The sequence below is a fragment of the Apodemus sylvaticus genome, chromosome 15 (genome assembly GCF_947179515.1).
Source record: "Apodemus sylvaticus chromosome 15, mApoSyl1.1, whole genome shotgun sequence".
In the NCBI taxonomy this organism is placed as follows: Eukaryota; Metazoa; Chordata; class Mammalia; order Rodentia; family Muridae; genus Apodemus; species Apodemus sylvaticus.
Genome location: NC_067486.1, coordinates 79072109 through 79215874, shown reverse-complemented (window position 1 = coordinate 79215874; position 143766 = coordinate 79072109). Strand labels below are relative to the sequence as shown.

At 43.9% G+C, this 143766-nt stretch overlaps 1 protein-coding gene and 1 long non-coding RNA gene across 6 annotated transcripts; one reads left to right on the top strand and one right to left on the bottom strand.

Moving 5' to 3' along the window:
- Nucleotides 1–76773: 76773 nt before the first annotated feature.
- Nucleotides 76774–108831, bottom strand: Ehhadh (enoyl-CoA hydratase and 3-hydroxyacyl CoA dehydrogenase). Its single transcript, XM_052158969.1, has 7 exons — nt 108718–108831; nt 99164–99267; nt 95091–95257; nt 92935–93046; nt 88622–88726; nt 81484–81825; nt 76774–78780 (listed from the first exon to the last, which is right to left on the bottom strand). The coding sequence occupies exons 1-7, from the start codon at nt 108789–108791 to the stop codon at nt 77519–77521; spliced, it is 2166 nt and encodes a 721-aa protein (XP_052014929.1). The 5' UTR covers nt 108792–108831; the 3' UTR covers nt 76774–77518.
- A 6198-nt stretch (nt 108832–115029) lies between these two features.
- On the top strand, nt 115030–132637 carry LOC127665868 (uncharacterized). 5 transcript variants are annotated; one of them, XR_007973517.1, is made up of 7 exons: nt 115030–115140; nt 116500–116625; nt 121125–121183; nt 121429–121470; nt 121630–121734; nt 122898–123079; nt 129388–130135. It is a non-coding gene; the product is annotated as an uncharacterized LOC127665868 (long non-coding RNA). The 5 variants fall into 5 exon arrangements; XR_007973515.1 differs by having other exon boundaries at nt 121429–121503; XR_007973514.1 differs by having other exon boundaries at nt 121429–121734; nt 129388–132637.
- The last annotated feature ends 11129 nt before the right edge of the window (nt 132638–143766 follow it).

Here is a 143766-nt window from a genome sequence, read left to right as displayed (position 1 = left end):
TGGATTATATGTGTGGAGTTGGCAGGGACGTGGGTACACAGACTGACATGTGGCTCAGCCTGGCCAATGGGTGTGGCTGCTCAGACTGCAGCTCCCCTTCCCACCTCCCCTAGTCTGCCTGTTAGTCTTCCCGGCTGGCCACAACTTGCTTCGAATAGATTTTCCATCCCAGGCTGAACCAGAGAAGAGAGAATCTTTCATTAACCAGAGCAGTGCAGGGAATTGGCTTCCCCTACGCTGCAGGCCGAAAGGAGGGAATGCCCTCCCTCTGCTTCCTTGCCAAATGCTACTCCCGGCCCAGGAAAATGCCTGTATCACAGAGGGTCCGGAACAGAACCTCTCAGCACAAATGCTGGCCTGGAACGTGCTTTCCCCAGATCTCTTTCCCTTCAATTTATTCCCTTCCTGTTTGACAATGAGATCTATCCTGGTTTTAAACGAAATTTAACCTCAAGCCATCAAAACTGTTTGCCGCCATGAACAATCTTTCATAATTTTCCCTTTTATTTAACCTTGGCTTAAGAAGGGAAATCTAATTTGCATATGTCAGACTCTGAAATCTTCATGTGTCGGGGATTGAGGGAAACTCAGACGGCAAAGGCTGTTTTCAACAGCTGTCCCTTTCTAAGTGACAAATTCTGGCTCCTTTCCTCCCCCCAACCTAACATTGAACTGAGGTAAACCCAGGTGTCACTTACCTAGCTCCCAGGTGTCCACCCGCTTAAGTCCCAAAGCAGCTCACAGCTGACTCACAGCTACTGCTGTCTGAGCAGCCGTGCTGTTAGTGTGTCCACCTCAGAATAACCTCAGCAAATGAAAACCAAAGGAACCCACACCCCAGTATCGCTGTTTTATATACAAACCAGGGTTTTCTACATTTTATTACTTCGTGTGTATAGATGTTTCACCTGCATGTATTTTTGTGCACCACCTGTAAGCAGTGCCCTCCAGGGCCGAAGAGTGCAGCAGATTCCATGGAACTAGAGTTATATACAGCTGGCTGTTAGCTGCCATTCGAGTGCTGGGCATTGAACCCGGGTCCCCTGGAAGAGCAGCCAGTGAGTGCTCTTAACCACTGAGCCATTGCTCTAGCCTAGCTAACCAAGTTTTTAATTAATTTAGTTTTATTGTATGTGCACTGGTGTTTTGCCTACATGTTTGTTTGTGAGGGTGTCAGATGTTGTAGTTACAGACAGTTGTGAGCTACCATACCCATGCTGGGAATTGAACCCAGGTCTTAACAGCTGAGTGACTCTCCACAACCATGTGTTCTAATCCATCTTTCTCCTCCAACCTATAAACTTCCTCTAATGCCAGCCACATCATATACACAGTAACCCAACCTGCTTTTAGTCTAGACAGCCCCACTAATTGGGAAGCAGGCTAATGCAGGCTTTTTTAGTGTAATGGGATTGCTCATAGCCAGCGGTACATGATCCAAAGACCTAAGATGGATGCCAGACTCTCAACAACCAAAGCTCCTCCTTGACAGTGGCCGTGACTTGCCTACTTGGTTTAACTCTATGGTTAGAACCTTTAGGTTCAAATGTGAATCGCTGGATATTTAGTTTCTGTCACTCTGTGCCTATTTGTCTATTATTAATGTAAGCCGTCTTTGCACAGCAACCCTCTAGACACTTACAAGCCGAGTCTTTACAAAACAGGTTTTGGTTACTTAACCAAACCAAGCAACCATGCATCATAGTTATAAATAAGCCCCCAGCAATCTGTCTGCTAGTTGTATCAAAGCAATCACGGGGATACCATGGGGCAGCGGTTTCTAAATGCAGTGCCGCTGAACCGGGAGGCGCCTACAAGGAAGGAAGGAGGGGGTCTGTGCAGCAAGGCCATCAGCAGACTCATCATCCGCTCCAGTATGGAGGTAAGAACAGCCTCTTTAGACTCAGAGGCAGTCCCCCTCCCGTGCCACGTGCTCCTGTACTTCACTCACTGCGCATGCTCAGTATTAGTCCCTGCCCTGGTTGGCTTTCTCCCGCAGTAATAAACGACTGGCCGGAAGAACTGGGTTTACTATATTTTAAGCTTTCGTGTTATAGACGCTCACAGAAGAAAGTTGTGACCGGAGCTGAAACGTCACCCAGGAGGAACGCTCCGTACTATGGCTTGCTCAGTCTGGTTTCTTCTGGAACCCAGGACCACTTGCCCAGAGGGGCCCTGCTCGCTTCATTCATTAATCAAGAAAATATGCCCACCGACTTGCACACAGCCAATCTGATGGAGGCAGGCTTTCTCAGTTGAGGACCCCTCTTCCTGAGAAATGGACGACCCGCGCTTGCGTCAAGTTGATGGAAACTAACCGGCACAGGCCTTTCTCTTACCGCATCTCAAAGGTTCCCAATCACAGACTATCTTCCTCCCAGCCCCCCCTAGGGTGCTGTGAAGAGATTGCCCTCTAACAACTGCTCAAAATGAGCCTCCTCTTGAGGCTCCGCTCCAAGGTCCCGCTGACTTGTTTTGTTCATTGCTTTATTTCTGCAAGTCCGCCATTCCCTTCTTCCTGACTCAGTACCTCCCCATTCTGTCCCTTTGCCTTGATCGCTTGACTCTGGTTAGATCTATTTCAATCTCAGTTGTTGCCTAGTTCACTATCTGTTATCATCATCACCCTTGCCGTCAGCATCAGCAGCATCACCAGCATCATCGTCATCCTCAAGACTGGAGGTTGAACTTGTCAGTTACACTAGACAAATGCTCACCATGCAGTTCTCCCCCCAGCCCTGTCTGCACCTTCTATTTTGAGACAGGCTGTCACTAAAGGCCAAGGCAGCCCTCAGGCTTACAGGATCTTCTTGCTTCAGCCTCCTAAGTAGCTGGGAGGACAGGCCTGGGCCGCTACGTTCAGCTCCCTCTGCGATAGTAAGAACGTCTGTCCCTGTGTGTGCTGCCCCCAGCGGCTGAGCGGGTACCACTTATTCCCAGCTCCTGGCCGTGTATTGTACTGGATGCTTCAGGGGCACACGGCAAATACTGTCAAACAGACACATCAAAATGTTCACAACTATGTTGGAGAGGTAACTCAGTGGTAGATGTGGGGAGAGCTGGATTTGATCCCCAAAACACGCACACATATCCTCAACACTCCTCTCTCTCTCTCTCTCTCTCTCTCTCTCTCTCTCTCTCTCTCTCTCTCTCTCTCTCTCTCTCTCTCCACACACAAATGCCTGAGTACTTGGACGCTGCCTGAGTACTTGGACGTGTATGGGAAGACAAAACATCTGATTTTTAAATCTCAAATCCTCAGGACGAGCACATCTTTCAAAGCCTTTTGAGATCTTGTGGTATCTTGTCCTAAGTGACTCAACGTTGTATAAAACAGTGGTTTTCCAGGCTGTCCCTTGCCCCGAGAGGCTCCATTGTACAAGCAAATTTTAACTCCATTTTGAGGAAGGAGGATGATTCTGCACCTGTGTAAACAAGTGTATTTGTCAGGACTATGAGGCCCCATGGACTGTGAGGACTTGAATGGGAATGGCCCCACGGGCTTGTGTATTTTAAGTGTTTGATTCCCAGTTGGTGGACTATTTAGGAAGGATTAGAAGGTGTGGCCTTGATGGAGTGGGTGTTGGGGAAGGTGCTCCACTGGTATTTTTGGTTTTGTGGGTGTTATGTGCTGTTTTGTTTTGTTTTGTTTTGTTTTGTAAGGCTTCAGAAGTCCACACCAGGAGCAGTCTCAAACTCTCAACTTCAGATCAGACAGAGCTTTCAGCTACTGCTCTAGCACCATGCCTGCCTGCCACCATGCTTCCCGTCATAATGATTATGTGTTGTGTGTAGTTGTGAAAATCACGCTACTGCATTGCCCAGGAGCTGCCTCTCCACCAGCCCCTCCCGGCTCCCTTCTGTTCCAGCCGGCTTAGCTCCTGGATAGATTGCAGCCAGTCCTAACCCAGCTTCCTTTTGAATCCTCGGATAAAAGACACACAGACAGCTTTGTTGCTTTAAGTTGCCTGCTAATGCAATTGCTGGGTGCAGACACCCCCTGCCTGGTAAAGGTTTGCCCTTACCAATTTATTATCTCCACCTCTCCTCCACATCCTTGGCCACCTGCCCATAGCAGAACCCTTAGCTCTAGTTCTCCCCGAGGCCTTCCATGATTGCTAAGTTCCTTTTCTTCCAAGGCAGGGCAGAAAAGCCCCTTCTCGCCTTCCTTGCATCTCCTTTACCTCTTGGGACCCAGAAGCCCCACCTGTACCTTCCTCCCAGCAATTGGCCCCCGGGCTTCTTTATTGACAAAGCAAGAACCAACCAGGGACTAGATCTTAGTATCAGAACCTCCCTTATAATTATGGGTTAACATTCTGTGTTGGTGTGTGAATAACAGTGGCGCCCATGGGCTCACAGACTTGAATGCTTAGCCACTAGGCAGGGGCATTATTTGGAAGGATGAGGAGGCGTGGCCTTGTTAAAGAAAGTGTGTCACTAAGGGTGGGCTTTGAGCTTTCAAGGGCCCAAGCAGGCTCCTGGCTCTCTCTTCCTGCTGCCTAAAAATCCAGATGTAAGACTCTTCAGCTATTTGTCCAACGCCACGTCTACCTGTGTGCCACCATGCTTCCTGCTGTAGCAGTAATGGACTAGATCTCTGAACTTTAAGCCAGCCCTAATTAAATGTTTTCTTTTATAAGAGTTACCTTGATCATGGTATCTGTTGACAGATACAGAACACTCGCTAAGACATTCTCTGAAACTGTAAGCAAGCCCCCAGTTAAATACTTTCTCCTTTAAGCTGCCTTGGTCCTGGTGTCTATTCAGCAATAGAGCAATCACTACAATGAGCATATTAAAATCATACCAGGAAAACTAGGCCCAAGAAGTTATGAGCTACACCAGACTGAGGACGGGTCCAACTTCTTCACACAGACCCCAGAGATGGAGAAAGCCACTCATGAAGTGGCATCTCTAGCAAACACTTCAGGAGCTTCAGCCTGGCTGACAGACTACTTAAACTGCTGGGCAGTCCTGACCCCCGTTCTCCCCACCCCGACCCTGGTCCATCTGCCTGGCTATACCGGCCATCATTTGACTGGATCTGGTCTTGCATTTCCCTCACCCCACCTCTGCATCTCCACTCTGCCTTGCAGACTCCTCGGTCAGTAGAGTCAGTAGCCGGCAGTTTGCAGCTGGGTTAGGCTCTGTTTGTTTTGTCAATACAGACTACATTTGCATATCCACTAGCGTCAGGATCTCAGGACTTCTGAAACATTTTGAATGATGCTGTGAACTTTTAATACTTCTTAGTCACCCTGAAACCTGACATGATCAATGATGATGTCGATGCCAACAATGACAATGATGACGACAACGGTGACTACGGCAGCAATGGCGACGTCGATGACAGATTTGCTGTGCAATGTCTAAAGTGTGGTCTGAAAGTTAATGTCGTTCCTTACAGTTAGAATAAAAGGTCTTGTGCTTGCCTCAGCAGGACTGTCAAGGAAAGCAGGCATATCTGACAATTTGCAGCCAATGAAACGGTCATACCTTGTAAACTTGTTATTCAGTACATTCTGACATCGAGGACAGACACAAACCTTTTTTGTCTACATTTCTGGTATAATGCACTCACAACAAAGCCTCAATTTAAAACCCGACAGTAGGTCTTACTGAATGTCTTGCTTCTGTGGGTGCAGGATGGAGCATTTAAAGACCAGGCAGACCTTTCAGATGTTGCAATAATGACAGACTCTTAAGAGTCCTTTTGGTCCCTCCCTAACCTTTAGAAGGGGCATCACAAAGTTCCACAAAAGACACCATTGTGCTGCCAGCCAGTCCCAAACAGCAATCTTTTGTATATTTAAGGGATAGGAGTAGTTGATATAATGGGTCACCTATGTGACTTTTGAAGCTCACCATTCTGTTCAGATAACTTCTGTGTGTCTCCTGGGGAGGGGGGAAGGGGGGGCGGCAACGGCACCCCCCACCCCCCCGCATAGGAGAACTCTTGCGAGCGGAGCCCACACAGGGGATAGGGGAACACGGGCTAGGCCCGTGCACTGCAATGGGTTAGGGACGGCGGGCACCCAATACCTGTGGAGGGAGAAGCTGCCTGTTTAGCGGGAGGTTTTTGTCCACAGGGCGGGGCCGTTTGCATGGGTCCGGGTACCTGTAGAGGAAGCTTGGCTGAGAAGAGGCTGGGTCCTTCCCTGGTGGCTGGGAAAGCTGAGGCCTGCTCCATGTTCTTACATGGCGGGTTTTGATAAGAAGAGACAGTTCACAGTTTCAATGCTTTATTATAGAAAAGCAGGAAGAGAAAATAAGATAGAGAAGTAAAGAGAGAAAGAGAAGATAGAGGGATGAGAGCTGGCCACGACCACGTGGAAAGAATGGAGGGAGGAACAGAGAGAGGGGGCCAAGAGAGGAGAAAGAGAGGTAAGGGGGGGAGGGAGGAGGGGCAAGAAGCCTCCTTTAATAGTGGGCTCCGTTACCTGGCAACAGACAGGTAACCATGGGGCGGGGAAAGCTTGGCTGTAGCCAGGTGACTGTAGGGGTGGAGTCCAGCCAGAATGCTAGGGGCCTGGGGCGTGGCCATACATGACTGATGGCCACAGGATTATGGAGTTGAGGAGTCAGCAGTCTGAGAGCATAACTCACAGGTTCTGTCCCTTGTAGAATGATCTACTGGGTCTCCAGAGTAAGCCTTGCTCAACCAGGCTACAGCCTGCCTTACAAGGTCCCACAGTCTCCTGTGACAGGAAGGAAGGGATGCTGACAGAGGTAGGATGTAGGTCATGTGACTCAGCCTTCTTACTGCTCTGTCTTCTGCAAGCTCCAGCCTCTCAGAATCTGGAAACCAAAATGTGTGTCTGTCTTGTCATAGTGGTGAGACAACACAGACAGTCCATATTTCCTCTTTTACAAGTCATTTTCCTCACAATTGGTAATTAAAATAATTTGGCTTTGGGGCTGGAGAGCAACACACTATGAGGTTGCTCTCCTAGCAGAGAAGCAGAGTTCCAGTTCTCTACACCTACAACTGGGTGGTTCGTCTGCCTGTAACTCCAGCTGGGGAGGACCTGCTGCTCTCTTCTGGCCTCTGAGGGCACCACACGCCTGTGCTCATGCACAGACAGAAACACATAAATAAAAGTAAGATGATCCTTTAAAACATAAAATTAAACAATTAAGCCTTAACTAGTTCATTTCAGGAAGCACTGGGAAGTTACAAAGTCTGTAAAGAACAAGGTAGAATACAATGCCTGACTCATGGTTATAAATGAGGCAACCTGTGAGGACAATAGCCTGCAGACCACACTCTAGCCACACCCAGGACACCAAGCACTCAGGTAGCACTCAGATACACAGCAATGCTAGCTAGTTGCCACGCCCTGCCTTGTGCACCATTGCCTTCTGAGTAGAAACGTTCCCTGCTCTACGGAGAAGGGAGGCCCCGGAGTTACAAGACTCACGAAGCCTTAACAGCTGCTGCGAAGGAGACTCTCCCATCAGCTCAGCTGTCTACAGAGTGCTCAGGGAGTCCCAGGGAAGCAGCTTTACTGTGAGCCAACACTCATTCCATGGTGTGCCTCTCATGCTCTCGTAGATAACCCCTCACCCATGTTCTAGTAAGTATCCCCAGGAAACCCATCAGCTCAGTACACAAGCGTGCCTTCTGCAGAATCCTTTCTCTACTTGGTCCCAGGTGCCCTATCTGGGGTGAGCACATGCTCATGTCTCCCCAGGAAAAGTCACACAACACCCTAACAGTTTGCTAGAGAAAATTTGAAGGGGCAATCTAAAACAAGCCTAGGATACAACGGTAATTGCTTGTAAGGATTTAAACAAAGCACAACAGAATGCGGTAGAAGTGTGGATCTGCCCAGAGCCATCAAAACACATTTCCCAGCAAGAATGCACTAGTTGGACACAGACCAGAGAGAGGGCAAGGCACACTGGGCAGAAAGCAAGGCCCGGGTCAGCTCTGCCATCTCCTCGAAAGAAATATGAGTCAAATGGGACAACTTCAAAAGTGAGGTGGGAGCATTTCCAAGATGAGTTTGCAAAGAACTCATTCTTTGCAACTTGTGTTGGCCTCTTGTCAACCGCCCTCTTAAAAGCAGCTTGGCAGAAACAAAGTATCCTGAAGACAACTCGCCCTTCCTTTTGGCTGAAACAATGGTTCCCTCAAGAAATCGGATTTCCCCAGGAACTCCCCACTGAGAAATAGAAAACACTGAAGCCCAAGACCAGCAGAACCAACTTCACAGTTCTGACAACTTTGCAGGAGAGACTGGAGCTGAGACACTGATGGGCACACACATGATGAGACAGGGGGACACTGTGACTAAGACTGCCTACCTCTGGGTTTCTATTTAAACCCAAATCTCATGCCCAGCCGGCAAAGGTGGACCTGGAGAGTCACTGGGCCGCTTGCTCCTTCTTCCCACCAGGAGTTCATTTTTTATCCCATTTTGTCTCCACTCAGAAACTAGGACATTTGCTATCTATCCTGAGTGTAAGGGACTCTGCTTCCACCGCTGATCTGCCTGTCTGAGTAGATCTGGGATTGGAGACTGTGGCCTCTGGTTTAGCACAACTGCAGGAGGCTAGGAAAAGCCTCAGCAGGGCATTGTGCTTCTCTAAGTTGAAGTGTAGGGGAGAAAAGGGAAAGGGGACTCATCTCTGCCCTTTGTTCTCAGGGCTTGTAAGACTCTCCGAGCACATGTTCACATGGTCAAAAGCTCACTTCGAGTCTGCACATAAATTCAATCATAAATTGAACTAGGAGCAATTATCTGGCTTAACATACCATTTGTTACTAGCTTGCAGCCTGATGGAAAGTTTAAGACTATAACTAAGGTGTCCTTGAAGTTTTGTCTAGACAAACCCAGTCAATATCTTATCTCCTGTTTTTGCACCTGGAGTTCTAAGGTGTATATCTTCTTTATCATTAGTAAATGGTTTCTGTAACCCTTTGCAATGTGCCCAAAGTTTTAAAAGTCTGCTGTTGTCTCAGAAGGCATTAAGCAATCCTGTTATAAAAGGAACGGATGTCTCTATCTCAGTTGCCATTTCGAACAATGATAATAACCCTTGCATACTAGATTAAATCCTTTTTGTCTTTATATACTGGCTCTGGGCTATTCATTCAGTGATTTTTGGACACTTACACTATGCATTCCCAACAGTGAACAAATCTTCTTTCTCTAGGTCCCAATGTTACTTTCCAGTTTAGCTGGCTTATTTAAAATGGATGGCCAAGCCTAACTTGTCAGATCTACCAGGCTCCAGGCTCTGACCCTAACAATTCTGAGACTGTTATGATCGAGCCTATTGGCTGGCAAGGACCAATGTCTGACAATAAATACTGAAGCTTACATATTTGACCACTTGAATTCTCAGACCAAAACACAGTCCTGGTAGCTTTATGGGAGGCCTTTCACCAGGAAGGCTGTCCCTAGGTTTTTACCCCCACAGAACACTGGGAGATAGTAAACATGTTGTGTTAACCATGTAAGTTGTTTTGTTTGTTTGTTTGTTTGTTTGTTTTTCCAAGACAGGGTTTCTCTGTGTAGCCCTGGCTGTCCTGGAACTCACTCTGTAGACCAGGCTGGCCTCGAACTCAGAAATCCACCTGCCTCTGCCTCTGCCTCTGCCTCCCAAGTACTGGGATTAAAGGTATGTGCCACCACTGACCCTTTTGTTTTTGTTTTTTCCAACCATGTAAGTTGTGAAGAAGCTTATTGTGTCTCAATAACTAACAAAGGGAGGAGAGTTTGTTAGGGTCAAATATGCATTGTCTGTGCTAATGTATTTATTGTAGAGCCCTTAAACGGGGCAAGGCCAGAATGAGGAAATTGCTAGTCCAAGGAGCCTAAACAGGAAGGAGAAGTGGTGATGAAATCAACAAGACTTGTGATTTGATTCAAATCAGCGTAAGTGTTAAACAGACCAGGGCAGTCAAAGGAGCACCAGGCCTAAAGGCATTCATAAGCACCCAGTCTGTGGCCCAGGTCACAATCATGGAAGAGAGAGCAAAAGGAATGTAAAAGCCAAAAGATGTGAGGGAATGCTTGAAGGAATGCTGCCGAACGCTCTCTTCAGGAGTGAAGGGGCTTCTGCAACCACAAACTCACAACAGCTGTGGCTCTCTGAACAGGATCTGGTCGGGACTGAGCTCGCCATCATTCTGTCTGAGGGAAATGAGAAATAAAAGGACAAAGGTGCTCCTGCGGGCGGAGGTTCTCATTACAGACTTAAGGGAGAAAACAGGCAGAGGCAGAGACATCTGGGCCAATCCGGATGGACATGGCCTACAAACTGAGCCAGGCCACGTGAGGAGAGGGGGCAGAGAGAGGGAGGAGCCAGAAGACCAAGAGGTCAAGAGGTCAAAAGGATCAAAGGGGCAAGCATAACCGAACTGGCTGGATTATATAGGGAAGAACAGATGGAAAGGACTGGGGTGCTGGGAGTCTGACTGGGTATGTTAATGGACACCTTAGCTAGTTGTTTGTTCCGGGCTTGAGACCAAACACCACCCGTTGTATCACAGATGTCCCTCCCCCCCCATCATGCGGCCTTACTCAAACCCTGGGGAGCTATTGGCAGTGCTACTTGGAGTGGGGAGTTATTTCTTTTGTGGTGTGATCAGTGCTACGTTACCCACCCTGCAGTAAATAACCTCCCTACACAGCCCCCACAAGCCCTGTTTATGCAAACAATTCAAATTCAAGTCCTGAAAGTAGATGGTGGACCTGAAAAGAAGAGGGTTTTGTTATATCTCAGAAACCAGGGACAGGGCTGGTGAGATGGCTCGGCGGTTAAGAGCACTGACTGCTCTTCCTGAGGTCATGAGTTCAAATCCCAGCAACCACATGGTGGCTCAAAACCATCCATAAAGAGAAACAAATACAAAAACCTATGGGCCTTAGTGAGCAGGGCCCCAGAACGAGTGGGGCCAGAACAAGAGGGAGAAAGGGAAGGGGGTAAAACGGGAAGGAAGGAAGGAAGGACAAATGGTTGAGGTGCCTATTACCATATCAAAGGGCTGGCCAGCTCTCCCAGCATCCCTCTCTCCCAGCATCCCTCAGTCCGTGTGGCTCCACCCAGCTCTTCCCCTCAGTCCATGGTGGCTCCGTCCGTGTGGCTCCTCCCAGCATCCCTCAGTCCGCATGGCTCCTCCCAGCATCCCTCAGTCCGTGTGGCTCCTCCCTCAGTCCGTGTGGCTCCTCCCAGCTCTTCCCCTCAGTCCATGGTGGCTCGGTCCGTGTGGCTCCTCCCAGCATCCCTCAGTCCGTGTGGCTCCTCCCAGCATCCCTCAGTCCGTGTGGCTCCTCCCTCAGTCCGTGTGGCTCCTCCCAGCTCTCCTCACCCTGAACCTCACCCTCAAAGAGCTGGGCTTCTGCTTCCCTTTCCTCAGCCTGTAAAACAACCATTTTGTTTGTCCTTGGTCTCTTGGTTTGGGCTGTGTTGTAGTGTTGCAAACCAGGAGCAAACCACTGAAATGTTGCAAAGGAAAAAAGCTGCTTGCTTTTTTTTTTTTTTTTTTTTTTTTTTAGTTGCGTTTCCTCTGACACAGGAGAAAGAAGCATCCAGGGCCAAAAGCAGGGAGCCCTCACTTATTTTATTTTATTTTTTTATAGAAAGTGAACAGGTGACTACAAAAAGCAGAATTTGGAGATCTTTTTATGATCTTGGGGAAAGTACACGTTGTGGGTTTATAGTCAGACAGTTCCCCAAATGTATCATGAAACCATGTAAACAATTTATGATGTGTGAATCACAAGATTAGAGGAAGAACAAGTAAAACAACCAAGTTGGCCTTTAGCTTGGAACATAAATAGAGAGAAACACCATAAGGAACAATATAGAAATAAATCAAATTCTAACATTATGTTTAACTAAGAAAAAGAAGAAGAAATAGAGTCAGCTGGCCCTTGACAGGCCGCCTCTGGTGGTCAGCAGGTTCTCTCTTGCTTCTCCTCCCTCTCTCTCCTCTGGTGACCCTGTTCAGTCTGCCAGCCATGCTGAGCCTGTGCTCTCTCTCTCTCTCTCTCTCTCTCTCTTTGTCTCTATCTGTCTCTCTCTCCTTGTCTCTGTCTCTCTCTCTCCTTGTCTCTGTCTCCTTGTCTCTGTCTCCTTGTCTCTGTCTCTCTCTCTCTCCTTGTCTCTCTCTCTCCTTGTCTCTGTCTCTCTTTCTCTCTTTCTCTCTCCTTGCTTCCTGCCTTACATCTACAATAAAAATCTTGTTGATACTTTAGGAGTCATGTCCTCCTTATTTTATTTCATTTTTTCCTTCAGTTTAGAGGAAAGATAAGAAAGAGTAAAGCAGGTAACTATGATCACAATATGCTGTGTGCATATATAAATTTGTCAATGAATACATTTAAATTTTTAATTGGCTGAACCTAATTAGATGATGCAGATAGACTTAAGTTTGAATCTGAGAATGCAAATAAATCTGATGATGGCTAAATACAAAGGAGCACATAAAGAGAATAGAAATTAAACAAAGGAGGAGTCTTCCCGGGGAGCAACAGTGTAACAAGTCTGGTGGGGACCAAGTCTGGTGGGGATGGGGTTGGATCTCTGCAGGCATCAAAGCCAGTGTGTGGCCCGCCCTGCTGTCTGCCAGGCTAACTCCTGCTTCAGAGGGAGCCAGGGCACTCTTGACTGAATTGCCCCAGGAGATTAAAGGAGAAACTGGGAAGTAACAGAACTGAGTTCAAATCCTGTGTCTGTCGCTTGCTAACTAGTGTTCCTAGCCAAGCTCTCTCAAGCAGAGTTTTTTGAATCTGTAAGGCACTGGAAGTATTGGTTTTGTGGAATTGCTGCTCTAGAATACAGAAATGCTTCTAAATGCCCAGTGCAGTTCCTGGCACAAGACAGGCATTGGAAAGTGGTAGCCAATAATGAAGTAATGTGGGCAATGATCACCCATTGAAGGGTGATCACCGAGAATGCCCCAGCCAATCTGTGAAGAGCAGAGGAGCCTCCGAGTGGTGTGCCAGTCTCATGTCCTTGCTTCTGTGACTTCCCGACAGTGATGGACTGTAGCTCCCCCTCTAAAAGTGTAATTCAGAATAAAAATTTTTCCCTTGAGGGAAAGGGAAGAGGAGCCACCTTGGGGCGTTTCTGGTGGGATTCTCAGTTCTTTTTTCCCCCAATTCTCCAAACTATAAGAGACAATCCAAATATCCAGAAATGAGCTCAACCTGGTTGAGGATTTCTGGTACTCAGGTAAAAGCTAGCATTCCTCAGAAACTTGTGAAACTGGTTCCTGGGAGGAGATCAGGAGATCCTTGAACCCACAGATCTCCAGAGAAACCAGGGATGCTAAGCATACAGGACTGTCTTTCCAACAGGAAAGAGAAAGAACCTGTCCTGTCTGGAAAGCTGAGAATTAGGAGTGGTTAACAGCCTGGTGCTCTGTGTTATCTGTTGGGCCAGGCCATATCAAGCTTCCCCAACCAGGACCAGAGGAGGCAAATAGCCCAAATGGCCTCTACACTCTTAGGCCCTTAAGCTAGTACAGGTTGTGTCTTCAGAGCCCATCTTCTGGGAAGAAACAACACATACCCTAAGTTGAGTTTCAAAGTAACTATGTTTCATTGTGCACCAGGGATTGTAGTGCACCAGGAAACTTTTTTTTCTTCAAATTGTACAAAGCTTAAATATATTGGGAATAAACCATCTGTTACTAGACTCCCTGAAGTCCGATCCAGGTTAAGAGTCAATCTGCACTGGGTTTTCATTCATCTCTTTGTGGGTTTGCTTCCCTGTGTGACACCTACATCTACCAAAAGGATCCATTTCCCCTACCTCTGGCAGACAGGTGACACCTATCAGCACAGGAAGCTCCCTCGGGCTAGCCTCCCGAGTGCTTCAATGACCCAAGTACCTGCTGTCCATCATTTCACTATCCACTTAGCTTCCCAGTCCTTCCCCCCTAACTCCCTCCAGCTCCCTGGCTTCCTTCCCAGCTGCTCATTCATCTGAAAACCTTGCTATTCTCGCTGTGTTCCCTCTGTGCTCTGCTCCTGCGTCTCTCACTAAGTTTTGTTGGGGGTTGGCCTGGTGCTGCCAGGTATTCAAATGCTAAGTACTGCGCCCCCCCCCAAGATCTAGTTGCAGTCTAGATGTGCACATTCTCACCATATGTTGTTGTATAAATGTTACACCAAATGATGTTGTACAAACTTTGCTCACCAATCTTCTCTGAGAGGGTAAATAAATGTGGCTGGCAGCCAATTAACTGGGAAGAATAGAAGATAGATGTGGGCGGGGCTTCATCAATTACCAGTCTGGGACCACCACAAGGTAGAGAGAGAGAGAGAGAGAGAGAGAGAGAGAGAGAGAGAGAGAGAGAGAGTGATATCAACAGAGGGAGAAAGAGATCAACATTAGATGGAACAGAGAGAAAAGTACATCCTGAGGACAGACTTTTGGAGCAGAAACAGCCAGGGTGAAACTCAAACAGGAAGTAACTTGCAGAACACAGCTGGGAAAAAGCCAGTGTTAGCATTTCTTCTCTCCAAGAGATTCAGTGTCCTGTGGTGGTGAATGCCTTGACACACCTGGGAAGAAGCAACTTTAAAGGAACCCAGACATACACCACTATCAGGGTCATGAAAATCAATATCAGGCCCAAGTCGTCAAGAAATCTGTGACCATTGGAATTCTGGGAAGATGCCAACACACATACCACGCCCTGGAAGCCTGAGATCACACGAGCAGGCAATCTGATTTCTTCTCTGGCAGTATGGTGGCTCTCTCTGTTTTGAAGTCACACTGATCCTATTCTTTCAAGTTCCTCTGCTAGCTTAGATTTTTACAAACCTCAGTGGGATTGAGCCCATCAGCTTGGCCTGGGGACATTGTCTTGATCCCTAACTGATATAGGAGGGCCCATTCACTGTGAATAGCATGATCCCTAAACAGATGTGCCTGGCCTTTATGAAAACGTAGCTGCTATCCATAGACCCACAGAAGTTAGGGACTGAGTAAGGGGCTGCAGTGTGGGTTATAGTTCTCCATAGGAAGGGAAACTTCCTATGATAGATAGTTATGGATTGACAGGGAAAAGGAGTGAGGGGCCGGAACAGGAGGATCAAGCGGGGGCGGGGGAGGGAGGAATATGGGGGAATTAGATGAAATTAAGGGTCATGTGAATGGTAGTATGGAAACCTGAAAGAGTAGACGTTCCCCCCAATATACACATATACAAAGGCAATTTCTAAGTGAAACTGTCAAGTAATGTGGGAAACAGAGTCCCAAATTCTTGTTACCAAATGAAGCTTTCAGTACCAGGAATGAGTTACATCTAACTGAGCTGTTGGCCAAAGGGGTCTTGGGTCTCATACGAAACTCTAAACAAGCCAGCAAGATGCCATTGCTGGAGGCACCGTCTATGCAACTCACTGAGCACGGAGAAGCTGAACTGATGTCTACCTAGAGTCTTCACCCCTGCTGGCCAGCGTTCTCCGTACCACAAGGTACTTGGCATGTTAGCAAAGGAGAAACAGCAACACCAGCCCAGCCACAAAGCCTCTGATCTACAGGGGTGTCCTCCATGCTAGTACAATGGTAGCACAAAGTATTAGCATTCCTGCTAGGCTCCACCCAACGGTTACCTGGCAACAGCCAGTTGGCGGGACTTCATAAAAGGGGATATTTGGCCCCTCCATGCTTTCTCTCTGCCCCCACCCCTGACTCTCTCCTCTCCCTGACTCCTTTCTCCCTCTCTCTCCCTCCTTTCCCCCTTTCTCCATGTGTTCCTGGCCTCTTCTCTCTCCCTCCCCCCCCCCCCACTTCCTTGTAGCCATTCCCTTCTCAACTTCCCCTCCCATGCCTTAAATTCTATTCTATACTATACCTGTCCTGTGGCTGGCACCTCAGGAGGGATGAATGCCCCAGCACGGGCCTGCGGAGGCAGCCTTCCCACCTCACCACACTGTGCTCTACAAATCATAGGTTGGCTTTTTTTTTTTTTTTTAAATAAAACATAACACAAAGCTTGTAGGAGTAACCAAGCAATGTCTGATCTGCCTTAAGGCCCACTCCACGAGACTGAACTCATCAGACATACCTGACACTGCTTGGATGACCAAGAACCTGCGACCAGATTGCCCAGAGACCCAGGGGAAAGCCAAATAATAATGTTCTCCTAAAGGAACAAAGCAATAAGATGACTGCTAATGACACTCAGCCATTGTCAAGGAAAGTGTCTTCCAGCAGTAGATGGAAATAAACATAGAGACCCACAGACATACAATATGTAGAGAGTGAGAGATCTCAGAACACGCAGCCCTAAATCAGCCCTAAATGGGACTTCTTCATCAAATATCTCCCCTCAGGGGTCAGAGAACTGTGCAGAAGAGAAGCCAGGAAGTGTAAGAGCCAGCAGGAACAGAAGACACCAAATAAACAAGGCCGTCTGAACACAGCAGGATCGGTGCACATGTGACCTTGCAGACACCAGGGTGGCATGCACAGGGTCTGCACGGGGCTGCACTGATGGTGTCCAGTGCTGAGACAGGAAGTGGACACTTGCTCCATCCCTAGCCCAAAGACTGTCTCAAATCCATAACCACTTGCAAATGAAAATTTAGTTTCCTCTAAGGGAGTCTCATTGGGGAAACAAACTACTCTTGAGTGTAGTGTGGGCTGCATGCCCGGCGGTAAGGGGCCATCGGAAACTGAACTCAGTGGACGCTGGAGGTTCCTTGTGTCAATCTCAGGTCAGGGATTTTCCCCTACATATATTTTATTTTTGACCCTATATATATTATGGCTTCCAGTTTTGTTTTTGTGGGATTCCTGAGTATGTGAATGAGTGTGCTTCTACATCTTTATCTGTTTCCTGTGACTTGTCTTGGGCTCTCTTCCTTATGTTTGTTTTTGTCTTATCATATATTTATTGTATTAGTCCTTGTGGGACCTTGAAGGGCAGCCTGGTTTCTGGTTGAACTAGGTTTGAAACCCTGGTGACCCCACACAGTACTGCAAGGGACAGTAAGTGTTTTGCTACACTCCTGGACACCAAGGCAGCAGCCCTCCATAGATTTGTGGCCACCAACCACATAAGGGCAAACCCCCAAACCCCTCCACAGGTAGAGGACATAACCACGGGTGATATAGCCTCAGGACAGATCTCCATTTTAATGAGATACCTAAAGGCCTGGAGGCTTAGCCAATAAACTCTCCTTCCCAGACGCTCTTCCCTGAAAAAGGTATTTAACCCCAGGCCCACCCTGAGAAGAGGGGTATGGTTTTACTCATCCACTTTCCACCATGACAATAAATGCCTTAAAATCATTGGCTGCCTCTTTTCATTGGGATCCGCCTTGGGGAGCAATGGAGCAGGCCTTTGTCTAATCTCTGCAAAGGCCTCTGAGCACTCCCAGCCGCTGCCTCCAAGCTGCCTACCAGATGAGCCAAGGTCTCTCCTTCCAGAGGAACCCAGCTGGAGTTCTCTCCCCTTCTCCCCTTCGGCCAGGGCTAGATCCAGCCCATGGCCCCCCACTCCATCTCAGCTCTTCTGTGGCTCCCAGTAGCATCTGGGTGTCCAAGAGCTTGAGAACCAGACAGCCCCCGCCTCTCCGCAGGCCCAGGGACCCCCAAGCCAGATCCAGCAGTCTCCTCCGGAGACCTCAGACTGTGCTACCCCACCCCTAGAGTGGGCCCCTTGGGTCCCCATAGCCCAAGGCCCACCTAGCACCTGCATGGGGTAAGTGCAGTCAAAACTCCCGTTGACCCACCAGCCTGAGTGGCCAGAGCCCTGGGGCAGACAAGGCACACTTTTAACCCACAATTCCTTAGATGTTTATTTGTTTTCTAAGGAAGACAAAATGAGGGTGGATCAGATGGGAGGGGATATGGGAAGGACCTGGGAGGAACAGAGGAAAGGACAACCATAATCAAAATATATCACATGAAAATATCTATTTTCAATAAAAAATAAAACAAACACCTTGGAGCTATGTTGGAGACCAAATGTGCAAACAACACATGCTATGATAATGTAAGACTCGACCAGTCTTACCTTACCAGACCCCCTGAGTGGACCATGGGGAGACCGAAATCGATGCAAAATGCAAGAGGAATTTTTATTAAAAGCTAGCATGCTAGGGCCACTCTGCGCATGAAGAGAGAACGACCACGTGCCCCGTGCTGCTCAGGCCTTTATACCTTCCTCAAGGCTGCCGCCATTAAGCACAATGTGATTGGCAGAGCAGTGTTTACATGCAAACTAACTGGTTGTTAGGTGATGAGGTTGGTGGCCAATGGTCAGTCTGGCCAGTCCTCCGGAATGTGTCCCCACCCTTAGGTCGGTCTCCCCCTCCCCTTTGTGGTCCGAGGAATGTAACTCAGCCTCTGACCTTTTTAAAGTTCCTGAGTTAACTCTTTCAATAAGCTACCAGATTCCTTTATGCCTTTTGCTTCCTTCTGTCTAACAAATTGGTCTCATATTTTATTAGGCTAAACATCAAACTGATTGGCATAGAGGAGACTTTATTGTAACCTAGACACCTGTTGTAAGATCAGTACATTTAGAAAAACACAGGATGGGGATAAATAAAATATGAGCATGAAAGCATTAATTTATGGCATGTAGTCATATTGTTATTAAATATTTAATATGGGAAATTATTAGAAATCTAATAAGATCAACTGTGCATATCAACAGGTTCTGAAGGGAAATAAAAGAGGAAAGAAATGGATGAACGAGGCCTGGGACAAGCCAGTCAAGCAAGCCCTGCTGCTTCTGCTTCAAGCTTCTGCTTTGAGTGTTTATGGCAGCAACAGAAAAAAAGCGAGGGCAGCTTCCTGGCCTCCACGGGCATCCCACGCATGTGCACACACAGGAAATAGAATAAATATTTCTCTTGTTTTGTTTTGTTTTGTTTTGTTTTGTTTGTTTTGAGATAGGGTTTCTCTGTGTAGCCCTGGCTATCCTGAATCTCACTCTGTAGACCAGGCTGGCCTCAAACCCAGAAATCTGCCTGCCTCTGCCTCCCGAGTGCTGGGATTACAGGCGTGCGCCACCACACCCAACTATTATTTTTATTTTTAATCATTTACATTCAGGCAAAACACTCATAAACTGTTGTTTTAATTATATATAAAAAAAAAGACACTGGGCGGTGGTGAGAAAAAAAAAGAAAAGAGAAAAAAGATATGATATTGCTATTTCAAATCAAGTAAGAGATAAATTATATCCATGGAAAGTCAGAGCTTCTCCAGGGTCTGTCTCTTTTACCCTTCCCCAAAGTATCAGGCATGAGGAGTCAGGAGTGAGGGTTAGTGCCCGACACCATGGCTATGATGCAGGTCAGGCTCCTTATGGACTTTCTGCAAAGTGAGCCCCGACCTGCCCAACAGCAGAGGCACAGGGATAACGCTGGCTCTCTTGTTTTGCCTTATCACCCATATCCCAGGTGTCATCAGTGGCCTGTTTGCCACTCCTGCCCAGAGCTGGGCTGCTTTCCCTGTGTAAAATCAGGGCTGGGCTCAGCCCTTTCTCCCACACTGACAAATACTTCTCCCTTTGAGCTGCTGACAAGTGCCTGGAATCCCCCATTCCTCGTGGGAACTCAGGCTCACCAGCTGCTGTGGCATTCAGGAAGGGCAAGCCGCTGCTCCCTGCTCGCCTCCACCTCCCAAGGGCATCGAAATGTGTATGATCCTGTCTGGAAGCTCAACGTGTGAAGAGCTTTGAAGTGATTTGAAAGAACGTGTTGTGTGGGTGGAGAGGCCTGGTGAGGTGATGAGTGATGATGCCCTTCTTAACACTGGGAAAGTGGAAAAACAGAAAGGCATGGGGTTGTTTGCCCAAGGTCATAAATATACGTTCCATGCCACTCTGCATCTGGTGAAGGAGGAAATCGAATCTGATTTTATAGTCTAAGGCCACAGTTCTAGCCTAAAGGTGTAAACAGGGTCTGGCTTATGCTCCCCTGTACTTCATGTGTACCTGTTAGTGTCCTTCTCACCCTCTACCTACATTGCTTATTAGGGTAAGCTCTCAATCTCTCTCTCCCTCTCCCTCTCCCCCTCCCTCCCCTTTGCCCTCTCCCTTCCCCTCCCTCTCCCTCCCTTCCCTTTGCCCTCTCCCTTCCCCTCCCTCCCCCTCCCTCCCTCTCCCTCCTTTTCCGTCTCCCTGTCCGTCTCCCTCTCTGTCTCCCTCTCTGTCTTCCTTTCTCTCTCCCGTACCCTATCTCTGTTTTGATAGTTTTACTATGAAGCCCAGGATGGCCTCTTGCCTCAACCTAAGGAGTGCTGAATTACAGTTATACATTGTCCTGTCCAGTTATAACAGAAAAGAACCCAGCCAGGCCTTACCTCAGTGTGCCTCCTTCTCCTGCCCACAAGACTGTAACAAGAGCAGACACAATAAGTAACCAAGGGTTAGGAGGCACCTTAAGTTTCTGTGGTGATCGTCCAGGCTCCCTACGTGAAAGTAGAGTCCATTGATGGTAAAGCAAATGAAGTCTTATGTAACATGTATCCCCACTCTCTGATTAAATGTCAAGAAAAGAAAGTCTAGGAATAATAGATTTGTCCCATCAGAATGACAGTGGCCTTGGCTTGTTTGCCACCTAAACACATGCTATGGGGAAACTGGATGTCTGAGTTCACTTTCCACCATGACCAGAAGCAATGTGAAGAGAAAAGGATTTAGAAAAGGATTTGTAGGGGTGGTTCTGTTGCTAAGGTCCTGCTCCCCAATTGGTTCTTGATCTGTCAGCAAAGAAGCCATGGGCCAATTACTGGGCAGAAGGGATAGGTGGGACTTCTGAGTCCCTGGAGGCAAACACACAGACACAAGGGAGGAGAGTCATGCTTTGGAGAGAGAAAAGCCAAACAGCCATGTGAGATCTCGGGCGGAGCTGAGGCCAATGGCTGCTCTTACAGGCGGGGCAGCCAGGGATGTTTAGCAGGAACTAGGTGTAACTGAGCAACTAAAGTTTAGGGCAAGTGGAGAGGCGCCGAGGTGAGAATATTGATGAGGGCACACTTTCACAGGCAGGAGATAGCAGCACCCAGCAATTGTGTCAGAAGGCAGGTTGAAAATGAGCAACCTGTGTGTGTCTTTTATCTGTGGATTCCAGGGAAGCTGGGTGGGGGCTGGGAACGTAGGCGGGGCAGCGAAGCTACGTGCACCAAGGATTTCTTTCCATTTGCAGCTTGTCCTGAAGGGGACTCAAGGCAGAAACTTGAAGCAGGAATGGAAGAGGAGATCATGGAGAAGTATTTCCTAAGGCTTGCTCCCCCGGGCTTTCCCAGCCTGCTTCCTCATACAACCCGGAACCACCTGTCCTGGGACCTTTTGTGTTAATCGCTAATCAAGAATTGTCCCCACAAGAGTGTCTTCCAAACAGAACAGGACCGATGCACATATGAACTCATAGAGACTGGGGCAGCATGCACAGGGTCAAGCCGGATAGAGTCCCAGTGCTCCTGCCCCTAACCATGAAGCTATCTGCAGATGACATCCACATGTAAAAGAAAAGAGTGACTTTCTCCAGTGGAGTCGCTGGGCACGCTAACTGCACACTTAGGGGCGAACTCTGTGCTCAGCAGAAGCTGACCAACAGAAACCCAGGTCAATGGTATTTTCCTGGTTTTGTTTTTTGTAAACTTTTGTCTTATATCATTTTGGGCATGTTTTTGTCTTACTGGTCCTTTGCTTGTATATTATAGCTTCCAATTTGGTGTTTTTATAGGTTTTGTTTTTGTATGTATGTGCTTCTTTTTTATTATTGTGGCTTACTTGGTTTTTGTTTGAGAGAGAGAGAAAATGGAGAAATGGTGTGGAGTTAGGTGGATGGGGAGGTGTGGGGAACTGGGGGAGGGATATAACATATTGTATGAAAATTATTTTTCCTAATAGAATATAAAAATAGCAATACTACAAAAAAAATTGCCCCTACAGACTCACCTACAAGCCACCCTCATGGAGGGATTTTCTTAGTTAAGGTTCTCTTTTCCCAGATGACCCTAGAGTGTGTCAAGTTGTCTTAAGATCCAACCAGCACTCTAGAATACAGGGTGATAGGCTGAGAACTGAGAACAATAGATGGCAGGATCAATAGAGAGGAGTGGACAGAGTCACAGCCTTAGGAAATGTGGCCTGTACTAGACACCTACTGTAAACAAACACTCCCAGGCTTAAAGGCAGACACCAGGAATCAGCTGTCTCTGCATTAGGAATCCAGGCAGGCCATAGATAAACTGGCTTTTCTCTGCTCAGGATAATCTGGAGTTTGACAGGAAGGATAGGGTCATGGCTTTTTCAATTTACAGCAAATGTCCTGTGAGAAAGACAAGCAGAAGTCACAATAACATTGATGACTAGCCTCAAAGGTTTGGTAGCACGGCTTTCATACTCCATGAATACTTAAGCGTAATTTTCTTAAAATCATCTCACATTGTAAGATCAAATAAAACCTAAATCATTTTGTTAATTAAAGCTTGACGGGAATTCACTTGGGATTGAACAGGGATTGGAGCACTGGAGGTAGAATTGAAAGGCTGTGGAGAATCAGGTGGATGAGAAGGGAAAACAAGAGGACAAGAGGAAGCCGGAACTACCGGAACTTCATTTGCATCATGGGTGGTTGGCAAGGAGCATTCTTAAAGGCAGAGTCTGAGGCTTCACAGCTACAAAACTGTATACATAGCACCTTCGGTCTTAGACAAGCCTAAGCTGTCAATCTGAGTCAGAGACCCCGCCTACCCTTCTCTCCGAGACCACCCTCTGCCAAAGTTTCTTCCCCAGGCTTCTCACCAGAAATGCCTTCTTCCTCTGAGTGTTCCTTAGAAGGCACCAGGAGTGCAAACACAGAGCATGTGTTCTCTCATCTGCTAGCGGCCCACTCTGTGCCAAGCACTATCTTAAATGTTCGCACTGTCTCACAGTTGTGACAAGAGCCATCTATGGCCGTCACCCCGCTGTGCACGTGAAGAAGCTGCAGCGTGGAGATGTACAAACCCGTTCTCACAGCACGACAGGACTGGCCGCAGGCTCACACTCAGACCCAAGCAGCCTGTGCCCTGCTCACGCCACCCGCTGAGATTTCAGTTCCCTGTCGCTAGGCCTGTGTCAGCACAGAACATCATGGCAGAATCAATTGGCCCAGAAGGTCTGTTTACTTTCTAACAGTCGGAAAGCAAAAGACTGGGGAAAAGGCCAGGTTTCCGATTAGCCTTGAAAGGCACACTCCTACTGACCTCACTTCCTTCCGTCTGACCCCACCTCCTCCTGCCACTTCCCAACAGCGTCATAGGCTGAAGAACAAGCCTTTAAGGCATTGGCCTTTGAGATTCACTGCATATCACAGGTTAACTGTGGGGCCAGGGCTCCCAACCCCCATATCATTAGATATACTTATGATTCAAAGAAAAAGATCATTCTGAAAGCCTTTATTAATTCCATATAATAATTACAAGGAACGAAAGTCAAACAAAAATATTTATTTATTTGTTTATTTATTCATTTTTTTTCATGACAAGGTTTCTTTGTGTAGCCCTGGCTCTCCTAGACTCACTTTATAGCTGGCCTTGAACTCATAGAGATCTGCCTGTCTCTGCCTCCTGAGTATTGCTATTAAAGGCCATACCCAGCCCCACCAAAATATTTAATGGGAGTTAGTAAGTGAAGAATAGGAAAAAAAAAAGTCAGAGCATACAAAATAAAAATCAAAACTAGGTTAGAACACCGAAAAAGAAAAAGCTTAATTTTCAGAATAAGACGATTGTTGTAATCAAAGCAAGAAGAAAACATAATTAATAAGGCTGTGTATAACATAAGCTATACACAGAACATAAGTTACATTTGGCAGACTACAGTTATTCTGGGAGTGTAAGTAAATTCTGGTGGCTAAGTGGGTGCTTGTTATAAAACAAGAACCACTGTGACAGGTCGGGTAACTCGGTCACTTGGTAGTAACCTCATCTGCTACCCCCAAATCTCTGCTTTTCTGCAGGCTTGAAATTTTTCTCAAGCATTTAAAAAAAGCAAATTTCTGTTAGGTGAGCCTGATACATTCTATGAAGACGAAATGTTCACATTTTGCCAAGGTTCATGGGCTTTCTAGATCCTTCTTTTGATTCTAACTATCTTTAAGCCACTTTGTCTTTAGTGTTTCAAAGAGGAAATTGAGGCTTCATTTCACAACAGGTTTCCAGGCTCAGTGTCATAGTGTGTACCTTAAAAGCACTCCATTTTATTTTGAACAAAACACATGGTGATGCTCTCAATGCGTTTGTCTATTATTCTCAAGGTGCCTATTGTTCCTAAACTATGGTAATTATTTTAAATAAAATAATAGACTCAACTATGGGAAATAAGGAAACCAAAGCATTTCTTTTGCAGAGGACATAATTACAGACCCAACAAATATTCAAGGAATACACTAAAAATCTCTAATAGTATTTAATTTAAATTCAGGCTTTGGTCTGGGTTGTAGCTCAATGATAGGGCTTTGCCTAGCCCTACAAAACTCCAAATTTGATCCCCTAGTACTGAAGAAAGAGAAGAAAACAGATTTTCTGAATATTTCAGGAATTTTATATGTGCTAGAATTTTTGTGTATATTAATTGTGTATGCATATATCAATTTTTGTAAATATGCATCATGTTATATACCATACAAATGAATCTTATTGTTGTTATTCCAACAACAACAATAACAACAACAACAAAAAAAGTCAGATTAAGCACAGATAGGCTAAATTAATGTCTGATAAACACCACTCTGAGAAATTACAGGGAGGGTGGTTGAGCCACCTTAGAGATATCGGACACATTTCATGTAAAAAATACATTTTATCATACTGTAGGTTAAACTGACAAAGTCCATTTCAAATTATTAGTAACTTAATTTCTTATTTGTATTGTTACAGCTACAACTCACCTGATAGAATAACAAAGAGAATGCCAAAGACTGGTTACTTTAACAGACACAACAATTACTGGCTGTGTGTTAGCTTTTCCTAGGGAGACAGAATAAATGTCTGTTCACCTTCGAGAGAATGCCAACAAGAGACACAAGTAATCGCACAAGTTCCAACATAGAAAATTAGTTTATTGCCTTTATTAACACAAGCATGGGAGGGTTACTTCCAAAAGCCTGGGTGTTTTTTTTTTTGTTTGTTTTTGTTTTTTGTTTTTGGTTTTTTGAGTCAGGGTTTCTCTGTGTAGTCCTGGCTGTCCTGGAACTCACTCTGTAGTACAGGCTGGCCTCGAACTCAGAAATCCGCCTGCCTCTCCCTCCCAAGTGCTGGGATTACAGGCATGCGCCACCATGCCCGGCGAAGCCTGGGTGTTTTAGCTTGCTTTCTGGTGCTATGATAAACCCCTCGACCAAAAGCACCTTGTGGAGGAGAGGGATCATTTGGCTTCTGCGTCCTGATCACAGCTGATCTCTGGGAGAAGTCGGGGCAGGGCAGGAGCAGAAGTGGAGAGGCAGGAGCTGTGGAGGAAAGCAAGCTGCTTGCTGGCTTCTCTCAAGAGGTGAATCCAGAGTGCCAGATGCTTCTGTCTCCAGAAGTTCTTTAAATACCCTACCCCATGAACTTTCAGTTTACTCCATGCTACTGCAGTCGCCTTCCAAAAATGTAGGTTTCATGGAGGCGAAGAGTAACTCCAGATACCACCAACCCCACTCTAACAAGTGACCTTCCCCACCCCCAATAGCAGCATTGCTACAAAGTCCCACCCAACATGGGCGACCTTATGGAAGCTACACCAAAAGCCACTCACCCCTCTTTATGGTACTGGGGCTTGAACCCTGGTCCTTATACAGGGTACGTTACATCTCCAGCTCTTAACCCTCCTCTTTCTAGATTCTCTAGCATCTCCTTATATCGAGCGTGGCTCAGGGAGGGCAGGAAGGACTGAAGATCAAGCTACCAGCTGCAGATCCTGATGCCTCCGTTCCTACTGACTGTTGATTGTTCGTTCCCACAGCAGACCCGGCTAGCTAGCACTGTAACTAGTTGCCAGGTAATGTGCTGAGGTTGTCTGTACTCCAGGATGGCAAAAGGATGGATACATCATACCCAGAGGGTCAAAGGTCAGAGAGCAAGACTGGCTCACGTGTTTTAATGTGTTTTATTACTGCATTTTGAAATATATTAATTTCAACTATCATTAATTAATTATTAAATAAATTAACCATGGATCAATGGAGTGTTGCTATAAACAGAACAAAGTTGCTGAGTCAGGACCAAATAGAGTTTTATAACAAATTACTTTAATCTTTAATAGGAGTCCACACTCTATGTTATTAAGACAGTTACGTTTTGGCATGAAGAAATAGTATCATCAATGACAACTACACACACTATTCTAAGTCAGATTGTCTTTGGCAAGTTTCTTAAGAGACTTCTTGGTAAAGTGGGACTCATAATGCCTGTCTTGAGGGTAGTTTGAGCGAAACTGTACGAAATGTATGCTCAGAACCTTACACAAAACCAGAAACACAGCAAACAGTTACTGTTATGAGTCAGTTTGTTACAAATAAACTAGAAAAAAAAAACCAAACTGGCTAAGCAATCTAGAAATACAGACAGGAAGACATTTCTCTCTGAGTCAGGGAGAACATACAAAAGTTTCTGAATACAGACGCTTGAGGGGCATTGTCCTCAATGCCGAGAACAGGCTGTGTCCTTCTCTTAAGACTCTCTTTACATATATTAGATATTAGCCCTCTGTCGGATTTAGGGTTGGTGAAGATCCTTTCCCAATCTGTTGGTTGACGTTTTGTCCTTTTGACAGTGTCCTTTGCCTTACAGAAACTTTGTAGTTTTATGAGGTTCCATTTGTCAATTCTTGATCTTAGAGCGTAAGCTATGGGTGTTCTATTCAGGAACTTTTCCCCTGTGCCCATATCCTCCAGGGTCTTCCCCAGTTTCTTTTCTATTGGTTTCAGTGTGTCAGGTTTTATGTGGAGGTCCTTAATCCATTTGGAGTTGAGCTTAGTACAAGGAGATAAGAATGGATCGATTTGAATTCTTCTGCATGCTGACCTCCAATTGAACCAGCACCATTTGTTGAAAAGGCTATCTTTTTTCCACTGGATGCTTTCAGCTCCTTTGTTGAAGATCAAGTGACCATAGGTGTGTTGGTTCATTTCTGGGTCTTCAGTCCTATTCCATTGATCTGCTTGCCTGACATTGTACCAATACCATGCAGTTTTTATCACTATTGCTCTGTAGTAAAGTTTAAAGTCTGGGATACTGAATCCCCCTGAAGTTCTTTTACTGTTGAGAATAGTTTTAGCTATCCTGGGTTTTTTGTTATTCCAGATGAATTTGAGAATTTCTCTTTCTAGCTCTATGAAGAACTGGGTTGGGATTTTTATGGGGATAACATTGAATCTGTAGATTGCCTTTGGCAAGATGGCCATTTTAACTATATTAATCCTGCCAATCCACGAGCATGGAAGATTTTTCCATTTTCTGAGATCTTCTTCGATTTCCTTCTTCAGAGATCTGAAGTTCTTGTCATATAGGTCTTTCACTTGCTTGGTTAGAGTCACCCCAAGATACTTTATGCTGTTTGTAGCTATTGTGAAGGGAGTCATTTCCCTAATTTCTTTCTCAGTCTGCTTGTCCTTTGAGTATAGGAAGGGTACTGATTTGCTTGCATTGATTTTGTAGCCAGCCACTTTGCTGAAGTTGTTTATCAGCTGTAGGAGTTCTCTAGTAGAGTTTTTAGGGTCACTTAAGTATACTATCATATCATCTGCAAATAGTGATAATTTGACTTCTTCCTTTCCAATTTGTATCCCTTTGTCTTCACCAACCCTAAATCTGACAGAGGGCTAATATCTAATATATACAAAGAACTCAAGAAGGTAGAACACAGAGAACCAAATAACCCCATTAAAAAGTGGGGTATGGAGCTAAACAAAGAATTTTCACATGAAGAACTTTGGAGGGCTGAGAAACACCTTAAGAAATGTTCAACATCATTAATCATTAGGAAAATGCAAATCAAAACAACCCTGAGATTTCACCTCACACCAGTCAGAATGGCTAAGGTCAAAAACTCAGGAGACAGCAGGTGTTGGCGAGGATGTGGAGAAAGAGGAACACTCCTCCACTGCTGGTGGGATTGCAAGATGGTGCAACCACTTTGGAAATCAGTCTGGTGGTTCCTCAGAAAACTGAGCATGACACTTCCTGAGGACCCTGTTATACCACTCCCGGGCATCTACCCAGAGGATTCTTCAGCATGCAATAAGAACACATGCTTCACTATGTTCATAGCAGCCCTATTTGTAGTAGCCAGAAGCTGGAAAGAACCCAAGTGTCCTTCAACGGAGGAATGGATAAAAAAAAAAAAGTGGTATATTTACAGAATGGAGTTCTATTCAGCCATTAGAAACAATGAATTCATGAAATTCTTAGACAAATGGATGGAGCTGGAGAACATCATACTAAGTGAGGTAACCCAGTCTCAAAAGATCAATCATGGTATGCACTCACTGATAAGTGGATATTAGCCTAGAAAGTTTGAGTACCCAAGACATAATCCACATATTAAATGATGTCCAAAAAGAATGGAGGAGTGGCCCCTGGTTCTGGAAAGACTCAGTGCAAGAGTATAGGGGAATTCCAGAACAGGGAAGCGGGAAGGGGTAGATGGAGGAACAGGGGGAGGGAAGAGGGCTTATGGGACTTGCAGGGAGTGGGGACCCAGAAAAGGGGAAATCATTTGAAATGTAAATAAAAAATATATCAATAAAAAAAAAGACTCTCTTTACTGTAAAACAGTAGCAATGGTCCGTACCGACCTGTTGTCAGACTTCGAGAGTGTGCATCAAAAACCAACGGGCAAAGACTGGGGCTCCAGCCTGGTTGGCTCTCCTCTGTGGACTCAGCCCACTGAGCTAACGGTCCTGTTGCTCACCCATCTGGATTTGCGGTCCATCCATCCACCCATCCTTAGCCCTAGACTAGGTCCTGTCCTTTTGTCTCTTTGAGTTCCGCCTACAGCTTCACCAGCAAACCTGTGACCCAAAGTTGCCTGGCCCACAACACCAACCTCTCCCCTGCAGCGAAAAATATGGAAAGATACCTGCTGTGGACAGAGAGGGTGGGGCTACAGATATGGGGGACAAGATAGGGGAGCAGGGTTGGAAGGCCCAGAGAACAGCCTTGAAAGAAATTGCCCCAAGAAAGGAATATCTGAATTTCACATTCTTTCAGAGGTTGGTGGGAAGTTCCACAGCAGGGACGTAGTCCAGGATAGCTATGTGAGGAGGAATGCGGATGAGCCAGGTGCGGGCTAGAATCCTAAATTAGGGATTACAAAACTACAGCTCTGCCAGGCTTCTTCTCTGTCAGGGGAGGAGAAACTGTAGAGGAACGTGGCCTGGCTTCTTCCAGCTGTGAGATATGGTCAGCTTGGAGGGACCAGACCTTAAGATGACAGGTTCATCATTTAATGTTGCTATTTTGTTTCCAACCCAGTTCCCCGGTAAAAGAAAGCTCAACTCAATCAGTTAACAAAACAAGCTACGAACCTAGATGGGCGACCTCCCACTACACTACTCTATTCCATCTATATTAATTATCCCATATAACTTGCGGTTTCTTCAGACCACGAGCTTCTCTCTCCCTGTAGCCTCTCCGGTTTTTTTTTTTTTTTCCAGTAGCTCCTCCCCTCCAGTTTATTCCGTAGCTCCTCCCCTCGACTCTCAGCTCCTCCCACTTCCTCCTGCCCAATCATTGGCTCAAGCCTTTATTTGAAAAGTTAAGGTGGGGAGAAGGTTCACAAGGCAACTCCTCATCTGCAGCCCCTCTGAGGAGTGGAATTAGCATCAAAATCCAAGCCCGGGGCTAGCCATAACAATTTAATGGAATATTCAGAAAAACTTTAAAAACAGAGCAAAGCAATTTTAAAGCAAAGTATCATATGGGGTGTGGGGTGGTGGTGGTGGTCAACATCTATCATGGAGCCCCTAAAATGGGTAATTTGGGAATGACTGGAGCTAGATAATGAGGGGATAGACGGGCAGACGCTCAGGATGGCCTGGAATCTTGCTCTCTGTAGAAACCTTTCAGGCGGTTCTGGAGAAGGAAAGATTGTGGCCATATAAGCCATTGTGCAGTGAAATGAAACAAAGTGTTCCTGTATTCACTGGGCTTGTCAGAGCCCCATGCGCTCTTCCATCTGCCTGGACTCCAGGAAACTTCCTGGGGGCCTGATGGATGTGTGCTTCTTCTCCCTAGTTGCTCACCAGCCGAGCCATCTCCCGCCACTCACGAGGGGACGCAACCCAGTTAGCCCTAACCCATCCATCAACCCCTGCAACTGTCCTCAGCCACCAGAGCTCTCCTGTTCGCTCCGCCTCTGAGTCATCTAACAGACGAGTCTTTCCTCTTCTCCACTCATTCCCCACCCCGGGTGCCGGCCGCTTGTTTATTCCTCTCACCCTTCACACACAGCTGTTTTTGAATCCAAAGCCAAACATTCAACAAACTCTCTAGAGGTTAATATTTTCTCAGCATGTTAGAGCTTCAGTTTCCGGTGCTGCCAGAGTTTATAACCACTTTCTTAGACTAGTGCTCAGAGCCTGGCGAAGAGCTTCTTTCAACTCTGCAACTCTGAGTCGTAGGGCAAAAGAGGAAGCCATTGACCTGGCCCCCTTAGGAGCCTGCGGGTCGGCGAGCGCCATAGCTACATATCATCACACCTACCCCAGCCTAGGAACCCAACACGCTGCGTTCTCAGGTCACCTTTTCCAGAGAGCGCAGCTCTGAGAAATTGTCCCTGAAGGTCGCCTGAGCAGCTACACAGGTACTGGACCCTCACTTGTATTTACCTCTCAGCTTCAACTATCACTGACGGTCTCTCCCCTTTGGTCGGTGCTCCTGGTCGGTGCTCCCTTTATAAGCAAAGGGGAAACAAGGGTCACTTAGAAAGCATTATTGGATGAAAAAGAAAGGATGAAGGAAAGACAACGTTAACTCCTTCTGTGACCCACAAGATCAAACGTAGGATAATGGAGAGAATGTCTTGTGTATTGTATGGATGCATCCTCTGTCAATTTAAAAGCCTATGGCCTATGGCTTAGGCAGGAAATGGGAGATGGGGCATCCGAGAGAAGAGAGGATTCTGGGAGAGAGCCAGACGGGACGATCTGCCTGTGAAGATGTAAGGAGACAGATATTTGGTACCTAAGCACAGGTAATCAGCCATGTGGCTGAACGTAGATTAAAATAAATGGGTTAAGTTATGGTTCTAGTCAGAAAAAAAGCCTAACTCTATGGCCCAGATATTTGTGACTATATTTTGAGTCTGGGTCTTTTTTTCTGGGAACATGACACTGGGAGGTTGAACCAGACATAACATTTACAGGCTGAGAGTCTGGCAGCTCCGCCTTCGTTTTGTAGCTGCGGCTGTGACTTTGGGTCAGATGCCTATTTGACTCTACCAGGCAAGTCAAGCATTCAAGGAACGTCTGTACAAAAGCTGGCGATGCCTGACCCTTCACAGTCTTCAGGCTGAGTCACCTTGAATGCCAGATGCAGTACAGACTTTCAGGACAGACCTCTCTCTGAAACAAACAGTGATGAGGCTGTGCTCTGAGGCAGAAGTCGTCAACTTCTAAGCCTCAGATTGCTCCTGTCAATCAACAAGGACTCAAAGAACCAGAATCAATTCAGCGGTCAACAAAACCAAACTTTGGCCAGCAACTTGCTGAATTATGCACAACTCTTGTCTCTTCCACAATTTTTCCTCTACTTAAAACCAGCTTCTGAGGTCACAGACTGGAACCCAGTCAATGCTGGCGGTCTACCTCCCACCACCATCAAATGCTTGCTTCTGAGGTGAGGGCTAGCACACTGGCTGACTTGCTTCTGAGGTGAGGGCTAGCACACTAGCTGACTTGCTTCTGAGGTGAGGGCTAGCACACTGGCTGACTTGCTTCTGAGGTGAGGGCTAGCACACTGGCTGACTTGCTTCTGAGGTGAGGGCTAGCACACTGGCTGACTTGCTTCTGAGGTGAGGGCTAGCACACTGGCTGACTCCAGCACCCCAACCCTCCTTCCACAGCAGAAGAGCATGCCCATGCTTGTGAGTTTGGAGGCCATACATCTACAGACCCTGCTGCTACCTCCAAAACCTATGCAGAGCACCCTATCATGGGGTTAGAGGCTATGTGCCCCCTAGATGAGATGGGATTACTTTAGCTACCCTACCACAAATCAGCCATCTTCCTAAATCCCCACATCTGATTGCCAGTATCACTGATCCTCCAAAACCAGCTAAGGCAGGTTACAAGCAAGTATAGATCCACTCACCCAAAACAAGTGGGACTAAAACATATACCAAAAGAGTCAACCAATGGACTAACTCCAGATGGGTATCTCCTGATCCAAATGCACAATATGTCTTCTCTAAAAATTACCAGTCTGGAGCTGGAGAGATGGCTTAGCAGTTAAGAACACTGACTGCTCTTCTGAAGGTCCTGAGTTCAATTCCCAGCAACCACATGGTGGCTCACAGTCATCTGCAATAGGATCTGATGCCCTCTTCTGGTGTGTCTGAAGACAGCTACAATGTGCTTACATACATAAAATAAATAAATAAATCTTTAAAAAAAAAAATTACCAGTCTGGGGACTCGAGAGATTGCCAAGGAAGGATCCAAGGTGAATGTAAAATTCATAGACTTTTAGGGTCTCTGCTCAATAAAAAAAAAAAAAAAACAGAACAAATGTTGTGATCCCAGGTGTAGAGATGTGGGACTGCTTCGGACTGTCTACAGCAGCTGACTATGATTTGTTTGCTCTAGCAGAAGTGTGGTTTTGCCAGCAGCCAATAATTTCTGCAATTGTGTGACATTTGGAATTCTGGACACTCTTCAGAGGGTATCAATGTGAGGCCACCCCCTCCCCAAGAAGTGGTATTGGTGGTTGGTGGTCCTTCAGGGGGGCTTGGTTGGGATTTGCTAATAGTACTAGTCAGAAAAGAAACTGAAGGAAAGAAATTAGATTCTGGGATTTTCCTAATTCCTCTGTCCCCTCTCCCTGTTTCTCTTCTATCTGGTGTTAGGTGGTGGAACCAGTGGGATAATGGGAAGGAAAAAGCAAAGTAGCAAAGACCAGCTACAAACCAGCCACTAAACCTCTTGTGCTATCCCAAGGGTTTTGCTTGGCTTTGTCTTGAGACAAGGTCTTGCGTCTGGAGTGTTCCTAGTAGCCTTGAATATTTAATCCTTCTGTCTCCGTGTCCCACGTGCTTAGATCATAGGCATACGACACTACACTCATCCTCCCCAGATTTCAAATGGCCTGCCTTGGTGACATACTTTTAAGATTTGCTAGCTTCATAGAAACACCTCAAAAGCTGGCCATCCTTTGTTAAGGAGTTAGGGTGTACTTGCGACATTTTCACACCTGTCTACTGTCTTTTCACAAACCCTCTGGCACCAAGTGTGCATTACAGAGCTCGCATCATACATGCAGAATGAGAATTCAAACTCATGTCTGGCTCATTCCTGAGCCAAACTCTTTCCACTAACCAGTAAAACTACTAACAACCCAGGGACAGGGTGCTATAACAAGTAGGTAAATCCCTGGGAATACTAAGCATTTTTCTGGCTCCCCAAATTAATATGACTTACGTATCACTTCCTCTTACATAGTAGAGATGCTATGGGATGAATGGTCACTGAATATTTTAAGTGCTTTAATCATGGCGTGCTTTTTCAATCAGCAGAAAATAAAGCTATGACCCACTGCAGGCCTGTTCTATGTTTAAAAGGACACATAGTAATGTGAAGTGTTAGATGCCACTTTTATTAATAGTGATCTGGGACAGCTCCTATGTTGGCCTATGCTGGTTGGCTTCTTAGGGCTCCAAATTCTCAAACTATAGTCTTTAAAATGGGGAAATATAAGATAATCCATGAAGAAAAATATCTGATATTCTATTTATAGTCCTTCTATTTTTACCTTTATAATAACCAAGAATGTGAATAAATATCATCCCAGATAGGGCACCAAAGACAGACCAAAGAAATGATTCTGGGGGCTATGCTATGGCTTAGTGTTAAAGACACTTGTTACTTTTGCAGAAGACATGGGTTCAATTCCTGGCACCCACATGGTAGCTCACAACTGACTGTAACTCCAGTTTCAGGAGATCTGATACTCCTTTCTGACCTCCATGGACACCAAATGCCAATGGTGAGCATACACACAGACAAAATATTCATACACACAAAAGGAAAAGAGTTGATTCTACCAAAGTCCAACTTGAAGAACCATGGTATTGGGATCACATACAGGAGTATGAGTGAGGAGTTGCTTACAGAAACATGGGTGAGTCAAAGGCTGCTGAATCACTAAAAAGCCCACCCCAGGCTCGGTGACGACAGATGAGAACTGCCTCCCTGGTGCTCCTGGAGCTCCTCCTTCGTCTTTCAGGCAGCTCCACAGGTCTGAATCTCCTCTTCAAAGCAGTAGTCCCTGCTTTGAGGGTTGAAACTTTGTGACTCTTCTTTGGTTCAGGAACTTCCTGAGACTTGTAAATTGTTTACTTTGCCTTGTCACTTATGTTTATTTAAATGAATCTTGATGAGTCTCCCTCCAGGATGGAAAATTTCAGTGATTCTTTGGATAGGGGTTTGATTTTTGAGTTGGGGAGCCACTATGTTGTTCAGGATGGCCTAGAACTCACAGAGATCCCTATGACTCTGCCTCCTGAGTTTTGGGTTTAAAGGCCTGTGCCACCATATTGGGTTCTGGAACTTGCTGGTTTTTAATGAGTCTTCTTCTAGGACAGAATATTTCAAGTTGTTGGAATGGCCACACAACACATATGCATGGTTTACAATAAGTACAATTCATGGCATGGTGATTAAGAGGAATTCACTGTGTCAGATTGCCTGAGTGAGACTCTTGTGTCTGCACCCTATGCTTTCGTTTTATTATCAGTGAAACAGAGACAAACAACTGCACTTGGGCACAGGGTTTAGGAGAACTGAGTGAGTTCCTACACTCAGATTATTTGGCATAGTGCCCTTCAAAAGTAAGTGCTGTGTGAGTTTGTCCTATGGAAAAAAGCAATCATTATGGATGTGTTGAATTACATCAAGTGTGTTCTTCTCTCTCCCCACTTCTCTTACTCTTTCCTAGTCTCTCTACAAACGTGTGCAATTTTTAAAGTCTGGTAATTATCTTTCTAACTATTCCACTAATTTCCCAACACCCAAGACCCATCTTCAATCTTCCTCCTTGCCCAAGCCAGCTTTACTCTTGGAACCTGAGCTGACCTCTCCAGGTGAAAGGCACAGTAGCATTTGAGGTTCTTGTCCTCTGTGCAGCCCTCTGCTCTGTCTGGTGTGCTACACAGAGGTTCTACACAATGGGGCTATGATGGGACAAAACAAGGCCTCACTCATAGCAACTGTCTGCCCCCTCTGTGCATAAAGAAAGGGTTCTCTGTGTTGTAGCAATCTCGCCTGTCAGCTGCTCAGCAAACAGATGTTCACGTCCTGCTCAGAGCTCTGGCCACCCCATGTCCAGGCAAGGCACAGAGTAGTGAGATGTTGACTGTAGAGGAAGGGAGAAGGGGTGAGCTGGGCTTCCCACACTGCACACTTCTCCTTCCCCCGATGCTGTTTGAGAGGGAGCCTCGAAGTCTCACCTCCAGCAGCCCAGTGCAGTCAAGCTCAAATGTCGGCACCTCTGCTTCTGTATCCGTTCACTATCCTTCTCCGTCGTGGACCTTGAGACAGTCCAATCACCACCAATCTCCACTCTTTGGGCCATTTCCTCATTCTCTCAGATGCTTTGTAACACATGCAGATAGATGTGGGCAGCTAGGCAGAGGACTGTATAAATGATGCCTCCCTGATTTTTCTCACCCCAACTCTGGGAGAACATAACAATAATAATTAAAAGGTAGAATGAACAATCAGCATGCAGAAGGTAAGGAACCTGGAGATGAATCCAGAAAATAAACACAATGGCCGTTTCTCAGAAGGATCCCACTAACACCCCAATAAAGCAGGAAGTCACTGAACCCTCCAAATTTCCATGGAAGCCTCAATTGTGTAGCAAGCTACAAAACCCAATCACCTTCCAAATCAGTGACCCTTAAGACAAGAGCAAGTGAGCTAACTGCCAAATTTTATTAAGACTGAAATTGCTACATTGCACTAACATGGGCAATTATACACTGAAAGTAATGCTGAATAGATTGGCTAGTAGAAAAATCATCTCTATAGAAAGAACCAGCGATGCCAGTGTTAATTATTTGTAAATCCTTGACCAGATTTTAATCAAATTTTACAAATCAAAATAGCATCATTCTCTCTTTCTCTCTCTATCTCTCTCGTGTGTGCACGCATGTGCACATCTCTGTGTCCACTGGAATCACATGTGCACATTTCTGTGTCTACTAGGATCAAATCACGGGCTGGCAGATGCCACGTCTGCCCCTGGGCTGCTCGCTTTTTTTTTTTTTTTATTGAAAAGGGAAGTAAAAACACTTTATGATAAAAATTAAAGATTTACATGAAAAATATTTCAGATAAAATAGAAGAGATACATAGAAAAACATGTTAAAATGGACAATTTTTATGGAAATTTAAAGAGTAAAGTGGTAGATATATAAAAGATTGCTAAATTAATTGAAATATGAAATAGAAACATTTTATGATAGAATTGAAGATTTATGTGGAAAATATTTCTGATAAAATTGTAGAAAAACATGTTAGAATTGAAGATTATCATGGAAAATTTTATATAGATATAATAATGGTAGGCATAAAAGTATTTCTAAGTTGATTGAAGGTGGAATTATAAACATTTTCAGATAAAATTAAAGATTTACATGGAAAATATGTCTGGTAAAATTCAAGAAATATATAGACAAACACATTAAAATTGACTATTTCATGGGAAATTTTACATATAAAATGGTAGATATAAAAACTTTCTAAATTAATTGAAGGTGGAATTAGAAACATTTGTAATAAAATCAAAGATTTACATTGAAAACATTTCTGATAAAATAGAGGAAATACATAGAAAGACATTAAAATTGAAGATTATCATGAAAAATAATGCAGATAAAAAGATACACCTAAAAAAGTATTACTAAATTAATTAAAAGGGGAGTTAAAAACATTTTCTGATAAAATTGAAGATTTACATGAGAAATATTTCTGTTAGTTTATGTTTTTTTATTGGGGAGTTGAGTCCATTGTTAAAAGATATTGAGGAATAGTGATTCCTGTTGTTTTTGATGTTATTTATGTTTGTGTGGGTATCTTCTTTTGGGTTTGTTGGAAGAAGATTACTTTCTTGTTTTTTTAGGGTGTAGTTTTCTCCTTGTGTTGGCATTTTTCATCTATTATCCTTTGTAGGGCTGGATTTGTAGACAGATATTGTGTAAATTTGGTTTTTATCATGGAATATCTTAGTTTCTCCATCTATGATGACTGAGAGTTTTGCTGGGTATAGTAGCCTGGGCTGGCATTTGTGTTCTCTTAGGGTCTGTATGAGGTCTGCCTAGAATCCTCTAGCTTTTATCATCTCTGGTGAGAAGTCTGGTGTGACTCTGATAGGTCTGTCTTTATAAGTTACTTGCCCCTTTCCCCTTACTGCTTTTAACATTCTTTCTTTGTTTAGTGAACTTGGTGTTTTGATTATTATGTGCCGGGAGGAGTTTCTGTTCTGGTCCAGTCTGTTTGGAGTTCTGAAGGCTTTTTGTATGTTCATGGGCATCTCTTTCTCTAGGTTAGGGAACTTTTCTTCTACAATTTTGTTGAAGATATTCACTGGCCCTTTAAGTTGGAAATCTTCACTCTCGTCTATATCCTTAGGTTCGGTCTTCTCATTGTGTCCTGGAGTTCCTGGATGTTTTGGGTTACAAGCTTTTTGCATTTTGCATTTTCTTTGATTGTGGAGTCAATGTTTTCTATGGTATCTTCAGCACCTGAGGTTCTTTCTTTTATCTGTTGTGTTGTTGATGACTCCTGAATTCTTTTCAAGGTTTTCTATCTCCAGAGATGTCTCACTTTGTGATTTCTTTATTGTTTCTACTTCCACTTTTCGATCCTGGATGGTTTTGTTCATTTCCTTCACTTGATTGTTTGTCTTTTCCTGTAATTCTTTAAGGGATTTTTGTGTTTCTTCTTTAAGGACTTGTGCCTGTTGACCCATGATCTCCTGTATTTATTTAAGGGATTTTTGTGTTTCTTCTTTAAGGGCTTTTACCTGTTGACTGATGTTCTGCTGTATTTCTTTAAGGGAGTTATTTAAGTCTTTCTTGAAGCCCCATATCACCATCATGAGATACGATTTTAAATTCAACTCTTGTTCTTCCAGTGTGTTGGGGTATCCAGGACTTGCTGTGGTGGGAGAACTGGGTCTGATGTTGCCATGTGGCCTTGGTTTCTGTTGGTAGGGTTCTTGTGCTTGCCTTTCGCCATCTGGTTATCTCTGGTGCTAGTTGGTATTGTTGTCTCTGACTGGAGTTTGTTCCTCCTGTGGGCCTGTAAGCCTGTGTCCTTACTCCTCTCTGAGCTCAAAAGTGAAAGCACTGCTGGGAGATCACTCTCTCCTGGACAGCTATGCCCAGAAGGCTGTGGAGTCTCTCAGCTCCCTGGTGCCAATGGCTGCAGGAAGACTTCTGTCCCAGCTGCTCCACTGATCTTAGGCCCTGTATGCTCCTAGCTGTTCCCCTCTAGAGAGAAGATGGAGGTCTCACCTCTGCACTCAGAAGTGAAAGCACTGCTGGGAGATCAGTCTCTCCTGGAGGACTGTGCAGAGAAGGCTGTGGAGTCTCCTGGCTCCCTGCTGCAAATGGCCTGGGCTGCTCACTCTTATGACTGAACAAGTGCTACAAGAAAGTCACAGAGATCTCACACATTTCCCCCTGTATTTGAATATTCTTTCAGGTTTTCTTCACATTTATTTTATTGGTTTTGCTGAGAATGTCCAGGACTATATTTACTATGCAAACACTACATAACTATATACTATTTACTACATAAGGTCATAAGTGCTGCATAACTGTATACTAAGTACTATTTACATCATGTCTACCCTACCCCTACCCTCTTATATGTTTTATGTTAGATTCATAACATTTTAAAATATAATTGCATTCTTTTCCCTTTCATACCCCCTCTCCGCCCTTCTATTTCCTCCTCTCCCTTTAGAATTCATGGCCTCTTTTATTATTCTTACAAGTATACGTGTGAATAGATTTATAATCAAACCTGCTGAGCCCATTTTCTGTTGCCTATATGAATATATTTTTAGGGCTGATCACTTGGGATTGACTGACAACTCAGGGTGCTGAGGAAGTCTGCCCCCCTCGGCCATCTTTAATTGTCCGTAGTGCTTCACCGGGGTGTGGAGCCCGCGTGATTTCCCATCCCCCCTGTGGAGTCAGCCAGGATAAGTAAGCCAGCTCTTCCTTAAGCAACCCTGTTGCTCAGATCTCACGGGCATAGCTTCCCTGTCATAGAAAACTCAGCCTTGCAGCCGTGTTGCTCAGATCTCACGGGCATAGCTTCCCCGTCATAGAAAACTCAGCCTTGCAGCAGGCTTCTTGGTCCTCTGGCTCCAACAGTCTCTCCAACCCCTTTTGCACCGTGCTCCGCAAGGCTTAGGTGCAAGGATTGTGTTGTGAATGCATCAGCCCTGGCTTTGTACCTCACACTCCGTTTTTCTCTGCATTTTGACGAGTTGGGACATTCTGTAATGATGTCCGTCCACTACAAAAAGAATCTTCTTTGATGAAGACTGGCAGCTACATGTATCTGCCATACAGATTTTTTTTTTAAGTCTGAGAAAGGCTATCAGAAGCTTGGTAGGGTGCACTGCCCTATAATCTCAGTATTTGGGAGGCTGAGGCAGGGGGATCATGAATTTGAATCTAGCCTGTGGTATATAAGTCCACATCTCAATTTTTAAAATCCGTGAAACATTCGACTGTGCAGCGGCTCATTCAGTAGAACGCTGCTGGGCAATGATGGGGCCTGAGCTTCACCCCTGTACCCCATAGAGCTGGGCACTGCGGCGCATCCCTGCAGAGCTCAAGATGGGCTAGGACTCTCTCAGTCAAATATGTGGTGGTTGTTGAAATTCTATTACTAATATCCAACTAGTCGTTCTGCCTATTGTTTAAGAAAGTGACCCAAATTTTGCCCACCCACAAGTCTCAAGTGCCCCGTAAAAGTCTGTCTACATTTATAAAACATGTTAGTTTAGAAAAACACTGCGGAACATGGGGCTTATCCTCTGTGTATTAAAACTGAACGGACAACTTGGAATGTTTAGGAAAGTGCTCAACAGCACCATCTGGTGGAGAGGAGAGAACCTCCGGCTCTGGTAGGAAGCAGTTTCTGTCTGCAACACTTTGTGATTCTTTTCCAGCTATTCGTCATGAGACGCTATAGATGCTTGGGCAGCTAAGGGAACAAAAACCTGAAAAGAAGCTGTGCCTGGCTGTGAACAGTAAGCTCCTGGGAAGAGCTTCTGTGTCTGCGGAGACTGACGGACTGTGGAGAGATCGGACATTTAAAGGTTCGGAGGCTACTTTACCGGGGCTGCCTCTAGCCTTCTGGGGCAGCCATTTCTTGCCCCGTTCTGTATCCGAAATAACACCTTGTGACAATAAATAAAAACCTCGTTGATTCGAAACTATCAACTGAGCAGAACACTAGCTTCTGCCAATCCAAGAGCTAAGACTGTCATCAGAGAGCATCTTGGGATGTCTCTATGGGACAGTGTTCTTATCCCACTGCACCCAACAATCTGCCGTGCCCACCAATAGCAATGTGTTTTAATGTTATCTTGGTTTATGACTTTCTCTAAAACAAAACAAAAACAAACAAATAAGCAACAACAAGACAGCCCCGTGAAACTGCTTCCGCATGAGAACATGGAATTTGGGATAATCTGAATGTGTTTCTGAGGCACAGTCACTCATGATAGCACCAGACTAGCTATCTCTTATTCCTTTTAATATAAGATTTTTACACAGACACTAGAAATTCAGTAGATGCGTAGACTAGTCCATGATGTGACATCCATGAGCCTAAAATGAGACATCAAACTAGAATTCTCATTTCATAAACCAATATGTTGAACGTCTCCTACATTCAGACACTGGTCTATGTTTTAGACACAACAGCAGGAAAAGCACTCTGAGAGTCTGCTTTCAAAGAACTTGGGGCTGGCAAGATGGCACTGACTGCTCTTCCAGAGTACCAGGGTTCGATTCCCAGCACTCACTTGGTGTCTTCCACCTCCCATAATACCAGTCCCAGGGGATCCCACACCCTTTTCCACCCTCCAGACCCTCGCAGAGATGTATGTTGCAGGCAAAACACCTACACATATTTTTTAATTAAAATTAAAATTTTAATTTAAAATTAAAATTTTAAAATTAAAATCTAGGATATAATTTTAATTCATATTCTGAGAGAAAGTACAGAGGATAAGCAAATTGCAGACAGCAACTCATATAAAAAGTGTGGTGTTGGAGGGATGCAGGGAAGGCAGTCTCTGATGGTGTGAGCAGGGATGTAGGGAAAGCAGTTGGAGGGATGCAGGGAAAGCTGTCTCTGATGGTGTGAACAGGGGAGCCAGACAAGCCTGTTCCAACGGGGAGAGATTGAAATAGGTGAAACGAAAAGGAGGAGGCACTTTGTGCAGTGGCCAAGGGAAATGAGTGCACAGAAAAAGACATGCAAAGGTTTCCAGGCAAAAACTTGTACAGAGAACATCAGTAAGGTAGTTGTGGCAGAACAAGCCAAGCAGAGGAACTGGAGAAGAGCTCAGAGCAGTTGTGTGAGGCTCAGTCACGAGGGACATCTATATGTTGTAAAACTGCCATTGTGTTGCCATTGTTTTTTTGATTTTATTTTGTCCTTAGTGAGATGTGGAACTGGGTTTTGATTAGGAGCCCTCTGGCCGCTGAGCAGCCCAGCTGTTGCACTGTGCTGCTGCTGCTGTTCCTGGATGCTGTCTTCTGATTGGTGATTAAGGGCATTAAGAGTACCAGCCACGAGGTGACAGACTTTGGGAGACAGTCACGTGCAAGAATGAGCAAGTATGAGGAGTGGCTCCAGGACAGAGGTGGGCACTCACCTTAGTGGCCGCCCCCCTCTCAGATCCAGGACAAACACTACTCATTGGTGCGCGGCACATGCTACATCTCTCTCTTCTTGTGAGTGTCTAAATACCTGTCTTCCCCTCTCTAGTTGTATGGTACCTGTTTCTAAAAGGGGCTCGTGGCAACACCCATGCAATGAAGAATTACTTCTTTAATAGATTTCATCACAATAGCAAATACCTAAGATTATCAACTTAATAAGAGAAAATGTTTACTTTGTCTCACTTTTGGGGGGAAGATCCAGTCTATAGCCAGATATCTCTGCTGCTTTGGGGCCCTTGAGAAGGTAGCACAGCATAATGCCTGATGAAGCAAAGATAATCAAGTCATGAACAGCATGGAGGTGGGCTCAAGAGGGTGCAGAGGTCCTGGCATTCCTGTCATGGGCACAGGCTCAGTGACTTAAGATATCCTAGTGTCTTGCCTTTGAGTTTCCACATTCCCAAAGGGCCACAGCAGGTCCCACGCCACTAGCACACGGGTCTTCAAGGGACCAGATCTAAATTACAGAATCAGGCAACAGAGGCCTTTGGAAAAGATGGCATTGTAATGTGGTCCAGTGACACTGGGACAGTGTGGGTCCAGATTATCCACTGCAGCAGTCCTAAGTTGACGGTTACTGCACTTAAAACCCATGGTGAAATAGTCATTTCCACAGTCGATGGTTCTCATGCTTCTCAGTTTTTCAGAAGCTGACAAGACAAGCTATTCTTTGGAGCCCTGACCAAACACTCTAAGGATTTTTGCCAAGTGAATAAATGTTCAGGGAACATTTTGAGACTCGGAGTGTTGTGGCTATAAATTGTGGATTCTAGGAAGCCAATAAGAAGGACATGGGGGGGGGTGTTAAGAGGCATTAGATGCAAACATAGGTGACAGTCCAGGTGAGGAACACCAGGGAGCTTGAGTTTCTTGTAAACAGTAAAACTGGAGATAAAATCTGATTAAAGCAATGCTGGTCTCCACGGCAGAACTAACTGGGTTCCATCTTCAATATCCCTGATGCTGAAAGGACTTGGGAAAAGGATATTACCTTGGCTGGAGACACCTCCAATGCCATCTTCCTTTCCTAGGGACAACATACATAAAAGCCCAAAGTGGGGTGCAAATGTTTGCCTCTCCTGAATCCATTTAGGACACGTCCCCAAGGGGACCACAGCTGCTCCCCTAGCATTCGCATCACCGTCCAGCACCTTCTGTTCACCTCACATTGCCTGCTCTCTCACAAGCACAGTCCCAAGAGCATTCACCAGCAGGACATTCACCAGAAGGGTTTGCATGGCCATCCAGCTCTCAGAGGCTTTTCCAAGGGAGCCTGGTCCACGTGAGGAGACGACAAGCTATTCTAGGGAACAAACTTTAAGGTAGGATTTAAATTTGTTTATTGATTCCTTGTGAACTTCACCCCAGTCCCTCTCATCTCCCCATCCCTCCACATCTGCCTCCTGCCCTTGCAACCCCCACCCCCACAAAATAAAACAAAAACTAAAAACATCATAAATAAATAAAGTTAAATTAAACTAGAAACAGCTCACTGTGGAAGTTGTGGTGTGTCAAAGTGTGTTGCACAATGTGCCCTTTTGTTCACACATCTTATAAATGTTCATTGCAATCAGTCACTAGTGTGGTTTGAGACTTCTGCTGCAGCATCAATACTGGGTCCATACAGGGACTCGTCTCACATCTCCTGTTGTTGTCCTGTGTCACAGAGACCCTGAAGCTTTGGATCTGCAGGATCGGCCTTTTCAGATGCTCCAGAAGTTCATAAATGGGGTGGATGTTGGGGTGGGGAAACTCAGAACCCTGGATCTGGGCCTGGGTGGGATCTGAGTTGGTCAGTCCTCCAGTGCTCCTGCGCCCACACCACTGGCCAGTTCTCCTGCTTTGCCCAAGTAAGGCGCAGGGCTGCTCTCCCAAATGCTGCATGCAGCCAGTAAGGGTCAGTGCCAGATCCCCTACTGGTGGTGGTGGGGTACCTCTCTCTGGTGCCCACACGGCTTGGCAGACAATGGGTGGGGCCGGCTTACTTGCACCCCTGCTGACAGGGCTAGCTCTACTGTGCTGCTCGGTCAGGTTGGGCAGGATGCCTTTCTGCATGCTGAAGCCAGCAGGAGGCAGGGTAGCTCTCCTGCTCTCACACCCTTGGGTGTACAGAGCCATAATGGGGTGTCATGCCACATGGTAGGAACTTGACATTGGCCAAGGACAAGGGCTTTGGGCAGGAATCTGATGTTAGGGCATAATATGGAAGTAGGTTACAGCAGGAATTTTTATCCTAGGGTGGAGTGCTAAGAGTGTACCTGACATTGGTCAAGGTAAACTTCTCCCAGTCTTTGTTGAGCACAGATTCCCGTGCTAGTCAGGATGCTGTTCTACCTAGGGAGAAGCTCAGAGTGAAGGTGAAGTTCATTGTTCTTCCAGGTCTACGAATTCCTGAATTAAGCAAGTGACCCACCCAGCTGTCTGAGCGGTGGAGCCAATGCCCAATGATGGAACAGCCAGACCAGTTCCCTGGAACTCACCCTGGAGTCTGGGAGGAGGGGCTTGCCAAACTGTTAAATGGTCTGACTGCCATTAAAGTTGGGGCCTCGATGGGTAAACTATCGTCCTGGCCTCCTTCTTTTTACCCCTTCCCCATCAATCCCTCAGTTTCTGTTCCAGGAATCCAGTTCGCAGTAGCTGCAGGCAGCTACAGAATACAACAGGATGGCTCCCAACATGGGGCGGGGTACAAGAAGTTTTCCCAAGGTGACCCTGTCTTGGCGAAGCTTTGCAGAAAACAGAAAAAGATGGTATCCTGCATGGTGAGCAGCTATAGGTGCTAGAGGATACGGACTAAGTGAGGCAGTGTTGACCCAGCACTGAACTCCTCGCTTAGGGGCAGACAGTGGAAAATGGGGCAGGAACTTTATAGGCATTTGTCCACAGCTTTTAAGAGCTGATTCAGGCAAAAAAGAAAAGGGTTTAAAAATAGGCATATGTCCGCAGCCTACAAGAGCTGCTTTAAGAAAGTTTGAAAAATGAAAGAAAAAGAGAGCAGGAAAATGGATTTAATTACATTACAGTCACACTTCCCTTTCTTTGTCCCCAGTGCACCGACTGTTTGTCCACGTGTATGTTTATGTCCTCTCCGTGTTTTTGTGTGAATAACTGTTTGTTTGTTTCATGTTAAAAAATAAAAATTGGTGAAAAATTTGTCTGCTGGCGGCCTCTTGAGCAGGCCACAGTTTGTGTGGGGGTGGGGGGGTTGGTGGGGTGGTTGGTGCTGGTGCTGCCTTACAGCTGCACAGCAGTGCAGCATGCTCAACCGAGAGGCAAACATAAACATGGCTGGGGGGAAAGCTGCTTTTTAAAAGGCCAGAAGCCTCAAGGTTTGAGAAAATGTTGGTTTAACTTATGAGATTCCTGTAATCGCTTTGTTCTTATTTTTAATTTGTCTTAATGGTATAAAGTTTTACATATCTTGACTATAGAGTTATAATAATAGAGGCTAAGTTGGAGCTGGTAGCTTGGAGTCGTAGCCATTTTGAACACGTGGCATGATGCAACCAAGGAAATACAGGCCTCTAAGATGCTTCTAAATTGGCATGGTGTTATGTGTGAATCTTAACCTAGAAATTAGACTTATAAAGATTAAGATTTAAAATAATGTCTCTTTAATAAGTTACACTGTTATACACTTGAACATAAAAACTGGCAGACAAACCTTGTGCTGTAAAAATAATGCATTTGCCATTGATTTTAAAGAAAATAGATTGTTTAAAATTGGGATTTGTTTCCAAAGTTGTAGTTATGCTTTAATATTGCAAGAAAAAATTAAGTTACAATAAAAATTGCCAGTGTGCCATTGGCTGCAGTTTGCAGTCTAGTAAAAGGCTCATGATTCTTAACATATTTTGTAATTAAGATAATTTTAAGAGTGATACAGCTGTGGCCATTATAGGCCTATTGCCACTTTCCCACAAGTTTATTGGCTACAATGGTAGAAGCAAAATTTAACCCTCCAAGATTAAAAAGGAGATCTCAGTGGAAATGTATTTGATATCAAACAGGCTCCTTTGACTACTCTGAAACAGCGAGTAGAATTTTTCTGGGAACCCGGAAATTACAGGTTTCTTTTGTTATTCAATCCTCAAAATGTCCTTGCAAGACAGGTGGGTTTGGGTCTGGTCTTAGATAAAAGGCTCAGATTAGAAGATATTTACATTTGAAGAACCTCATACACTCTTCTTGCCAAGGACTCAAGGTGGGTCCTTGGGCAGATTAGAAAAAAATTTACATTTGAGTTAATGCAAAGCTTAGAGCTGCCTCAGGGGAAGCTTGTGAGGAACTGCTTTTAGCTTGCAGACCCCACCTAGGGAGTGTTTGGCTAAAAGAACATTCTTGACAGACTTATCCAGGTTCAAAGTGCAGTTCAAACTTATGAAAGGTCAATAAGGCTATGTAGAACTTATGAAGGCATTAAAATTTGGCCTGCCTATTCCATACAAAATTATTATATATTTAAAGGGTTGTTTTTTGTTTTACATTCTGATAATTATAAAAGCATTTGCTTCTAACTTTAAAGAAACAAAGCAATTTCATTAGAGGGTTTTTTCCCACAAGGAATGGCCTTACCTTATGTGAGAAAAAATGTTTTGTCTCTGCTTCAGTACGAGAAGCTGGGATCTTAGATTTTTCAATATATTTTGTTCATGAAAGGTTTGTTACAGGCCTTTGCTTTCAACTATCAGGCTTTTAAATTTTTTAAGTAAATGCTTTTCAAAGGTTGTTAGGATATATTAATTGGCTTTATCTTATTAACCTCATCTTAAGCTTGCCGGGAAGGGGGGGGGGGCTTAAACCTCTGTTTTCAAACAGCAATAAAATTGGTTACTACAAAACATTGATGGTTGATCTATTACATGGCAACTCTTTTTAGGCAAAATTAATAATTGTTATCCAAAAGATAATTTGTTACTATCAGATCACATGTTTGTTCCTTTGAGTTTCCCCCTGCTTCAGCACAGATACTTGACTTGGGTGCTATAGCGACTATTTTTAAGATGTTAAAAATCAAGCTTTTAATAATAGTAAATATATATGTAGCTCATGGTTTATAATTGTTTAAAATTGTTCCCTTTTTAACACTACCAATTCTTAATTTTTACAATTGTTTATGCAAGTGTAATTCAAATTTAAAAAGATATGTTCTTTAAATGACTGTCCTCTGGATATCTAAGAGCTAATCCAAAGGCTGAAGGGACAGCCATGGGTGCTGGGAGCCGAACTCTTGTATTTTATGATTGTGAGTCTGGAGAGATGGCTCAGCCATTAAAGGATAGGCCCTCATCATGGAGTAGGGAAGTTCAGATCTATGATGAGATCTGACACCCTCTTTTGGTGTGTCTGAAGACAGCTACAATATACTTATATATAATTAATCTTTAAAAAGGTGCCTGGACAAGACCCCTTAAGGCAACACCATAAAATTTGTATCCCAGACAGGCTATATAGAAACAATTGGATGTACAAGCATATTATTTACATCATCAAAAGGGTAATAGCTTAAAAAAATAATTTTGTATTTTTGTGCACATCAAATTATAAAGATTTGTTCTTGATGTCCTCAATTTCTACCTCTACCACATAATGGTGTTAATCCTAGAGGACTTAATTAATTATTACAGATAAATGATACTCATATTTCTAATTTAAAAGATTAAAATATATGCATGTGACTAATGATTCATTTTTAGACTTTGTAGTTGCAACTGCTCTAAGAGAAAAAGCAGCTAAAAATGCTATGTTTATTTTCTATGCGTGCTGCCTAAAAGGAAAAGAGAGGGGAAAATTGTGTCTCTGTGCATATCATCTGAATTATGCTTGTATATTTTTAAGAAAAATTTAAAATTTGGATGCCAAAGAACTCCCTGCTGAGTGTATATGACAACCTGTAACTAGGCATACTGATGCCTGGGTGAAATGAAGGAATTCACTTACTGACATATGCCATGATCCTGACTTAATATTGGGGAAAAAGGCATGTCTATGTTTTTTCCACAGAATGTTGCAGAAGCATGCTAGCTGCCAGAGTGATTGGTGTGGCATGCTGTAGATATGCTGACTGTGGGCTTGATGAATGTCCAGACAATGATAACATAAAAGCTATATTGGGTATATGTTCTTGCCTTACTTTAATTGTCAAATATCTCAGATTAGATAAATTGCCTTGCTCCAAGCTTTTAGACTTTATGGGACAGAACATGGAGACTGTTAAACTAGCTTAGAAAAAATTAATCTAAAGAGGAGTTATAATGACTCCTCTCTTTCCTTTAATGTGATCAGATGATTCAACCATAGACTGGTCTAGAAATAAATCCAATATTGAAGATTCCAATTATAAAGATGGCTAATAATCATCTTCAGCCAGTTGAGTTAATTTAAAATATAGTCTCCACTTTTCCTAAGAAGTAACAGCTTATCTCTTGATACACAAAGCTACCGCCCCCACCCCAGAGGCCAGGTTTTGTGTCTTTTATACCTCAGGGACATCGCAGACAAGTTAATACTGTTCTACCTTTAACTCTTTACCTTGTTTGTTAAGCAGACTGGCTGTATCCACCCAGGCTCACCTGGATAGAAAGATCATGGGTCTGTTAAAGACACTTGCAGACCCCCTGGCTTTAAAACATACACAAGTGGATCTCCAAAAAGGGAGCCACATAGAACTCAGATCTATGTGTGTTTGCTTATGAACAAACATGGGCACCAGTGAGAGGTGTGAGGCAAGGCACCGCATGGGGAGGTGAATTTCTGCCTCTGAGTCCCCAGGAAGTACACCTAATTGCATAGGAGTTAACATCGAGAGGCTGTCCTTAAAATAATAAGGGAGCCTATTACCCCTCCTCTGAAAAGGACGTTATACAATATTTAAGAGGAATTACGGTCAATGCTTTCCCTCCCTGGTTAAGGCCCGCCTTCTTATGAAGGATGTTTATCCGCTTGTTTTCTACCTCCTCATTTTCAAATTAATAAAAAGGGAGGAAATGTGCAGAGCCATAATGGGGTGTCATGCCACATGGTAGGAACTTAACATTGGCCAAAGACAAGGGCTTCAGGCAGGAATCCGACGCTAGGGCATAATAGGGAAGTAGGTTACAGCAGGAATTTTTATCCTAGGTTGGAGTGCTCAGGGTGTACTTGACATTGGTTAAGGTGAACTTCTCCTAGCCTAGTTGAGCACAGATTCCTGTGCTATTCAGGATTCTGCTCCATCTAGGGTGGAGTGCCCAGAGTGAAGGTTAAGTTCATTGTTCCTCCAGGTCTAAAAATTCCTGAATTAAGCAGGTGACCCACCCAGCTGTCTGAGCAGTAGAGCCAAGGATGGCCAGATGACTTCCCTGAAACTCAGCCCAGAGTCTGGGAGGAGGGGCTTGCCCAAACTTTTAAATGGTCTGACTGCCATTGAAGTTGGGGCCTTGATCGGTAAACTATCATCCTGGCCTCCTTCTTTTCGCCCCTTCCCCATCAATCCCTCAGTTTCTGTTCCTGGAACCCAGGTGGTAGTAGCTGCAGGCAGCTACAGAATACAGCACTTGGGGCTGCAGCCAGAAAGAGGCAGGGTAACTCACATCCTTGGGGCCACCCCTGGGGGCAGGAACAAGGGTGGTAAAAGAGGGAGGAGAGTTAAGATGGGATCTTAAAAAGTATTTCTTTTCATTTTTGAGATTATAATATGGTTGTGCCATTTCCTCCTTCCCTTTCTTCCTCCTTCCCTCACACATATTCTCTCTTTGCTCTTTCAAATTACGTCCTCTGCTTTTCTTGTTATTACAGATATTTTCTTAAACATACAAATAAGCCCTGTTCAGTTTGTATGATGTTACTATATACCTATGTTTTCAGGATGAACCATTTAGTATTGATAACTAATTGATGTGCTGTTCCCAGAGAAGACTATTTCTCCTGTTCTTTGCTTTCCTTATTTGCCTATAGTTCTTTTGTAGTAGGCCCCTAGAACCTAGCATGTCTGACGCCATGTTAGAATCACCATTCTGACCTTAAAACCCAGCATGGAGGCTGCCAAAGTGGGAACAAAAACCTAGTCCATCAAAGACCTAGGCCATAGATAGCCCCAGGAAAGTCCCTAAATGTACCTTACTTTTTGGCATCTGTAGTTCTATATCTTGCTTACTGAAGTACCAACCAGGACGTGGGGGTTTGTGCGTAAAAGACAAAAAGGGCTGTGAAGCTCAAAGATGCATGATTTGGGTAAGTTCCCTGTGCAGCCCAATAAGGACTTCCTTGTTGGCTTCGAGAGCCCCCATGTGGTGGTCTCTGGTGGCTCACCTCACAGCACTTTGTCTAAGGTTGAGACTTCCTGTCTGTTGCTGTCGTCCTTGTCCAGCCCAGGTTTAGGCAGCCATGCTGGTGAGACTTTATGGGTGTAGCTTCTGACATAATCTCACACAAGCTTCCTGATCCTGGCTCTCACGATCTCTCCACCACCACTTTTGCAGTATCCCTGAACCTTAGGCACCTGAATCAGGCTGTAGATGTATCAATTGAAACTGGGCTCGAGAACTCTGCATTTGATTGGTTGTAGTTTTCTGTCATGGTGTCTGTATGATGCCAAGAGAAGTTTCTGTGATGATGGATAAAACCTACACTTAACTGTGGGTGTAAGGACGATTATCTAGAATGTAGTTAGAAATTATGTTGTTTAAGAAGGTGGTGGTTCTCCCTCCAAGATCTAGACTGTACTAGTCCTAGTAGCTAGTTGACTAGGTTTCTAGTACCAGGCACATTTACCCTTTTGTTGAACAGGTCTTAAATCCAGTTAGAAAGCTGTTGGTTAGCATTAAGGTATGGATGCTACTATTCTGCACATGGTGGTTTTTGCATATATATGGTTTGGTTGTTGATCACCTCCCTCTTTTGGAAGCTTGCATAGTGCTTTCTGGTGCTCTGAAAGCAAGTTCTCCGGGAGGAAGCTTATAGGTCAGTTAGAGCTCAGGAGTCTCTGGGTCCTCTGCTGAGGCGCAGAGTGCCTTCAGCAATAAGGACTTATCTTCTACATCTGGGAATCAAACAACGGCATTAACTGTAGCTTACAATCTTTTAGATTCTCTTGCCCAACCACTGCCAACTCAAAAGAAGACTTCTTGTGCTTGGTGTTAATTTTTGTTGTTGTTGTTAATGGTCTTTGGATCTTTGAAGGGAGCATTGTCAGTATAGATGGGAAAGTTTCAGTTAAACTCTCTATATATACTTATACGTTGATTTACACAGTATAGATATTTTTAGGTAGATAGTTAATAGTATGGTACCTTATGAATTTTCAGACATCCGTAGTCTTATCCTATCCTCCTCAACCTTTTTGATTCTATCCCCTTTCCCTCTCTAACTAGAGGGCCCCTGTTTTTTCTATTTTCCTCACCAAATCATTTGTACCCTGCTATTTCACTATCTAGTGCTCCCCACAACCCCAGGTCACAGTGGTCCATTTTTAAAGATTTATTCATTTATTATATGTAAGTATACTGTAGTTATCTTCAGACACCAGAAGAGGGTGTCAGATCTCTCTACAGATGGTTGTGAGGCACTATGTGGGTGCTGGGATTTGAACTCACGACTACTGGAAGAGCAGTCGGTGCTCTTAACTGCTGAGCCATCTCTCTAGCCCCACAGTGGTCCATTTTTATTTTCTCGGTTTCTGAGGTTACTACAGGATATGTACTAACATTTGAAGGTTTGGAGCTAGGAACCTCAGATGAGAGAGGACATCCAGTATCTTCCTTCATGGGTCTAGGTTACCTCACTCAATAATGCCAAAAGAAATAAGGCGGGAAGCCAGGGGACTGAGGGCCAAGGAGCATTGCGTGCAGTTTGTCTGACAAGGCTCATTGTTATTATGACTCCTTTGAGAACAGAGTTGAGTTGTGAGTTTACAGATGGGCAGGGAAGCCTGCTTCACAGGCAGCACGCTCAAGGTTCTATAAAAGTAATCAGTGCTGCCTGTCATCAGAAAGATCTATGGTGTACTGGGATATATCTTATCCTAACTGTTCTTTGGAAGCTGAGGAAAGCCACAGGTATTCCTGCGTTCCTTCCTTCCTTTGGTGACTTTCCAAATTCCCTTCTTGAAGAATATCAACGTTGGATGGTCCCCTATCCATGTCACAAATGTATTATATCCTCCTATGACCTTAATTCAAAACCCGACAATATGATCCTTTCTAGTTCCAGCCACTGACCTGCAAATTTCATGGTTTCATTTTTCCTTATCACTGAATAGTATTCCATACTGTATATGCAGCACATTCAGATATTCATTTGTCAGTTAGAGGACATTTAGGTTGTCCTAATTTAGGTCCCTTTCCTAGATATTGTAAAAAGAGCTGCAATGACCACGGAGCAAGAATCTGAGGAGCAGGGTTCCGAGTCTTTTGAGCACACGTCAAGAGGAGGTATGTAGTTGGGTCTTACGGTAGATTATTTTTAGCTTTTTGAGATTCTCCACACTAATTTCCAGAGTGGATGGATCAGTTTGCAACCCCACCAACAATGAATAAGGATTGCTTTTTCTCCCACACCCTGTCCAGCATTTGTTGTTGGGTGTTCCATTGATCTTTGCCATTCTGACTGGGGCAAGATGAAATCTCAAAGTAGTTATGATTTGGTTTTCCCTAAAGCTAGTGACAATGAGCATTTTATAAAAGATACATCTTAGCCATTTTTCATCTTCTTTTAAGAACTCTCTGTTCAGGTCCCAGACCCACTTTTTGAAGGGGTGGTTTGGTTTTTAATTGTTTGTTTGTTTGACTCTGTATTCAAACTCTTTGTATATTCTGGATATTAATATTCTGTTGGATGTGTAGCTGGCAAAGGTTCTCCTCCAGTCTGTGACTTCCCCTTTACCTGATTGATTCTTTAGCTGTACAGAAGCTTTTCAGTTTTGTAAAATCCCACTTGTCAATTGTTGGCTTTGATTCTTGGACAAATGGAGTCCTGTTTAGGAAGTCCTTTTCAGAACCTATATCATGTAGGCACTGCCTACCTTTTCTTCTACCAGTTTTAGTGATTCAGCTTCTGGTTAAGGTCTTTGATCCTTTTGGGGTTAATTTTTGTGCTAGGGGATAGACACAAGTCTACTTTCTTTCTTCTGCATATGGGCATCCAGTTTCCTGAACTATTTGTTAAAGATGCTTTCTTTTTTCCACATCTGATTTTCAATGTCTTGTTAAATATTAATTGGCTGAAGTTAGAGGTACTAATGTTTGGGTCTTTGATTTTGTTTCATTGGTTTACTCGGCTGTTTTTGTTACAGTGTCACACTGTTTTGTTACTCTGTCTCTGTAATGTATCTTAGGATCTGGAATGGTAAACCCTCTAGCATTGTTATTTTTGCTCAGGATTGTTTTGCCTATCTGGGGTATTTTGTGGTTCCTTTTCCATCTATAGGATATCGTTTCTATATAAATAACAAGATGTGAATTTTGATAGGGATTGCATTGAATTTCTGAATAGATTTTGAAAAAAGTGGTCATCTCACAATATTTATTCTATTAATACATGAGCATGGGATGTTTCTTCACTTTCTTTTGCCTTTCCCATCTCTTTCTTCAGAGGTTTGAAGATTTTATTGGAGAGGTTCTTCACCCTCTTGGTTGGGCTTATTCCTGGATATTTTGTTTTCTTTGAGGCTATGGTGATGAGAATATGTCCATGGTCTCCTTCTCTGTATGTTTGTTGTAAATGTGTAGAAAAGCTATTGATTCATGAAAAGTGATTATAACTCTTGCCACATTACTGAATTTATTTATCTTTTCTAGAAGGCTTCTGGCAGAATTTTTGGGATCTCTGATACCATCCACACATAGGAGTAGTTTGACTTCTTTCCCTGTTTATATCTTTTTAGTTTCCTTCTCTTGCCTTATTTCTCCAGCTTATGATTTGAACTCAGCATTGAAAAGGAGTGGAAATAGTGACTATCGCTGTCTCATCCCTGACATCAGTGGGATTGTTTTAAGCTTTCCTCTGTCTAGGCTGATGCTGGCTGTAGGTTTCTCATGTACTGCTTTTATTATGTTGAGGTGTGTTCTCTCTGGCTTAGCATTCTCCAGGGCTTTTATCATGAAAGCATGCTGGTTTTGCCAAAGGCTCTTTTTGCGTTTATTGGGACGATCATGTGATTTTTGCCTTTTAAGTCCATTTATGTGGTTTATTACATTCCCTGAGTTCTAGGGATAAAGCCAACTTAGTCATGGTGGGTAATCTTTTTTTTTTAAATGATGTCTGTATTCTATTTGCATTTTTGAATCTATGTTCTTCAGGGATATTGGCCAGTAATTTTGTTTTTCTGCTGTGTCTGTACCTGGTTGGGGTATTAGAGTGATACTGACATCTTTGGTGGAGTTTTGAAGGACTGATCATGCTCATTCTCTTCTTTTTTTCCTCTTCCTTTTTCTCCTTCTCCTCCTGGCTATAGATCTCCTTTGAAACTCTGGTAGAATTCTGCTGTGAATCCATCTGGCCCTGGACATTTTTGGGGGTTAGATGGCTTATTACATTTTCAAACTCCTGGTCTGTTATGGCTTTTGAATTCTTGGTTTAATTTTAGTGGTTTGGCTGAATCTAGAAATACATCCATTTCTCTTAGGTGTTCCAACTTAACAGAATAAGGTTTTAAAATACTCCTTTATAAGTTTGTGAATTTCTTTGTTGTCTGTTGTAATGCTTCTCTGTTCATTTATGGTTCTGTAACTTAGATACCCTCTTTTTTCTTTTGGGTAGTTGGTCCAAGAATCTTATTTATCTTGTCAAAGAACCAGCCCTTAGGTCTTCTGATTCTTTATACTCTTTTATTTGTTTCTATTTCATTACTTCCTGCCTTCCTTTTTATTATTTCTTGCCACCAACTAGTTGTTTTTCCAAGTTTTTGAATTGCATCATTGAGCCATTTATAGGTTCTCCCATCAATTGCTGGATGAAGTCTCCCTGGCTCTGATGATGATTCTGCTAGGCTCTGATCCCAGAACACTCTGCAGGCAGGACAAACTGCAGGTTGAAGGTTTTGTGGCTGGGTTAGTGTCCCAATCCCTGCACTGAAGCCTTGCCTGGTTACAGAGGATGGCCAATTCAGACTTTGTGTCCCCCATTACTAGGAGTCTTTGCTAAGGTTACTTTATATATTCCATGATGTTTCCACTACACTAGGTTTCCACCTCACACCGGAAATGCCTCCAATCATTTCTCCCAGTACCCCCTCAGCCTGATACCTCCTGTTCCCAATACACACCCCACCTGACCCCTCCTGTTACCAGCGCCATCTTCCCTGATCCACCTGGGAGATGTGTTCTATTTCCCCTTTCCAGGGAGATCTTTGCAATCCCCCTTAAGCCCTTTGTGTTACTCAGTCTCTCTCTGGGTCTATAAGCTATAGCATGAGCAACTCTACATTTGACAGAAGGCAAATATATACATCCAAAATATATAAAGGACTCAAGAAACTAAACATCAGCAAACCTAATAATCCAATTAAAAATAGGGTACAGATATAAACAGAATTCTCAACAAAGGAATCTCAAATGGCTGAGAAACACTTAACGACATGTTCAACATCCTTAGCCATCAGGGAAATGCAAATCAAATGACTTTGTCTTAGTCAGGGTTTCTATTCCTGCACAAACATCATGACCAAGAAGCAAGTTGTGGAGGAAAGGGTTTATTGAGCTTACACCTCCATGTTGCAGTTCATCACTAAAGGAAGTCAGGACTGGAACTCAAGCAGGACAGGAAGCAGGAGCTGATGCAGAGGCCATGGAGGGATGTTTCTTACTGGCTTGCTTCCCCTGGCTTGTTCAGCCTGCTCTCTTATAGAACCCAAGGGCACCAGCCCAAAGGTGGAACCACCCACAAGGGGCCCTCACCACTTGATCACTAATTGAGAAAATGCCACACAGCTGGATCTCATGGAGGCACTTCCCCAACTGAAGCTCCTTTCTCTGTGATAACTCCAGCCTGTGTCAAGTTGACACACAAAACTAGCCAGTACAGACTTTGAGATTCTGTTTCACACCTGTAAGAATAGCTCAAATAAAAAGACACAAGTGACAGTTCTTGCTGGTGAGAATGTGGAGCAAGGGGAACACTGAAAATGTGTACAGCCACTTTGAAAGTCAATATGGTGGGGCTGGAGAGATGGCTCAGCGGGTAAGGGTACCAACTGCTCTTCCAAAGGTCATGAGTTCAAATCCCAGCATCCACATGGTGGCTCCATCTGTAAAGAGATCTGACACCCTATTCTGGTGTCTGAAGACAGCTACAGTGTACTTATATATAATAAATAAATAAATATTAAAAAAAAAAGAAAGTCAATATGGTGGTTTCTCAGAAAATTGGAAATTGATCTACTTCAAGACCCAGCTATACCACTCTTGGGCAGTATCCAAAGGACACCTCATCCTGTCACAAGGACACTTGATCAACTATGTTCATAGCAGCTTTATTCGTAATAGCTGAATAACAATCCAGATGTCCCTCAACGAAAGAATGGATAAAGAAAATGTGGTACATTTACACATGGAGTCTTGCTCACCTGTTAAACACAATGACATCATGACATTTGCAGGCAAATGGATGGAACTAAAAAAAATCATTCTGAATGAGGTAACCCAGACCAAAGGAAGACAAATGTGGTACTCACTGATTGGACATTGGCTCTAAAATAAAAGACAATAATGCTCTTTCTGATTGTTTAATGGCGACACCAGCGATATACATTTTCCTCCATAGGATAGCTTTCACTGTGTCACAGAAGTTCTGTTGTATTGTATTTACAGTTTCATTTAGTTCCAGGATTTTTTTTTTATTTCTTTCATGATGTCTTCTTTGAACCATTCACCATTGAATAATGAGTTATTGAGACTGGCTTGCTGGTTTTTTTGTTTGTTTGTTGTTTATTTTTTACATTGTGGTCAGATAGGGTGCACAGATATTTTAGTCTCCCTCCCCCCGCCCCCAGTGATTGGCTCCTTTATTTATTAGAGGATTGGCTCACAAGAAGTCACCTGAGTATGTGACTCACTCCTTGTCTGCAGCTCCTCCCAGGAGAGTGGAGTTAGCATCAAAATACAAACAGCACCAGGCCCATCCACAACAATTCCCCCTTTCTGTTCTAATAAAAAGCCAAAACCTTTCTCTCAAATACGAATAGAGCACAATTATCATTTTGTAATTTATAAAGTATAAGGTAGACCAGTCCATCATTTATGTCATTAAGATAGAACATTGTCATCTATCCTAAATTAAAAGACTTATGATTCTACCTTAACTTATGTCTTGACTTTAGATTATATGCCATTTGAAAACCATCCTCTCAAGTCTGTTCTCTCAAAGTAAATAGCCTGGGTTGGCTATGAAACTATAAGTAGTTTTTCAACCCCGTCAGAAATCTGAGAATGACCAGTATTAACTGAAAATATATCAGAAGCCTAACTAACACAGCTTCCAGAACTGAGACAAACTGTAGAGACAGCTGCCTACCTCTACAGCCCTAGTAAGTCAGTAAGTTGGAGCATCTGTCTTCAGTCTTCTGGCCCAGGATCATCTGACAGACCTAGAGAAAAAGGAAATTAAGGACTAGCCTATTCTGTCTCTGCAGAACCAAGCTGTCCTAACCTGTAAATTGTGTCCTTTTTCTGGACAGTAATATGTCTGTAGATGAAATGAGGCAATTTTTGCTCAGTGGCTGTCTCGCCACAACTGGAGCAACTCCAATGATGCTCAATTTCTTCTCTGAGTCCAAGAAAGGGATGCTGTCAGAAGCAGACTTGTCTCAATAACAAGTGAATAAATAACATTAAATATCACATTCTGTGGATTTCTGGTGTTTTTGAAACCAACTATCTATGTAAAGTACTCTGGACTGTTCTCCATTAACTACTCTCAACTATTTTTAGTTAGATATCTTGAAAACACCCTAACAATAAACTCAGAGCCATGAATTTGCTATTTGGCCCTTAACTCAAATGCTTAAACCACTCAGATCAGTTTATAATGACATTTATAAAAGGACTGGGTCTAAGCCCTATACTTTTAAATTTTTTGTATCAATAGAAGAAATTTATACGAATGAAAACCTTGATTTTTACATCAAAATTAATTCTACACTGAAATAAGAACTTATAACTTCAACTTAATAACAATTATAAAGATTTCTATCAAATGAAATCATGGCTATGCAATAACTCTAGCAATTTCCTCCCTGTTCCAAATATGACAATTTCTACATTCCCTAGAAAGACAAGCTATAATAACTACCTCCAGGCCCAAAGCCCATGGAACTAGGACAACGACTCTTCATAACTTCTTCAAGCTGAATATGGGTGTTGAGGTTTCTTAGAAGGGGGTAGGGTAGGGGAAATGGGAGATCTGGTTGGCCTTTACAAGGCCACACCAATGATTGATTTAGTCTCTGATATCTGTGTCCTGATTGGATTCGGCTGAAAGACAAAGACGAGGAAGAAGTTCAAGCAGGTCGGTGCAGCATGTCTGACGAGGAGACTCACCAAGGCTGGATATTCTGTAATACACAAATCTCAAAACAAAATTTTAGAAGCAACAAAATAACTTTTTGTTTCATTCTCTGGAATCTAGTTCTTTGGGGGGGGTCTCCTTCTATCAAATCTGATCCACATTACTCTGGAAGGTGTATAGACACTAATCACCTTTTCTTAAAAAGCAAAGACAAAACCTTTCTCCCAAATCCTTGAGCCAGTAACCAGAAAAGCCTTTATTTTGACCTCTCCCCAAGAGGAACAATGTAACCACAAAACTCAACACCACACCCATTTTGAAAATTAAAACAGTCCAAAACAAATGAAGTGAACTGAAATACTGTATGAACCTATTTTTAGGCCTTTTTTTCTATTTTGCCATGCAGGACAATAACCCAGAATTCCTGTGAAGCCCACCTTAGACAGAATTTGAGTATCCTGTGAGAGCAATACATTTTTATACCATCTTTCTGTTCAGCTCTCTGACTGGAGCCACAGACATTATTAATTAACACCTGTTCACTGCCCTCTATACTTGAAATCAGTTACTAATTTTCCCTATCCTAGTTCCAAACTGCAGGCAAAATTCCCCACATGAGTCGGTCAAAATCTGTATTTAAATCAACACTAAAGGCAAATAATCCTAATTTTATAAATTCACAGTTCAATCAATCTATGCCCCGAGAAGTAAGCAACTTCCATTCTACAGCTAAACAACAACAACAACACATACACACACCAAAAAAAAAAAAAAAAAAACTCTCTCAGGCTAATGATCTTAAATTTCTTTTTTTTTAAATTTGATACATTTATTTCCCCTTTCCTGACTCCCCACTCCCCAAAAAGTTACATAAGCCCTCTTCCCTCCCCCTGTTCCCCCACCCACCCCTTCCCACTTCCCTGTTCTGGTATTGCCCTATACTGCTGCACTGAGCCTTTCCAGAACCCGGGTCCACTCCTCCATTCTTCTTGGACATCTTTTGATATGTGGATTGTGACTTGGGTAATCTAAGTTTCTAGGCTAATATCCACTTATCAGTGAATGCATACCATGATTGATCTTTTGAGACTGGGTTACCTCACTTAGCATGATGTTCTCCAGCTCCATCCATTTGTCTAAGAATTTCATGAATTCATTGTTTCTAATGGCTGAATAGTACTCCATTGTATATATATATATATATATATATATATATATATATATATATATATATATACCACATTTTTTGTATCCATTCCTCCGTTGAGGGACACCTGGGTTCTTTCCAGCTTCTGTCTATTATAAACAGGGCTGCTATGAACATAGTGGAGCATTTGTCCTTATTGCATGCTGAAGAATCCTCTGGGTATATGCCCAGGAGTGGTATAGCAGGATCCTCCAGAAGTGACGAACCCACGTTTCTGAGGAACCGCCAGACTGATTTCCAGAGTGGTTGTTCCAATTTGCAGCCCCACCAGCAGTGGAGGAGTGTACCTCTTTCTCCACATCCTCGCCAGCACCTGTTTTCTCCTGAGTTTTTGATCTTAGCCATTCTTACTGGTGTGAGGTGAAATCTCAGGGTTGTTTTGATTTGCATTTCCCTAATGACTAATGATGTTGAACATTTTTTAAGATGCTTCTCAGCCATCTGAAATTCTTCAGGTGAAAATTCTTTGTTTAGCTCTGTACCCCACTTTTTAATAGGTTATTTGGTTTTCTGGGGTCTAACTTCTTGAGTTCTTTGTATATATTCGATATTAGCCCTCTGTCAGATGTTGGGTTGGCGAAGATCTTTTCCCAATTTGTTTGTTGCCGATTTGTCCTTCTGATGGTGTCCTTTGCCTTACAGAAACTTTGTAATTTTATGAAGTCCCATTTGTCAATTCTTGATCTTAGAGCATAAGCTATTGGTGTTCTGTTCAGGAACTTTTCCCCTGTGCCCATGTCCTCAAGGGTCTTTCCCAGTTTCTTTTCTATTAGTTTCAGTGTGTCTGGTTTTATGTGGAGGTCCTTGATCCACTTGGAGTTGAGCTTAGTACAAGGAGATAAAGATGGATCAATTTGAATTATTCTGCATGCTGACCTCCAGTTGAACCAGCACCATTTGTTGAAAAGGCTATCTTTTTTCCACTGGATGTTTTTAGCTCCTTCGTCAAAGATCAAGTGACCATAGGTGTGTGGGTTCATTTCTGGATCTTCAATCCTATTCCATTGATCTGCTTGCCTGTCACTGTATCAATACCATGCAGTTTTTAACACTATTGCTCTGTAGTATTGCTTGAGGTCCAGGATACTGATTCCCCCACAATTTCTAATGGATTCTTTCTCAACACGTTGTTTTGCCACCTGTTGAGGGAAATATTTAAAAAACAATTCAGCACATTTGTCTTAGTCAGGGTTTCTATTCCTGAACAAACACCATGACCAAGAAGCAAGTTGGGGAGAAAGGGGTTTATTCAGCTTACACTTCCATGTTGCAGTTCATCACTAAAGAAGTCAGGACTGGAACTCAAGCAGGTCAGGAAGCAGGAGCTGATGCAGAGGCCATGGAGGGATGTTTTTTACTGTCTTGCTTCCCCTGCTTGCTCTCTTACAGAACCCAAGACTACCAGCCCAGAGGTGGTACCACCCACAGGGGGCCCTTCCCCCTTGATCACTAACTGAGAAAATGCCCCACAGCTGGATCTCATGGAGGCACTTCCTCAACTGAAGTTCCTTTCTCTGTGATAATTCCAGCCTGTGTCAAGTTGACACACAAAACCAGCCAGTACAACGTTCCTGTGCTTGTGCCGGTGACTGTCTGCACCAGCAGCCTGGAAGAGCATGCACTAGAGGGCAATGGCTGACCTGTTCTTTTTTTTTTCCCCAGATGTTCTTTTTTAAAATTTTTTATTTTTTTTATTTATTGAATATCATCTTCATTTACATTGCCAATGGTAAAACCTTTCCCAATTTCCCCCCAAAGACTCCCAACCCTTCCTCCCACCCCTGCCTCCACATATTATGCCCCTCCACCCAACCACTCCCACTTCTCCCCCTTCAATTTCCTTTTGTTGGGGCATCTATTGAGCCTTCACTTGACCAAGGACTACTTCTCCCACTGATGCCCAACGAGGCATTCTTCTGCCACATTTTTGACTGGAACCATGTGTATCCCTTGGTTGATGGTTCAGTCCCTGTGAGACTGGGGGTGTCTGGGTGGCAGAAATTGTTGTTCTTCCTATGGGGCTATAAACCCCTTCAGCTCCTCTGGACCACCCTCCAGATCCTCCGTTGGGGACCCCACACTCAGACCAATGGTTGGCTGCTCTGTATCTGCATATGCCTCTGTATGTGTAAGGCTCTGGCAGGGAGACAACCAGGGCCTGCTCCTTTTGGTATACAGAGACTGCCCTACCTGGGGATTCATCCTATAAACAGTCACCAAACCCCGACACTACTATGGACAAGGAGAAGTGTATACCAAAAAGAGCAGGCTGACCTATTCTTATCTCATGGAGACTCTCTGGCCCAGAGATCCCGAAATAACTCCACCCAGCTCACTAAGTTCCCACTGGCGGGTCGCTACCACGCCAGCCCTGTGCTTCAAATCCCCCATGGCCTTTATGGTGCACATTAGGCAAAACCACGCTTTGCCACTGCACCTTTCTCTTTTGAACCCAGACGAGCCGCTGTGTGAAGGAAAACACAACACAACTTAGTTCAGAAACAGTGATAACTCAATTGCTGGGTGCAGCAACTAAAATCCTGATCTTGTAAGCCTTACTAAATCTAAATCCTCAGGTGGTGAATCCTCACAAATCTGCCATTGAAACCAAGAGATACTTGTAGCTACATCCTGTCCTCACACTATCCCCAAAAGGATTTCAGTGTTTTTTAATTTGTAAAAACTAGTTCTGTGTCGTGGGATGTGGTCTGTTTTATAGACACTTCCAGGAGCTGCTGAGTGGAATGTGTGTTCATTGGTGTTTGAGTAGAATGTTCTTTAGGTATCCATTAAGTCCATTTGATGTATGTATGTTGTCATTTAATCCTGACGTTTTCCCATTTATATTTTGTCCAGATAACCTATCTACTGGAGTAAATCACCTACTACTAATGGATTAGCATAACTTGTGTCATTAAATCCAGTAGTTCATGTTTAATGAAATTGGGTGTGCGAGCATTTGATGAGTATAATCAGGATAGTAATGCCTTCCTGATTAATCGGCCCCTTGATTAAAATGAATCGACGTCTTTATCTCTTTTGTTTAGTTTTAGTTTGAATCTTGTCTGATGTTAGGCTAGTGATGCCTTCTTGCTTCTCGGCCATTTGATTGGAGTACATTTGCCCATCCCTTTACTCTAAGGTGGTACCTATCTTTAAAGCTGAAATGTGGTTCTTGTAGACCACAGATAGGCGGATCTTACTTCTTTATCTATTCAGTCATTGTGTGTCCTTTGCCTGGAGGACTGAGGCCATGCATATTAAAGGTTATTGAACCATGTGTGTCAATTGTGGCCATTGTGTTGTTGATCTTTGGTGTAGTGTTTATGTTCTAAGTTGTACTCCGTGCTTTAGTAATTATGTCTTTGCATTTCGTTCCACAGCCTCTTTCTTGGGTATACTCATTCCTCTCTTAAACCCAAAATGTTGCTTCCTTTATTGTATTCAGGCTTCATTTGTTGGATACAAAAAAAATTCTTTCTTCTTCTTCTTCTTCTTCTTCTTCTTCTTCTTCTTCTTCTTCTTCTTCTTCTTCTTCTTTTTTGTTTTTTGTTTTTTTTGAGACAGGGTTTCTCTGTGTAGCCCTGGCTATCCTGGAACTCTGTAGACCAGGCTGGCCTCAAACTCAGAAATCCACCTGCCTCTGCCTCCCAAGTGCTGGGATTAAAGGCATGTGCCACCACCGCCTGGCTTTGGGTATAAAATTTTAAAGGCTTTTTATATCATGGGATATTTTCTTTCTCCCTCAACTATGGTGAGGAGTCTGGGTTGTTCCTTGTGCTCATTTAGAACTTGGAATGAATTACTCCAGGCTCCTCTGGTTTTCACAGTTCCCCGTATCTTATTCTGATGGGTTTTCCTTTATTTGTGACTTGTGTTTTCCTCTTGCACTTTTTTTGTTGTTGTTCTGTATAATTAGTGTTTTAACTGTGATGTAGTGTCTTAGGGTTTTATTGCTGTGAAGAGACACCATGACCAAAGCAACTCTTATAAAAGAAAACATTTAATTTGGGACTGGCTTACAGTTCAGAAGTTTAATCCATTACAATCATGATGCAAAACACGACAGCTTCCAGGCTGACATGGTGTTGGAGAAGGAACAAAGAGACTACATTTTGATCCACAAGCAGGAAGGAGGAGAGTGGACATGTTTCACACTGGGTGTAGCTTTAGCATTTAAGACCTCAAAGCCACACCTCCACAGTGACATGCTTTCTCCCACAAGGCCACACCTCCTCCAATAAAGCTATAACTCCTAATAGTGCCACTCCCTATGGGCCAAGCATTCAAACGCATGAATCTTTGGGGACCAAAGCTATGGTTTCTTTTAGAGTCTTGTTTATCTGGCATTTTGTGTGTTTCTTTTATCTGTATGGGTGTGTCTTCCCTCAATGTGGGAAACTTTTCTTCTATGGTCTTGTCACAGATCTTGTCTATGCCATTGACTTGAGATTCCTCACCCTCTTCCATGTCTAAGATGTGAAGATTTGGTCTTTTCCTGGTGTCCCACATTCTCTGTTCCTTTCCTGTGTGTTTTTAAACTTTTTTGTATTTCTTCCTTATCTAGTCTAGATTCTCCACTTTATCTCTGAGTCCTGATTGTCTTCTACTTGTTTCATTCTATGTTTAAGGTTTCCTTTGAGTTTTTTAGCTGGGCGTTGGTGTTTTCAATTCCATCTTCATTTAATCTCATCATCTTCAACATTTTTGCCTTCGTACTGAACTCCATTTCCAGTTCCTGGATTATCTTTGATGTTCCCATCACCTTTATGTTGTGTGTTCTTGGGTGCCACTGAGGCATTTATTCTTTTTGAGTTATTTTTAAGTTCCTTACATGGTTTCATTGTGTCCTCTTTAAGCTTGAGATCTTTGATGGCCTTTATGACTATTCTCTTAAGTTCTGTGTCCCAAGCAAGGTTCACTAGGTAACCCTCACTGACAACCATTTCTACAGGACTAAGGTATTTGGTGTGAGGTAGGAGGGGATACTCTCTTGATCTTTCATAATGTTTGTATTTATTCCGTAAGTTTGTATTTATTCTCATAAGGTCCTCCATGTGTACCCCTTCTGTCAGTTTTGTGTCTGACATGGAAAGAGCAGGTTGGAACAGAAGAAAGAGTGTGTGGGCAGATTGGATCTGAAGGCTGAAACTGGCCTAGATGGACCAAAGTTAAGAGGATGCTACACTGGTGTGCAGGATGTGAATCCTAGTCCAAGACTTGAGTGTGGGGGTAGACCTGGCCAGGTGGAGACGTTGGATCTGGTGTGGGAGGGGCCTGTGTGTCAGAGGCAAGCAGTGTGGGTCATAGAGGAAGGCTAGAGGCTGATTGTGTTAAAGGCTGCAACACTATATGTGGGGCCTGGGCCATATCCAAGGGCTTTAAAGAGGGCTGGGTCAGGTAGACTCACTGCGCTAGACCCTGGAGAACAGTGTGCAGGATCTGGGTTGGTAGATTAGTTCTAAAATGGGTATTTGAAACCAGATCACTAACTGCATAAGCATTTTTAGTCTCCGGCATGCTGAAGCTGCAAAAGTTGAAACTTTTGCCAGAGGAAAAGTTAGGATAAGGTATAGTCAAAAAATAATGAGGCATTTGAGGTCAGAGAAAGCTGTAGCTAAATGAAGACAGCTGGCTATTGCTGGGGGCGATTACTGTACTAGAGAAATACTGCGAATGGTGTGTAGTGATTGTTACTAAGGTAATGTGAACTGTGAACATTGGGACATTATGTAAAGAACCTCATCTCCTATAGTCTCAGGAGAGAAGAAGCAGAGGATCAAACCTAGGATGTAATTATAAGAATTGTGGAGTTCTACAGAACATGAATTCTCAGGACAAGTCCATCATATCAAAGGTAAGGCTTTGACTGGGAAGATTTAGGATGTGGGGCACAGTGCTAATCTTGGTTGTCAACTTAACCACATCAGGAATAAATTAAAACCCAAGCATCCAGGCATACCTGTGAGGGATTTTCTTGACTGGACTATTTGACATGGGAAGATCCACCCTACATCCGGATCATTTGATGTGGGAAGACCCATCCCAAATCTGGGTCACACCTTCTGGGCTACATAAAAGGACATGGAAGAGGGAAGGTTTTGTCTGCTTGCTCTTACTCTTGCTGGCAAATCCATCTATGCTGCTGCTGTGAATGCATTCCTTCACTGATATTAGAACATAATTTAAGGAGTCCCAAGAAGCCTGAAAACAGGCAGTTCTTTAGGTCTTCCCTGGGACTGTAGTACCAGGAAGGGGCTGATGAGACATTGAGTTTTATGGGCTGAACAACTATTAGATACTTGGCTTTTCCATCAGGAGACAGCCGTTGATTGAATATCCAGGCCACAAACAGTAATCCACTCTAGTAAAGCCTCACACATATGATAAAATGAATTTTATTTCATAGTCATTCTGTCTGGTCTGATCTTCTTGAGCAGTGGTTCTCAACCTTCCTAATGCCCGTGGTCCTTTAATACAGTCCCTCCTGTTCTGTTGACCACCAACGCTGGGGGTGATTTTTAAACGTTCCACCTTTGCCCAGGAGCTGCCAAACCATCAGCCCCTCCTGGCTCCCTTTTGTTCTACCCAGCATAGCTCCAGGATCAGCCACTGCCAGCCCTAACCCAGCTTCTCTTTCTACCCACCTTTGCTCTGGGAGGGTCACACTACCAGCTCCCACCTGAGACCCTTGAATCCACAGATAAAAGACACTCACACACAGCCTGTTTCTTTAACTTGCCTATTATGCACAATTTGTGGCATAGATATCACCTGCCTGGAAAAACGTGCCTTTGCCAATTTATTATCTCCTCTCCTCCTGCCCTAAACTTAGTGGCTGGTTTCATCTAGCCTCTGCCAAGCACCCTTGGCCACCTGCCCACAGCACAGGCTGCAGGCCCTAGCTCCCCTCAAGGCCTTATATGATTGCTGGGTCCTCTTCCTTCAAAGCATGGCAGAAAAGCCTCTCCTTCCTTTGTGTCTCCCTTTTCCTCCTGAGACCTGGAAGTCCTACCTATACCCTCCACTCAGCAATTAGTCCCCGACCTTCTTTACTGACAAATCAAAAACCAATTGGGGAACAGGGTTAGCATTAGAACCTCCCCTTACATGCCAACCATAAAATGATTTCATTGCTACTTCATAACTGTAATTTTGCAAGTTATGAATCATGATGTATCTGATATGAGGGATCTCTGATATGCAGCCCCGTGCTGAGAACTGCTGCTCTGGAGAACCCTGGCTAATACAGAAGGTTTAGGTCATTGCATTTCTGAAGCCAAATGGTGGGGTCAAGAATGCCTGTGTGCAGTGCCTGGTCTGCAGGTTTCTGAGACACACCTGATGAGGCTGTGTCCCCCAGCTCACAGAATGTTAAGCAGGATTATCTCCTTAGCTTGCGCTGAAGAGGCAATACCAGCTCTAACATGCACTGCCTGAACTGCCGTGGCTTGCTGGCCAGTCTCCCCTGGCCCGAGCGCCCCAGTTTACAGATCACTGGCCTAGCAAGCAGGTTCGTGAATCTCATCTTTGGCACTTCATATGAGACACTTACATTACAATTCATAACTAGCAAAATTACAGTTGTGAAGTAGTAATGAAATAGTTTTATGGTTGGTGTGTAAGGTTCCTCTGCTCCATCATGAGAGATACTGCTTTGCAAATTATTCCCTCTATCACAACATGGTAAACCATTCCCCTGGTATTATGCAGTTCATTATGCTTGTATCTTTAATTACAGAGCAGAAAATTTGAGGTCTAAGCTAGCCTTTGAGACTACATCTTGCTCAGTACTGACATCAAGTCCTGCTCTGGTGTTCACAGCGGTCCTCTCTGTGAGCTTCCCCCAGCAGTTATATTTACAGTGTGGTATAAAAATTTTTGAGCTATCCAAAATTAAGTTGAAAAACACAACAGATCAGGAAAGAAAAAAACTAAAAAATTTTAAAGCAAGAAACACACACACACACACACACACACGTGCATACACATATGCACGCAGGCACATATGGCTAGATTCTTGAAGCTAGGGCTGTGTACCAAGAATAGAACAACGTACCCTCCCCCAATTCCCGGAACCTCCATGCATCAGTTCAGATTTAGGTCAGCTTTGACTAAAGACCTTCAGAAGTACTGGCTTGCCCATGACAGTTCACACATGAATGACTATAGGAAGGTCATTTGAAGTGATGACTGTGCTCTCTGAGGTCTCCAGGGACCCAATCAGATTGGACTTTACTTTAGGAGATGGCCCTATCTGCATGGTTCAGTGGGTAAAACTCTAGCCACTGCCTCTGCATCCCATGCAGCAAGATGATGAAGGCAGAAAAGGGATCAAAGGATGCTCACTGCTGGACAGTGACGGTAGCTTCCTGTAGCTGCCACCAGACCCTTCATTTATAGTCCACTGTCTAGAGCACACATGTCCACAGTTTGATACATTAGAAACTGACCAAGAATGTTATATCATGGTAACTACATGCGCAACTGAAAACAGAGCCAGTTACTATCAGAGAAATACCAGGTAGCAGCCAGAATTCTCTGCCAGATTTTTTTTTTATTTGGTTTTTTTGAGACAGGGTTTCTCTGTATAGCCCTGGCTATCCTGGAACTCACTCTGTAGACCAGGCTGGCCTCGAACTCAGAAATCTGCCTGCCTCTGCCTCCCAGAGTGCTGGGATTACAGGCGGGCGCTACCACCGCCCGGCTCTCTGCCAGATTCTAAAAGCAACCCCTAAGACCATGGTGTGCTCTGAAATCCAAGTGTAATTACAATTTGGAGGCAGTTCTGCCCTGACCTCACCCCTAAGGATATCACGTTCTGCCTAGAAATAGCAACTGCTTCTGTGTCCTCTGAGAGAAGGTGGAAGGCCGGAGGTACAAGGGAAGCTTGCACATGACACAGCTCATTAGCTCTGCTCCGGGCCTCTGAGGAGAGGCTCGCTCCGGGCACTGCCGGGCTCCTCCAGGCAGGTGAAAGGAGACACGTGACTCCTACAGTTGACATGCATGAAATGTGTAGGGTAAGAATGCACAGCCCCGTTGCACCCTCTCCGTTCCCACTCTTCTAGTCTCTACAAATACTAAAGAGAACAAACAAAATATAGTTCCTTCCTAAATATTTGACTCCACTGAAGAACCAATCAAGGTGGACACACCTTCCTCTGCTAGTGTTACAGAGAAAACTATGGGGGCTAAAAACAGAAGAAAGAAAGAATTAGTGAAAGCGCCAGAGAGCCCAGGATGCACAACTTAGCAGCGACATTATTTCTGTCTGGCTGACAACCACCTTGGTACACTGTATGACATCACCGGAAGTGGCGTGATGCTGCCGGTCCACCAGGAAGTGGCAGAGCGTAGCTGTTGAACACAAAATATGCAAAAGCTGTCAAAATAAGCAGATGGGGACGGTGCCAAGAATAGCTGGGAACCATTCTGGCTCAGCAGGAAACTATTTCTAAACACAGCCTAGAATGCTTGACTTGGATTAATCTCACCAATGGCTACCAAAGGGCTCAGGTCGCCTAGAGAGCCCACAGCATCTTGGAGGGTTAAAGTGTGGTCTGTGTTTAAAGACAAGTGTTAAAATCCTAGAAAGCTTAGTGTTAACTAGAAATCACAGGCCTAGGGCACTCCATCCACGTGCTGCCCACATTTCCCCAGCCACCGCCACCACCACTACGTGGAACTGCTGGGAAGGAAGGTGTAGAGCGTGCAGATGCACCGAGGCTCTGCTGACTGGAGGGCTTCATTAGTCTTCCCTTTAAGGTTATAGTAGCACAGTAGGCTTTAAAGCCTATTTCTAAAATACAGTTCTTGCCAGTGTAAATTACCATTTAAAAATATTCAATATTTTTCCCTTTACAGAAGGATAGTTTTAAAATTTGCCCTTTAAGAATGTGATTTTGAGGGCTGGAGAGATGGCTTAGTGGTTAAGAGCACTGACTAGAGCCATGTGGCCAAAGCTGCTGAGTTCTGCTGCTGGCAGGAGCTGGAACACGGCCCCCTTGTTCTATTACATTATCACCAGCTTTCTATTTTCCAGCTCCTTCACTGCCTAAGCTTGGTTGACCTGGATCTTGCTCTGTAGATTGACCTTGAACTCAAAAGAGTTCTGCATGCCTGTCTCTTGGGATTGTAGGTGTGTACCACCATGCCCAGATTTAAACTTTTTTTTCCACCTAGAATTTGTTCTGTCCCAGGCTGGACTTGAACTCAGAAATTTGCTTGGCTTTACCTCCTGACATTAAAGGTGTGTACCACCATGCCTGGATCTAAATTTAGCTAGGTAGGATCTTGTCCAAAGTCCCAATCCCTTAATCTGCTGTCTCCTAGAACACAGGATTCAGCTCCATTTAACTTCCTGGTGTCCCTTTAATACTCAAACCATAAATTTTATATTTTTCCTTCCTAAGCCTGCTACACTTGTCCAAAATGCTCTTCATAAGACTTAACCAGAGATCAAAGTCTCTGTTGGGCTTTTTGAGATTTCATTTGTCAATGAAATTAACATAAATGTCTTTGCCTTAACCTCAGGAAGACACGTCAGACAAGGGCAAAAAGCAGCCACGTTCTTCACCAAAATACCACAAAAACAGTCTCTATGCTACATACTTAAATTCTCCACTGAAACCTCATGGGCCAGGTCTGCACAGTTCAAATCACTCTCAGTAACAAAATCTTCCATATTCCTACTAGGATAGCTCATTAAACCCTATTTAAAGCATTCCACTGCGTTCCAAATCCAAAGTCCCAAAATCTATATTCTTCCAAACAAAAGCATGTTCAGGCCAATCACAGCAATACTTGAGTCTTTGGTACCAACTTCTGTCTTAGTTAAGGCTTAATGTTGTGAACAGACACCATGATGAAGGTGTCTTATATAGAAAACATTTAATTGGGGCTGGCTTACAGGTACAGTGGTTCAGTCCATTAGCGTTAAGGCAAGAGCATGGCAGCATCCAGGCAGGCATGGTGCAGGAGGAGCTGAGAGCGCTACATCTTCATCTGAAGGCCACTAGTAGAAGACTGACTTCCAGGCAGCCAGGGTTAGGGTCTTAAGCCCACACCAACAGTGACACACCTACTCTAACACAGCACCTCCTAATAGTGCCATTCCCTGGGCCAAGCACATATAAACCATCACATGCCCCAAGGTCCTTTTCAAGGTCCTGGCTTACACTTGTGCTCCAAGCTAAGCACCCAAAACAAAAGATTTAAAACTGGGATCTCCCTATGAGAGAAACATGGTGTTTAAATTTAATGATGCACTTCATTCTATGTAATTTTCTCCAACTACATCCATTTACTTGAAATTTTCATTTTGTTTTTCTTTACAGTTGTGTAATATTCCATTGTGTATATGGACCATATTTTTCTTATCCGGTCACTTTATTTATGGAATCTAGGTTGATGCCATTTAGGCATCATGAACAGAGCAGTAATGCACATGTCATGTGAATGTCCAAGTGTCTCTGTAGTAGGATTTAAGGGCATTGGTATGTACCCAGGAATGATGTAGCTGGGTCATATGACAGCTCCATTTCATGTGTTAAAGAAATTTCCAGATTGATTTCTAAGCTGCACTAGTCTATTCTCCCACTGTCAGTGTATGCATGTTCTGCTACCCCAGCATCCACATCAGCATTTGTTATATGCATTATGATGGTGGCCATTGTGATGGTAGTCATTGTGATGGTCATTGTAATGGTGGTCACTATGATGGTCGTTATGATGGTGGTCATTGTAATAATGGTCATTGTGATTATGGTCATTGTGATGGTTATTGTGATGGTGGACATTATGATGATGGTCCTTGTGATGGTGGTCATTGTGATGGTCATTAGGATGATGGTTATTATGATGATGTCATTATGATGATCAGTATAATGATGGTTATTGTGATAGTCGTCAATATGATGATGGTCATTATGATGGTGGTCATTGTGATGGTGGTCATTGTAATAGTGGTCATTATGATGGTGGTCATTGTAATAGTGGTCATTATGATAGTCCTTATAATAATGGTCATTGTGATGATGGTCATTGTGATGGTGGTCATTATGATGGTAATCATTGTGATAGTGGTTATTATGATGATGGTTATTGTGATGGTCATTATGATAATAGTTATTGTGATAATGTCATTATGATAGTCATTATGATGATGGTCATTGTGATGATGGTCATTATGATGGTGGCCATTATGATGGTGGACATTATGATGGTGGTCATTATGATGTAGTCATTGTGATGGTTATTATGATAATGGTCAGTCATCCTTACTGATATGAGATATACCCAACATCTCTGCATTTCTATGATGGCTAAGGAAGTCATACTGTTGGGAACAAGCAAAGTAAACTTGTACTAAGTACTGCCATTTTGTTTTCAGACTCCATTTAATCATAGAGGGAAACTAAGTTCAAGGACATGGGCCCTAGGGGGGCTGGGACCTTCCCAATAACTGAACAGCTTCTGCTATTTATCTTCTGTTTCTGAGCATAATGACTGTTCTGTCCCTAACCACAGCTCCCATTATTCATCCTTTGTTCCCAGAAAACATAATGGCTGTTCCTAACTACAAAGGAACAAATGAACTTGATTGGTTGGACTATAAAACCTACATTTTGTATCAGTTGACAGAGATCAACCACATAAGGAAAGCTTTTATCCCTAAATCCTCATTGGTAGAAAAATATAACCACAACTTGGCACAGATGCTTGTATTTTCCAAGCCTAAATATTCTGACTGGGGTGGGGGGATAGTGGGAGGGTCAAATTCAGCTCCTGAGTCTGTTCTGCAGCTCTGCCCAATCAGTAGTGACTTCTTTACAATACAGTTTTGTCATCTGCATTGACCTGGTGTTTAAGATGTGTTGGATCTAAGCAGACCCCATAACAGAGTATTTTTAAATTGCTTCCTAGCCATTCCTATTTCTTCTTTTGGAAATTTTATGTATAGTTCTATAGTCCATTTTTAAATTTTCCTAACATTTACTCTTGAATTCTTTTTATATTCTAGACACTCATACTCTACAATGTATAGCTGGCAAGGATTTTCTCCCACTCTGTGGGCTACCTAGTCACTGGCTTTACGTTGCACTTGCTGTCCAGATGCCATGAGATCCTACTTGGTGATTGTTAGTGTGATTTTTTTCTGTGTGACTGGAGTCTTATGCAGCAAGCTCTTATCTGTGCCTATAACTAATTTGAAGTATGTGTCCTACTTTTGCAGGTCTTATGTGGAGGTCCTTGATCCATTTAAAGTTGAGGTTTTCCCCAAACACTAAGATTTTGATTAATTCTTTCAGAATTTCACTAATATATTTTGACCATACTCCCACCCTCCCTCAACTCCTCTCAACTCTTACCCACCTTCTTCCTTTTTTTTTTAAAAGAGAAGATTTTTTATTGTTATATGTAAGTACACTGCAGCTGTCTTCAGACACACCAGAAGAGGGCATCAGATCTCATTACAGATGGTTATAAGCCACCATGTGGTTGCTGGGATTTGAACTCAGGACCTTCAAAAGAACAGTCAGTGCTCTTAACCTCTGAGCCACCTCACCAGGCCCTTACTCACCTTCTTATCCACCAACTTCTAGTCTTTTTCATCTTCTTTTTATAAAAAACTTGATTCCAATTTATGTTGCTCAACTACTCTTGAGAGTGGGGCTTGCCCTGGAGTGTGGTCAACCTAGACAGGGTCGCACCATTAATGAAAACCAACTCTTCTTTCCCTAGAAGCTACCCAATGCAACAATGCCTCAATTACTGATGAGATGCTGTGCCCACTTTGTATTTCCATGCTGTGGATTAGTCTGGCTTGAGCTTTGTACAGGTCTTGTGCACACTGTCACAATCACTGTGAATTTATATGTTGTGTCCAAAAACAGTTTTCTTGAAGTTATTACTACCTCTTTCTGTCCCCGGCACCCCCTTTCTATGAAGATCCTTGAGCCTTGGTAGAGAGGAGTACTGCATGTATGACCCATTTAGGATCTAATACTCCACAGTCTATTAATTCTCTGCATATTGATTAGTTCATGGGGTGTCTCTGTGTTAATTGCCACTACTACAACAATCTTCTCTGAAGAAAATTGAGAGATGCTCTAACCTATAGGTATAGCTCCTAATAAGTCATTAGGAGTCATTTAAATACTATGTTCATATAGCAAAATAATATGGTTTTCCCCTAGGGCCTATGCCCTATCTAACCACAGGTTCTTGGCTCCATTCCTAGTGACAAGTTTGGATTCCATTTCATGGGGCACACCTTAGAACCAAGCACAAAATGGTTGGTTACTCTTGTAACATTTGTACCACCATTGCACCAACAGATACACATGATCAGACCAGTCATTGTTATACCTCATTGGGTTCATGGCTGGGTGAGACTGATAATCGTTTCTGTCTTTCAGTGACAGACATAGCACCTTCTAGCTCTATGAAAACTGGCCAGTACAGGTCAGTACCAGCTTGGTTTCTCCATGTTCTATGATTCAGTATGTTTTGTTTTGTTTTGTTTTTTCCCACCATCTCTGCTGTCGACACCTTTATGTCTTTCTTTCTTTCTTTCTTTCTTTCTTTCTTTCTTTCTTTCTTTCTTTCTTTCTTTCTTTCTTTCTTTCTTTCTTTCTGTCTTTCTTTCTTTCTTCTTTTTTGCAATGTTTTGAGATTTTATGATTTACAATCAAAGGTTTTACCAATATTTAATAAAATGCTACCTTTACACATGCTAGTGTACATTGCCAGCATTTGTAGGATTGTCAAGAACTAATTCCTCCCATGACTTCTAATATATCTAGCACCTAAGATTTCTTTTTTTAAATTTTTTTAATTTTCTATATTCTTTGTTTATATACCAAATGATTTCCCCTTTCCCGGTTCCCCCCTCCCCCTAAGTCCCTTAAGCCCTTTTCCCTCTGCCCATTCCCCAATCACCCCCTCCCACTTCTCTGTCCTGGTAATCACCTACATTGCTGCATCAAACCTTTCCAGGACCAGGGCCCTCTCCTTCCTTCTTCTTGTGAATCATTTGATATGTGAATTGTGTCTTGGGTATTTATAGCTTCTGGGCCAATATCCACTTATCAGTGACTGCATTCCATGTGTGTTCTTTTGTGATTGAGTTACCTCACTTAGGATGATATTTTCCAGTTCCATTTGCCTAAGAATTTCATGAATTCATTGTTTTTAATTGCTGAGTAGTATTCCATTGTGTAAATATACCACATTTTCTGTATCCATTCCTCCACTGAGGGACATCTGGGTTCTTTCCAGCTTCTGGCTATTATAAATAAGGCTGCTATGAACATAGTGGAGCATGTGTCCTTATTGCATGCTGGAGAATTCTCTGGGTATATGCCCAGGAGTGGTATAGCAGGGTCCTCCAGAAGTGTCATGCCCAGTTTTCTGAGGAACCGCCAGACTGATTTCCAGAGTGGTTGTACCAGCTTGCAATCCCACCAGCAGTGGAGGAGTGTTCCTCTTTCTTCACATCTTCGCCAACACCTGCTGTCTCCTGAGTTTTTAATCTTAGCCATTCTAACTGGTGAGAGGTGAAATCTCAGGGTTGTTTTGATTTGCATTTCCCTGATGATGTTGAACATTTCTTAAGGTACTTCTCAGCCATTCGAAATTCTTCAGGTGAAAATTCTTTGTTTAGCTCTGCACCCCATTTTTAATAGGGTTATTTGGTTCTCTAGAGTCTAATTTCTTGAGTTCTTTGTATATATTGGATATTAGCCCTCTGTCAGATGTAATGTTTTCTGGAATAGGATCTTACTGTCAAGTTCTGATGGGTAACCTAGAGCAATAGCAATAGCTCATAAGGTTTGAGTGTCTATGGAACCTCTATAACCAAGACGGAGTTGAGCTTTGTTGTGCAAGATAAGAGTCTTTTTTCATCCTTCTACATATTGATAACCATGCTTCCCAGCATCATTTGTTGAAAAGTTTGTCCTTTCTCCAGTGTATATTTTTGTCATCTTTGTCAAAGATCAGATAGCTCTAGTTACATGGACTTTAGGTCCCCAGTTCTATTTCACTGAGCTGTGTATCCGTGTCACCACTGTGCGTTGTTACGGCTATGGCTCTGTAGTACAAGCCGCAATCAGTCATGGTGAGTCTGCCACTAGTATTCTGTGCAAAGCTGTTTTAACTAGTCTTGTATTTTTGTGCTGCCATATAAATTTTGAGATTGTTTTTTATGTCTATGAAGACTGGCGAGTGTAGGATCAAAATCCTTATTTTTTTGTATTACTATAGAGGGGGTGTCTGCACATCATCGAACATGTGTTGAGGTCAGAGAACAACTTTGTGGAGTTGGTTCTCTCCTTCCATCTTTACATAGGTTCAAGAAAGTGAACTCATGTCATCAAATTCGTGTGGCTGCTGCACCACCCACTGAGCCATCTCACTGGTCCCTTTGCTGTTTTAATTAGAAAATATTTTAAGAACTCAACAAAAATTCACCCATGGCTTGAGGAAAAGTTGGTATGACAGTCTTAAAAAGTTAATTTAGAGTTCCTGTTCAAAGTTACAACTCCAAGAAATCCTTTGGAATGCCCTGAATTTAAATCAAATAACCTAAATGCTAATAATTCATATATAAAAATTCCAAACTGAATTACAATGCAAGGCACATCCTCTGCTTTTTATCTGTGTGGGCGTTGGGTTTTTTTTGTTTGTTTGTTTGTTTGTTTGCTTGCTTTGTTTTGAGATGGGGTCCCATGTTGCCCATTCCAGCCCTTGGACTTCTGACCCCCTGGCTGGCTTCAGGCCACCTCGCCATGCTGTTGTAGGAGGGAAAATTTATTCCATTCATTTGAGATCTCTCCATGGGAAATTCCAGTGACTTTGCTTAGGTTAATAGGTAAAGATATTATGAGAACAGTTTTTTACACAATGAAAGGTCATTAATTTTATTAACTTTATTGGGATAGAATATATATATATATATTGTAGTTCACTTTGAGCCACTGAACTCGATGTGTTACAGATCTACCACTAAAGTAATTTTAGAAAAATTTATAAAACTCCAAAGATATTCTGTACTAATCAGCAGTAATTTTAATTTCTAACAATTACAGCCTTGGGTTACTCGCCTACATTGTCCACAGATTTGTATACTCTGTAGTTTTGAATCCACATCCATATGACGTGTGGCCTCTCTACCTGCTTCCTCTCACTCAGAACAATGCTCTAACCCAGCACCATGTTATAGCATATGACAGTTATATCACACAGCTGAAATGTGTCACTTGTAAGTACATGCCACTTTAGTTGATCTGCTAAAAGGCACATCTGGGTTGTCACCTGGAGTTATGAATTATTCTACTAGCAACATTTTTTATAAGTTTTTGTTATACCAGGCAAACAGTCAAAAGAGATGAACACTTGCGGTAGTAAATACATATTTGCTGAATTTTTCTGATGGAAGTACAGTCAGAGGTATAGAAAACACATTCCCGAAATCTGGCCATTAGAATTATGAGGTAGAAAGATACAGAGAGGAGCTTTGATCAGTTAGCAGCAGCGCCGCCACCACCACCACAGCAGCAGCAATCATGATTTGTACTTCAGAGCAATCTGTCTGGATTTTAGGAATGAATCACACTGAAATCAGATGCCAACGTACGTGGCAAAATGCAGAAGGCTGAATCACAGTTTGCTGCTGTGGGGTCCTGCCAAGCTTTGCCATTCTTTCAGAGGAGGGTTTCCCTGGGCAACCAGTCTTCTCAGGTAGTCACTGGGCTCCAGTTGGGGGATATCAGGGTTCTCCCTGTAATATTTCTGCAATTTCTCTAGAACTGTGGGCAACCCAACCGAGGCAGCATAGTACATGGGCCCGCCCGTGTGCCTTGGCCACCCATACCCGTGCAAGTAGATGACATCAATGTGCTCTGGGCTATCAGCCATCCCCTCCTCCAAGATGCGGAATGCCTCATTGATTAGGGAATATACACAGCGCTCCAGGATCTCCTCCTTGCTGATGGAGCGCTGCTTGATGTGATGGGTTTCTCTGTATTGTGACAGGAACTTAGAAAGCCAAGGATCAGGTTTGTGGATGCGACCCAGTGGCTTGTCATACTGATACCAGCCCTTACCTGTCTTCTGACCAAATCGCCCAGCTTCACAGAGCATATCAGCAATTGGGGAGTACCTGCTGTTGCCCCGCTTTCGGGCAGGGGTTCCTGGTGGCAAGGAAGGTCCAGTAAGGCCTTGCCCCTTGCGAACTTTCCAACCCACGTCTAGCCCTGCGAGGTCAGACACTCTGAAGGGTCCCATTCTAAAACCAAACTCTTCTAAGACCCCATCTACATCCTCGGGCTTACTACCTTCCTCTAACAAGAAATACCCCTGGTTGTAATAGGGAGCCAACATTCGATTCCCAACAAATCCATAGCAGTTGCCAACGACAACTCCAATCTTCCCGATCTTTTTGCATAAGCTCATAACTGTGGCGATAGTAGTAGGGGAAGAGTATCGGCTAGGAATGACCTCTAGTAACTTCATGATGTGGGCTGGTGAGAAGAAGTGGGTGCCTATCACCAGCTGAGGGTGCTCTGTGGAAGAAGCAATGGCATCCACATCCAGCGCTGAGGTATTGGTGCACAGAAAGGCTCCTGGCTTGCACAGGGCCGACAGTTCAGCGAAGACCTTCTTCTTCAGGTCCATGTCTTCGAATACTGCTTCAACCACTAAGTCCACACTTGAAAGCTCCTTTATGGATGAGGAGAACCTGAGTTTTGGTTTTGCTGAAGCTTGGCCACTCTGCTGTATTTTGGATGCTTCCTTTTCCAAAATGGAAGTTATTATCTTCTTAGCAGCATCTAGCTGCTTTGGGTCTGACTCTACAGCAACCACAGGGATTCCCACCCTTGCAAAAGAAATGGCGATGCCTCGGCCCATTGTTCCCAAGCCTGTGGATTCAGAGAAAAGGAAAGAAAACGTGATTTGCTTATTCTGGGAGCCAAACAGTTGGTCACTGGTCGAAGGCATCTGTGGCAAAGTGACATTTTAAAAGATTGGCCCCAGGGCTAGAGCTGCTGGTCACTGTCACTGTTTGATGATCACACAGGAGGCTCTAGTTTCCATGTCTAGCACCAACAATTCATAAGAACATTGGGATTGGTCAGTGAACATAAATGTATTGAATAGTTCATGCACTGTTAAGTGCTCCGGGGGAAATAAAAATCATTAGGATTCATATACACAAATCCACACAAGTTCTTAGGACTAATAGACAAATCCAGTCAAGTTCCAGGATGTAAATCTGTACATAAAAGCAACTGTGCTCCCTTTATTTATGATTCCTAATGCTTTTCCACTCTACTCATAGACTGGTGTGTAGCCCAGTTGTCATCAGAGAGGCTTCACCCAGCAACCGATGGGAACAGATGCAGAGACCCACAGTCAGACATTAGACTGAGCTCAGGGAGTGGAAGTGAGGGAGGAATGATGGTAGGAGCCAGAGGGGTCAGGGACACCACAAGAGAACCCCCAGGATCAACTAACCGGGGCTCACAGATATCGAACCGACAATCAGGGAGCCTGCAGGGATGATCTCCGCCCTCTGCATGTGTTACTGCTGTGTAGCTTGGTCTTCCTGTGGGACTCCTAACAGTGGAGCAGGGCTGTCTCTGACTCTTTTGCCTGATTTTGGACCCTTTTCCTCCTACTGGTTGCTTCATCCAATCTTAATATGGAGGAGGCGTTTAGTCTTTACTGCAACTTGACATGGCATGTTTGGCAACTTGATATCCTGGGAGGCCTGCCCTTTCCCAAGTGAAACAGAGGAGTGGATGAGGGGGGATTTGGGGGGAAGGGAACTGGAGGAGAAGAGAGAGGAAACTGTGGTTCGGATGTAAATAGCGACATTAAATCAAAAGTATTTCTTTCTCCGTGTGCATTCTGTCACAGACATCAGCAGAAGGAGTTGGGTGCGATCACCTGTCCTTTCTGCATATTCCTTTTGAAGCAGGGACCTCTCTCTTAAGAGGCTGGGGGCTTGTGTCTTTTCCACTAGTCTGGAAGCCAGCAAGCACAGTGACACCCTTGTCTTTATTCCTCCACCCCACCCCCCGAAGCAGGTGTTACAGGTGTTCAGGGGGTGCTGCTCAAGTTGTCACATGGATACAGGGATCAAAACTCTGATATTTATTATTTCAAAGCAGTTACTCTTAACTGCTGAGCCATCCCTCCAGGCCCAATATATTTTTACATATTAGCAATGAACTGTATGAAAATAAGAAAGCAATTCTACCTATAATAACATTAAAAAATAATCATACTCATGGAATGCTTTAACAAAGAAAGGCTTGTGTACTAAAACCAATGAAACATCATTGGAAAAAAATTAAAGAACAGCCAGGGTAGTTATCGGTCAGGGTTAAAGTGCACACACAAGGCTCCGAGTCTGATCCCTAACATTGAAACCAAGAGAAGAAAAGAAAAAACAAAGGAAGAAAGAAAGAAAGAAGAGGGAGGGAAAGAAATAAAAAGAATCAAAACCACCTAAATATTGGCTAAAAGACAGCCAATGTTCATGGGCCAGAAAAAATTAGTATTGTTAAGATGAAATATCAATTAATCTGTAGAGTCAATGTATGCACTATGCCACCCCAACGTTTTGCATAAATTAAAGCCAGATTCTACAACTCATATAGAAATGCAAGAAACCTAGAAAAGTCAAAACAGTATTTTTAAAAATTGGAGGTGGGGCTGGAGAGATAGCTCAGCGGTTAAGAGCACTGACTGCTCTTCAGGAGGTCCTGAGTTCAATTCCCAGCCACCACATGGTGGCTCACAGTTATCTGTAATGGGATCTGATGCCCTCTTCCGGTGTGTCTGAAGACAGCAACAATGTACTCACATATATAAAATAAACAAATCTTTAAAAAAAAAAGGGGGGGGGGAAGTCAGTCTTCCTAGTTTCAATAATTAGGACCAAACTGCAGTATTCAGGCAGTGACCAGATGGTGTATGCTGAGAGTCGGAAACAAACTCTACTCATATGGCCTATGTGTGGACAAGACTGCCACAGTTAGAAGGTCCCTAGAGCTGACTGGCAGGATGGAGAGAGGTCATGGACTCCAGCAAAAATTAGCAAGTGTTAACATGAGTACCATATTCAGCAAAATACCAGCTTCCCCAAGCAGGTCACATTTGAAATGCGCTGTGCTTTTTGTACAACAGTGCAGTTGCACATATGAACTGACAACAGCTCTGACTGCACACACAAGACCTGTACAACATCCAGCCGGACACAATCCCAGCATAACAGGGAGGAGGACAGGACGTCCACCGGCATGCTGAGGGGCTATTGGCCAGTGATGGCTGTTGGCACGTGAAGTCAGCTTTCCATCCGCCCTAGAGGCTTCCCATAAGCTAGTAGCTGGCCTCACACCATGCACATGTTAGCAGCACTGAGTGGCTTCTGCGATTTTGAAAAAGAGGGAGAACACTTGAAATTGAGAGAAAATAGTGGTGGGGGAGGCTAAGGGAGGAACTGAAGGAAAGGGGAAGCGGGGGTGGGGTAGGGAGCTTGATCCAGACACAATGTGCACATGTATCAACTTCTCAATGGATTAAAAGAAACTCGCAGGTTTGAAGAATGTACTTACCAAGAATGCCAACTGAGGAGACAGGTTGAGCAGATGCTGTTTTCCAAGATGCTCCCGAGGGAGTTGACCACTTATTTGTGGACTTTTCAGCAAAAAAGGCGTACTGCAGGGCTCGAGCCTGCCCTGACGCTCGGAGGTACATGAACAGCCTTTCCTCTTCCTTGATGCCCACTTCATAGGGATGGTTCACAGAGGCCTGGACTGAACGGACACAGGTCTCCGGAGCCAGGCGGCCAGGGTACTGCTTTCGTACCTTGGCCATGGCTTCTGCAAAAACACTGTCCATGTTGGGCAAGCTTGGAACTGGCTTGTTTATGATCCTGCGGGGTTCTAGGGGTTTATCTGAAAGGAATTGCAGAAGGTCAGAGGTCCGTGAGCAGGACAGGAAGGGAACAGGACTGCACGAAAACAAAACAAGCGTGCATAGTTCCCACAATCCACTCAGACGCCACACATTACGACTCAGAGTGTGGTTCCCGCAACCCAGTCAGACTCTATGCACTACAATATCTAATGAAACGTGAATTCCAAAGTCTGCAACCTTAGTAACTTCAGACTAAAGTAAAGTAAAATTTAAAAGATCTAAAGTATTATGCTACTAATCCAGACATGAAAGGTGCATTCTCTTTTTATTCTGAGGTCGACAACTTTATAATATATTAAATATTAATCTGTCCATATAAAGAATATAGTTCTTAGTTAATGTCATATATTCAAAATTATTCACATTCTTTCCCTAATAATGGCAAAACCTTTAAAATACCATAATAACAGAAAGGAATGTTATATGGGGCAATGATTGGTAATGAAAAAGACTTGCAAGTTCATTAATAAGGTCTTCCAGTATAGTGAATTGATTTTAATACCGGAGGAAAGATAGCCCCTGGGGCAAAAAGAGTCTTTTTTTTCTTCCCCCCAAAAGTTGGTGGGATAGCTGAATACAAGGTGGGATAGCTGATACACAGGTGACGGATACACAGGTGAGAGATACACAGGTGAGACAGATACATAGGTGGGAGAACTGATACACAGGTGTGAGAACTGATACACAGGTGGGAGAACTGATACAGAGGTGACAGATACACAGGTGTGAGAACTGATACACAGGTGGGAGAACTGATACAGAGGTGACAGATACACAGGTGTGAGAACTGATACACAGGTGTGAGAACTGATACACAGGTGACAGATACACAGGTGAGAAAACTGATACACGGGCGAACTGATACACAGGTGTGAGAACTGATACACATGAGACAGATACACAGGTGGGAGAACTGATACACAGGTGGGAGAACTGATACACAGGAGGGAGAACTGATACACAGGTGTGAGAACTGATACACATGAGACAGATACACAGGTGAGAGAACTGATACACAGGTGAGAGAACTGATACACAGGTGACAGATACACAGGTGTGAGAACTGATACACAGGTGTGAGAACTGATACACAGGTGAGAGAACTGATACACAGGTGACAGATACACAGGTGAGAGAACTGATACACAGGTGGGAGAACTGATACACACACACACACACACACACACACCAAATCACAGTTACCAAACTCAGCACCACATAATGAGTTCTAAGAAGTGCTACCATCTCAAGAATGAACCATCATAGCATAAAAAAAGAAAAAGAAAGGCTGGACTGAAGCAGAGGTTCAGCCAGGCTTGTGACCACTTCCACCCTTGGCTCTGCTCACACGTTTTGATAAAACAAGTGGGTCATAGTTCAGACAGACACAAATGTGGTCATCTCCCACACACCCTCCTGCCAGCTCTGCAGGAAGAGATTACCAGTCTGGCTAAAGAGACTCAATGTGTAGCTCACATAAATTGTTTCCTTAGAGACAAAGACTCCTTCCCTCTTACTCTGACCCAATGTGCTGCGCCCATGTTAGAGACTCCACAAGTGACCGAGAGAACAATAATTGCCTATCGTCAACTCCAGGAAGGCCACTCACAGCGGGTGGTACCTCAGAAGGAGGCCTCCTGTGTGGGACAGGTCACTCCACTCTTTGGAAATATTCACAGAAAGAAAAACATAGATTACAAGGAGCACGCAGTAAAATGAATAGCAAGACCAAGGAAAGCACTAGGAATTCTTAAAAGCCACAAAATCCAAATGAACAGAAACCAAAGTCTTCGGACAGAAATAGAGTTATTAAAAATGGATCAAGCATCCAGGGCGAAGCATCCTGACCTCACGACTGATACACAGGTGACAAGAACAGAGAGTCAGAGGGTGCCACGGAGGTATATGCCTATCATCCCAGAACTTGACATAGTAAGACAGACAGATTGACATCTGGCCAGCTGGGCTAGTCTCTGCCTCACAACAAAACCAGAGCCTGAAGACATGGCTCAGGGGTTAAGAGTCCTTGCTTCTCTTCCACAGGACCCAAGTTTCACTCCCAGCAATTGTGTAGGGTGGCTCCCACCCATCTGTAACTCCAGGTCCAGGAGATTTGATGCCCGCTCTGGCCTTTGAAGGTATTACACTCATGTGCACAAACCCACACAGATATATACATAATTAAAAACATGAAATAAAATCTTAAAATTCCAAACCTCCTAACTGCCTAGAGCATCCTTTCCTGAGTCAAGACTCCCGGATGAATGCTCCCAGTCCTCACACCGGGAACATGGGGTGGGGACTAGGAATTCTCACCTGCAGGGCTGCCAGACTGCTGGTCACAGGCAAGTGGAAATCTAAGGCACTTTATAAGGCCTCCCTTCCTCAGGAAGGGGCAAGGGATTTTATGTGGCTCTATCCCTCGTGCCTCTGTATGCTGGAAGGATTTATGTTAGGAAACATGCAACACATCAGTACGAGCACTGGCTGCTCTTCCAGAGGTCTTGAGTTCAATTCCCAGCAACCACATAGTGGTTCACAACCATCTGTAATAGGATCTTAATGAACTTCCTTGGTCTTTCCAGAATGCAGTATTAGGCTGGTAGAGACAGGCACACCAGCTTCCCCACTTCCTCCACATCAGCACTTGCTCCAAAATAATGACTGGACCCTGACCCCTCTCCTCACTCATGGGGTGTGTGTGAAAAAGGAAACCTTGGTACATTTTCTTCATAACTCCTCAGTTCAACATTTGAGTAGTAGCTGTGGCAGTAGGCTGAAGGCTTGTGACAGAAAATCCTGACTCTGTGAACTCAGAGAACCGTTGCTGGACAGCAAAACTAGCTTCACAGAGGGAAATTCCCACATATGCACGAACACGCATTTAACGACGGGTTGGTGGCTTATGAATCTGACCATTAATGTGCCCACCAGCTTCGTTTTTATCAAATGATGAAATGCTAACAGCTGCATTTAAAAGCAAATGAGAGAGGGAGAGAACAAGGAACTCACCAAAAGAGAGAATATAAGATTAAAATGAAAAGCAGACATCGCCAACTGTGCCTTTGCGCCATGATAGGGCCACAGAAAGCAGTGAGGTGCTCTTAGTCAGACCTTTACTGCTGCCAGATCTTCTACCGTCTGTCTATTACACCCGTCTTCCCACGGAGGACACTGGGTCTCATGTAGCCAAGAACAGTTTTCTCTCCTCCTGCCTCCACCTCAGGAGCCGGGATTACAGCGGGGTGCTAATACCCACAGTTTTATGGGCTACTGGGATTGAACCCAGAGACCTCCTAGAAGTTAGGCAAGCACTCTATCAACTTGTAACAGTAAGATTTCAAAGAGCTGTGCTCAAGTAAAACAAACAAAACCCCAACAGCAATAAAACTGCTAGCATTTCCCATGGGATTCTATCCACCGAAACACAAAACAGACACCCTGGAAGTATTTGATTGTACTAAGGGCCAAAACTGGGATCCCAACCAGTACTGCCTTTGCTTTCTCAGACTATAGCCAGAAATTAATTTTGTGGAGCCTTTCTTTGTTAGAGACAAGAAAATAAAAACAGGACCTATTGTGATCCACACATGGCTAAGAGGAGAATAAAATCCTGATGTCCAATCCAGAAGCCATGTCTGTATCAGATGCATCCACCAGGACTCTCTGGTGACATACCTCTCTTTGTCCTCTGGGCAAATTCAATAGCTCGGATAGTAGAAAAAGAACAATACTTTCAATTATTTTATTTTATTATTATTGTGTGTGTACATACATCCTAGTGTATGTCACATACACTAGGTCACAAACACCCTAGTGCCTGTGTGTGTGTGTGTGTGTGTAAAATGCATGTCCTCAAAGACCAGTGAGGATCCAGAGTGGTAAGAGCTAATTGTCCACCAGCTACAGAAACTATGGTTCAGTCACACCGTAAAATGCTTTTCAGGAACGGAGAGTAGTCGGTGGCTACTGCATGGGACAGCACAGACAGCTCTCAAAAACATGTGAAGGGAAGAAGCCTTACAGAGTCCCACGCTACATGGACATGAAATTCTAAAGCCAGAAAACTACTGCGTCTTGAAGCTGGTAAGTCCCAGCTGAATGGCACCTACCAGAAGAAGCCAGTACTTTCTGAGATAAAAAGTAAACGTCCCACCACTGTCTGGTGGTGATCACACAGCTGTAAACTATTACCCACACTCACCAAATGCTGCACTCAAAGTGAACCAACGTCACTGTTCATAAAGTAAGCATCCAGGATGCTTAGGGGGGCTCAGGGGACATCCTAACCACTCTTCACCTGGATTATTAAATAGAGAACTGTAAATAAAGTCAACTATGATCTACACAATGAAGAAAGGCATGAAGTTGAACATATTAAAAATTAAAAATATTTGGAAAAACTAACATAACCTAAACTAGGAAAAGAAAAACGCAAGGACTGGTGATATCTGTCACATGTGTGCAAGCCCAGCATTTGGCTCCTGGTGAGCCTCCTCACACAACCAACAAGCAAGCAAACAGACAGAAAACCACACCACAATAAAAGCAAAAACCACATAGTAAGACTTGTGAAATGGCTTTTCACTTACCATTATCTCCTTATGGCTTTTATAACTGCTTTCATGGATTCAAACTAGCTATAGGTACAAAATATATGTACATTTTTGTGGGTTATTTTTTCTTCTTCTTAGAATTAGAATGGTTCCACTCTACAAGTACATATTGTTAGCATTCCTCCTAGGCTCCACCCACAGTTACCTGGCAACAGCCAGGTAATGCCTGGTTTATAAAAGGAGTTGTTTGTCCCCCCCTTTCTCTCCCTCCCTCCCTTCCTCCCTCCCTCCCTCTCTCTGTCTCTTCACCCTCTCTTCCTTCCCCTTCCCCTCCCTCTCCCCCCTCTCTCCATGTATTCCTGGCTAGCCTTTCTCCCCTCCCTCTCCCTCTCTCCTTCCTCTCTCCCCCTCACTCTTCCTCTCCCTCTCTCTCTGTGTCTGCCTTTCTCTGTCTCTACTCCCTTCTCAATTCCCCTTCCTATGCCCTAAATAAACTCTGTTCTACATTCATTATGTGACTGCTACCTCAGGGGGAGGGGATGCCTCAGCAGGGGCCCACAGAGGCACCCCACACACACACCTCACCATACTGGACTTCTATCAAACCTATCCTTGGCTTCTCTCTCTCTCTCTCTCTCTCTCACACACACACACACACATACACACACATACATATACATATATAACACAACACTTATCACTCAGGCAGAGCCTCACTGGTGAAATATTTGTTCACCACAAGCAAGTTTAAACACCTCCATCCACTCTTCTCAACAAAATTTTAAAACCCTCACAAATAACTGGCCCCAGCCAGAACCTTAGGCAACTCAGGTTTTAAAGCAGACAAAGGCTCAGTGTTGGGGTGCCACCAACTGGACAAATTGTAATGTTGCTGAGAGCCGCATCATTTTGTTTTATAAACTTTGGAGTTTAATGTTTAGAATTAACTTTAAAAGCCGAAAGCAATAAACACCCTAGACCCTAGTGTAAGTGTAGTAGGCCTTGGTCCTTATCCTCTATTTGAAGCACTCAATTCTCAAAGCAGAAATCAGAGAAACCAGGGAAGGACAGAACTTCCCCTGGGAACGCAGGCTGCTACAGACAGAAATCAATAGTGGCCTAGGGCGCTCTCTGCAATCAAATTGTGCAAGTCGGTGCCCACAAGCTAGGTCAGTGCCCACAAGCCAAGCAGCCCTCCCTGGAGCAGGAGACACAGACCAGCTCTGCCTGGGAGGCAGAGCGCCACAGGGCAGGGCGCCTCCACGCGGGCAGGGCGCCTCCACGCGGCCAAGACTTGCTGACTCCTAGTTAGTATTTTCCCATCAGTACCTCTTAGTATTCTTTGTACTGTGAGTGCCACTGTCACAACGAAACTTCAACTAGTTGGACCATAAAAAAAAAAAAAAAAAAAGATTTCCAAAAATGCTCCCTGCCCGGGGCATGCCTTGGAGTGACCTCGAGCCTTCCGTGTCGCTAAGTGGAGACTGGCCCACATTCCATGCTGCCTGGAGCCCGACAACCCTCTGAGTATTTCTGAGGCAATCTGAGCTTCTCCCTGCTCCGTTAGAGGTTGCGGCCGCCACAACCTTTCCCGCAGAGGTTTCTAAACCGTTTGGCTTCTGTTGTGATTTTCTCGATTTTCTCGCAGGAAGGGTGGTGGGAGCTGAACTCTGGCTTTGCGCCCAGCTGCCAGTTATGCCCTCAGCCACGCTTTCAGTTTTTTTCTAGCTTTAAAGGCGCAGCTTGAAGTAAAATAAAAACCAAAACAAGACAAAACAAAAACCAGTGAACCGTCTATCAGTAGGTGGTGCTAAAGGCATGCTTGAAGGAACGCAGGGGCGGAAGTCACAGAATAAACAAAGCTCATTGCTTCTGAATTTAAGCAAGTGTATAGTTCCACTCCAGAAAGAGTCATTTCACTGCCTGTGAATGCTTCCGGAAGCTTCAGACATACACAGCAGTAATGCATACCAGCTCTCAGCATATTTACCTTCTCTCCCACCCCACCCCTTTGTTTTGTTACACCATTGGCAAAACACCCCTCAAAATAACATTGTTTTCATTAGCTGATACCATATACCGACCGTGGAGCTTACACCAGATCAAAGCTTGTCTACATTCTACTGCATGGATGCCCACTCGGCTACTTAAGGAGTTCCTTATTACAATGCACCTTTAGCTCAGTCCTAATCTTGTGCTATTTTCTATTATTGTTTACCTATAATCTTCTGAGCAAATCTGATGGCTTCTTCAATTGGGTCTGACTTCACAACTACATCCAGAATCCCAAGCTTGAGTGCTTCATTTGCTGAAATGTATCTTCCTGGAGCAAAAGGAAATAAAACAAATCAAATAACAGTGTGAGGATGCACTGGGGCATGGTTCAGTCTGGTGGGGAAGGTTGCCCTTCCTGGAGATGTGAACTGGTGAAATGCCTATGACCAACCTGGCTACTGTACTTGATGATTTGTTTTTGAGACAGGGTCTCACTATGTAGCTCTGCCCAGGAACTCCACACATAGACCAGGCTGGTCTCAAACTCAGACCCACTTGTCTCTGACTCCTAAATGCTGGTATTGAAAGGTGTGAATCACCATGCTCAGTCGGACTGTTGTGGTTGAACATCACTACAAGTGTAGCCACAGAACTTGAATTCAAACAGTAACTCTAGGGAACTGTGCAAGGACTCCAATTTCACCTCTGATAAATGGAGGTCAGTATGCTTACCATAGTAATTCTGAGGATTCAGTAAAAGACGCACGGTCTCTTCAGATCCTTTCTTTTAAGGCCCAGAAGCCATCTAATAAGCTCCCACAGGTCAAATTAACTACACTGATTAACAACCGGTTCTCTTTTACAGACAATCTGTTACTGCCTATCCTAGATACACAATTAACATAATATTTTCTTCTCAGCCACCTAAAACAGAGTTAAAGATGCCTTCCAGGACTATTACAGGTGCAACATTAGCCATCCACCTTATGCAGACATCCCCCTGTTGGGGTTCTGCTCCTCTGTTGTCATTACAGGTTTATCCCTACACCTCGCCCGCTGCCACAGATCCAGCGGAGACAGCGCCACCTCCTGAGACCTACATGAGACAACAGAGCTGTCTTCCTCCAGACGCCTCATCTGACTGAGGACTCCCAAGACACACGCTGAGATCCAGAGACACGCACTAAACCCCACAGAGGACAGACTTGGGACCTTCCAGCTACAGATGAGCTCTCTTGCCAAAGCCAAATGGCTTGTTGAACTTGGGGTATATTGCATGATAATGAGAAAAAACATTATGTCTATCTAGATTGATTAATTGCTGTTTAAAACTGATATTACCCTCAAACTGTACTACCATTGACTCGATCATCCCTTGCTCTCCCCCCCCCCCCAGCCCTCCTTTCCACTCTGGCTTAGCTGTGTTACTCCTCTGGTCTATGTGTTGTCTTCTGATACTTCCACCCCACCCAAAATTTTCACTACAAATGACACAGTCATTCCAGTGACTCCTCTCTTACAAAAAAATTAAGTAAAAGGGGGAGATGTGGGACCATGAAAGGCAGTCTGTGGCTTGGTTGAGTGAGGCTTACTCCAGAGACCCAGTAGAATATTCTATAAGGGACAGAACCAGTGAGCCATGCTCCCAGATACTGAGGGTCCTGATACCAACTCCATACTCCTAACTCCTCAAGTCCATAATCCTGTGGACATCAGTTACATGTAGGGCCAGGCCCCTAGTGTTCTGGCTGGACTCCACCCCCACGGTCACCTGGCTACAGCAAGGTTTTCCCTACCCCACAGTTATCTGGCCACAGGTAACTGAGAAATGGCTGGGTTTGGGGCTGTAGTAGAAGAGAGAAGCAACAGAATGGCGGGGATATCTACATTGTACCTACTGCGAGCCAGAGCTGTACTGATCAAGAAAAGAGAAAGTCCCCAAACACAACCCTAGTGGGCTGAACAGGAGGACTCACGTTGATTAAGCTGGCATTCCACAGAGTAAAGTGAGAATCACATAGGAGAAATCAGACAGGGTTTTATCCCTTTCTGGTTACCGAGCACCTTGACTCTGACCTAGATTATAGGTTGGGCAAGCTTTGCAAGCCTGCTTCCTATGAAGGCTTCGAAGGAAGTAGACACCATTAAACAGCTGCTCCTTCGATGCCCTGGCAGGGAAGTGAAGCCCAATCCAGACCTTGGTGGACTCAGAGCTCTGCTGAGGGTTCTTTGGAAACTGTTTCCATCAGGAGGGGGGTGGGGCAGGCGAGTGGTGTCAAGTGTCCTCTATCTAAAGGCACTAGGGTGAGCATAGGTGAACCTGCTTAGGCAGTGCAAAAAGACCAAGGCTTGGGGAATGAAGTCTGGGCACTACAAGGAGCTCTGGGATAACATGGTGGGGAATGTGAGCTGCCCATGGAGGGGCTGGCTGTTGCCAAGCTCTTGAGTCTCACAGAAAGAACATCATGGCTGTGTTTTCGGTTAATAATGCCTTAACAATGGCCCAGTTCTGATCCAAACTACTAACAAGTAAACACAAGGAGGCGCTGCATGCTCAATCCAAAGCCTCAGCCAGGTTGAGACTCATTTCTTGGGCGACACACAGTGTAGACTGGACCTCTGTCTAGCAGGCTGTAAGCACTGGAAGAGGAGCATGGAGGGACCCCAGAGCGACCAAGAGCACCCCCACACATTTGACACTGATATGTTTCTTTCCAAATTTCTTCAAGATGTTTTCCAAAGCTTAAAATTTCAATGTCTTTATGGAATGTCTCTGAGCTATCATTTTAAAGCCAACCTCCAACCCAGCCACCAGATCACAACATCTACTCAAGAAGACAGGCGTGTGATTCCTGTGCCAGTGTCTCCCCTGATTCATGGGGCCTTTGCTACACAAGTCAAAGCCTGTTTATCTCAGAGTTCCTGAGTCTTTTCTCACGATGCTAGAATGGCGGCAGCCCATAAGTCAGTGCTGTGGGCAAAGATAGTGGCATCCCATGAATCACACTGTGGGCAAAGCCCAAGCCAAGTTCCCTTTGCTTCTCTTTGTTTAAGAAGTCATTTTTCTTCCTGATTCTGTTCTGGGGCACTCTTAGCTTCCTGATGAGTTGCTTCAATTTCCTCACTGATTTAACCTTTGGGTCTACAAACTCAGAACCCACCTATATATTCTATGATCTATTTTTATTTTGTCTTTTGCTGAATAACCTGCCTCACATGCATTGAATTTCTGTAGAAATTCCAAGCAGCCTCTGAAGAAATCGAAATTACAAGTACTTCTCGTTCTTTAAAATATACTCATCATTAAATAATTGGTAACCTGATTGTTTGAGTGAATATGAATTCAATACATATAGTTTTTCTAACTTTGCTTCCACACATCTCATTTAAGAGGACAAAGCTACTTTTAATTCATATACATTGTTGGTTTCTATGTGGGCCCATGTGCATATTGTTTTTCTGTTAGTTTTTTTTAATCAGAGCATATAGGTCTCTAATATGTTTTAAAAAATCACCCATTTATATTCTTAAAAATTAAAGAGCTACTATCTACATAGGTTGTATCTGCCAATACTTACTGTCCTGGAAATTAAAACTGGGAACCTAAGAAAGGTTTCTGAATGAGATAATTTTAAAATGATGGGGAATTCATTACACATTAAACTAACCTTTTGCTAAAGTAACAGAATTTAAACCTCTGCCGTGTTAACTGCTCAGTCACTAGGACGGCGTCTGCATGTGGGAGCCTCGTCTTAATCTTGCTTAGAAAGCAGCAATATCAAGCTGGAGCTGACAAACAGGGAACTCTAAGAATGGTATAAGCACAGCACACAACTACATCACCCTTTGATGGGAGCTGACACTGCGCACGGTAGACGGCTCACACGCTCACGACTTACCACACTTGTTTGGAATAAATACCTGGTTTTATGCCAGGGAATGAACCCAGGTTTCATGCAAGCTGGACAAGCACTCTACCGACTGACTAAGCGACACCCACGGCCCCAGATGTTAACCTTTCTAAACCAGGTCTGACTATTATGGTTCCCATGTGAACGTGTAGCCTACGGATAAAGAAGGTACACTATGCTGTGACCCCAAGTCGACGAGCCCTTTCTCATGTCACAGGGCTCCTCACGGAAATATTTGGGAAGTGCTTAGAAAAGTTACTGTCTCTGTTTTACAGATGGCAAAATTTGGAGTCAGAGAAGCTAAAGTAGCTTCCTTAGAAATCACATGGGGAAGGGCTGGAGAGATGGCTCAGTGGTTAAGAACACCGACTGCTCTCCCAAAGGTCCTGAGTTCAAATCCCAGCAACCACATGGTGGATCACGACCATCTATAATGAGATCTGACTCTTTCTTCTGGAGTGTCTGAAGACAGCTACAGTGTACTTACATATAATAAATAAATAAATAACTCTTTAAAAAAAAAAAAAGAAGAACCCACATAGGTAGTAAGTGACCAAGACAAGATTTTCTAGATGCTGGTCTAGTTCTCCACATTGATGCGAATCATAGCTGGGTTTCCACTGACCTGAGGTAATTAAGTCAAGAGCAACAGGAACTCCAACGACCCTGGGAAGAAGCTGGGTCCCTCTTGCACCAGGAAGAATCCCCAGCGTGACTTCTGGCAGGCCAACACGAGCCTACAAAACATTAAAGGCAGAAAGGCCACCATAAGGAGACAGTGCAAAGCCGGGCGGTGGTGGCGCACGCCTGTAATCCCAGCACTCTGGGAGGCAGAGGCAGGCGGATTTCTGAGTTCGAGGCCAGCCTGGTCTACAGAGTGAGCTCCAGGACAGCCAGGGCTATACAGAGAAACCCTGTCTCGAAAAACCAAATCCAAAAAAAAAAAAAAAAAAAAAAAAAAGGAGACAGTGCAATGAGATGTTAGGCAAGGGCCTCCTGGGATCCCACCCATAAGGAACAGTTTCACTGAAATCAGCAACAGTGTCGAGAGGCCACAGTGCCGTTGTCTCCTCTCTGCTGGTGTCTTTTCACACATCCTTGCTTGGGCGCGTTTTTTCCCCTTTGACTCTTAATGATAGGCCACAGATAACAAAGTAGCTTCTACAGCTCTCAGGGTTCCTTCAAGCATCAGAATGTGAAGACAAAACCCAGAGGAGGGGAGAGAGTGATACAGGGTTTCTCCCATCTCCACCCTACAAAGAATAGTCACAACTTAACAATAAAAGGACACCCGACTAATAATGGGCTGATTATCTGAATAAACAACACTCCAAAGAAAGCACACAAGTGGCAAATGATGTTCAGAATCGTTAGCCATTGGGGACATGAATGTAAGCCACGATGGACCACGTGTGACCACATGTGACCAAATGCCAAATGAGTGTAACAAAAAAGGCAGGCACTCAGCCGGCAGCACCGACACAGCCTGGAATGGTACAGAGATGGATTGGTGTGGTAGCTGCCAAGGATGGCACACATATTCATGAAGTGTGTCATAGTTTTCCATAGAGAGGAGACCTCAGGGTTCAAGTAATTCTCAGGGGAACCAGTAAAAGTGGGGGGAGTTTTAATTACAAAAGGAAAAGGAGATTAAAAAAAAACAGAAGAAAGAGGGAAGAGGAAAAACTGTCAAGACATTTGAAAGAGTCATAAGGTATCAAACTATTATCTATCTACCTAAGCTTACATATAACACACCTGAATCTGTACCTGTGTGTGTGTGTATACATATACATATACATATATACATATATATGTATACACGTATATACATACATATACACACATACACATATATACACATACACATATACATATATACATATACATACATATATACATATATATGTGTATATATATGTGTATATATATATATATATATATATATATATATATGTTTTAAATGGCATTTTCCCATCAGGGCTGACACAGCTACCCACAAGAGTCATAAAGCCAACACCAGGCATGAGAAGTCCGTTTGAGCTGCTGTTGGTCATGACTGCTCTAGAGGCTCCAGACACACTATAGAATCTTCCTGGTTTTGCCTTTGGTTGTCTCCCAGAGATGGATGGAAAGTTCTTGTTGCTAAGGACGTATGCACTTCAGAAACAGGGCCCGAGGCTGGGGAACTGGCACTGACCTGAAAGCCTCCCTGAGGACTAGCTTATGCGGTACACAAGCTTCCGACGGAGGAGGCAGCCAACCTCTAAGCCAGCTAGCATGCCCGGGACTAAAGCAAGTCGCATGCACGCAGCCGGCACCCATACCATCATGGTAACCAGAAGCTCTCTAACTAGATAAGACCTGCTCAACAAAAGGCAGTGGAAATCTAGTCAACTACGTGGCTAGTGAGGTCATAGATCTTGGAAGGGAACCCACAATCACCACTTTACTAAAGAGCACGATCACTGGCTACATTGTAAATATTTGTCCTAATCCCCACAGATGAGTGTAGTCCTCACTCCTCATCCGGGAAGCATAACAATTGAAGACCATGATAGGAAATCACAACCAATCAAAATGCAGAGTTGCAGAACCTAAGGCCCACGGGACACTGTGGAAAGGGGCAGGAACCAAACAACTGAGCATCAGCTCTCAAGATGCACAGGCCTGTGAGCAGTAAGTCAGCTGTGCGAAGCCATCAGTCCCCGGCAGAGGCCACACTTAGAGCTGGCACTGAAGACAAGGCCCACCCTAACTGTACCCCTGGGAGCCTCTTACCTTTGCATTGGCAATCCGATAGTGACAGCCCAAGGCCAGCTCTAATCCTCCTCCAAGAGCCACGCCTTGGATGGCGGCCACCACCGGCTTCTGGTATCGCTGTATTTCATCTACCAAGCTTCCCAATGCGAGGCCCGGGGAAGATTTAAAGCCATGGATATCAGCACCTAAAGACACAGGGACAAGGGGAAGTGGTTCAGAAGGACCGAGCCTTGGTCACTAACACAAGGGGACCCAGCCAGTTTTAGAACCTCGGATGCCTTGGGGCTGAGAGGCGCTTTATTCTCCGACTATAAGTGGAAGGAACTGAGAGAAAAATCCAGTCTTTACAGTGACCCGCGTAACCTTCCACACCCTGTGTTTCCATCTTGCAGAGAGAAGCTCTAAGCTTGGAGACATTTTAAAGGTCAGAAAAAGAACTAGGTTCTTTACTAAGTCTATCATTTTGAGAATCAGTGCCTCTTGCTGCTCACCAACCTATTTTAGAAGAATATCGGGCTGGTGAGATGGCTCAGAGGTTAAGGGCACTGACTGCTCTTCCAGAGGTCCTGAGTTCAATTCCCATCAACCACTTGGTGGCTCACAACCATCTGTGCTGGGATCTGAGGCCCTCTTCTGGTGTGTCTGAAGAGAGCAACGGTGTACTCATATACATAAAATAAATAAATCTTTAAAGCAAAAAAGAATATCACCCTTTATTTACTAAGAGCACAAACCACTGCAGTGTAAGACACCACAGTAGAAGGCAAAGTACCTATGAGTTATGTCGGTAACCAGATTGGTATCAGTAGCTTTCCTGAAAGCATTTTAAAAATGATTTATTTATTTTTGTTTTATAGGTATGGGGATTTTGTCTGCATGCTGAGCACACATGCCTGCAGTGCCTGTGGGGGCCAGAAAGGGGCGCTGGGTTCCCTGGAACTGGAGTTACCGATGGTTGTGAGAGGCCGCCATCCTACCTCAGTGGGGGTGGGAATCAAACCTTGGTCTTTACCTCTCCAGCCCCTGAGAGATCTATCATGAGTAAGAAAATTAACATGGCTTGTCTTCTGGATTATAAAAATGATTGGGGAATTATAAAAATATAAAACCTGTACGACAGCAACCACAAAGGACCACCTAAATATCATCACACAGAGATAAAGTTTAAGAAGTCGGTGAGTTCTTAGTCCTCCCACGAATATGTAAATGGACTTGTGGTCTGCACATGCGATTTACTTTTTTGGCTCCATACCTGTCTTGACTAACCTGAAGTTCAGTATGCATTTCTAACAGGGAGAACATACTAGAAAGTCTTATTTTTTGTCTTTACGTGACAGAATAGGCAATTCATATAGTGTTTCCATAGGACGTCATCTATTCTTTGACATCAGTTAGCTTGGTATAAATTTAAAAGTAAATTATTTCAGGGCTGACCATATAGAGTAGTGCCGAGTGCGCAAGGCCCTGGGTTTAGTCTCCAGGACTGAAAAAAGTTTAAATTAAAAAATTATTTCGCATTCAACTTCTTACCTGCTTCATCCCTTCCCCCTCATCTGCATCACATGACTACACCGGGCCATGCGCCACACGGTCCCACACCCCAGGTCGTTTAGGTGTCCCGCTAACTGGCGCATGTAGCATGAGCAGTGAGAAATGTAAAGTTCTGAGTTATTAACTGATTGGTCGAGACACAGCCATTAAATTAAATAGAGTATATAATAGCTTATATTATATACTTGTTACGGCAGCCTCAGGACCCTAATCAAGAGAAGGTTCCAGGCCCCGACTCTCTCCTTCCTAGAATTTTCTGGTCAAGCTGGAACAGTATTTTTTTTAAATTGTAGGAGAGTTTGCCAATGATGCCATCTGGGTCTAGAATTTATTTTGAGTTTTCTGATTACTAATTGATTTTATTTTATTTTTGATTTATTAGGGTATATGTAGTTCAGGCTGTGGGAAGCTCACCGTGTAGTTCAGGGTCCGCCATGTCCTGTGTTGAGATCACAGGCCTGTGCCACCACATGCAGTTCTGATTCCCTTTCTTTAACGGTTACACAACTGCTTGGGGCTTGCTTAGCTTTGAGTCCCTTTCAGTAAATTTATTTTCTCCTAATTCATATTTCTACCACCTTTGATGTTACCTGTTTGTCTTTCAACTTTTTTTTAAAAAATGAATTAAATTTGTTGTTTGACAGTTTCCTACACCCTCACCCTTTCTTACATCTTGACCACTCCTGCCAACCCCCATTCTCCACAAAATCCCTTTCCCACATTCATGGCTTTGTGTTTTGCTTCCATTGAGTTTAGCCAGAGCCATCTGCGTTGCCACAGGCTTGGAATTATCCACCTGAGGCTGGTGGCCAGCAGCGAGGGTACAACAGAAGACAACGACTACCCCTCTCCCAGCATTTACCAGTGGTCAATAGCTCAGCAGGGAGAGGCAGGACCAATGCCCCCCTCCTCCACCCATAGCTGTCTGAGGAGAGGACCAGTCCTCTGCAGGCCCGGTACAGGGGGCTATGGTGGCCGAGGGTATGTGATTGCAAGGACTCCTGCCAGATGTTTTTTGTGGCCCTTCTCCTCCCCTTCTGGCTCTCTTCTTTTGAGACTGTCTCGTTATGTACCCTGAACTTTCCTAGAACTCATTATATAGCCCAGGCTGATCTCAAACTCACGACTCTTCTCCCTTAGCCTTCTAAGTGCTGAGGCCACAGGAGACACTGCACTCAGATGCACTGGTTATGCTTTCTCTCTCTTCTTTAATTTTAATTGTAGTTGACGTGTATGAAAGTCTTGCCTCTACCCCTTCTTCAGGTCCACACTCCTCCACCTTCCACCAAGTAATCCTCCTCATACCAGGTCTGTCCCACGGCGTGATTTCTCAGGGGGACACCGTGGCATGGGCCTGCCAGGTACCCCACTACCCTGCACGTGTACTTCTTTATATTTTATAACACCGTACTCCAAAATTTTATGCTCCAGTTCCCAACCAATTTTTGTAACTATGCTGATGTGATTTAGAAGGGGGTACTGTGCCCTGTTTGGAGGTGCACGGCTCTGCACATGTCTGCTAATCAAACGGGGTCATTTCTGACAACTTCCTTAAAGCAACATTTTTCAGCCCATGAACTTGTAACATATTCCAGTTGTCACCTGTCATCACGCAGAAAACCACACTCCTTATGATTCTGACTGTCTTTCAGGCCTCGAGTCACAGATTCAAGCTTCAGATTCTAGTGAGAACGCCAGTTCGTGTCTGGTTTAAACTTGGCGTATCAGTTTAATCTGTCTCTTCCTCAGTCATCCTCATCTGGACTTGCTGAGCATTAAAATGTGCATAAACCCATATTGCTTTGTTTTTGGTTAGTGAATAATCTCTGCAGTGCTGAGCAGGCAGTGTAGGCAGTGATTTCACGGCCGGTATTTTTATATTGTTTTTTTTTTATCCTGACCCCAGAACTGATATATTCTCGGGCTACTATTTACAGACACTGAAGACCTCTGGTCTCATTCCCACGTGACTTCTGTCCAAGGGGGCAAGACATTCATTCTTGGGGTGGGGGGAAGAAAGAGATGAGTCATCACTTCAAATATTTGTGCTGTGCATTGTCATACAGACCCGGAGAAACAGCGCTGTGGTCACCCGGGGTAGGGCCTGTCTGAAGGAAAACGGGCTTCATTTCAAGACTGCGAATGAACAGTCATGCTTCCTGAACGTGTGCTGAGCACAGACGCTGGACAAGGACCCTCAGCTAAGGCGCCTCATAAAATCTCACACAACCCCCTTCAGCTAGAAACCATGGGTCCTACTCTATAGGCAGAGACAATGAGGCACGGGTGTCAGAGACTGGCCCAAGCTTGCACAGGTAGAGCAGACAGTAAGTTTATGACAGGCAGCAGCGACTGGCTGTCAACGCTAGAATGAAATGTTCTTCAAAGGCCCAGTCCTGCCTAGGTCTCTCTTGGGACAGATATGCCCATTACCCATGATGCTTTTCACCTCCACTCCAGTGTCCCTGTAGCGACAGTCGATGGACTGCTGAGTGGGTATTGTTCTAGAGGTAATGGGAAAGATCTAGATGCTTAGTTACCGGCACAGAAGTTGTCATTTGCTCCACAGAACACAATGGCTCTAACCGTGTGGTCCGATTTAGCTTTCTGGAGTCCATTTCTTACTTCTGTGATTACAGTTGGACTAAAAGAGAAAAAAAATTCCATAAAGCAAATTAGTCTAAATTACATTTCTATCCTATTATTTATTTATTAACAAACTACCGAACAGCTATGGTGGATAAAAACAAATACAGATTCTTACCACAGAATTTTCACTATTTGTTCAAGAAATAAAATGTCTGTCAATTAAGCACTGGGCTGCTAAAATAAATCCACTTTATTAAAGCAATGTTATTTCCCCCCATTGTGCTCTAACTTTGATCATGAAAAGTTAGTAACCAGTTCTAAACACACATGACATCGTAAGTACAGAGTGAGTTGGCAGGTGTATGCAACTGCCCTCTAAAGCTTACGATCTGATTGTGGCGGTAAAGGTACAAAGAAGGCAGGCTGCACGGAAGTGTGGAAGGGACAAATTTTCCTTCAATTTCTCATGCTGGAAAAACAAAAAAAGATAAAGGAGAGCCTGTCTAGGACATGTGGTAGGGCTGATAGTTATTTCAAACATCCGTTCTCCCTCACCTTCTTCTAACACTGGCTTCTTAGCGGGATTCATGGTGGCCCAAGACAAAAACTACATTTCCCAGCATGCTTTGCAATAGAGTCTGCCCAAGCCACTAAGTTCTCTTGATATGTGCAACATAGAGGAAGATTTGTTTACATTCCAAATGATTTCTCCTTTCTCGGTTCCCCTCCTCCCCATAAGTCCATAAGCCTTCTTCCCTCCATCCGTTCCCCAATCAACCGCCTCCCACCTCTCTGTTCTGGTAATCCCTTACATTGCTGCATCAAGAAAATATCCAATTAAAAAATTAAAAAACTAAAATAAAACAAAAATAAATTTAAAAAAATAAAGGAAGATTTCCAGAAAACAGTGGACATGATTTCCTACTTTTCTTTCCTTCCTACTCCTGGTAAGAATACAGGTGAGATGGCTGGATGGAATATTCTTTGTGTACCAAGAAGTAGAAGGTATGTATGGAAGACGGCAGGACAGACACTGAGGGTTGTGGAGCAGCTGGCTACTCTGGACTGCTGTGAGAGCAGTCACCAGTCTTTGTTTAATTCACTACCTTTGAAAGTGTTCTGTCTGTGCAAACCAAATTCCACCCTAATTAATTTAGGAGTGAAAGGCAGAGGCAAAGAAACGTTGAGCATTGCCTACAGTAGATGCCTTTACCCACATTCAGGATATGAGGGAGTAGCTATAGAAAATACAGCTAAACCCACAGGAGGGTAACGGTCCCAGAGGAACAGGAACTCAAGCCATGGGTGCATCCTCCAGGTCTGTCTCCTTTCAAGAAGTAGGAAGGCTCCTGATCCCACTCAGGAGAGTTTGTCACAAGGGAAAGAGAGTTTGACAAGTAGATTAGGATGGTGAGGGAGGGGCCGAGAACATCGTGGGCTGTCAGCTGCAAGGAATACAGCAGGAAGCACCAACCAGGGTTGCTTGGAAATCTATGTATTCTGGGCAGAGTCTTCCTTCTTGTGTGGAAAAACCGAACTGTTACAGAAGAGGTGCTAGATCAGCAAGACAAAGACCCACAGACTACAGTAGATGCTTGCCCTTATGAGCGGAAATTACCTTTCACCCAGTTACTTTTTACCTACACACAATTAAACAAAACCTCCCACTCCTGACTTATTAATAGGAAATGGAATGAACAGAGTCTGAGCCGTTATATAATACCGAGAAGGCCAAAGGCTGCGGAGTTGCCCTTCAGTATCTGGATAGAATTGCTTCTGGGAAACCACGGCCCCGGCCTAAGAAAACGCTCACACGTCCAAGTCTGGCAGATAAACCACAGCAGTGCTCTCACACGCCCCATACAAATCTTCATTCCCAAACTTCTCACAATAAACCACCCCATGTGCACTGCTCACAGTGCACTGTTTGACCGTGATGACAAAGGAAAGGCTCACATCCTCACTGGGAGCTCAACTGTGTGGACAGAGCACTGTTTTCTCTCTATGGGTAACTGGTAGGCATGGACGCCACAGCCGAACCATCTCCTTTGGGATTTACTTCTTCTGGGAGCCACTGAGCAGAGGGCTGGGGGTTCACATGGTAACCATCCCCCCCTCTTTTGTACACATTTTTGTTCATTTTGAAAACTCACAAACAGAAGAAAAATGTCTACCAATAACAAGCTTGAATGGGCCGGATGAGGAATATCTACGTGTCTCTCTCAGACAGGAGAACGGATGCCAGGAAGACACGTAACCTGTGGTCTGCTTTACTTCACAAGCCCCTCCCTTCTTTGGAATTATTAAAAACAAAAACAAACCAACAAAATCAAAAACAAAACAAGCAGGAACCATCTAAAGTGTAATAAATCAAATTTGTGCAAAATTTCAAAAAGAAATTAACAAATAAGAAAATAAAATACACCAAACGGATGAGGTTAGGTTTTGAGTCCAAGAAGCATTCTTTTCAGTTGTGCTTTTGTGAACGTGTGTCTGTAGCTCAGGTAAAATATGTGGTCTCTTCCACAGGGTGGCAGTTTTAGAGATGTGAAAGGTGGTGCTCTGGAGGGAGACCCTAGACTTTGACTGGAATAGAAAGAAATTTGGCTAAGACAGCGGTTAAGGATTTATGAAAGTTTTGAGGCAAGAGAAGAATTATTCAAACAGTAGTTCAGTAGGCTACTCTACCTATCATAGTGGCTCTCACCTTTGATCTCAGCACTTGGGAGACGAAAGCTAGTGGATCTCTGTGGGCTCGAGGCCAGCCAGGGCTACATACTGAATCCTTGTCTTAAAAAAAAAAAAAAAAAAAAAAAGCCGGGCAGTGGTGGCACATGCCTTTAATCCCAGCACTTGGGAGGCAGAGGCAGGTGGATTTCTGAGTTCAAGGCCAGCCCGGTCTACAGAGTGAATTCCAGGACATCCGGGGCTTCACAGAGAAACCCTGTCTCAAAAAACAAAACAGAAAAACAAAACAAAACAAAGAAAGAAAAGGGGGAAAAAGAAAAGACGCAATGAGCTAGAAAGATAGTTTCCCATTAAAAATTAAAAATGAGAAAGAACAAAAGAATAAAACAGAGTGAAAACTGAGAATATGTTCACTTGGTGAACAAGCTGACTCTTGCTAAATTGGTGAGAACCTCCTTAATACCGAGCAAGGAAGTCCTTTGGGAGCAAAGGAGCCACTTTCCCTTTACATGACAACTATCTTTCCCCTAGTTACTTTCTATCCTTTAACCTTTTGCTTTTGACCGGTTAATTAGAAATGAAGCCTCATCAGGAAAACAGACTATAAGCCATGACGTCACAAGGCTCACGCAGTGGATGAGGGCCCCTTCCAGGGCCGACCTAGCCTATGGAGATCCCCACCTGTGGAGGCCTGTTGTGGGGAGGAGTGGGCCAGCAGCAGGGAGCCTGCGACCCGGGACTACTCAGATTTCCCAGAAAGCACCCTAGGAAAGGTGCTTGTACAGAACTGGGTGGAAGGCCTCTCTGCTTATCAGGCCTCAGGCCTGTGTGTAGTTACATTTCTTAACATCTGTTTTGGCTGAATGGCAGATGGGAGACCCAGGGACCCGGAACATCACTGTATTATTTTCCTTCTGGGTAAAGAATGGCAGCAGTGGTAGCTCACATCTGTAATCCCAACACTGGGATGCTTGAGGCAAGAGGAGTGTCACAAGTTCAACGCCAGCCTGCACTGGTTAATTAGCAACTGTATCATGACACAGCTTGAGAACTGTTACATAATATTTACAAATCCACAGAGCGTGTGCATTTTCCTCTGCATCCATAGGAAATCCTCATATAGTAAAGTCCCTAATAGAAGTTGAGATAGTATTCTAATGTACACACATTATCTTGAGACTACTTACAATAGCTCATAACCTGGAAACACTATGTAAATATATGTTAGACTTCACCACTCAAAAAATATTTGCAAGGAAAAAGTAATCTATGTGTTCCTTAGGGAACCTTCCATGGTGGATGTGACCAGTTCCTCACCCAGTGTTGGCTGAATGGCAGACATGAAAGCCAAAGGGATGGCTATTTTTCCTTCTGTATTATGTATGACCCCAACTAAGCCAAAACAACTTCTGTGGGCATCAGTAGGGTGAGGTATTGGTTCTTCCCACTTTACCTAGCCTCTCCTCTTTATGTTTGTGGTAATTTGGGGGAAAGTTCATAAATCGGAAAAAGTGGAAAAGGAAAATAGCCTTGTTTGGCTTTCTCTAGGTTAAAGGGAGAAAGGTAACTAGGTAAAGGGTAATTGTGAGCTGGCGGGACCAGCATCTCCTGTGTTCCCCGAGGAATGCTCCAGCTTTAAAGACTCGCGTGAGTCAGGGGGGGCCACATCTCCGTGGCACTGGAAAGACCCCAGCATCCAGGACAAGCCTGTCCTCCTCACCACAGTGCCAGGAAGAGAGGACAGAGCGAGGAGATGAGTTCCCACTGACTGGGGGTCACAGAGCCAGCAGACACCTCCTGAGTGCCCTCTGCGTCCTTCAGCTTCTTTGACCATAGCTGGCTTTCCATTTTCAACTGTTGTTTATTTTTTAAGCCTTAGCTTTATCAAATTAAGCCTCATCTAAAAAAAACAATCAGTAGTTTTTCAAAAACAGAAGCATAAGAAAATATGCCAAAGAAACCTCTAGGCGGTAAGTTTGGTTTACAAAAACGTTTTCTGTTATGAGTGTGTGTCTTCAGTTCTAACATGAAACATAAGGTTTCTTACTATGTGAATTGCAGACAAAAAATAAACCAAAGTCAAGTTACCAGAGGCAGGGCTCGAAGTCCACCTTGCGCACCTAGAAACCAGGCTGGCAAGCATGGGAAGAGAAGGAGTGCGGCTGGCTAATCTAGCCATGAAGGGGCGAAACTATCTCTTTGGAAAAACACCCAAATCATTTCAATTAGCCTATCTCACCTAGCCAGGAAGATGTAAGTTCAAACAAACAAACAAACAAACAAACAGAAAGGACTGAGGAGGAAAGAAAAGCACTTTCTTGAGTGTATACTTAGGGAAATAACTGTCAAGGGGTAAAAAGCCCTCCTCTTTACCCACAGGGAGAAATATCCTCGAAGAACCAACTTCTAGAAAGGACGTTTGGCTAAGGTCAGCAACTCCAAACCTCAGGGGATGCAGATGGTGCTTGCCTTGTGTACGATGGTTACCTTTCCCCCAGTCATTTTTCACCTTTAACCCAGAGAAAAGCAAACAGAACCTCTCCCTTTCAAATGGCTACTTGGAAACCCAATCTGATCATGAAATAGATTTAAAAGCATTACATAATATTTAGAAGTCCAAAATTTACATGCAATTGCTCCTCAGTATATGTGTGAAATTGGTTCTAAGACTTTCGATTCCTCCTAGAACTCCAAATTCCTCATACTGTTCCTCATAACCAAGTCCCTAATGAAAAAGTCTCATTCTGCATATAAAAGATTAATTAATTTCTAGAATGTTTAATGATACCCCAGAAAATGAAAATGCTTGTTAATAATTTTGAGAGAGAGAGAGAGAGAGAGAGAGAGAGAGAGAGAGAGAGGTGCACACACACATTATAGAAACCTAAATATCCTGGATAAACCCACACTTTGTATCCATGTTTGGCTGGTGGGAGCCCAGGGATACAAAGGGCTGACTGTTTTTAAGAGATGGTCTCAGTCTGAGCTGGCATTAACCTCAGTCAGTGTTAGGAGAGGACAAGACTTCTCTCTTTCCAACCCACACTTCTTCATGTGTTCTTCTAGACCCTTGAAAAACTCAGAAATGGGAAAAGGGAAATGGTTGTAACTGATACAGCTCTATTAAGTTCAGCTGACTGAGAGGTTCCATCAAGGTAATGTACAGCAGATCTGAGAAAGCTCCTTGGCTCTCCCCTGCCCCCCACCCCGCCTTCCCTCTCACCCCCACTTTGCCCCTGCCCTCCCACTCCTTCCAAAGTCAGATGTGTAAGTGGAGTCTAGAGTGATGCTAATGTTCACTGGCTTAGTTAAAGTACTTGCCACAAAAGCAGCAAAGCTCTGCTCATGGGTGACTGGAGACCAGAACTATGGAACTATGGGTGGGTGTGGTGGCCAGGAGATAGGGACCCTTGGGGCAGGCAAGCTAGCTAACTTGACTAGATGGATTGGTGAGCTCTGAGTTCGATTGCAAGACTCAGCCTCGAGAGAAGACTTAAAATGTCAACCACCACCTTCCAAATTCATACGCCACGTGCACACGCCTCTTTTTTTTCTTGTGTACCTTCACACACATGTAAATTTGAATGTGAGTGCATGTACAACATACCTATATAAAGATTAAAAAAAAAAAACCAAAGGAAACCAACCAAATGAACAAAAACTCAAAGATACCATTCTGTGAGTGCGGCCTAAACCCCTCAGCTTCTTTGACGGTGGCAGGATTTTCCTACTGATTTTTTTTTTTTTTTTTGGCTGTTGTTACTTAAACCAAAGCTTCTCAAATTCGATTTGTGACCTACAACCAGCTTTTTCTGTTGTTGTTTAAAGAAATGTAAAACTAGAATATTCCAAAATCTGTAGCATGTAAGGATTGGCTGGGTTTCAGGAAATTCTGTTTTCAGTTCTACATGTATGTATGTGTGCATCTTCAAATTTAATGTATTTAAATTAAATTTAAGGGATTTTTGTTTTTGTTTTTTAAGAAACTAAGTAGACTATAGTAATCAAAAAACTGCTGAAAACCATTGCTCTGTGAGGCAGTGATTAGGAAGAAACTGAACCTTCCCAGGAAGAAGAAAAACATGGCCGCCCACTCCAACAAGGAAGGATTTTAATTGTTGGGGAAAGAGGATTAAACAATTTACAGTACCTCATTCAGGTAGAAAGATATGGCTTCCTGCATAAAATTAGAAAGGAAGGGAAAGAGGGTGGGAAGATGGAAGGGAGGGAAGGAGAAAGGGGGAGGGAGGGAGGAAAGTAAAAAAAAAATTTTTAAGGAAAAAAACAAGAATGCTAAGCTGATAAAGTTGGTGAACGATTTACCTAACATTAAAGTTCAGAGGAAAAAATGGGAGCGTGTAGGATCTAAAAGAAAAATAGATTCCCCAGGCTGAAGCAGATGCTGAGAAAGGGGGCTACTGCAGGGGACTGAGGCCCGACAAGCGTAGAGACATTTACAACCTCCACTTCATTTAACTAAGATTTCTCCTGACTGGGGAGCGGCCTAGTAGGCTAAATGCTAGAAACACACCAGATAGCATCAGAAGGAACAGTTGTGAAACTGTGGGACATGTCCCTCCTTACCTCTTGATGGACATAGCACAGAGAGTTCAGTAGAATCCCTCTACCAAGTCATCCTATCAGTACATGAGCACCCCATGTGGAATCGTATTGCTTATGCTTTCTTTGTGAAAACAGGTGGGTAAGAGTGGGTAACCACTTCCTGGTTTCTGGGCTGAGGTTGTGAGTGAAATTGATGTGATTAGTAACGTGCTTCTGCCCTGCCCCCAACGTGGCCAGTAATTTCTGCATATTATGTATTAATAAGAACCACACCTCACATTAACATGATACAGTATGAAGCCCAGGGTGGCAGCACACACCTTTAGTCCCAATACTTGGGAGGCAGAAGCTGGTGGCTCTCGAGAGTTCAAGGCCAGCCTAGTTCACACAGCTAATCCAGGTCAGACAGAACTGCAATGTAAGACCCTGTTTCAAAACAAACAAACAAACAAACAAACAAACAAACCCAAAACAACAACAAAACCTTTTTTTTTTTTTGAGCCTCCATGAGCACCAGGGCATGTAATATACAGATATACATACAGGTAAAAGACTCGTACACGTAAAATAATAATAATGTTTAAGTTTAAAAAATTCAATCTAATAACAGTGTAGTTTAAGATGTGTTAAAATGAATATGTCTCCTCTTTTCTGCTGTTTGTTTGGTTTTGGTTTTAAGATGGTTTTGGAGACAGGGTCTGAATAGATCAACAATCCTTCTGCCGCAGCCTTCTGAATGCTGCGATTCCAAGTTTGTGGCACCCTAGCATTTGTTTGGTTTTGCTCAAGCAGCTTGTGGTGGGAATTTTCTCCAAATGGCCTTTTTTTTTTTTTAAACTTTATTTATTCTGCTGTTGTGCAGCTATTTCCTTGGGATTGAAGCATTCCCTCCTGAAGGGGTCAAAGGGCTAAGACTGGGGCAGCTAAAGAGACTGGCAGGGCACTGGAGGCTAACACATTTACTGATGTTTCAGATGCTCAGAAACTTGAAAGATTCCTAAGACCCCCTCCCCAGAGTTATAGAAGCAGAAGCAGTTGTGAGGAGGGGTCCCTGTGAGTCATGGTGTTGGGGTGGGCTTTCTAGGGGTTCCATTGTTTTGGAAGCAACTATAGTCTTGTAACTAACCTCAATAAAGTCACTAATCTACTGAGCTAGACTTGGGTGGAACTGTTTAGTTGGCCTGTCCCAGATGCCCTCTCTTCTCCGGTGAAGGATTAGTTGTTCTCATCCATTGCCCAGGACTATTCTCCCACACAAACTGCTGCAAGTTTGGCTGAGCCTGTTTGCCAAAGATCACCAATGCTGGGCTTGTTGGTAGTTGGCTTTTATGGACGGACTGGACCAGAACATTACCTGACTACCCAGCCACCCCTCTTTGCCCTAATTGTACTCTCCGGTCTCTGGGAAGGACTAGAGGATGTAGGTAGGGGAGGATTAGGGGAGGGGGCTCTTAACAGCCACGGGGAGTCATGATCTTTGCTGGGGAGAGCTGATTCCACCACGGCAGCTCTAAAGCACTCATGCTTCTGCCCCCTTCTGAAAGTAAGCCTAAACCCATTATATTGGCCCCCTGCACCTGCGGACTGAACAGGGCTGGAACGGTACCCAGATTTGTCATTTAGGCTGTAAGGTCTCACCTAGGAAAAGGGTTTTAGCAAGGTCTCACCAGTGAAAATTCTACAGTATCCGTCACAACCCTGTCCACCACTTCTGCAATGTATGGGTGACTCCTCCTGAGGTAATATAGAGTTATACTCTATTCGCTGGTGATATGGCATGAACAGGGTAAATGAACATCATTTATCAAAACCCACAACAGATCTCATTTTTAATAGTAATGTGCTAAGTGCAGTGCACAGGAGGGCATTGCAGGTGACGTAAACGAAACTTCAGCTTTTCAGAAAGTACGATTCAAGTAGGCCTCCTTTGACACGGGGAGAGTTGACAGGCACGCACAGAAACTAAACTCTGCCAACTACAGCTTTTGGCTTCACAGAGACGCTGGGGTTGCTAGCCGGCAGGAGGATTGCAGGAAGGGTGTTCAAACAGACCCTTGCTGCACCAGCCTCACCTCTGTAGGTTTCTCATCCCCCTCGCCCACCAGACGTGAGTGCGAGCGAGTGTGTTGAGGTCAACAGCGGACTGACGGACGCACGGAAAGAAAGCCGGAGCTAGCTGCTCATTGGCCGGTCCTTCCAGCTGAGCCGAGCCCCCACCCAGCCCCGCCACACCCCGCAGTCCCGGCGGTGTTACCTGATAGTATTGACAGGGGGGTTGCAGAGGCGGATCATCGCCAGGGAGTTGGGCAACCTCAGATACTCGGCCATTCTCTCAAGGTATCCTGCACCTCTGACTTCTGGGGCAGCCCCAGGCTTCTTTTCTGGGCCGCCCTGAAAGGAGGGGCACGAGCTGGGCCAATGGGAGCCGCCGCTACCGCCTCCTGCCCCTTGCACCTCGTGCTCCCTAGGGCGGGCTGCGCTCCAAGGAGGGTGATCCTCCTGTGTTAGCAAAGGGAATGTCCAAAGGCGAGCCGAGCTGCTGGGTCGCACCACCCGGATGCAAACCACATGTTCACAAAACAGCCATTTACCAGGGCACGAAGCCCCGGCCTTCTCTGGTTCTGTTCCTTCTAAGGGCTGGGCTTTTTTACAGTTCATCCAGGAACTGCGCACATATTATGGGCTGGAAGTAGGCTGGAGTTTGACAATAAACCCTGCCTTGTCTTGTCCCTCTGAAAGCTCGGCCTGGGGCGATGGGCCTTCCAGCTGCGTCTGGCTTTCATGGTTGCCAAAGTCTTAAGTAGCTAGAAGACAGTGTGCCGGCTGACCAGTAAAACCGTACTTGTAAATCTTCGCTGATGTTTCACAAGTTTTAGCAACGTCTAAATATTATGTCCAGGTGCGTTACTTCTTGAAATTAAGGAAAGGTCTAGCAAGTAGAAACATGCTGAGCCCCCGGAAGCCCCAGTAACGCTTTGGTCAGAGTCATTCCAGTTATCGTAGCCCACAAATCAAGGACAGCCAACCACTCAAAGTATGCCTTCAGATGGCAGCGATGACTACAGCCTATGGCGAGTGCAAACAGCTACTTACAAGCTACAGGGATCTCTGTCTACTGCCTCTAAAACCATGCTTCGTCCCCCAAATTCTCCTAGTATCTTCCGTTGGCGGAAGTCTTCACAGCCAGATCAGGTCTCACCTCCTAGAAGAAGCATTAACTTCCACTTTGTCTCCCTTCAGCTACTGGTGTCTAGGAGAAATCACTGTCACAGCATCCTAGGACCCTGAGCTGGGAGAGTTCAAGGTTTAATAGCACCGAGTGGCCTTATTACACCCACCCCCTTGGAGCAAGGGGCGGCACTAAGCATTCTTTGGAGCCATCTCAAGACACTTTATAATCTCCATCCTGTAGGAGTCATCACTGGCCATGTTAGGGCTGCACTTTTATTTTAGTCGAGCACAGACTTTTCTGTGGTGTCTCCTACAGTGAGTTCTTGGTGCAAGCTTCAATGTAAAGCCATTAAACTGCTTGGCTGTTTAGAGTTGGCACCTCAGTGGGAGCAGAACCAGGGAAAGGCAAATGAGGCATTTAGGGAACAAAGTTCAAAGGGCAAGTCCTATCAGGTTCAGCGGTGCTGCCCTGCCTGCTCCTCAACAACAGAGTCACCCACACTCCTATCAATTCGTCCCTCTGCAAATGTCAGACACTTCGAGAAATAGGATACAGCTGGGCGGCAGCATGTTGATTTTTCTTTTCCTGATGGTACAAAATTCTCTACATGTATGGGTTCCAAATTTGCTTGAGTTCATGGAGGTCAAATGAGTAGTTTCTACCGTGTTGCTGTGTGTAGACATTGCTCTGATCATTGGCGTGACCTTCCATATCCTTCTATTATTTTACTTAATTTATCTTTAAAATGTAACCATATTTTTGGCTACTTTCCTGGATTACCTACTGCCCTTCTTCACCCCAAACCCTTCCAACGCCCCAACACTAGGTCAGTGAGAAAGACAGAGGGAATGTGGAATAGAGCTCTTCACACTACTTCCTGCTCATTGGGGCGTCAAGTTCCTTGGGGCAAGTCCAGTCTTTGTCGTCAAGATATCCATTTTTTTCTTCTCATCTCTTTGTTCACAGCAACAGGAAGCAGCACCGCCCGCAGCAGGGCGGGCAGCAGCTCCCACAACCTCTGGGTCTCTGGCATTTTTATACCCTCTCAAGAGTCCCCAGAATTCCAAATGTAAACTATTTTTAGCTGGCAAAATCACACCCCTGCCAGACAAGACAAATCATAGTTAACTACAGTGGAAGCAGCCCCGTGCCCCATACCTGGGATTAAAACAAAACATATTCACGAACCATAACTATTTTTTTTAAAAGAAACAAAATTCTCACTACATACACAGTGCTACCTCACAGGATATCACTGTCTTGGGCAAGCATCTCACACCGCCTGTGTTCTCCTTCCTCGCTTAAGTGCATGACGTCCACTGTAGCAACTGCAATCTCAGTTCACAAGGTATCTCAGGTTTGTTAATGCTTCAAAGAAATCACTGTAAGCACTGAAACCACTGCAGTGCCCAGAGGGTAAATGTTGAACCCTATCACAAATACTGAATTTTTGCCTGCTGGACCAAGCAGGGCTCTACCTATGCAAAGAACAGGGTGGATCCCATCTCCAGAGCCCTATCCACTGAAAAGCCCAATCTGTTTTTCCTCAGGCAAAGATTCCTTGGGATAGTTTAAAGTTGGCCTCATTGAAAGGAAGGAAATATTCATGAGTCACTAATGACCATTCTCATTCTAACTTTGTGTCATGTAAGTTTTCAAGCATGAATCAAGAGTAAGAATATAATAAAACAACAATATCAGTATGTGACCATTTTGATCTTTGTTATCATCTTACTGTGTTTTACAGTAAGTCCACTCATGAAACCATGGTGTTTTGGCATTGGTGCTGCTGAACACGGTGTTATGGTACTATGGTGGTTCAGCCTGCAATCCAAACACTCAGGAGGCAGAGGCAGGAGGATCACTGTGAGTTTGAGACCACCCTGGGCTCTATAGATAAGGCCTCAAAACAAGCAAACAAGGGTGATGTAATGGTTTTCTCTCCATTCTCTCTAAATTCCTCTGTATTGTTTCATCTTTCCATTCTAAACCCACCACCATGCTTTCAAAACAAGTTCTTTTAATAGGTGAAAGGGCAAACACTAAAGGTGGAGAGAAAAGCCCAGAACTATTCCTGGAATTTATTTACTTTTTTACTCATTCAGCAAATGTTTAAGACCTATCAGCTCCCAAAGTCTTGGGGCACTCAAATGTAGGTAATAGTTCAATAGGTCAAAGGAGAGATGGGCGTAGGAAGGGGAGCAGAGAAAAACAGAGACAGGCTGACACTTTACCTCCTGACCTCTAGTGGTCACAATGGTAAATTTTACTTAGTTTTGTATGACACAGAGTATCATGATGTTTGTTCAGGAAAGATTTTTTTTAAAAGAGGTGAAGTGATTTATTTAAGGTCATACGGCTGCTAACATGGATCCAATCTGAGGAACAGGATCACACAACTGTGTAGCCTAACAAACTGAGATCTCCAGTGTAGACCACCAGCAGTGTAGACCAGTAGACAGAAGTCCTGTGAGGGTTGGTCCTGTAGCTCAACTCCAACTGCAGATAGATACCTGGAGGCAGAACTGTCATTTCTTCAGGACACCTATCTTAACTTTTTCCATCTTAAGGCCTTCAACCACTTGGACAAGGCCCACCCATATTATGGAGTTTTGCATGTTTTATTCAAAACCAACTAATTGGAGAGAGAGAGAGAGAGAGAGAGAGAGAGAGAGAGAGAGAGAGAGAGAGAGAGAGAGCTCATACAGGTTGCTCTTCCAGAGGACCAGGGTTCGATTCCCAACACCTACACAGAAGCTCATAACTGTCTGTAATTCCAATCTCAAAGGCTCTGAGACCTTCTTCTGACCTCTGTAGGCATCAGGCTGGCACTTGGTACATGGGCATATATGCAGGCAAAACACATAAAAATAAATTTAATAACATCAACCAATGGAAATGTCATTCCCATTTAAGAAATTATTTTACAGAAATATTTAAAATGTTTCATCAAATCAATAACTTCTGTGACTTAATCAAGTTGACAAAGAAAGTCAACTATCATAGAAGACAGGTGGTGAAGTCTTGGTTCTGTGCACATGAAAAGAGAATTATCTGGTTTTTCTTTTCAATTTTAATTTTATTTTAAAAAAGGAAAACAACCTGTTGCTTTCTTCCTTGCCCAAGCATGACAATCAGACAGAAAGGGACGATAGGAACCATAACATCTTCAAGATGAAATGTTCTCATTAAAAGAGACAATGATGAAACACATGGTTCCCAGGGCAACAGGCAAAAAAAGGCGTGGCTCAGAGTCCCAACATCGGAACTGGCAACCTAGTCTAATACGTCATCCAAAGCAACGAGTAGAGTGGAAGATCACAAAAAGTAGATTTAATCGGTGTGGCATGCTGGGAAGAACTGATAAATGGGTTCAGTGACTGCAAGCCTGTCTTCCAGGGCCTAACAGGAACACTGCCACTTTGTGCAGAAGAGATACAAGGGAAGAAGTTGTTTTGTGAATAGCAGATAGAATGGTTGATGTTGGTTGTGCCAGTGTTTGGTTCTGTCAGTTCTGGCTCCACAATAAGGTTGTAGAAAGTTGTCGCTATTATCACCCAAGTGGGACAATCTAGTTCCCATGAGTGTTCCTGTTCTGGGGTACAACCTTGTCACCATAGACAGTTGTGCTCATTGTAGACATGGAGGGGTTGTCTGACCCTCGAGGTGACCTGCTCATAAGAATTATTGCCCATTGTCCTATGGTTCCTAGAGGCTAAGACAACTAGATCAATGAGTGGCTATGAAGAAAAAGTTCAAGAGGCAAGGAAAGAACCTGAGAGGAACCCTCTTTCAACACAAAGTCGTAGTTTATAGCCTCTGATCTATATAGCTATGTAGCTGACTATGAGATCGGCATAAATCTCGATTGCTTGACATTGTTGAGAGTCTGGTTTTTAACAATTTACATGAAAACATTATCAGCTTGCATTTCTAAAATTCAAGATCTGGTTTCTGGGGAGCAAAGGGAGGCATCACTGACTGAATGGTGGAACTAGATGTCCCTATGATATGCTAACATTGAACTGCCTTTACATCAGGGGCTGCCTCCCAAGGTAGGAAACTTCCTTAAGCAAGTGTTCACTCTATCCATCTTTTTCTAGTGTCTCTGTGCATCTTATATGGATAAATGAAAAAAATAGAAGGAATTAAAGAGGCTCAAATTCTAAGATCACACTGGCTAACTTTGTGCCTTGTGGCAAATTATTGAATCCCTATAGTCAAAAACTGCAATACAAAAATCATTGGGTCTAATCCAGGCGTGGCTGCGTATGCCTGTAAGATCTGTTAACACTAGGAGGGTCAGGGAGGAGAACAGCCTGAGCTATACAGGAGACCTTATCTCAGAAAACAACAAAAGTCATTGTTCTAATGAAATATAGTGCTGGAGACACTTACCTAGTCAGCTATATTTTTCTACAGGTCTATGGGCTGAGGAGTTATTCTGGGTTATTTAGAACACTGACCCATTACCCACATTTCAACACTACTACCAGTTTGCTTTGTCATCTTTCTAAACAAGTTGAGATGTTTCTTTGAACCACAGAAAAGTAAATGAAACCCTGCCCTGTCAGTGCCAGTACATTCATAGCCTGCTAACCTTCTAGAACTGCAAAGGTCTGTAATTTGTTTCTATTAACCAGTTAAAAATGAAGACAGCTCCCTGCTTTTCTGGGTCAATATGAGGTTTGTGAACACACACACACACAGACTTCCTTATTGATGAGTATGTCTATTTTTCAGGGACAGCCTGAGGTCCTGTCATTGTAGTCGTGGCGCCTCCCCTTAGCAAGGTAACTCAGCAACTGTTTCAATCAAGTTGATCAAGTTGAATATATATATATATATATCACCAAAGGTGAAGGTACCCAGTATCATCAATTAACTACTGAAGAAAAGTAGTTCCAGTACGTGTTCCAGTCTGGAACAAGAGATTATATCACATCATTAGAAAACGAACAAACAAAAACCTGTTACTGTTCATTGCAGTAGGCTGGAACGTACTATGCATTACCTCAAGTAACACAATAAATAGCCTTAGGTTGTGGACACTAGTGTTTTTCCACGGTTGGGTCAGGCTCACAAAAGTAAAGTAACTCGCCTCTGTAACATAATACCAACACCCTCAGAAATGAAAGGGGCAGCACTGCAGCCGGCAATCACAATCTCAGACACCCGGCAGAGACATTGGACTCGACAATCTCGTGATTTTGTCCAAACGCCCCGCTAATTTGGATTGGAGCGGCAAATTTAAGCACGGACGAGAGTCTGTAGAATAAATAAAGGAATTGAGTCACTCAGCCCAGGACCCGCAAACTAAAAACACCGAGCCCACCGCGGAGCAGTGTATCGGAAGTGACGTCACACGCGGAAGTTGTGGAGGCGGAGGCGGCGCCTGCGCGTTGGGGTTGCGCTGGGGTAGGTGTCCAGCGCTGTAGGAGGAACGCGTTGGGAGGAAAGCTTGCGGGCGTGCGGACTCGGCTTCGGGCCGAGAACTTTGAAGAAGTAAGTCTTCTAGGAACCTAGCGGCGCTGGAGGGAGTTGGCAGCATGGCTTTCGGGGCAGCTGCGGTGCGCTCAGCTGGGCTCGCTGCCTGCTCCCGAGCCCGTGATGGAGTAGGGGTCAGCGACCGGGTCTTCTCTAGGTCTTGCGAGAGGTGAACACCTGCTGGAAGGGGTTTGGACCGAGTGAAAGGCCGGACAGGCGCAGCTGCCGAGTGCATCCCGGGTGTCAGCATCCCGCCTCTGCAAACGCGACTCCCGGTTACTTTGCTTGCCCTATGACGCGGGTGCAGAAGAAAATCCGGACGCGTTTTGTTTTAAACTTAGTAAAATGTACCAATTGGTCCTAATCTCTTGGTGTAGAGGATAAGGCGCTAATCTGGCTCCCCGCGACTACCTTTACTTTTCTGGGGAAAACTGGAGTGTGATACCAGGGAGGTTATCGAATAAGCTGCCGTGTCGCACCGTGCTGGTAGCTGATGGTATAAATGCTTTCTTTTCAGCAGTGTAAGCTTTCTTTTCTTTAAAGATTTCTTATGCTGGTAAACTATTTGGAAGATTAATGAGAGCTACAACGAGTATGAAAACAGTAATTTATAAATATGTAGTCGGGTTCCACCTGCTGTGTATAGTCACAAGGAACGATTGTAGCAGTCCACCCCACACTCCTCCCCCAAAAACCCTTGAAGATTAAAGTGTTTCCTTTGTTAAAAGCGCCATTAAATATTAAGAAGAGGGTACATGCACCCCGCAAAAACAAGTACTGTAACCACCTTGTTTGGACAATCAAATGAGATACAGTGCAGGTGCTACATTGTGCTGTGTAATCAGATCTCAGCAAGAGTCACCACTTACGTGTAGCCCCGGTGAGGTAGGCGTGCAAGGTCTATCAAATAAAAGGCAGATCTTGAGAGATCTCCAAAAGGTGTCATTAGATTGGATAGAGTGGGGTTAGGAGACCGTGGTTGTGTTTCCCCTAAGAAACTAGTAAGCATCTTTTGATTTTAAATCTGAGCTTTTCTTCATACAGTTGAACACTCCAAAAGTAAACAGTTTTTTGCAGTAAAATGTATGTTTGTTCACATTTAAATCTTTTCACAATTCCTGGACAGTACTGATATTCTACTCACCTGCATTTTGTATGCTGTTAGTGTGCCACTGAATTAGAATGTATTTAAATATGTAAAAGTCATTTAAATTTTGAGATCTTCTGGGTATTATTGTTCTCCTATAGTGTTGGCCACTTTAGCCATGCTCAGAGTCATGTTCACTAAATGAGTGCCTGTATGACGTGGCTGCTGTCCATGTGGACTGACCCATGTGGTGACTTAGGTATGTGCATTGACATTTTTGAGGTTTTCAGTTTTGCAGAACCCTGCTACCTACAGACTCTGCCATGGACATCATGTAAGGAAACCCCGGATGCAGTAACGGACAAAACATGAATCAATTTGTGTTGTGGCATTCAAATCCTAACACACTGGGAGAGGTAAGTTGTTGACTGTTTTATATTAGGTGATGTATTAGAATAACCCTGTCGAGTCAAAGATATTTCAAGATGGAAGAAAAACTTAGGCGTAAATCGATATTTTTAAGATCAGGATCTTCCATGCTTTGCATGATGGCCTGACTGTGTTCCTGGTCAGGATTGAAAGAGAGAAACTAGGTGGACTGCAGAAAGGATATGTCCCTGCCTTTCTTTTTGGGGGATCCTCTGCCCCAGGCCTCTCAGTCTGGTAGTAATAGCCTGTGGTTACTATGTTAAAATAAAGGCTCAACTACTCATCTTAATCAGTAGTGTCCAAGCTTGTCTAAGAAGTAGTGCGTGTCTCAATCTGTTGAGTAACTCTGTTTTTTCTAAAAAATTTTATTTATTTATTTATTTATTTATATGAATATACTTACTGTCTTCAGACACACCAGAAGAGAGCATCAGATCCCATTACAGATTATTGTGAGCCACCATGTGGTTGTTGGGAATTGAACTCAGGACCTCTGGAAGAGCAGTCAGTGCTCTTAACCGCTGAGCTATCTCTCTAGCCTGAGTAACTCTGTTTTATGCAAGAGAAACCATGTCTTTTCTCTTCTTATCTTGCCTTATTTAGCCTTATTTATATAATTTCTCCCCTTCCCAATTTTTTTATTATCTCAATCTTTTTCTCTTTCTGTCCCAGGAACTATGAAAGTTTCTTTGCTCCCTCCTTCTTTCTTTTTTTTCCTATTTCCATTTTCCTGATTTGTTACTCTGCTCCTAATTCTGTGTTAATGTTTGGCATCTTTTAATCACTAAGCATTTAATTTGAAGATATTTTCTAGTCTCCTTCGTTTTCGTGTTTAAATTTGCTTAATTCTGTTAACAGGCGGTATTTGTAATAATTCATCTTTCACACAAAATTGTGCTTGTACACAAGTATATGCATATAATGACATCACAACATTGTTTGAAATAAAAAATGACAACCAGAAGTAAACATGCTGAGGTGGAAGTTTGATTAAAGAGCTTTCATGCAGGGAACATTGCAGCATATGTCCCATGGAACACTGCAGCTAATGTCGCATGGAACACTGCAGTGTATGCCCCATGGAACAGTCTGCAGCTAATGTTGCACAGAACAGTGCAGCTAATGTTACATGTAACACTCTGCAGCTAATGTTGCATGTAACACTCTGCAGCTAATGTTGCATGGAACACTGCAGCTAATGTTGCATGGAACACTGCAGATAATGTTACATGTAATACTCTGTAGCTAATGTTGTATGTAACACTCTGCAACTAATGTTGCATGCAACACTCTACAGCTAATATTGCATGGAACACTGCAGCTAATGTTAAATGTAATACTCTATAGTTTCTGTTGCATGGAACTCTGCAGCTAATGTTGCATGGAACACTCTGTAGCTAATATAAATAGTGAAATGGAGCCACAGAGGCATGTGTCAAAGAATCTGCCCAGATTCATTACTAAGAAAAGCCTAGAGAACTATGTATGCAGCATGTTTTCATTTGTGGCTTTAAAAGTACCATAATCTGTATATACACATACACACACATATGCATACATACATATATATGTGTGCATACATGGGTACATACCTGTGTATATATATAGAAAGGTTTCCTCAACCCTAAACAAACAGTGGATGTATAAAGAAGAAAGAATTAAGTAGTTTCTTTATACTTTCTGCCAGTTTTGCTCCTTTTGCTGTCAGCATGTATTTTTACAATACTATGAAACAAACAGCAAAGCTGTGGCCAGTTTACTAAACACAGAACCCATCACTACCCCTTAGGACTATCTTCACCGTAGCACTCTTAGGACTAGGGCATGCGATGCTCTATTCCTTTTCAGAGCTGCAGGGTTGGCTTGGTGACATTTTGCAGGTTTTAGACTCTCAAATTAGATTAGTACTATTAATATGAATTCGTGCAGCTGAATTCAGTACTCATGGTATGGCTCTGACTTGACGAAGTGCAGGGTTTACTCTCGCCTCTGCCTGCAAGGTAGGTTTCTACTCTTTGCTGTGGTTTGAGCGGCTCAGTGTCACTGAACAGGACAGTGTCTGTTTCATTTAAGTGCTTTGCATTCTTGTTTGCATTCTTGTGGTACTAAAAATCTAACCTATTGCGCTGTACTGTTCAAGGCTAGTACTCTACCCTGTCCTGGGACTCTGAGATATTTAGGCAAATCTTAAAACTATTGTTTCATTTTGTTTTTTTCCCTAAAATGTTAAAATTTATGATATATATGTGTTTGTGTGTTCGTGTGTGTGTGTGTGTGTGTGTGTGTGTGTGTGTGTGTGTGTGTGTAAGTGTGTGTGTTTTATCTGCATGGATATCTGTGTACCACATGTGTGTGCCTGGTGCCCAGGGGAGCCAGAAGAGTCAGCTTCCCTGGGACTCTAGTGTTCCAGACATTGTGAGCCACAGTGTGGGTGCTGGGAATTGAACCCGGGTCCCCTAAATCAGCAGCTCGAGCTCTGACAGCCGAGCCACTACCCCAACTGCTCCACTTTCTTTATGAGGTTTACAACTGTTTTAAGATATTTCAGAAAATGACTAGTTCTCTCTCAATAAAACCAGCAAGCCAGAAAGAAAATTCAGAGAACTGTGTCTGGGTAGTTTTATTATATACTACTTTGAATTGGCTAATTACCTTGAAATCAGCAAAAAGTGTGTGGTGACTTTTTTTTCTCCAGTTTCCTTGTCTTTTCAAACTTTTATTGTGGGACATTTAGAATAATAGCATTAGGTGCCTTACAATATGAGTGGGGAAATTATCCAAGAATCTAAAAATTAATGAAACTTGTTTTGAGAATAGGCTATACACACTTCATACATATGTTCCGGTTGTATTTCTTGTTAAAAATCCAGTGAATGTCATTAAATCTAGAGTCTGGTCATGATTAATGAAAAAGGTCAGGTTTTTAAATTGTTTAGATATTTAGATATTTGCAGTTTTCATGTGTATGGGTGTTTTTTCTCCACCAGGCATGTCTCTACCGTGTGCACAAATTGCCCTCAAAGGCCAGAAGAGGTGGGGCAGATCTATTTGGACTGGAGTTCAGATAGTTAGGAGCCGCCATGTGGATTCTAGGAATCAAACCCAGGTCCTCTGAAAGAGTAGCCTGTGCTCCTGAGGCCTGAGCCATCTTTCTAGCCCTGGACCTGTGTTTTATACTGTCATTAGCATACTGTTTTGTACAGTGCATTCAGTTGTCTCTTTTAAGTGATGCTTTTCTCCCTTTGGGGTCAATCTCTATTGTCTTGACCTTACTTTCTTTTCCTGTTGGTGATAAATAACCACGGGAACTTAAGGGATAAAGGTTTACTTTAGCCCACAGGTCCTGGTCACAGTCTGTTATGGAGAGGGGGTCAGGGTGTTAGGAGCTTGAAGCACTGGTCATGTGGAACCCAGAGTTGGAAGAGGAGAGCAGTGGGGCCGTGCATTACAGTGCTCAGCTTGCTGTTTCCTCTCTACGCAGTCCCCTGCTTAGGTCACTGCGCCTCCTGTCGTGCCTGGGTCTCCCCACCTTAGTTACATATGACCTATGTAATTCCCCACTGCCATGCTAAGAGGGCCACCTATCTCCTACATGATTTAGCCCTCGGAGACACAAAGGGACAATCATAAGCAGAATATGTGGAGTGGCAGTTTTGTTTGGCTAAAGAGGTAAAAAATACTACTACTGAATTTAGATTGTTTCCCTGAGTCAAGATGCTAAATATTGGAGATGGTAAGAAATAAAGGAGATGAACATAAACATTTCCTGAAGAAAATATAACATTGAGAAAGATATATTAGTTTGCCTACTTAGTGTCTGTCTGTCTGTTTCTGTCTCTTTGTTTCTGTCTGTCTGTCTCTGTCTCTCTTTGCTCTCTGCACCCCTCCTCTCCCCAGAAAGCCGGAATTCCAGATAGGAAGTTATTAAAAGCCAGCCATTTTAAGGCCCAGGCTAATTCATGATTTTGAGAGTAGTTTAAAGAATTTTAGAAGTTTTAGGATTATCCCAAAGGTTCAAATGACAGGAATGTAGCAAACTCTGAGACTAGAAACTTTAAGCTTTAACAAATCATTGGGCTGGGTAAGCAAACAGTTGTGGTTGAGGGTTTTTAAGATTCTATTTGTGATATTGAAAAGGGAAAGGGAAAAACAGCTCAATTTACTGTTTTTCCATTTCAAATAAAGCAGGTCTTTATGCCGCTCCTGCCACTTCAGTTGTGTAAGACCGTCATTCAGTAGACCTTGTTAACATGTAAAATCCCGAATTTACAAAACTGATTTAATGAGAGACATACTTTAAGGTATACAAGAACTTCTTAATTTTGTTTTTCATTGTTTTGTTTATATAAGGAATATCCTGATGAGGTAACTTAGCAGAGTTAGGACTGTTTTTCTTTTCTGTTTTGTTTTGTTTTTTTCCCATAAAATATAAGATTGTGGAAGACCCAAGGAAACTTACAGATTACATTTGTTCTCTGTCCACAAGTGATTCTGAATGAAGAGGACGTAGGACCGGGCAGTGGTAGGATGGACTGGCTGGAGAAGGTGAGCTCCGGGTGCTTAGGCTAGCGGAAGTGAGGCTGGGTGTTAGGGGCGGGGCAGGGGGCTGCCATCAATGAACCATAAAGGTTTGCTCTGGCATAGTAAGCTGATAGTGTAGGTGCATCCCTAAGTTTAATTAGTAATATCTTAGTGTGTGTGTGTGTGTATGTGTGAGTGTGTGTGTGTGTGTACACCACAGGTTGATGTCAGAACGTGTTCCTCAATCACTTCTCACCTTATTTTTTCAGACAGGCCCTGCAGCTCTCAGTTTGGACTAGGCTGACTGGCCAGTAAGCCCCAGGACCCTCCTGTTTGCACTCTTGGTACTAACTAGGGTTACAGAGTTGATGTCACACGATGTCACTTGAGTTCAGGCCTTGATGCACATAGCAAGCACTTTACCAATTGAGCTGTCTTCCCAGACTCAACAGTTTTGTTTGTTTTTAAAGATTTATGTACGTATATGAGTACATCCTCACACCAGAAGAGAGCATCAAACAGCTGTGACTGCCATGCGTGTGTTGGGAATTGAACTCAGGACCTTTGGAAGAGCAGTGAGTGTTCTTAACTATTGAGCTATCTCTCCAGCCTACAACTCAACGGTTTTTTAAAGTTTGAAGTTTTCTTGGGAACAGAGCAAGCAGACAAAGCAAAAATAAATAAATAAAAAGGCAATTACAATGAAATCAGTAAATCATTTAACTTGAAAATCTTCAGAGAATGGAGCGGTGGCTCAGTGGATGAGCAGTATCTGCTGCTCACTGGTAAGGCCCGGAGTCTGAAGCCACCACCTATGGAACAAGCCCTGCATCTGGCAGACAGCTGTAGGGGTAGCTCCAGGTCCTCAAGGAGGTACACACCTGCTCATACACATGTACGTGCCAACACCTGTGTATACCTGCCCACACAGGTGAGCATGCCCATACACGGACTCACTCCCACACATGTGTGCCTGCCCATACTATTTCTGTTCCCCATAGAGATATAGTCCCTTTATAGTTATCAACTTTCCTTCAGGAACTTTCCTTCGGTTACATTGGATAAGTTTACAATATTTTTGCCGTATGCTTTCCATATTGATTTGAAAATTAATTGTTATTCTCATTTGCATATGTATGTGTGTATACATATGTATGTATGTCCATTCATACACACACACACACACACACACACACACACACTAAAAAAAAAAACACCTTTCCCCTAGCTAGGTATGGTAATGCATTCCTGATATTCTAGCCATTAGTAGGTTAGGACAGGAGGGTCAGACCTTGAGGCCAGCCTGGACGTATCCGGAGACATGCACAAAAAGGCTTCCAACCCCAGTCTCTTCCTGCTCTACAAATTCGATTTGATTTTGTGCTGCCTTTTCTAATGAACATTTTTACTTTGTACTTGGAGACTGAAGGTTTAGAACTATCTCATACCTTGACTGTCAATAAGAGGTTCAAGAAAGTATCATGAAGTGGCTGTGTCTTAGTCCAACCTTTAAGAAGTTCTGTGGGGACTTCCGGATCTGTTGCAGAGTGTAGTGGGTGATGGTGACCAGCAAGATGGAGCCAGTAAACACGTGTGTGTATGTGCTAGATGGTTCTAAGACCATTTTAAATGGTCTCATTTTGTTCTTTTAGTGTAGTATCTCATGATCTGACTAATTGTTTCATCTCTACAAACTTTTAGACTTGCTAGTAGATTTTTTTTTTGTTCTGTTTTTAAGCATCAAGTACCGAGATTTTGAAGATCGTGGCCCATCCTTGTGCATTCAGGACTTGAGTGTGGAGAACTTGGAGCTGTAAAGCCTCTTCAGAAGCTTCATGTGTCTGTCATGCGCATTGAAGCTCTGCATTAAACCCTCTCACACAAGGAAATGCTCAAAGGGACTGAAGCCCATTAATACAGGTTTTATGTCTCTTTCTTCTCCTTCAATTTCTTTAGCCATCAGGATCCTTAATGTTTCTTATATTACTATAGTCAAGAACCAAAGAAATGTTACTTTCCACAAAGTATTATTTTTCTGGCCACACACGTTTATTAGTGGAGATGGGCGTTTTCACTTGTCTTCTGTTACAGCCTATTAAAAATTTGAATCAGTAATGTGAAAGAGAGGATTAAATATCTAAAAAAAAAAAATGCAACATTAGAGAAGTATGTACTTAACGTGCAAAACCCAGGGTCCAGTCTGCTGCATTGTGTGGAGTGGTTAGGGGGTGTGTGGATGTGCATTGTGTGTAGTGGTTAGGGGGTGTGTGGATGTGCATTGTGTGGGGTGGTTGGGGGTGTGTGGATGTGCATTGTATGGGGTGGTTAGGGGGAGTGTGGATGTGCATTGTGTGGGGTGGTTAGGGGGTGTGTGGATGTGCATTGTGTGGGGTGGTTAGGGGGTGTGTGATGTGCATTGTGTGGGGTGGTTGGGGGTGTGTGGATGTGCATTGTGTGGGGTGGTTGGGGGTGTGTGGATGTGCATTGTGTGGGGTGGTTAGGGGGTGTGTGGATGTGCATTGTGTGGGGTGGTTAGGGGGTGTGTGATGTGCATTGTGTGGGGTGGTTGGGGGTGTGTGGATGTGCATTGTGTGGGGTGGTTGGGGGTGTGTGGATGTGCATTGTGTGGGGTGGTTAGGGGGAGTGTGGATGTGCATTGTGTGGGGTGGTTAGGGGGTGTGTGATGTGCATTGTGTGGGGTGGTTGGGGGTGTGTGGATGTGCATTGTGTGGGGTGGTTGGGGGTGTGTGGATGTGCATTGTATGGGGTGGTTGGGGGTGTGTGGATGTGCATTGTGTGGGGTGGTTAGGGGGAGTGTGGATGTGCATTGTGTGGGGTGGTTAGGGGGTGTGTGGATGTGCATTGTGTGGGGTGGTTAGGGGGTGTGTGATGTGCATTGTGTGGGGTGGTTGGGGGGTGTGTGATGTGCATTGTGTGGGGTGGTTGGGGGTGTGTGGATGTGCATTGTGTGGGGTGGTTGGTGGTGTGTGGATGTGCATTGTGTGGGGTGGTTAGGGGGTGTGTGATGTGCATTGTGTGGGGTGGTTGGGGGTGTGTGAATGTGCATTGTGTGGGGTGGTTGGTGGTGTGTGGATGTGCATTGTGTGGGGTGGTTAGGGGGTGTGTGGATGTGCATTGTGTGGGGTGGTTAGGGGTGTGTGATGTGCTAGGAGTGACTGAGAAACTAGGGTCTTGGTTAAGGAGCCCTAAGAAGTAAAAGCTCTCAGCCCAGCACTGCCTCTTATTGCCATGTGACTGGGAAAGTCAGGTCCTCTCTCTGAGTCTCCATTGGCTTGACCAACAGCTGTTTAAATGAAAGAACATAGGGTGTCCCCAGCATGTCTGCAAAGGAAGAGTAAACTTGTTTCCGTTTTTATATGTGGCAATGTGTGCAGCTGGCAAGTAAGTCAGATTTTCCTTTTTCTTCTGTGTTGCCGTCACAATTTTCAAAGTATAATTTTAGCTCTAATGCCTTTATTTTTTTGATATTAAAGATTTATTTATGTATTATATTTAAGTACACTGTCGCTGTCTTCAGACACACCAGAATAGGGTATCAGACCTCATTACAGATGGTTGTGAGCCATCATGAGGTTGCTGGGAATTGAACTCAGGACCTCTGGAAAAGCAGTCAGTGCTCTTAACTGCTGAGCCATCTCTCCAGCCCCTAGTGCCTTTCTGCACATTTTAATTCCCTGGAGATTCTTCATTTCATTCCCCTTCATGCCCGAGAGTAAGGAGTTAATACTAATATCAACGACATTTGGTTTAATTGAAATATTTTGTGTTTCATAAAACATTGAAAGCCAGGTAGCCAGCGCTACTGTTTTCCCTGATACTTAAAACACTTAACGATTGTTCAACTTCAACTTATTAGTAAAAGTATGCTAACTGTTTTACTTTAGGTATTTTATTTATTTTATTTTGATGTGTGTGAGTGTGTGTATGAGTGTATAAGAAAATGAGTATGTGAGTGAGCCTGTGTGTGACTGAGCATGCTTGAATATGTGTGTGAGTTGGGGGGGAGAGCATGTGTGAGAGCGTTAGCAGTCTAGTGTGTGAGTGAGTGTGTGTGTGTGTGTGTGTGTGTGTGTGTGTGTATGAGCATGTATGTGGTGAGTGTGTGTCACTCCTCATATACCATCCATCTTTTCTTGTTTGTTGGACATAGAGTCTGTCATTGGTCTGGAACTGGCCAGTGGCCAAGCGTACCAGGCTGGCCAGCCAGCGAGCCTCAGGGATCTGCCGGTTTCTACCTCCCCAGATCTGAGATTAGAAACCCACACCAAGATGTCAGGTTCTCATTCTTGCAAAACACTTCACTGACTAAGCTCATTCCTTAGCCCCCTGTGGTGTTTGTTTTGTTTTGTTTTGTGTGCCTTTCTGGACTTAGGATTTTGGTGTTCTCCAAAGGAAAAATGCCAGTTCCCCTTCTCTTAGTAACTAGATTCATCTTTAGGTTAATGATTTTTTTTTAAAGATTTATTTATTTATTGTTATATGTAAGTACACTGTAGCTGTCTTCAGACACACCAGAAGAGGACATCTGATTTCATTACAGATGGTTGTGAGCCACCATGTGGTTGCTGGGATTTGAACTCAGGACCTTCGGAAGAGCAGTTAGTGTTCTTACCCGCTGAGCCACCTCTCCAGCCCCTAGGTTAATGATTTAAAATGAATCAGTTCAGTTGTTTCCCATAAAACAGACATTTGCTTCTTTGAGGACATCATTGATTGCCAGTAGGTGACTGCTACAGTACTCCTGGACCGTAGGGGGTGCTTTCTACAGAGGGTATGCATTCTAATTCATGGTGAGGAAATGTTTATTTATCTTAGTGTGTGTGTGTGTGTGTGTGTGTGTGTTTTATATGTGTGCTGGTGCACTCATCTCTTTCTCCCTCTCCCTCTCTATCTGTACATGTGTGTTACTCAGCTTTATGTGGGTGTTGGGAATCTGAACTCAGGTCTTTGTGCTTATATAGCAATCATTGTACTGAGCCATCATTTCTTTACTGCACTGAAATCCTTTACTTGGTGCCTTGGAATTGTTTAGATTTAACAGAAGGCTAGTCAAAGAGTTGATTTTTCTCCTTATACAAATTACATAAATGCATATCATGGTGTAAATATTTGTCAAGAAATGTAAACAGGAACTACTTGTTCCCCAGTCATGACCAAGCTTCCTGCATTGGTGGAGACAGAACAAATTGCATAGACTTTGAGAATTGAGTCTGTCAGAAATGAGACAGTTGACATCTGACTTGTTACTGCCTGTGATTGACGTTTTCTTGTTCCTTGACCCCTCCCCTGACCTGGAAACTTCTCACCTTGATCTTTATGATCTTGCATATAGAAATACTACCCACCTGTGAAAAAGCCCAAGAGACACTAGTTGGATATCCTGGCTGCTCTTGGTCTGCATGGCCTGCCCTTATGAATCTAGTATCTGCCACCGGCCTTTCTTTTCTGCCTTCTAAACACCTTTAAACTCCCTTTCAGGTCTGCCCTGCCCCTTGCTCTGTTGTTGCGTTTCCAGAACCTGTATCTAGGCCCTCGACTGGTTCTTTGTGTTTGTTCTTCCCTTCTCTCATCTCGCTGCAGTCAGAGGAGTCATCTTTTAGTCATCTTTTAGAACAGCAGCAGAGTTCCCCTGCACTATTTTTTTCCTTGTGTCTCTGATGGTTTCAATGAGAAACGACCCTTCTATCTCGGGCATTTGAACACGTGGTCTCCTGTTTAGGACATGCACTCTTGCTGGAGGAAGTGTGTCACTGGGGGAAGCGTTTGAGAGCTTAAGGCTCCATCCTACTTCAAGTTTGCTCTCTGCTTGCTTTAGTGGTTGAGATGCAAGATGCTAGCTTTTATTTTCCTGCCACTTGCTGTCATGCCCTGCCCTTCCATAATGGACTCTTTGGAAATGTAAGCTCAAATAAACTCTTTCTAAGTTGCTTTTTCAGTCATGGTGTTTTCTCATAGCAACAGAAAAGTATCTAATATAGCATCCCAACCCTGTTTATTGAATTCATTCTACCAATCTTTCTCCAAATATTTTTTTCCTTATTTTTGTTTTTCAAGATAGTGCTTCACTGTATATAGTCTTTGCTGTCCTAGAATTCCATAGACCAGGTTAGCTCACAGAGATCCGTCTATCTCTGTTACCTAAGAACTGGGAACAAAGGCACGTGGTACTGCCACACCTGGAAAATATTATTTCTTAAAAGAAGCCTTTGTCCACACTTGAGACTGGAAGTCTCTCTGGTCTCTATGTCATTGTTGACCCAGTTCTCCCCACAGAGCACATCTTTGGCTTACTCGCTCATGTGTTAATTATACTTATCCCAGCATGGTCGGGATGTGCCCAAGGCTGGGCAATGCCTAGAAGGTAGTAGAGATTAAGTAAGCTTTTGTTCACCGATTCTTCCCAGGTCTACTAGTTGTCATCTCGTTACTTAATGTACTTAAGTACACTGTGTACTCACTTACCTTCCTTTGAACACCCTGAGTAACAGCTCATTCTGTATATTAACCTCAAACCTTAGAATTGTTTCTCAGGGCCTTACCTGATCGCTCACTACTGTCCCTTAGTTTTTTGTAGTTCATTTTCTAACAGAATACTTGAGATGTCAAGTGCTGATAGTCAACTTGATAGCATCTAGAACCTTTGAGGACACACCTTTTAGTCCATGAAGCCACAGCAGCAGAGTTTCCCTGCACCATTTTTTTTCTTGTGTCTCTGATGGTTTCAATGAGAAACAACCCTTCTATCTCAGGCATTTGAACATGTGGTCTCCTGTTGGTAGCACTGTTTAGGACATGTAGTCTTAGGGATCATTTTGGTGATCTTATTTGAGGTAGGGGACCCCCTGTGGGCATCTCCATGCCGTAGGCTCGCCTCCTGGACTTCATGAAAGAAGCAAGCAGGTAGAGAGCCAGCATGCCCCACCCTGTTCCTCCTGGCATGGACGCAGTGTGACCAGCTGCTTCAGGCTCCTGATACCATGACTACCTTGGCACAGTGGACTGCACTCTGGAACTGTGAGCCAAAACAAACTCCTTCCCGAAGTTGCTTTTGTTTATCACAGCAGAAGGAGTAGTGACTAGGAAAATTGATACCAGGAAAGGAGGCCTTTGATAGATAAACTTGAACATACTGCTCGGGAAGGAGTGTAGAACTTCAGACAAAAATTCCACCTTGCATATTTTAGGCGGAAGGTAACAACAGATCATTATTCTGGGAACTTGGGAGAGGAATGAGAGAAATGTAGACAGTGAAGTCGTGAGGTTTCACAGGAGAGTGGTGACTCAGTCATGAAGTGGGCAGGGGCAGCTCCTGTGACTTTTCAGCTGAGAGTCTGGCTTCATTGTGCCCATGCCCTGGCAACTTAGTCAAGTAGAATGTAAAGGGAGTAGACCAGTTGGTTTGGCAGAGAAAAATCTCAAGACAGGATAGCAGTCAGGCTGGTGCTGGGCAGCCAGCTGTAACTGTTAATGAGAATATCACTGAGGAGAGACCTGAGTTGCACTGGACAATAAGAAAGGCCCTGCAGGCAAATCTCACCCACCAGACTCTCCATATTTTATCAGGATACAAATTCAGTCAAAGGAAGAACATATGAACTGAATGGGTTCTTGATTTCGTGGAAGCAGTTGTTAGAAGAGTTCCTTGGGGTCAGCACAAAGACGCTGGTGTAGCTGTGGTCCAAGGAGCCAGGACGTCTCGAGTCAGCAGAACTGTCATTGTTGTCTTCCTAGTACTGGTTTTGAAATCAGTGAAAGATACAAGATTGAAGAGGTGGTGGCTCTTTGCTCCACAGTCTAAGAGGGCAGCCGAGGCCAGGCAGAGTCCCCACAAAGGGCCTAAGAGGCTATTGCACGAGGCTGGGAATGTGAAGTCTTAAGTTATAATGTTGCTGTCAGAACTGTGGGACATCTGACAGGGAAAGCAGCAGCCCTGAGTGAAGCTGACTCCAGGGAGAAGCTGTGTGTGCCTAAGCAGCAGCCTGAAGGGATGGGCTGCCAGTCCCTTTGGAACCCAGAAGACCCTGTCACCCGGATGGCAGACCTGTGCTGCGAGCTTGGCGCTCTCTGTTGGCTTTGAGGCTTGCTTTTGGTGTGATTATTCCTTGCTGTGCCTCCGGTCCTCCCTTTTGGAATAGGAATAGTCGGTTACTCATGTCATTTTATTTTGGAACTATGTAACTTGTTTTGTTTTTGTTTTTATTTTCTAGGCATTCACAGTTAAGAGATTACCTCAAATCTGAAATAAGGCTTTGGACTTTGAACAGTGTTGGAATTGTTGGAGAACATGGGGTCTTCTGAAGTTGTCCTGGACATGTTTGCATTATAAGATGGCAATGAAGGCTTCCAGGAAAACTCAGAAAGTATTGCAGTAACTTTGACCTGTGTTCAATCCCCAAAGCCAAAGTGTGGAAGGAGAGAGCCAATTCCTGCAACTTCTTCTGACTTCTATAGTATTTACATATGTCGGGTCACATGCATCAGTATGCACACACACACAGAGAGAGAGAGAGACAGAGAGAGAGAAGTAGATGTAATAAAAACATTTAAACACATGGTCATAAAATTCTGGAAAGAAGGGTTGAAAGGCCCATGGCTTTAAATTGTTGTTTTCAGCTGTCAGGTTGTAAAGGATGGAGTTGTGGTTAGTGTTGATTTTTACCTTTATAGCATCTAGAACCTCCTGAGAAACAAAGCTCTGGGCACACCTGTCAGGGGTCATCTTGATGGAGTTATTTGAGATAGGAAGACCTACTATGTGTAGCTCCATGCCATAGGCTCACCTCCTGGACTTCATGAAAGAAGCAAGCAGGCAGAGCCAGCATGCCCCACCCCGTTCCCCCTGGCTGTGACGCAGTGTGACCAGCTGCTTCAGGCTCCTGATACCATGACTACCTTGGCACTGTGGGCTGCACTCTGGAACTGTGAGCCAAAATAAACTCCTTTCTTAAGTTCTTTTATCAGGGTTTCTATCGCAGCAACAGGACAAGGAAGTAGGACAATGGCCCAGGAACACTTTTCTCTAGAAATGCGAACGATTCTTCTAAAGCTTAGAGCCTCTGTGTTGGAGATTCCTTGCGGATAACGTGCTCTGCTCTCAGATGACTGCACACTAACTGCTTATCTTCTGGTCCCCTGGTCTGTGAGTGGGGCTCTCTCCAACAGTCTTACTTTAGCTTATTTTACTCTGTTCCCTTTCTCTGCTCTGCTCCCCATGTGTTTACCTTAGAGTGATGTCCTCTGTGAAGTATTTCCCCAGGTGGCACCAGAGACACTCAGAACATGTTTATTAAATGTGTGTATTTAGCCTGTACAAAGAGATTTGTATAGATCCGTGACCCAAACTGAGCTTATATTTAAAAATTACTTTAAAGAATGAATTTAATATTCTGCTTTGTTCTAAAACACTTGAAATAGCTGTAGTACTATCTATACCATACTATATGACAGCAGCTATCGTGTTGGGAAGACATATGCAGAGAACAAAAACAAGAGTGTAGTTGTCATTTTAAACTGGGTAATGTTTACAGGCAGAAAGTCCTGTACAGTGTCAATGGGTAGGTTGTGCATTGGAGTCACTGAAAGTTGTCTTGCTCAGATATGACCGCAGTGGACTCGTGACTCTTGTTCTGTGGAACCCTGAAAACCTATTTGCCTAGAAGGAAGCTTGAAATTGCTATTCTAGAAAAACCTGTTAAACCCCTGTGGATCTGTTCATTGTTACAGTTTGCTCACTCAGAGCTGGCAGTCACCAGAACCAGCCACTGCCGATGTTAATGTTCGAACATTCCCAGAGTTGATGCAAACTTGGTGACCGGATATTTTTGAAAGTCATTTGTTAAAGATATTAACCAGTATGTGGATTACTTCAGGTCCTCCTGTTCCAGCTATGAGGAAGACAAGAGTGCAGGAATTCTGCCTGCTTGCTGCCTGCCTGCTTGCTGCTGCCTCCCTGCCTGCCTGCCTCCCTGCCTGTCTGTCTGCCTCCCTGCCTGCTGCCTGCCTGCCTACCTGCCTCCCTGCCTCCTGCCTGTCTGCCTCCCTGCCTGCTGCCTGCCTGCCTACCTGCCTCCCTGCCTGCCTGCCTGCCTGCCTCACTGCCTATCTGCCTGCCTCCTTGCCTGCTGCCTGCCTGCCTGCCTGCTACCTTTCAAGGAGGATCATTGGCAGCTTATGTGCAGGTTCTTACATGTTAAGAAGCAACTGGGAAGGAGGATGAGAGAGGTAAATTGGGTTTCCAGAACTCTTTGACTAATTTACATTCAGAGTGGTCTTGTGAATACAGAGTTCCACAGGCCACCACATGTGCAGCATATGTCTGTTCATGGTAAGTACACTTCCCCAATACTCCTTTGTCCTTTTTGCTATTTTAAACTGAGTGTAATAAGGTGGGAGCCAGAAATAGGGACAAAGGACTGCAGACCAAATTTCCTAGACAGAGCTGGTGTTTATAGGAAAAGACGGTACTGACAGCGCCCACATTGCCACAGTACCGAATATCGAGTGTAGGCCTGGGGGGTTAACAGAAAACATAGATACAGGTCATTCTGTAAGGAGAATGCCACGGTTTTACTGAGGGTCCAGCAATATATACTGAAGGCCATGGAAGACAACAGGAAAAAACAATTACAGCCATAGGTCAAGCACCTGGGAAGTTCCTACCACACTGGGCAGGAAAGCAGGAATCAAGCTAAGCTGCAGGATGTTTGCTGTCAGGAAACCTGTGCAAACAGCTCAGCTGGGGGCACTGAGCTAAGCTCACTGGTTCCCAACAGATCCCCCTTTTTAATTTTTTTAAGAAGGAATAGTGTCTGTCTTAGGACACCTTCCGTCCAACTCCCATTACCCATCTCTGGGTATCTCTGCCAGTCCCAGAGCCCCTATCTTAGGTTGGTGTGGACTGGAAAGGAGTTGCCTGTCATAGACTAACTATTCTTGATACAGGCTGAGCCAAATTTGAGCAGATGTATTATCCTGTGCCAAAGACATAAGCACTTGTTCAGTTACTGCTCTGGACTGGTTCTGTTGTTTGCACATACGGTTTAGAAGGAACAATCTCAATGCAGCAGCTCCACAAGCCAAAAGCCCCAGTGCCATGGACCCAGATTTTTTTTAATCAGGGGTGGCGATAATGCCAAAGTCTCTCTGATGGTGATACAAGGTGACAGGGAATCTCCCTTCATTATTTAGAGGCTTAGGTACAATTCCAGGAGTTCTCACAACCACAGCAGCATCTTCATACTCTCAGTAGTTTGTCAATACACACAATCTGCTAGAACAATTCAATTTCTTTTTGTCTTCTTCTTGTTTATTAGAGACTTTTCAAACTACAGAAAAGAATGGGACTAAAACACATGGTTTAGTATTCAAGGAAACATTGCAAAGCACAAGACAGGAACCAAGAAATGAAGTTCTAACTATTACTATTTTTAATAAAACATAAACTATTCTCTAATACAAGATATATGGTAATATTACTCTGTTTTACTTCTAATTTAGCTGCAGCCTTCCCTGTAGTCCTATTAGTAGAGAGCACAACTGGCCACACAGTATTTTTTATCCCCACTGGCATCAGGACTGGTGGATTTTTCACAAAGCTCCAGTGAGTTTCTGTCTGTACTGGTGTCTATAATGACAGGATGCACACAGAGCTCAGGAACCCAGATAGGACTTTCTGCATCTTTAGGAGGATATAAACAGAACCTCTCATCCTGACTAACACTGGATCAGGACCTCTCCAAACTCCTGAAGATAGCTCTTTCCATTTTACTAAACCCTCTGACTTCTTTGTACCTTTTCAATGTCTGTCTGCAGCAGAAAGATTATCTTTATCTACTAATAAAAAATTTAAAGTATAAAGAATAAAGGACAATCTAACATGTGGAGAGGTAAAGTCTCCCTTTTTTGTTTTTCCAAGATAATTTTTTACAGTAAGATTAGCTCTCTCCACTGTAGCTTGCCCTTGTGGATTATATAGAACCCTGTTTTATGAATAATATGAAAGTCTGTGCAAAATTTTTCAAAGGACCAAATTTCCTAGTCAGAGCTGGTTGTTTATAGGAAAAGACGGTACTGTTTAGCTGAGTAGTATTGATAGTGCAATGTGTTATGATGTTTTCTTTTTTACCTTGCACTTTCCTGTCTTTGAGATGGAGATAATGGAACCTTTTGAAGTCCGTTTTCTATACTGCATCATTTTTCAGAATTGAAAGATGATTTTTCAGAATTGAAAGAGGAAAACTGAGAGGGCTTTTAGAGTAATGAGAGAAGAAATATGGAAATGTCCATAGTCCAAGGTTATACCCCACCTCAGGGAACAGATATAAGGTGATAAGACATGAACATCACAAAATTATTAAATCATTGAACAGCACACATAAGGAAACTTTGCCAAAAGCAAAACCAATTTGGTATGTTGCCAATAGTCTGTAGGAAACACCTTTAAAAGGTGTTGAGATTATCCAACTATTTGACAACTTTTTATTCAGTTTTTCAGGAGATGAATTTTTTTCATTTAATTTTTTTTAATTTATTGATATATTTATTTACATTTCAAATGATTTCCCCTTTTCTGGACCCCCAAATTTTTTCATTTTGATATTTGATGACTAATAAGAAAACCCGAGGACAGGCAGATTTATTGGTATAAAAAAAACCACAAAGAATATCAAATATTCTAACATAAATAATGTAGAAGCAGATCTTATTTTCAGTAAAAGTTTTGAGCTAGCAGAAAGAAAATACCCTGCTCTGGATTTGCTGACATAAGTTTTGACATACAGTAAGGACGAGAATATGTCAACTCAGTGTTTTCCAAATGACGTGAACTCAGAACAGTGGGTAGAATAAAAGGATGCTATCCTAGAATGGCTCTGTAGTGATAGGACACTATCCTAGAATGGCTCTATAGTGATAGGATGCTATTCTAGAAGGGCTCTGTGTGATAAAATGCAATCCTAAAACGGCTCTGTGTGATAGGATGCTATCCCAGAACAGCACTGTGTGATAGAATGCTATCCTAGAATGGCTCTGTAGTGATAGGATGCTATCCTAGAATGGCTCTGTGTGATAGGATGCTATCCTAGAATGGCTCTGTGTGATAGGATGCTATCCTAGAATGACTCTGTAGTGATAGGATGCTATCCTAGAATGACTCTGTAGTGATAGGATGCTATCCTATAAAGGCTCTGTAGTGATAGGATGCTATCCTAGAATGGCTCTGTGTGATAGGATGCTATCCTAGAACAGCTCTGTGTGATAGGATGCTATCCTAGAATGGCTCTGTGTGATAGGATGCTATCCTAGAATGGCTCTGTGTGATAGGATGCTATCCTAGAATGGCTCTGTGTGATAGGATGCTATCCTAGAATGACTCTGTAGTGATAGGATGCTATCCTAGAATGACTCTGTAGTGATAGGATGCTATCCTATAAAGGCTCTGTAGTGATAGGATGCTATCCTAGAATGGCTCTGTGTGATAGGATGCTATCCTAGAACAGCTCTGTGTGATAGGATGCTATCCTATAAAGGCTCTGTAGTGATAGGATGCTATCCTAGAACAGCTCTGTGTGATAGGATGCTATCCTAGAACAGCTCTGTGTGATAGGATGCTATCCTAGAACAGCTCTGTGTGATAGGATGCTATCTTAGAACAGCTCTGTATGATAAGATGCTATCCTAGAATGGCTCTGTGTGATAGGATGCTATCCTAGAACGGCTCTGTGTGATAGGATGCTATCCTAGAATGGCTCTGTAGTGATAGGATGCTATCCTAGAATGGCTCTGTAGTGATAGGATGCTATCCTAGAACAGCTCTGTATGATAGAATGCTATCCTAGAACAGCTCTGTGTGATAGGATGCAATCCTAGCATGGCTCTGTGTGATAGGATGCAATCCTAGAACAGCTCTGTAGTGATAGGTTGCTATGCTAGACTGGTTCTGTAGTAATCTAACTTTGCTAAATGCTGTATTCTTCTCTTCCTTTTTTCCTTTTTTCTTTCTTTCCTTCCTTCTTTCCTTCCTTTCCTTTTTGTGAAAATTAGATTGGGTTTCCCCAAACAAGTGTAGCTAAAACTTCCTTTTTGCTCATACAATCTATTAATAATTTTTAGACTTATATATTAAGAAATGTTCTAGATAAAGAGTGTTTGAAATGGGTCAAAAACAGGTAAAGGTCCTTGCTGCCAAATCTATCCAAAGTCTGATACCTGGGACCCACAGAGGGAGCACATCAACTCCTGCACATTGTCCTCTCGCCTCCACATGTGTTCTGTGGTGTGTTCACACATACCAAATAAATGCATATTAAAATGTTCTAGATAAAAGGGGTGTGTGTCTATATAGGACAGCTGACAGATGCATTTGATATAATTTAAAACCAAATAATATATTTTTGCCCTATATCTATTCTTAATGAACATAGATCCTAAGATATTCAAACCTATTTCAGATTTGATAAACATGTACTGAATTGGGTGTGTGTCCACTAAGTAGTGTGTACAGACCTGACCTGTCAGCCATTGCCCTTCCTTAGTGGCCTTCAGGATCTCTTGGCTTTGGGTTCTCCTCCACCTATCCGTCCTCATGCCGGTTGCTCCCTCCGTAATCCCTTGACCTCAGTATGTTGGGGTGCCCTAGAACTCAATCCTTGGGAGTCTTCTCTCTTTGTCTTTCTGTCTCCATCTCTCAAAGATCTATATTCCTTTCTCTTCGATTTCATGACTATAATTCTGACTTTCAGTTTTGCCTCCAGCCTGCACCTCTCCTCTACACCCTAGGCTTGTGCATACGACTACACAGCAGATACAAGTGTGAACAGTCAGGGAGAAAGGTGAGGCATACTGAGCACCAGCTGAAGGGCGTTTCTAGGAAGGACAGTGACTGGTGAGATCAATTCTGTACACTGTCTAATGTGCATCTCAAACTTTTAACCTGTTCAAATTTGAACTCCCAATCTTTGCTCCCATCAAAATTCTCTTGAGTTTCCCCAGTCCGCTAACACACAATTCCATGCTTTCCAGTCCCCAAGGCTGGAGTTGCCCTTACGATCTGATGCCTTGGGTTGTGCCTGAAGTCAACTCTGAGTGCATCAGCCTCCACCCATCTCCCCTGAGGTGGCCGTTAATGCTTCTTCCCTTGCCATTTCAGCCTCGGAAGGCAGCCACATGTCCTGCTGAACGAAAGCTGTTCCCTGTCTCGGGATGCCCCTCCCTCATTTCCTGTGCCATTTCCTTCACTCTTTCAAGTCTTGACTCAAGTCACTTTCTTAGTGAAGTCTAGGTTAGCCTACCATATAACCCTTTGGCCTCCCTTCCCCCACCTCGTATAGGCTCTGTCTAGGAACAGAGGAAGGTTCTGCTTGCTATAGTGCTTTTGGATTCATCTTTCCAATGCCTCTGGTCTATAATGCTTCTATAGAGAAATCCACTGACAATGTTTAGGAGCTCTTGTGTATATGACAGATTAATTTTCTCTTGATGCAAGTTTTTCTTTGACTTTTGACAGTTGTTATATTTCTCTGGACCTCTTTGGGCTCCTTACTCGGAACACATTGACCTCATTAAATTTAGATACGCAGGTCCAGTGGGATAGCTCAATAGCTAAGGGGTCCCACTGCAAGGCCTCATAACCCAGCTGTGCCCCCCCAGGACCCACATGGAGGAGAATTGTTCTTTAATATTTCCACATGTGTATCACAGTATATACATAACTCTTCATACACAGTAAATAGAGAGGTGATGAGTGTGTAGAGACCTGGTTCCCTTCACTAAGCAGGACATGAGTGATGACTGCCACCTTACGCTAGCTCTCCTACACTGTAATTCTGTGTCTCTCTGTGTGTGTGTGTGTGTGTGTGTCTGTGTCTGTGTCTGTGTGTTGACCATGTTGATGGTGTCTCGGTCCTTTCAGTGTCACTCTTCCTTCTGTCCCTTCTACTTCATGATCTTAAATCGTCTGTCCTCAAGTTTGCTGAGTTATTTGATCAAATGTAATGTGGAAAAACTTGAGTTTTTCAACTCAGTTACTGAGTTCTCCAGTTGTGTATTTTTCCTTTGGTTCTTTTGAGTGATTTCTGACACTTTGTTGGTATTCTTATCTTGTTCCTGTATTACTTCTGTGATTTCATTGGCTGTTTGAATGTGTCTTACAGTGCCTTGAGTTTCTTTAATATAGTTTCTTTCCATTCTCTCTCTGAATTCTTCAGCTTTGATTTGTCCCTGGATTGTTTGTTTCATTGTTAGTTTTGTTTTGCACAAGGTCTTACTCTGTAGCCCAGGCTGGCCTCATACTCATGGAAGTCCGGTCCTGCCTGAGCTTGCCCACATGTTGAGTTTACACAAGGGAGCTACTATGGCTGGACAGGTTTCATTTCTGTGGTTCCTATGACATTTCCTCCCGTATTTGTTTCCTGTTAGACATACCAAGAGAAGAGAGCAGCAGCCTCCTCTCCCCGTCATTTATGGACTAGATTCATACAGAGTGGACGTTCACCCATCAGCCTAGTTAGCTGTGGAACCTCTCAAGTCTTTTATGGGTGTGTGGTCTCTGGACTGTGGGTTTATGTAATTTCCCAATTGGAGAACTTTTCTGGAACTTGTCAGGGCTTCCTGCTCCCTCTGGTGTCTGTCTTTGGTACTGCTTGCTCCAGTGCTCCAGTGCTCCAGTGCTCCAGTGCTCCAGTGCTCCAGTGCTCAGCACTTCCCAGACATCCCAAATTCCCACTTCCAAGTCAGGCTTGAGAGAAAACAGTCATTCAAGACTCCTGAAAAGATGGGAAGTTAGACATGCTTTCTTTTCCCTTCCCCCAACAAGGAAGAAACTATTTTACATTCCAGTCCTGCTGGGAAGTGCTACATGTCAGGGGCTTGGCTGCCCGTGGAGCTCTATGACATTCAAACATGCAGTCCCACCAGAAGGTGAGCGAGCCTTCAGATGTCTTGCACTGTGAATTAGGTATGACTCAGGTGAGCATAGCTGGGCTGGCCTAGGAAAAGGACACATATCGGGAAATAAAACGATCTTTACATCTGTGTGAAAGTGGCCGTGGTTAGCTTTGAACTTGAGGCTGAGGTCTCAGCTCATAGAGACTGTCTTAGTCAGGGTTCCTATTCCTGCACAAACATCATGACTAAGAAGCAAGTTGGGGAGGAAAGGGTTTATTGAGCTTACACTTCCACGTTGCAGTTCATCACTAAAGGAAGTCAGGACTGGAACTCAAGCAGGTCAGGAAGCAGGAGCTGATGCAGAGGCCATGGGGGGATGTTCCTTACTGGCTTGCTTCCCCTGCCTTGTTCAACCCGCTCTCTTATAGAACCCAAGAATACCAGCCCAGGGATGGTACCACCCACAAGGGGCCCTTTCCCCTTGATCACTAATTGAGAAAATGCCCCACAGCTGGATCTCATGGAGGCACTTCCCCAACTGAAGCTCCTTTCTCTGTGATAACTCCAGCCTGTGTCAAGTTGACACACAAAACCAACCAGTACAGAGACTAGCATCATATATTTTAGATACAACTGCTGGCTCCAGATTGCTCAACTGAGCAGCTGCAACTTTTCATTACCACAGATCCCTCAGATTCATTAGGTTTGCCGGAGTTCACAGAGAACCAGGGGCCATACCTATGGACGACTGTAAAGGACATTAGCAGGGAAAGGTGGAAACGGGCAGAGCAGGGCATGTGGGGCGGGCGAGGGCTCTGCGCTCCAGAAGTGGCTGTGGCTGTGCTGTCAGATGCTCCTCTGGGTTTATGAGAGCTTCATTGCCCAGCTGTGGTTAACTGCCATGTTGCGTTATTTAACTCTAAGCCTCTCCTGTGTCCTCCCTGCAGCTAATGTCACCTCTCAGTCTTCGTAGTGCTGGGCTCCCATTGGGTTTCCTAAGGTTACCAGCCACTGGCCAGATCACTGATATACAATATGTTTGCTGCTTGAAGACTGCAAGGGTTTTAGGAAACAATTACACATTTTGTATTTCAAATTTTATTTTATTTTTACTAAGTAGCTGAGAATAGGGGAGTAGACATAGAGATGAGAAATCTTGGGGAGAAGATGATTTTACTACCTATTTTTTCTTCTGTGTCCTAATTATTACTTTGTCAATCTTGCCTTTATTTGAAAGATCAGAGTTGATGTGCTTGTGGAGTTAGTACCCCATCCACTGTTCTTCAGTAAACGCGAAGCAGTAGTAGCACTGAGACCCTGGGCAGGAAAGACAGCTGGTCTTGAAGACGCCTGCAGTTAGTGCGACGCCATGCCTGGCGAAGGACAGAGCCACAGCCTAAGGAGCCTGGGCATTTCGGTCCATGAACAGAACATGGATTCTGAGGAGCTGAGCACAAGCTTTAGAGACAGAAAAGGGCTGGAGGGGAATTAACAAGGAAGCCAGGCTGTGGCAGAGCACACTCGTAACCCAGCACTCGAGGGGCAGGCGGATTTCTGAATTCAAGGCCAGCCTGGTCTGCAGAGTGAGTTCCAGGACAGCCAGGGCTACTACACAGAGAAACCCTGTCTCAAAAAAAAACAAATCAAAAAAAAAAAAAAAAAAAAAAAAAAAAGGAAGGAAGGAAGTAGTAACAAAGTGGGTTATCACTGTTTCTATCAGGATTGCTTTTCCCCAGGAGCTGTAGGGATCAATACAGAGGAGGCTGCAATCCTACCAGTTATACCTGACCTTCATGGGGAAGTTTGGCTCACCAAACCTGATTCTTCAGGTCAGAGAAATGGCTCAGTCTCAACTTTGCTGGGTTGAACTTTAGCTTGGGTGGCACCATTTCAATTTTTACCTTGTGTATTGGGTCACAATAGCCAAATGAGCCCCTAAACAACAGCACTCAGTAATTTCTGTTTAATATGCCAGTGCTTCAAAGGACAGGAGATGTGACTCAGCTGGTAGAGTGCCTGCCGAAGCGTATGGCCCTGGAACCCATCCCTGGCTCTTCCTGCATTCAGAGTGGTGAAGTACAGCTGTCGTCCTGGCAGTCAGGAGGCAGGGACAAGAGGATTAGCAGCTGAAGGGCATTCCACCTACAGAGGGAGTTCAAGCCCAGGCTGCACCATATGAGACCCTGCCTCAAAACAAAGGGCTGGAGAGATGCTGCGTGCTGCATAGAGTACTCGCTGCTCTCGTATACGGTCTAGGTTTGCTTCCAGGACCCACATGGGGCTTGCAACCATTCTGAACTCTAGTTCCTGGGGATCTGATGCCTGGTTTTTGGCTGCATGGGCACCAGGTTTGCACATCTCTACATGTCGTAGGGGTTCTATTGTTGTGAGGGGAAACCGTGACACAGCAACTCTTATAAAGGAAAACATTTCATCGGGGACTGGCTTACAGTCCAGAGGTTCAGTCTATGTCACCGTGGCATGCAGACAGACACGGTGCTGAAGAAGTAGCTGAGAATTCTATATCTGATGCATAGAAACTGGGCCTGGCTGGAGCACTCGAAACCTCAAAGCCCACCCCACTGACACACTTCCTTCAACAAGGCCACAACACCTAACGGTGCCACTCCCTATGAGCCTGTGGGGGTCTGTTTCATTCATTCCATCACAATTCATGCAGGTAAAATACTCATAATTTTTAAAAATAAATATATTTAAATAAAAATATTCTTTAGCAGTTAAATTATCTACCTCCTTTAAAAATTTACAAAATTAAAAAACAATTATAAGACTTATGCCCCGAGTAATAGAAGATGTCAGCCACTATTGAGATATTCTAGAGCAGGTTATCCCTGAGCTCAGCATTGCCATCTGCTGAGTGGTGTACTTTCATCTCAGCTTCTGAAACATTAATAAAAAGTTTTGTAGAAACTCAGAGTGTGAAATGTTACTCCCCCCCCCCCCAAAAAACAGTGTTTGAAAGAAAAGTTGCTGGGCTACAGTTCTCTGCATAATGTTTACTGTGTTTTCAACTTCTGAAAATGAGAGGAGGTGTGGCTAGCCGGTGGGTGTGGCTAGCCGGTGGGTGAGGGGATTGCCCTCTGCGCCTTCTGTGTTGTTTCACCTCATGATTAGCTCACACAGCAAAGAACAGATTCCATGACCACCTCACCTCAATGGTGCCTTTTCTACAAAGATAGATGGTTTAGGAATTCTCAAATAAAAACAATGAAGGCTTTCATATTATTTAGGTTTTTAGGTGGTTACACTGAAGTAAAGGAATCAGATATGGATTCAAATACTCACTTCAGAATGGTGTGTTCTGTATCGAAAACAGGCCTGTTAATGATAGTGTGAACCCATACATCTGAATGCATTGACACTATAAGTACATGATGTGAAATACAATGAAATTTAATATTTCATTTAGTGGCCTAAGAGGAAAAGTTTTTCGTTTTGTGTAAGCTTATTGATTCGTGTGTAGTCTTAACTACCAGGTTCAAGGTGCAGGGACAGATACCACTTGGCATACCATTCCAATGTGTCATGTGAGCATAGTTTCTGTTTGGAAGTCCAGTAGATACTCCCAGCTGACAGGGGAATTCCAGCAAGGTCAGTCAACCGTTCAAACTAAAGGAGAACACAATTGGGAAAAGCTGCCTCTGTGTAAACAGTAACCCATCTGGTTTCAAGTGGCTCCTTTTATCCTGTTTGTTTTAATATAAAAGGGAGACCTGGAACTCGATATCTTTTATACTTTGATTAAAAATAAGTTTAAGGAACTTGGGAACATATTCTTTCACGATTTATTATTTCCTTTAGACTTAGGGAAAAAAGCCACTCTCCCCAGTTGGTGTTACAGTACAGGAGACAGAGACAGGAGGGTTTTTTTTTGTTTTTTTTTTTACAGTGTGTGTGTGTGTCCTGTGTGTATGTGTGTCCTCAGCTGGCATGTGGGTAGCTTGCTGCAGTCCGTCCTCACCCAGCTCATGGGGCCTGGAGCTGGAGGTCTGGATGCAGGCCTGTGGCCAGCACCTTCCGTCTTTCTAGCTCTCACGAGCACATATTCTTAAAACATTTTCAGTATGTTTTTCTCAGTACTCTATCAGTCTTAATGAACCAGTTGTTCTTGTAACATCATAAAGCTGCCCTTAACTGACATTAGTAAACAGACTTTTCGCCTAAGCAAATGGTGCTGGGTGCACATAATGGCTTGTAGCCTTTCTCAGCCTGTGGGTCTCAGCTGCACAGGGTCACAGATGTTTACACCACAGTTCACAACAGCAGCAAAATTATAGTTACAGAGTAGCAACAAAAGTAACTTTATGGCAGATGTTGGCACACCATGAGAAACTTTATGAAGGGTCGCCACGTACATACATACACACCCACATACATACATATATACATACACACACACATAGCTATTTCTAACCTTACAGAAACAAAGATTATACTGAGTCTTTCCTAGGTGAGAGTACGGCCTCATCTGCCTATGTTCTATGCTGTTCTTCATGTCACCGCACACACAGAAAGTAACAGATAGCATGTGTGCAGTGCAGTGCAGTGTGCTAAACAAGTGAAGCTGCCTTCCTGGTTTGGGAGCATCCACGCTGGAGAGTTGAGCGTCACATCTGGGCATATTATTACATACTGTATCTTATCACACTAGATGACAAACCGCTGGGACTTGTGTATGCAAGTTCAACTTGTAGATAAAGGTTCATGCTTCTATCCTGCCCCCAAACTCCTTAGTGGGGTTAGTTATTAGTTGCCTGTAGTCTTGCATTTTCTCTGAATATGTATTTAAAATAAAAAAGGAATGACTGAAAATTCTGTTATTCTCATGACTATGAAGATCAAAGTTGAAAATGAAAATAGTTTATTAATCCTGCCATACCAATTCAGATTGCTCTCGAAAAACATGGTAAAGTCTTTTTACAAACCAAAAACAAAAGCAAACAACACTGCATCAGAGAGCTGTAGGCAGGAGGCAATGTCAAGGAGTCTGGCCAGGGGCTGTTCACTGTGAGCCGCGCCCGGGGCTGAGTGAAGGAGTGAACGCTGTCCTCAAGCTCGGTGTTATTTTCATTCTATATAAGGACACTGTAGCTGTCTTCAGACACCAGAAGAGGGCGTCAGATCTCATTACGTATGGTTGGGAGCCACCATGCGGTTGCTGGGATTTGAACTCAGGAAGAGCAGTCAGTGCTCTTAACCGCTGAGCCATCTCTCCAGCCCTCGGTGTTATTTTCACCTGTTGTTTCTTAGCCTCAAAAGGTAGTTTCAAACTATACAAATCGAGGAAGAGCTACTGGCAAGGCGGCACCTGAATTTAATCCCAGTACTTACAGGCAGAGGCATGTGGATAGTTGTGAGTTCAAGGCCAGCCTGCTCTGCCTGAAGAGTTTCAGGCCAGCAGGCACTACATGGCAAGACCTCATTTTAAAAACAAAACAAACAAACAAAAAGGAAATGACTTGCCTGAGTGATTTTTAGTTTAGAAACACAAATTCTTAGAGAAGTTGTGATTTGGACTATTGTTAACATTTTCTTTCTGATAAACAGCTGTGGTCTCTTTCAGACTGACCTTACCATCAAGAATAATGCTTGTTTCACTCAGGAAGCAGCCAGACACTATTTTAGAGAAACTACTACTTTGGCCTAATTTTTGTTGATGTCCTCTAGTAACTCTTGTACTGATG

Excerpts from the sequence above, each read along its gene's own strand:
- Ehhadh (XM_052158969.1), bottom strand. The coding sequence starts at position 108,791 with ATGGCCGAGTATCTGAGGTTGCCCAACTCCCTGGCGATGATCCGCCTC. Across the intron at positions 99,268-108,717 it reads CCCCCTGTCAATACTATCAG|TCCAACTGTAATCACAGAAG; the intron begins GTAACACCGCCG and ends TTTCTCTTTTAG. Across the intron at positions 78,781-81,483 it reads CTCCTCAGTTGGCATTCTTG|GCTTGGGAACAATGGGCCGA; the intron begins GTAAGTACATTC and ends CTGAATCCACAG.